We start from the raw sequence: 121896 nt of genomic DNA, 5'->3' as shown, positions 1-121896 counted from the left end.
GTGTGACACCGGGGAGCCTGCACTGTCCCACAGCTTGGCGGTTCCAACCAGCATCAGCCCACAGCCGCCTGCTCAGTGCGATAAGGAAGCAGGAGCTGCCACAGGCTATAACTGGCTGTTCACCCACCTGTGCTGGGGAGCAGGGCAGAGGTACAGTCACACAACGTGGCCCCTCGCCACTGCATCCGGAAAACCCTCCTGGCAGCTGAGATGGGGCTTTGCCACCCTTCCAGCTCACCCGTCTCCATCCCAGCTCTTCAGATGGCTGTGGCTCCCTGTGCTTGGTGCCACGTGCCTGGGACAAAGGAGAGTGTGACAAAAGCAGGCGGCTGCGCTCGCTGCCGCCGTCCTCCGCCACTGCAAGGGCTGCATCTCCTCCACTGCCCCATCCCTCGGGCCAGGGTCCAGCGCAGGGCTCCTTGCTTGGCTGTCAGCTCACTCCCACCATGCCCCATACGTGTCCTGCTCTGCTGCTGCGGTGGGACTGTGTCCTGGGCACGTGCCATGGGCTGGAAATCACAGCCAGCTTTATTGTTGTGAGAGAGCGGGGCTTGTGACACCCAGGCAGGTGTGTCCCAAGAGACAGGCTCACAGGCCGATGGCAGGAGAGACAAGACCACGCAGTTCAGCCTGTAGTGGATGGTAGCAGGGGTTTGGAGTGAGTCCTCTGGGGTACCTTGGGACAGGACAGGAGCCGTTGGAGGATGAAGGGATGGTGCTGGGGGCAGACCCCTGTCCTTGTCATCCCTCTATCTGTCCTGAGCTTCCCAGCAGAGATGGAGCTCTCCCTGAAAAATGCTTTTGGAAAGAACTCTGGATGTCTCTCCCCGTGGTCCCTGTTCCCTAAGCCACCCATGTCCTGTGAAGTGCCGGACCCAGTTGCTCCCACACCTGATGGCCAGTGAAGGCTGACCCAGCACAGAGATGGTGGGGCTTGTCCTAAAACCATCTGTCCCAGGATTCTAACTATATGTGACCAACTCTGGTGTGACGTCTCAAAGCTGGACACAGTGGAAAGGGTGTAACAAAGGCTGTGCGGCTTTTGCTGCTGGGTGTGCTGGGAAATGCTTATTATTAACCACAGGCTGCCTCCTTACAGCCGGGCACTGCCCTCACAGTCAGTCCCTGCAGGCTGACAGCCCTCCCTGGGGACAGGTGCAGGGGGAGAAGCACCAGCTGCAAAACGGCTCTGCAGGCAACTCTGCATGTCCAGCTTTGTATTCCCTACGCTCCGGCTCCACCCGGCATCCCGGAACCTTCCCTGTGCCGGATCCGGTGTTGCTCCTGATGAGATCCTTCCGCAAAGGGGAATCCCAGCAGTTCGTTTGTGTGCACCGGTGCGATGCTCGGAGCTGTGCTTGCAGCAGTGTGAGCACACGACGTGTGCGTTTCCCAGCGTGTGTGTGTTGCACGGCGAGGACCGGTGTGCGTGCAGGGTGTGCGGGCGGCCGGTGTCTCATCGTGTCACAGCAGGGTGTGCGCACACCGCGTGTGCACCGGTGCACACGGGCTGTGCGTGCGCGGGGGGGTGCAGGGTCACCCCGCTTCGTGGGCAGGTTACGGGTGTGCGGCGCGGGGCTTCCACCGGTCCGTACGGTGGTTATATCGCCGTGGGGGCGGTGCAGGGCGCACCGGGGCTGAGCGCCCGCAGGTTCGCGGGTGGGCAGGGCCGCCGTTCCGAGCCGACCGGAGCCGCGCCCGGCGCGGCGGGCGGCGCGCGCACAGCCGGCAGTGCCCGCCCCGGTGCGGGGCCGCCCCGCCCCGCCCCGCCCCGCGCTGCCGCCGCCGGGGCCCGGCACCGCCGCCGCCAGCACCGGGCCCCGCTCCGCCGCCGCCGCTGGGTGAGTAACCCCCGCCAACCCACCGGGACTGGGAACCGGGGAGCGGGGACCGAGGACCGGCACCGCGGCCGGGGCACCGGCGCGCACCTCCCGGCGCGGGGCGGGCCGCGGCTGCATCGCCCCCCGCGGCGGGCCGGGCCGGGCCGGGCCGGGCCGGGCCGTGCACCGTGCTCGTGCCCGCTGCTCGAGCCCGCGCCCGCGCCTCCGCGGCGTTGCAGAACCACCGTGGGTGGGTGGGTGGGTGTGTGCGGGCCCCCCGGTGTCACCCCCCCGGTTGCGGGGTGCGGGTGTGCGCATGGCCCGCACTTGTCGTGCAGCGCCTGTGGGTGTGCAGCCCCCGGAGTCACGCGTGTGCGTGTCTGCATGTGCGTGTCACCTTGTGCGTGCCCCCGCTGCGCTGTGGGGCGTGTTTTGTGTGTTGTGTCCCTCTGTGTCCCCATGCCCACAGGCCCACCCCCTCGTTGTTTTGCGGCACCTGTGCGTGTCCCACCCGTGCCGGGGGTGCTGGAGGTGTGTGCACCCAGCCGTGGGTGCTGTGGGGGCAGCTGTGCCCCTCCAGAGTGGGCAGGGACCCTCCGTGGGTGCAGCCAGCCTGTCCCTGCAGGATTATTCATGTCAGGTGCCTCATGTTGGGAGACCTCAGCACCCACTGTAGGGCTCCCCAGGGCCAGTCCTGCTTCCAGGCAGAACCCGCTGGCCAGGGCCTTTCCCACACTGCCAGGGAATTGTATCCAAAGCCATTAGCGCAGCTCACTGTTAATCACATCAGTGCTGGGGCCGCAGGCACTGGCACCTGGGCACCTTTTTGGGGTGACAGGGGTGGGTGGCCCCTCAGCAGACTGCTGTGCTGAAGACAGGGGGGGCTCACAGGTCTGTGGCCACCCCGGCGCCTGTTAATTTTCCCAGAGAGGAATATATGGAGCGTCGGGCAAGGGCTAGGATGCGTATCCCTAAATTGTGTGGTTTCCAGCTGGCCTGTGAGATGCAAATTGTCTGGTCAATGAGTGCCAAAGCTAAACTTAGGTCAATTACAGGAAAGTGTGGGCTCAGGGCAGTGTGTTCCTGCACCCCAAGGCTGGCCCTGGCACTGGGGGATCCCCACCCACCGCCCCATCCCTCTTGGGAGCCGAGCATTCCCATAGCACTTGCACCAGCCCTGGACTTTGCCCGCTGACGAGCCGGGGCTCAGCCCTTCACCTTTGCTGTGGGCTGGGCTGTGCTGGGTGTCAGGCTGTGAATTTGGGGCCAGAAACAGGTGGTGGGGGAGACCTGTGCAAGATAGTGTGGGGGCAGCTAACCCACCTAACCCCCAGCTGCTCTTTGAACTGTCTCCCACCTGTCAGCACAGCTGGGATCCCGCCCCACCACCTTTGCCCTGTAAGGCCTCTTGAGCTGTGTCATTGCCCAGCTTCAGGGCAAGGCGGGTGCTTGAACCCCCCTCACACACCCTGTGCACCCTCCTGGCCCATGGGGACACCTCACAGCCGGTCTGGGTCCCCTTTGCTGTTGGACATGGCGTTCCTGTGGCAGGAGGGCCCAATATCCCGCTTTGGTGACAGCCTGGTGGCACATCCTGGCTGTGACTCAGGTATATCTGGTATTGTTTTCCTCTTGACACATCCCAGCGTTGTTTGTAAGGGCAGGCAGTGCAGAGGGATTTGGAAACTCCCTAAATTTCCTTATTCTGTGGAAAACTTGTGTCCAGCAAGGAGCCATCACGCAGATCAGCCCCCTTTCCTCTGTGTGGGAGCTGGCCTGGCTGCTTGGCAGCGATGCCAGCAGCTCCTGCTCCCTGGCACAGCGTTGTCCCTGCCCAGCCGGGCACAGTGGGGTGTGGGACACCCCAACACGGTGTGTCCAAGGAGGTGATGGCCACCAGCTCCTGTGCTGAAGCCGTGGGTGAGCAGGGCCCTACAGCCAACACTGCATCGGGGAGCAGAGTGGGGAGGGCAGGCGACTGTGAAACTTGCAGTGCAGGTCCCTGCGCGGGAGCGTGTCGGATGAGATTGCGTCTCGGGGAGGGAAGGAGTGGCCTGGAGTTTCAGTGAACGCCTTCCTCCCTGCCTGGAACTCCCCGGCGCCCTGGCAGGGATGTGGGGGCTCATGGTCATGATGGGGGGACAAGGGAGAAGGTGCATCCCCCCCAAGCTTCTGCTTGAGAGGCTCAGGGAGGGCTACTGGGTTGGGGAACCTCAAGCTGGGTCTTCTTTTTCGCCTCTTGGCCCTTCCGAAGTGACATCCAGAATCCCTTGCCAGCCTGGGTGTCACAGCAGCATCCTCGCGTGCGATCCCAGAGCACAGCTGGCGCCGGCGGGTGCCTCTCCCTCCCCTGTCATGGCTCATACACGCTGCCCCAAACACGCCTGGCCATGAAGAGTCCCAGAGTGAGCCTGGGCTGAGTCAGGGAAGGTGTGTTGGGTCTGAATCAGGAGCAAGGAGACGCTCAGCAGCCACCTCCTGCTCGCGGCATTGGGCTGCACCCATCCAGCATCCCCATGGCGGGAGCCTCCTTGGGGAAAAGGGGACAAACCACAAGGGCATTCTACATGGACTGGGGGACCAGTGCAGGGGGGTGCCGGGGTTCCTGTCCTCCTTTCCCTGCTCCTGCCCATTGTGGCCCTGTGTGGGGCACACGTGGCTGCACCAGCGGCTGCCGGTGCTGCCTGATTAGTGATGCGGCTGGGAAGGCTGTTCCCCCTTTTTGTTGAGCGTACAAAGGCTGGGAGGCAGCGTGTGTGCCGGGAGAGAAACCGCCGAGGACAAAGAGCGCGCTGGCCGCCTGTCTCCCGGTGCCTCAGCTCTAAGCAGCACCTGCCTGGTGAGCAGCTCTGCTCCCAGGGGATCCCCGGGAAGGGTCCCAGCAGCCCCCTCCCTGCCATGGGGTGAGCTCAGGGTGCTCCTGGGGGTACAGCCCTTTCTACAGCTTCAGGGATGTCCAGGCAACTGTGGCACCAGCGGCATGTGTGGGGACAGGGACAGGCACAGGTGGTTCCCTCCCTGCCATTGTCTGCCCTGAGGCCCTGGCAGAGCCATGGAGGAGCTGGTGGGGAGCAGCCCCTGTGATGGCAGAGCCACAGGGCCCTTCACAGCAGCACCTGCTGTGGGTCATGGGAAGGAGCTGTGCTGTTCCCTGACTCGGGTCAGTGGTCACCTCGCAGCCAGCAGTTCTGGGAGAGGAGAAAGGAACTGGGTTGTTTTTATGAATTTTGTGGTCCTGCTCTGGCCAGGTCCTGCTGTTTGTCTGGGTAAAGCCCCAGGTGCTGCAGGGAGGGCAGAGCAGTCAGAGCCCCGGGGCTGGGTGGTGTCATGGCAGCTGCTCTGGACATGGCCAGGAGCCTCAGAGCTACATACCCGACTTTGTCCCTCTGGCTGCTTCCCCTCACTGCCTTGGTGGCGTCACATGCTCGGGGCCAGCACTGTGCCATGGCTTGCAGAGCTCTGTCTTCACCTGCCCTGTGGCCAGGCCTCTCCTGAGCTTGTGTGCTCCTGCCCCAGCCCCGAGGAGCAGCAGTGTTCAGGCAGTTTCCTGCCATCCCCGTGTGGCTTTGCCAAGGGGAAACTGAGTTCCCCAGTGTCCCACTGGGTGCATTCAAGGGCAATGGGGACTGTGTGCTCTTGCAGGGAGATGGTCCAGGCAGTGATGGTGATGCAGTACTGATGCTGTGCTGGAGCCAAGGTGCAGCTTGGCACGGCACAGCACATCCATGCACCCCAGGATGCCTGCAGAGCCTGGGCTGCCATCATGGGCAGTGCTACCCATCCCTGTGGCCACCCAAACCTCACCCCCACACCCGTCAGAGAGCTGTAAAGCAGATGCTTCAAACGTGGGGAGTTTTCCTGTTGTCCTTTGTGCTGAGGTTAAGTTCCTGTGCGGCTTCCTGACCCGTTATATATAGCTGTCAGCCATCCCGTGGGCGCTGCCAGCCGCTCGCTCCACTTTGGAATTGTTTATCCTCATCCCGAGCACTCGATGGAGGTTGGGGGAGGGAGGGGCTACCAGTTACCCCAGGGGCAGACGGGTCCCATAGCACCCCGTGTGGGGTGAGGCTGTGGGTGCTCCCAGGCACTGGATGCATGTGGGGTTTTCCAGGAAGGAGCTGGGGTTTCTGCCCAACCACAGTTTTCCCACTGGCTGGGTGCTCCCCCCGCCCTGCGCGGGATGCCCAAATAAAAGAGCGACTGTTCCTGGAGGTCGCCGTCGGCGTCACAAGTTTCTACGTCGCCCTGGCTAAAATTAGACACTTATCAGTGTTGGGAGGGATGTGATTTTACAGGTTCCTGTTTATTAGAGCAACCTTCGCTCCGGGCCATGTTTCCGGCTCCCTCCCTGCCTGCGGCTCTCCCTTGCGGTTTGTGGTGGCCAGGGCCAGGATGAGCAGCAGAGGAGCCTCTGTTTCCTCAACAAGGGGCTTTTGAACGGCACGCAGGATGCTGGTGGTGCTGTGGCTGGCTGGGATGGGGGGTTTTACCCTGGGGAGTATCCGTGCTGGCAGGAAAAGCAATCAGAATGTGTTCCTTGCTGCTCACCCATGCTGCTCTGAAACGGCTCCTGAGCTGCAGGAGATGCCGGGGGTCTTACCTGCAGTCAGCCCTGGTGCTGGCAGGGGCATGCACGGGGATGCAAGGCTTTTGGGCTTCTTTTGGGACATCCCTGTGGGTGCAGGGCCACCCTTGTTGCATCTCTAGGACTTTGTGCCCAGCTGGGGTGAGAACACAATGACTGGGGCAGTCTCAGCCCTGTGGTGCTGCTGTCCCCAGGGAGGGTGGAAACGCTGGGACATGACCCCGTGGGCTTGGGATGGCAGCTGGGGTGACCAGTGGGGTGGATTGAGGGGTGGTGAGTGGGTGTTGGCCATACTGCTGTCTGATAGCACCCTTGCCTCTCTGTCCTGTGCAGGCGGCTGTGCCGTGACCAGCACCCTGACCCAGCGCCCTGCCACGGGGGCAAGAGTGCCCCAAGTCCCCCTCCACCATGTTCAACCTGATGAAGAAAGACAAAGAGAAGGATGGGGCCCGGAAGGAGAAAAAGAAGGAGAAGAAGGAGCGAATGTCAGCAGCTGAGCTCAAGAGCCTGGAAGAGATGAGCATGCGCAGGGGCTTCTTCAACCTCAACCGTGCCTCCAAGCGGGACTCCAAGACCCGCCTGGAGATCTCCAACCCCATCCCCATCAAGGTGGCCAGCGGCTCCGAACTGCACCTCACGGACATTGACTCCGACAGCAACCGGGGCAGTGTCATCTTGGACTCGGGCCACCTGAGCACGGCCAGCTCCAGTGACGATCTCAAGGTGGACGACGGCAACTTCAAGGGCTCGGTGCTGCAGCGGGCGGCCAAATTTGGCTCCTTGGCCAAGCAGAACTCCCAGGTGATCGTCAAACGCTTCTCCTTCTCCCAGAAAAGCCGGGATGAGAGCACCTCGGAGACCTCCACCCCCTCTGAGCACTCGGCAGCCCCCTCCCCACAGGTGGAGGTGCGCACGCTGGAGACCCCACTTGACAAGCAAGGGGTTCCTCCTGGACAGCCCTGCACCCCTCCCGCCACCTCCTTGCGTGCCAGGGTGCCAGAGCTCATCGGCAAGAGGTTCCCCACCGAGCTGCGGCTGCCCGCCTTGGTGCCCCCCCAGCCCCCCACCCCACGGCAGCTGGAGCTGCAGAGGCGCAACACCGGCGATTTTGGCTTCTCCCTGCGCCGCACCACCATGCTGGACCGGGGGCCCGACGGGCAGGTGTACCGGCGTGTCGTGCACTTCGCCGAGCCCGGAGCTGGCACCAAAGACTTGGCGTTGGGATTGGTGCCGGGGGACCGGCTGGTGGAAATCAACGGGCTAAACGTGGAGAACAAATCCCGGGATGAGATCGTGGAGATGATCCGGCAGTCGGGGGAGACGGTGCAGCTGAAGGTGCAGCCCATCCTGGAGCTGAGCGAGCTGAGCCGGTGCTGGCTGCGGGGCGGCCAGGGGACACGCCGTGCTGCCTGGGATGTGAGTAACGCTGTCCTTGCCGTGGGTGCTGCTGGGGCCTGGGTTCTGCCAGTGCCAGCGTCCTTGCGGGGGTGTTTGGGTTGGCAGGAGCTGTGGGAACCAGGGAGTGCTGAGGCTGCTCTGGACGGGAGCAATGCACAGAGGAGTGGGAGGCTGTGGCTGGGGTGCAGCCTAATCAGGTCTTACAAACCGTCACTGGTGGGTTTTGCCCCTCAAAATGCTCAGTGTGCTGTTGGGTTTGGTCTTTCTTTTGCCAGAGGGGCTGCAGGAAAGCCCTCTTTCCCCCTTCCTCTGCGTTGCCGGGGGAAGTCTGTCCCCATCTCTTTGCTGAGGAAGCACTGTCCAGCAGGGAAGGGAGCTTTGCTCCTCACTGCCAGGAGGTTCCAAATGCTGCTTTGCAGGACAACACTGCCTGCTCCATTGCCCACATTGGCCTCCCTCAACTGGGATCCTCCCCGGGGACTGGGGCAGGCACACACTGTGCCAGGGGCCGGGAGCTGCTGCTGGTGAGTGCAGCCCTGTGTGCGCGGCTGCTGCTGCTGGTGTATAAATAGAAACTTAATGGCTGGGTGACCCACATCCCTCACTCCTGCTGCCCGGCACTGCTGACCCTGCCGCGGGCTAGTCAGTGTCCCGGCCAGCCAGCACCCTGGCAGAGGCCGCCAAACACCGACAGCCTGCAAAGCTGAGCCCCCTCTGTGGTGGCAGGGGGTGCAGCAGTGTGACATTGTTTAGTGTGTGTAACTGGGCTCGTTCAGTGTATTTTTAGGCCTTCCTTAAGGTAGGAGGGTGTGGAGCAGGTTGCCCGCACCGGGGAGGGCTATGCTGAGCATGGCGGGGCCCCGTGCCCACAGGATGGTGGCCAGGATGGAGTAAGGGTGGCCAAGGGGCTCCATGTGCTCCTCGAGCAGATGCCGGCACTGCGGGGTGGAGTCTGCGCCAAGCTGGAGCAGTGGCTTTCTGACAGCTCCTCCCCGGAGCCCGGCAGGCGTCACCGGGCAGTGCCGGCGGTGCTGCAGGGATAACCCCTGGCCGGATAACCCCGCGGGGCCGGCGGGGCACGGCTGTGCCCATGCTGCAGACCTTGGCGTGGAGGCAGGTGTGCATTGGATGCCGGCACACGGGGGCCAGCGAGGCGCTTGTGCCTACCAGGAGTGTGGTGCTGGGCTGGGAAGGGGAAGAGGAGATGCCGGCGCCCTTGGGGCTGCAGGGGAGAGGCTGCAGTGTGCGGCCTTGTGCCGGGACACGGTGTGGTTTGACGGTATCAGCCGGTGGGAGCTGACTGGAGGGCTGGCATTGACTGTGTCGTGGGGCATCGTTGGTTGCCACTGCAGCTTGGGCACGTCCTGGTGCAGGATGCTGTTCTCCTCCTGTGTGATGCACCACACCTTTGCCGGTGCTGGGGAGCACAGGCAGGGGTGCTGGGTACGGTTAGGGGTCCCTCATGCAAGGTGCCGGCACACAGGGAGGCCCAGCTCTCCCCCAGGCTCCACTAAGCTCCCTGGAATGTTTCTGGTCCTAATTTAAATAAAAATGATCCTTTTTGAAACAGGAAATTATAGACATATTTTGGGCTGTTGCTGTGGAAGCCCCTCCCTGGCTGGAGTGGGACGGTGCTGGGTTCTCTGTGTACCATGGGGGGTTTAACCCCCTCACTGGGTCTGTGCTGAGTCACCCTTGTCCCCACGAACCTGGCTGGGCAAGGGGAGCACCCACCGTGTCTTGGGGGGGTTGTTGGTCCTGTGAGGTGCGTGGGGGGTCCAGCCAGTGGCACGGCGTGGCTGGGCATCGGGGACCGGGTGGAACCCCCTCCATGTCCCAGCCTTGCTCCTGGTGTAGGGGAGCCGGGCTGGCTCAGCTCCACGCCTGTATTTATTTATTTACCAGCGAAATTCCTCAGGCAGGGCCCAGGCATGCGCCGGCCCAGCAGAAATATTCCAGAAATGTCTCTGACCACTCCAGTGCTTCAGCAGGACCACAGGCATCCAGCGGCTGCACTGGTGGACCCTGCGTACCATGCGTGCCCATTGTCCTTGGGCACCCAGGTCCCTGGAGGTTGCTGTCCCAAAGGCCACTCTGCTATGGCATGGCTGGGTGCCCCATGTTGCACTGGGGTGGGGATGTGGGACTCTCATTGTGCCAGAGGCGCTGTCTCCATTTTTCCATGCTTGGGAAGTTCTTGGTTTGGCTCTTTTTCTGTCCTCACTGCAGGGTTGGTGCTACTGGGGTGCCCCAGTGTGTGGGGGGGTCCCAAGAGGTCCTGGGGATGGGTCTTGTGTCCAGTGAGCTCAGCTATAGGCCCGTGCGTCTCTGACAAACTTCCTGAAGGAGAATGAGAGGAATATCCTGGCCAGGTAGAAATGCCTCATCACCAAATGGCCAGGCTGGGCATCCTGGTGGAGGTGGCCTGTGGGAGATGGGCTCCTCCCTGGTGATGCCTCCTTGCCCCCACTGCCTGGGGACACTGGTGTCACTACAGGCACTCTCAGCTGTGCTGTGCCAGCCCTGTCAAGGGTGTTTGCTGTGGCCTGTCCCTTGTGCAGCACGGGGTGCCAGTCCTGTGGGCCAAGAGGGATGCGGCCTAGTGCTGGCGTTCCCAGCATGGGGATTTCCAGCCTGCCATTGGCACAGCTGTCCCGGTTGTGCCAGGACCTTCTGCTTCTCCGGGGAATGTTTTTTTGGCTCAGGGCACATCTGTGTCGGTTTGGTTTGTCCTGGACCTGCTCAAGTGCCTGCTGGGGTCCCCGTTGTGCCTGTGCCCAAGCGGTCACCACTGCCCCTCCATGCCGGCGTGCCTGGCTCCCTGCCACCGGCCTCCTCCCGGCAGCCCCCGCGCAGGGAGGCCCCCGACCCCTGGCCCCTTGCCTGCTGCCCCGCTCCTGCTCTTTCCAGGGAGACCTTGGACTTCCAGAGGTAGCTTTGCCATGAAAATGTCTTTACTGTGGACTGCCGCGCCATGCTGGGGTGCTCTCCATCCCCAGCAGCATTTTGGAGGGGGCTGTTGTGTTCATGGGAAAGGCAAAGGAGGAGCAAGAAGTGTCAGGGCTGCGCCGCCTGGCACGACACCAGGCACACTGCTCCAACACTGGGCACCCTGCCACGGCACCCCGGGCTGCGGGAGCGTGTGCAACCCCGTCCCTTGTGGCACAGAACTCTCCCTGGCTCCTCCAGTTCCACAGCTGCGCTCAGTCCGGGGGTGTCTTCCCCCACTCCCTCCGGGCGGGCAGTGGACGGAGGCTGGGCAGTTCCCCCCGCGGCAGAGCCCACATCACTTCCTCTGGCAGTGGCGGCGGTGACGGTGGTGGTGGTGAGGCCCCACTGCCCGCGTGTCCCCCCCAGCTCTCCCTCCGGCTGCTGCCTGCGCCAGCGGGGCCCTCGCATTCCTCGGCTATTTTTAGGGTGGCCCTATCAGCCCAGCTGTCCCCGTGCTGCGGCTGCCGCCCCGCTAGTGCCTCTCCCACCGTGCTGTGCTGCGCTCGCCCCGGCGGAAACCCCGCTCCTGGCTCCCTCTGGTAAGGTGGGGACCCCAGCGTGGCCAGCACAGCTTGGGGGAGCACGAGGGGGGCACGTGGGAGACAGTCCTGGCACTGGGATTGGGGGCTGCGAGGCCAAACCCACCCCCGGGGCGCTTTGGTGGCCGGGGGTTGTTTGTTTTGGGGACTCCAATGCCGGTGCTCTGTGGGGATCTTTGGGGTGCCAGGCTGCCTGGAAGTGGAAGCAGAGGGTTTGGGAGCTTTGGCCCATAGGCAGGTTTGTTTCTGGACCCCCGTGTTCAACCTGTGCTCCCGGCACTGGTGTATCAATCACTGTGGTGGGGGGGATGGGGTACAGGGGATTCCTTAGGGACAAGGCAGTGTGTGCCCAGACAGGCGGGTTGGTTTGGCGGCCGGGTGCTCCTCCACACAGTGCCTGGCCCTGGGAGGGGGATTTCTCCCCGATGGCCCCAGGCACAACCCCTTTGGGTTGGAGAGTGGGTGCCAGCCAGGGCAGTGGGTCCCATCAGGGCTGCCCGGCTATTGGCACGGGGTCAGGCTCAGAATAAACCCTGACTGTCAGGGCAAGCAGAGAGCTGGGGTAGAAAATATCCCTTCCCTCACCCTGGCATTTGCTTACTACAGCAGGCTGGCCTGCTCAGGGGAATGGGGGCATGATCCTGAGGCCTGACTGAAGGGGCTTTTTTTGCACAATGAGTTTTGTCAGGTGTCAGACTGGTCACCTGCCTGTCCCCAGAGCCCCTCCTGTGGGCACTGTTTGTACGCTGAGCAAGGCCAGGTGGGCTCAGACCCCCATTCCTGACGATCCCAAGTGGGGAAGGACACATCCCTGTAGACTGTGCCATGGTTTGGCTTTCTGTGTGCTGTCCCCAGCCCATCTCACCTCTGCCTCTCTCCCCAGCCAGGGCTGCAGCTCCATGAGACATCACCATGGCGTTCTCATCCCGGTTTGCGTTCTGGGAGCAGAAGGGAAGTCTCTCTCGCATGTTTGCCTGCGCCCCACATTCGGGTCACGCTGCTGACCAGTTCCCTCAGTTTGCCCAGCGCTGGCACCATGTTTGGAGCAGCACTCCTGGCCTCACTGTGCTGCTGTGCCGAGGGCCGTGCTGAGCAAACGGGGAGCTTGGAGCGGAGTCACCGACGCGGCCACGCATGCGATCACTAACACCATCACTAACCGCTTTGCGAGTGGCTGGTGCAGCCCCTAACACGGCATGAGCCACCCCGGTGCCACCAGCCACCCAGGAGCTGTGTGATGGCAATCCCATGGGATGCACCGCAGTGTCAAGCCAAGTCGTGGCACTCAGAGACGCGGCTCAGGACAGGGTTTGACCATCCACCCCCCCAGAGCCCCCTGGTCGCCCCGCTCAGCAGGGAGCTGGCACACCCCATGTGCGGCTGCTGCAGAGATTAGCTGGTGACACTTAAAATGTGCTGTGACGCCTGGGGAGTGACTTGCAGAAGGACAGAGCCCTGTGGGAGGAGTAATGGGCCTCTGTACCAGCTCACTCACTGACTGCATGTGATGAGAGGGCCCAGGCCAGGCAGGCAGAGCATGTACCTCTCCCACCTTTGGGGTTTGCCATAACTGGGGCGCATCTCTGCGCTTCCTCCTGCTTTTTTGGCTGATGGGAAGCCTGGAAGGACACGCATCCTTTTCCCTGCAATGGGCTGCAGATTGGGGCTGGCATGGAGTGATGGTCCTGGTGAGTTTTCTGGCAGCAAGTCCTCACAGTGGGCTGAAACGTGCTCCTCTTGTTTGTCTGACCCTCAGGTCAAGGACGAGGACAAATCTTTAGCTGTGAAAAGACCCGTGAAGGAGGACGGGCCTGTAAGTGTCGCAGGGCATGGGCAGGGTGGAGCTGTGTTGGGGATGGGGCTCACCCTTGGTGGGAACAGACCCCATGCCAGGGCTTGGGGACACCATGGAGGGTCATGGGTTCAGTGGTGCCCTGAGCACTGAGTTTTACCCCTATGTTGGCAGCCTGAGGGTTGATGGGTCCCTGTATGTGGGGAAGGTAGGTCACCACTGCTCCCTGCTCTGGGGTCTGGTGGGGAGCTGTAGGTTGGCTGGGGAAGGGGACTGGAAGCTGTGTCCCCCAGTGCCGGGGTCTGGCCAGGAGCTGTGCTCCGTGGCAGGGCACAGAGCCTTGGGCACCACCATGTCCCAAGCAGAGGGTCCATGGCTGGACCTCCACTCACACCGGTGTCATTGTGGCTGCAGTCAGAGAGCCCGAAGGATGTGGCATCTGCACCCCCGAAACCTGAGCCCCCAAAACCTGAACCCCCGAAATCTGAACCCCCAAAACCTCAGCCTGCGAAGAGCCCTGAGCCACCTGCTGGAAAAGGGAAGAGCCCAGAGCCGGTGCTGAACGGGGCGGCCGTGAATGGGCTGGAGGGCCCGGCTGCCGAGGCACAGGAGGACGACGGCCAGGGCCTGTCCCGCCGCAGGGTGGTCCGGGTAGTGCGCAAGGTGGTCCGCAAAGTCCTGCCAGGGGAGGACACTGGCAGTGCCAAGGAGCCAGGGCAAGATGCCAAGTCTCCCGAGCCAGTGCCACCCCCCAGGAAGGAGGAGACAGGCCGTGCGGGTGTCCCGGCTCCCCCGGCCCCACCACCACCTCCCCCCGCTGTGGTGCCGGCAGCCCGTGCCAAGCCGGAACCCAAGGATGAGATCTCAGCAGGGCTCAAAACCCTCATGGCGAAGGGCAAAACCAAGGAGCACCGGCCACGGCTCCGGCCGGGGGACAGGCAGGAGAAGTCCCCCGAGCCAGCTGGTGGGGACACGAAGCCGTCCCTGTCCCCGGGCACCGAAGCCAAGCCGGAGCTGCTGGTGCAGCCTTCGGGAGGGAAAGCGGAGCCGGCAAAGGCATCTGCTCTGAAACCCACCGCCCTGGAGAGGCACAAGGTACCGGTGTGTGCACGGCGGGGGATGCTCTAACCCAGCAGCGGGTTGTGCCCCCAGCTCAGCATGGTGTGAGCTCACCTGCATGGTTTGCAGTGGTTTTGGGCTGTGTGGTGTGGGTGTGGGTCACTTTTTGGGGGCAGTGGTGTGTGCTGTGGCAACCCCATCACGCTGGCCCTTGTCTCCCCTCCATTTCATATGGAGAAGAAGCAGCAGACCAGCGAGAAGCGGCCGACCCCTGTGAAAACTGCCCCGACGCCCCCCAAGCAGGTGTGTAGGAGTGGGGACCCAGGTCCCCAGGCACTGTGGGTACCTGCTGGTACCCCAGCTGTGCCAGTGTCAGCACCTTCACCCTGCTGGGCTGCAGGGCTGGGGAAGCCTTTGCAGTGGCTGTGCTGATGCCCACGTGCCAGGGCTGCAGGGGCTGTGGGGTGGCCGGCCCGGGGCTAATGTGCTCTGCCTCCAGGCTGCCCCCGGCCCTGCGTCCCAGCTGAGCCCATCTGAGGAAGCACAGCTCCGACTGGAGAGGATCTTCACTACTTCTGTAATTCCAGGGGTGTTGGTGCTTGCGTGTTGCCTTCCCAAGGATGGGCAGGCATGGGCAGCGTGTGATTGCCCTGGGCATGCTGTGTGCTCTGCACATGGTGACTGTACCCCTGTGCCTGGCTGCCAACCCCATGATCCCTCTCTGGGTGGCAGCAGGGGATGGATAACCAGGGCTGTTGGTGGGTTTGGGGATCACTGCCCAGACCAGTGTGCCTGGGGGTGGGGAAATGCTGGCATCCCCATGGGAGCCCAGGCACACTGTGGTGGCTGGGATGGATGATGTCCTGGTGGTGCCATATGAATCGTGGCCATGCCAGGGCCCTGTGGCCTGTCAGGATGCTGCTTCTGCTCTCTGCCTCTCACCCCTTCTCTTCTTTCTCTCCTGCTTCCTTGCTGCCATTAGCTGGACCCCGCCGCCTCCGCCTCGGCACCCAGCCAGGTACTGTACCCCCGTCCTCAGGAACCCTCTGCCTCCACCAGCGACCCCCCGCCATCCTCTGTGTCCCGCTGGGCTGGCGTCTGCGCCCGCGCCTCGTGCTGGAGCGTAAGGCTTTCCCATCCCACCCTGCTCTGTGGGCTGCCACGGCACCCACGGGGCTGGAGGGTGCCAGGGCAGCCGGGGCTGGGTGCCTCTCCCCAGCAGGGCCATGCTGGGAAGCTGGGCATCCCGGGGGGGTGCTCTTGGTGGAGGTGGCACAGCTGGGGCGGGCAGGGGCACGGAGCAGGATGTGAAGGGGCAGAGCACTGGCACAGGCAGGACGCATGGCTTGTGGCGAAGCAGCCGTGGCGCGCAGTGCTGGCAGAGCTCAGAGCGGGTCAGTGCAGTGACCCCCAGCCCCCAGGGCTTTGGCAGCGTGACCTCATGGCCAACATCCTTCCCGGCTCCATGTGTCTCCAGCACAGCACTGGACATGCCACCCTGCTGTCCACAGCAGTGGCCGTGGCACCAGGAGTGCTCACAGGGTGTGGCAAGGTGGCGCTTTGCCCCTGCTCGCTCCCCTCGCCGCTTTCCGTGCTGTTTGCGGGGCAGGGCTGAGCCCTTCTCGCCTTCAGCCCTGTCTCTCGGCCTTGCCAGGGTCCAGTGGACGATGCGCCGGCAGCTCCCCTTGGCCCCGTCCCTGCCGCAGCTCAGGTTTGGCTTTAGGGCTTATCCTGCTCTCGGGTGCCGGCTATGCCAGCCCGGCATTTTCCATGCTGTGGTCCTGTGCCATGTCCTGTGTCCCCAAGTTATGTGCCTGCAGTGTGTCCTTTGTGTCCTACAGCATGTCCCTGCAGCATGTCCCATGTCCCCACAGCATACCCAGTGTCCCTGCATCCTGACACGTGGCTGGAATGGGTGCCCTGTGTCAGGGCTGCGGTTTGGGAGCTCAGGCTCTCCAGGCTTGCCCGAGGTGGCTGTGGTGAATGAGCCTGTGGGTCACTTGGCTTTATGTCTGCCCTGAGCTGTAGCAGGGCCCTGGTGGTCTCTGCAGCCCCGAGCCCACTGGGGTCCCTGGAGACAGTGGGCAAATGGGAACTGGGGCTGGGAACGCTTGTGAAGAATGGCTGTGGCTGGCCCACATGAGGGCCCGTGGCCAGTCAGCCTGCTCCCTCCAGCCCCAGGGATGTGGGGAGGGGGCAAGACAGAGCAGGGGCAGGTGACCACAACCACTCCACATCCTGCTGTTCCACAGGCCAAATCAGAGGAGCAGATAGCGGCTGAGGAGGCCTGGTACGAGACCGAGAAGGTGTGGCTGGTGCACAGGGATGGCTTCTCCTTGGGTGAGTCAGGGGCACTGCTGGGACGTGGCATGCCCTGTCCTTCCCCCGGCACATCCCCCATGCAATGTCCCCAGGGGGCTGCCAGCATGGCCCCACTGAGTGCCCTGTGCCCCTCGCAGGCAGCCAGCTGCGGCCGGAGGCGGGCAGTCCCCTGCCCGAGGGCAAGGTGAAGGTGAAACTGGACCACGATGGAGCTATCCTGGAGGTGGAGGAGGATGATGTGGAGAAGGTAGGGCTGCGGGGCGGGGGGACAGTGGGGCAGATCCCCGTTCCCAGCCTGACGCCCCCCTCGACCTCGCTGCCAGGCGAACCCCCCATCGTGCGACCGCGTGGAGGACCTCGCCAGCCTCCTCTACCTCAACGAGTCCAGCGTGCTGCACACGCTGCGGCAGCGCTACGGCGGCAACCTCCTGCACACCTACGCCGGGCCCACCATGGTCATCATCAACCCGCTGAGCTCCCCCTCCATGTACTCTGAGAAGGTGACCGTGCTGCGGGGGGCACACCAGAGGGGACAGGCGGCTGGGAGCCGTGGCATCGTGCAGAGGGAGCTGTGGGGTGGCAGGGTGCTGATCCTCACCCGCTCACCTGCCCTGTCCCCACCAGGTCATGCACATGTTCAAGGGGTGCCGCAGGGAGGACACGTCCCCGCACATCTACGCGGTGGCCCAGGCCGCTTACCGCAGCATGCTGATGAGCCGCCAGGACCAGGCCATCGTGCTGCTGGGTGCCAGCGGCAGCGGGAAGACCACCAACTGCCAGCACCTGGTCCAGTACCTCGCCACCATCGCCGGCAGCACCGGCAAGGTCTTCTCCGGTGAGTCCCCAGCAGGTTGTGGGGTCCCCGTGTGCTGCCTGCGCACACCCCTTGCTTTGCACTCACAGCCCCCTGCACGTGGCAGCGGCTGGACACACACCACATGGGCTGTCACTGCCTCACGCCGGTGCCTTTGCCTCACTCTTGAGGGCTGCCATGGTGCGGAGCATGGCACAGGAGCAGCAGCACCGGCAGTGCCAGCTCCAGCTGCCTGCCAGCTGCACAGCCCCTGCACCCCACCGCCCTGCTTCTCTTCCTGCAGTGGAGAAGTGGCAGGCTCTCTACACCATCCTGGAGGCTTTTGGCAATAGCAGCACCAGCATGAACGGCAACGCCACCCGCTTCTCCCAGATCATCTCTCTGGACTTCGACCAGGCTGGGCAGGTGGCATCTGCCTCCGTACAGGTGAGGGGGCTGGGATGGCCCCCCCCCAACATGGGAGCCAGTCCATCCTTACCAGTGTGGCTTCCCTCAGTGTGGGAGTTGGTCTGTCCTCACTGGGATGTTGCCCAAAGAAGCTGTGGATGCCCCTGTCACCCCTGGAAAGTGTTCAAGGCCAGGACAGGCCGTGGAGGAACCTGGTTTAGTGGATGGTGTTCCTGCCCATGGTGGGGGGTTGGAACTTGTTGAACTTTAGGGTCCCTTCCAACCCAAACCATTCCAGGACTCTATGATTCTCATGATGTTTCCTATGCTGCAAGCTCTGCTGCAGACCTCCACCAGCTGCCCAGCCATGCTTGCAGCACTCAGCAGCCTGGCATCCTTCTCTTGTCCTTGTTCACACCTAGGTCAGATGGGCTCCCTGTCCCTGCTGAGTTAGTCCCAAAATCGGAGGGGCTGTCTTCCAGGTGCCTCTCTGGTGTGACGACAGCAGAGCCCTTAAAGTCCAAGAGAGCTGGTCCATGCTACTATAGTAGTATTCACCAGAGAGCAAATGCTTGTGAGCTATTTGAATGATTGCATTCACATGGTGCCCTGTGGTGGGAGGGAGACCCTCACATCTCTGTGAGGACCCTGGGGAGGCAGCAAGGATGAGAGCAGGGTGGGCTGGAGGGTCTCAGTGGGAGCGGGGCACTTGGGGACAGTTCCCATCTCTCCCACCTCCTCCAGACACTGCTGCTGGAGAAGCTGCGTGTGGCCAGGCGCCCGGCCAAAGAGGCCACCTTCAACGTCTTCTACTACCTGCTGGCCTGCTCCGACAGCACCCTGCGGTGAGCTGGGGGGCGAGGGCGCAGACCCCAGCCCATGGGGGTCTCTGAGGTCTTCCACATGGAGCTAATCATGGTGTTTATCCCGACAGGACTGAGCTTCACTTCAACCACCTTGCAGAGAACAACGTCTTCGGCATCGTGCCCCCCTCCAAGGTCACTGCCGTGGGGGACTGTGGGAGGGACAGGGGTCTCTGACCTGTTTGAGTGCAGGGGGAGGCAGAGCCGGGCTCCCAGACTGATGGCTCCTGTTGTTTCCCACAGCCAGAGGAAAAGCAGAAGGCGACCCAGCAGTTCAGCAAGCTCCTGGCAGCCATGAAGGTGATGGGCATCTCGGGTGATGAGCAGAAAGCCTTCTGGCTCATTCTGGGGGCCATTTACCACCTGGGAGCTGCTGGGGCCACCAAAGGTAATGAGCTTCTCCAGGCTGGGAGCCATTAACGGGTGGAGGTTTGGGACTGATGAATGCAAGGGGTCTCAGAGCCATTGCTGGCACCTGGGCACCTTGCAAACAGCCCCCCCCAGTGCAGCCGAGTCCTGGGGGTATGTGGGGGGCTGTGTCAGCTCAGGGACAGTACCCTGCCACCCTGGGTGTTCTGTGGCACCCAGCTTTGTCCCCATGGCTGGGGTGGTCCCATTAACTGGTGGGAATTGGACACCTCAGTCTCTGGGTTGGCTCCTGCCAACGTGCATCAGAGGGGGCCTGGCTGGGGTTGAGGGAGTTGGGAGGTGCATGTGTCCCCCGTTCCCAGTGTAACACCTCTCCCTTCATCCTCCTCACAGAGCCACTGGCAGATGGAGCTGGTAATGGGGGGGGGGCTCTGCTCTGGGGGATGCCACACGGTGCTGGTTTTGGGGCTGAAACGGGGGCTTGGGATGCTGCTGGTGTGCTGGGACCAACCCTGACCCCCAGCTGGTTCCTGATGCCCATGAGCACCCCCAACCCAGTCCTGTCAGCATATTGGTGGTGTGGGGCAGAGCTGCCCTGGCACCCAGAGCACACCGTGGGTGCTTGGTCTGGCTCCAACAGCACCAGCTTCACTCTCCATCCCTGGGGGTGGCAAATTAGGCTTTGGGGGCTGCTCTTCTCCCCCTGTGGCTTCCTTTTCTCCCCACAGTGCTGGAAGCCCCAGTGGTGCTGCACACTGGCAGGAGGGCTGGGGCATGGCAACCCCAAAATGAGCACCTGGAGCTGGTGGCTGCACTTAGGGAATTTCCAGCCCTGGGGGAACAGATGTGTTGGGGATGAGGAGGGAGAGACTGGAGTGGTCTGAGTGTGCACTGGGGTGCAGGGTTGGCTCATGTGGTGCTCTTGGAGTGTAGTGGGGAGCAGTGCTGACCTATGGGGTGCTCTTGGGGCACAGTGGGGTGCAATCCTGGCCCATGGGGTGCTCTCAGGGTGCAGTGCTGGCCCATGGCGTGCTATCAGCGTGCAGTGCTGGCCCATGGGGTGCTCTCAGGGCACTAGAGGGCAGCAGGGCCCTGCCGCAGCCACCACAGCGGGATGCTCGGGCAGCTCTGGAGTCTCTTCATAACGGGGGCCCTGCTGGAAGGGAACCCCAGATCCTGCTGGGGGGGGAACATCCCAGCCCTGGCTCTGTGCTGCTGCTGAAGCCTCCCCTGCACCTCGTGGACACTGGGGGTGCTCAGAGCCAGCTCAGTCACACCAGCCCTCCTGATTTCCTCATCTTCTTGACACTTGCACCGAGCTGGATCTGACAGCAGCTCTCTGTGCTCTGGGGCAGAGCTGAGCTGCTCCCCACCAGTGCCCACAGAGCAGGGGGTCTCACAGAGGAAAGACCTCACACACTTCAGCAATGCCCAGGGAGGGGCAGGCTTGGCATGTGCGTGGTGTGGCGGCGCGTTTTGGCAGGAGGGCCCCCCGTGCCGCGTGTCCCCGCGCCGTCACGCGCCGTTGTTTCTAACCCCTGTCTCTGTTCGCATGGTGCATGCTGCCCTTTGCAATGCAGACGCCGACGAAGGTAAAGTCTTGTTCTCCACCCGTGTCTCTGGCTTCCCTTCCCACGTGCCACCGCCATCCTGCTGTCATGTCCCTGCATGTCACCATTAACCTGTTCCCACCTCCATCAGCATCCATGTCTTTGTCTGTCCGCCACGGTCTGTCCTGCTGTGCTGCAGCTGGGCTGCTCAGTGTGTCATCGAGCAGGGACATGTCCCTGTGTGTAGGGTGGCTCAGAGCCCCAAAGGTCCCCAGGTGTTGATGGCAAGGGGACCCTCACCTCCACACACCGTGGTGTGGCTGTGGGCTCAGCCCTGAAGTGGCATGAAGCCATTCACCCCCCATCTCCTCTACACCCCAAACATGTATGTCTCCTCACACCTCAAAACATGCTTCCTGGCCATGTACTTCCACTGTGCCCAGCACCCCCAGCATACTCTGGGGGTCCTTGAGACCATCTAAGCCTGTCTGGAAATGCTCCCCGTTTTTGGGGATGCCCTGCCTGGCTCTGAAGCCCCCTTCTCCACCCTCCAGCCGGGAGGAAGCAGTTTGCACGTCACGAGTGGGCTCAGAAAGCCGCGTACCTGCTGGGCTGCAGCCTGGAGGAGCTCTCCTCTGCCATCTTCAAGCACCAGCCCAAGGCCACCCTGCAGCGCTCCACCTCCTTCCGGCAGGGCCCCGATGAGTCCCCCCTGGGGGATGGTGGAACAGGTAGGGTGAGGTTTGGGGGGACAGCGGGTGGGCCCCAGGGGATGACAGGCTGAGGACACTCAGGGTTGCCTTGGCCAGGTCCCAAGCTGACGGCGCTGGAGTGCCTGGAGGGCATGGCATCTGGTTTGTACTCCGAGCTCTTCACCCTCCTCATCTCCCTCCTCAACAGGTACGTGCTGGGAGGGCTGGGGGCAGAGCTGCGGGGTGCGTGGCAGCATCCACTCGCCCCGCTGAGTCCCTTTTGTGTCCCCCCCAGGGCGCTGAAGTCGAGCCAGCACTCGGTGTGCTCGGTGACAGTTGTGGACACCCCTGGGGCGCAGAACCCTGAGCTGGCAGGGCAGAGCCGGGGGGCCACCTTCGAGGAGCTCTGCCACAACTATGCCCAGGAGCGCCTGCAGCTCCTCTTCCACCAGCGCACCTTCTCCCGTGAGCTGGAGCGATACAAGGAGGTACTGGGGACACCCAGGGCTGCCATTGCCTCCTCCCTTCCTGCCCTCCTGTCCCCACATGAACATCTCCTCTGTGTCCCCCCTGATTTCTTTGGCTGTGGAGCATGGCAGAGGAGAGCTGGGCTGGGAGGTGATGGGGTGGCTGTGAGTGGTGGTGGTGGTGAGATCACTGCTGCTGCTCCATCTTGGCACTGACAGCCTGGGGGGACCCTTCCACGTGTCCTGGTCCCCCCTTGGCATGCGACATCATCCTAAACCTCATTGAGACCAACACCCTGACCAGCTCCTGGTCCCAATCACTGCTACTCCATGGTGTGGGCATTCACCTGCCTCTGTTCCCCCTCACCAGGAGAACATAGAGCTCACCCTGGCTGATGCTGAGCCCGGCTCCTCTGACTCCGTAGCTGCTGTAGACCAGTCCTCACACCAGGCACTGGTAAGCACCCACTGCACTTCCTCCCAACCACAGCACGGCAGCAGATGGGTGGAATTTTGGCACTTAGGTGGTAGTGAGGGGAAGGAAAGGGGCTGTCCTGAATGGCTGTGAAAGCACGGGTGCGAGTATGTGTGCAGCCCACATCCTTGGTGCATCCCCCAGCATGGTTTTCCCTGCTTGCCCTGGAAGCTGCCTGTGCTGCAGGCAGGGGACCTGGAGACTGTGTGTGATCCCTGGGGTGCTCCAGTCCTTGAGATCCCTGGAATGATCTGGTCCCCAAGGTGCTCAGGTCCCCAGGGTGCACAGGTTCCCAAGGTTCTCTAATCCCTGAGGTCCTCCAGTCCCTTTTGGAGGTGGCTGCAGAGACCGGGAGGACTTGTGGCTCCAGGCCTCGGGTGCCCGAGCGCTGCATTTCCCAGCGAGATGTGCTGCTGGAGTGTCCTATATGGGCTCTTTTCCTGCTGGGTCTCCATTAAGCAGGAGGCCTCTTGCATGGTGTGAGGTTGCATGCTCCCTGGGTGGCCTGGGTCCCCTGTGTCACCCCATATCCCTGCTCTGGGGGACAGTGGTATGCTGGACAGCTGCCAGTGCGGTGTCCCTGCAGGTCCGGTCACTGGCCCGCACAGACGAGGCGCGGGGGCTGCTGTGGCTGCTGGAGGAGGAGGCACTGCAGCCGGGCGGCAATGAGGACACCTTGTTGGAGCGGCTCTTCTCCTACTACGGCCCACAGGAAGGGGGCAAGAAAGGTATGGGGAAGCCTGGCACTGTGGGAATATGTCCTCTAGACCAGGAGCAACTTTTCTAGTGGAAGGTGTCCTTGCCCGTGGAGTGAGGGTTGGAACTCGGTGACCTTTAAGCTCCCTTCCAACCCAAACCATTTACCATTCTGTGACTCTGTGACATGCACCAGTGAAGTGCCGGTCCCTGGGGCTGTGCCCAGCGGTTCTGTGTCTTCCCACAGGGCACAACCCTCTGCTCCCCAGTGACAAACCCCGACACTTCCTCCTGGGCCACAGCTCGGGGACTAACTGGGTGGAGTACGATGCCACCGGATGGCTCAACTATGTCAAGCACAACCCAGCCTCCCAAAATGCCTCCGTCCTGCTGCAGGAGTCCCAGAAGTGAGTGGGGTCCTGGGTTGGGAGCATGGCGGGGGGAAGAGGTGGTGTTGGGGGGTGACATCCCCTCCGTACCCTGCAGGAAGGTGATCAGCAGCCTCTTTGCCGGCCGTGGCGGGTCGGCGCTGGTGCTGTCGGGCTCGGTGGCGGGGCTGGAGGGGGGCTCCCAGCTGGCCTTGCGCCGGGCCACCAGCATGCGCAAGACTTTCACCACCGGCGTGGCCGCCGTCAAGAAGAAATCCCTCTGCATCCAGATCAAGCTGCAAGTGGTGAGTGAGAGGGTGCCAAGTGGGGGTCCCCACGTCTGGCTGGGGCACTGCTGCACATCACCACTCACCCTGCTCTGCCGTGCCTACAGGATGCCCTCATTGACAGCATCAAGAAGTCCAAGCTCCACTTCGTGCACTGCTTCCTGCCCAAGGCGGCGGGGGGCGGCGGGGACCCCCAGGCTCTGCCGTGCCGGCGGGTGAGCGGCAGCGAGCTGGAGCTGCCGGCGGAGCACTGCGAGGCCGGGCTCATGCAGCTGGACGTGCCCCTCCTGCGCGCACAGCTCCGCGGCTCCCGCCTGCTCGACGCCCTCCGCATGTACCGCCAAGGTGAGCCGAGGCACCGGCACCAGCGTGAGGGGAAGGATGCCGCGGAGGTCCTGGCTGTATCTTCTTACTGGGGAGCCAAAGGCCCTTGGGAACCCATTCAGCACATGCCCTTGCTCTGAGCCCTGCAGCTTCCAGCTGTCTCCCCACGGCAGTCCTGTCCCTGTCACCCCTCCCCTGGGGGGGCCGTTATCTGTGCTGGGGACAGGCATGGCCTTAATTGGGTGTCTCCACTGGTGCCGCTGGTTTCTGGCAGGAATCCCATTGGCATCCAGCCCCTGTCCCACTGGAACGAGGGCCTCTGAGTTGTGCTCAGCAAAGCGTTTATCGATACGCATGGCCGGCTGCCCGGCCGAGGGTTTATTGCTTGGAGGCCGAACCCTTCCTGCCGTGATTGGAAATCGATGCCACCCACACACCTCCTGGATTGGTGGCCGTGGCCAGCTGGCCGTGCTGGGGTCAGAGTTCCCATCAATACCTCGTCGTTAATTAAGATGTGAAGGCTCAGTGCGGGAGCCTGATGCAGGAGTTGGCTGCAGCTCAAAGTGAAGCTGGAGCAGGACTTGCGCAGGCAGCATGTGTCCCTGCTCTACCCCCATGATGGGATCTGGCCACTTTCTCCCTAGATCCCAGCCAAAATTGCTGGAGGACCCAGCCAAGGAAAACCTCCCGGGGAAGCTCAGGGCATTCCAGCTGTGTTTGGCCCCATGGGGAGCTTGTTCCACGTGGGGTGACCCCGTCAACTCTCCCAGAAGTTGGGCCTCAGCATGTCAGGGCACACAAGGCTGTCCCTGGCCATCCCCCAGGCATCCTGGCTGTCCCCACAGCCCCACTCTCCCTTGCTCCCCCAGGTTACCCCGACCACATGGTGTTTGCGGAGTTCAGGCGGCGCTTCGATGTCCTGGCCCCACACCTGACCAAGAAACACGGGCGCAACTACATTGTGGTGGATGAGAAGCGGGTGCGTGTCCTGTGTCAGGGCCAGTGTGTGGTCCAAGGTCCCCTGCGCCCCAGGGTGCCACCATCCCAGTCCTGACACTCCTCCCTACCCACAGGCAGTGGAGGAGCTCCTGGAGTCGCTGGACCTGGAGAAGAGCAGCTACCACATGGGCTTGAGCCGGGTATGGTGCCTGATGCTGGGTGTGGGCAGGGGTGTGCGTCATGGCTGGGCACAGCACGGTGGGACAGCACAAGGGCATCACTGTTTGCTCCCACCCCCAGCATTCCTTGTGCCTGGGGAATAAAACCCCACGGCAGGACAGGACCAGTGGCTGGGACAGGAGGGGAGAGCTGCATCCCTACCAGCAGGCGGGTGGCACGGCGTGGCTGGTGGGATGCCGGCACCCATCGCCATCCCATCCCCCTCCCCTCCCACAGGTGTTTTTCCGGGCTGGATCACTGGCCAAGCTGGAGGAGCAGCGGGACACACAAACCAGCAGGAACATCACCCTCTTCCAGGCAGCGTGCAGGGGCTTCCTGGCACGGCAGCACTTCAAGAAGAGAAAGGTTCGTCCCAGCAACTCTCCCCTCCCCGCTCTGCTGCACAATTTCGCCTAAAATGGGCAGCACAGTCTTTCTTCGCCTCCTGGGCCAGCACCTCCTCCTCCCGCCTCCCCGGGAGCCGTGGGGGGCCAGGGGGAACCGGGGGGCCAGGGGGAGCCGGCAGGGAGGCTGCTGGGCATCGCCACGGCAGGATGAAGCGACGCATCGGCTCCTACTTTTATCATTAAAGAAGGCGTAAAATAGGCGTCTCGGCAGCGCCTCGCCTTCCCGGGATTAGCACTTAGAGAGGCTGGAGAGGATCAAACAGAAGATACACCGGTGCAAATAGCCCAAATGCTAACGAAGGGGAGCATGCTGGGGTGCTGGTGGGGGTGCTGAGCGCCCACCCGCCCCACTTTGCCCTGCTGGCAGCACCCCGTGCTGACCCCATACCCTGTGCTGACTCCATACCCTGTGCTGACCCCGTGCCCTGCACAGATCCAGGATTTGGCCATCCGGTGCGTGCAGAAGAACATCAAGAAGAACAAAGGGGTGAAGGATTGGCCGTGGTGGAAGCTCTTCACCACTGTGCGGCCCCTCATCGAGGTGCAGCTCACCGAGGACCAGATCCGTGGCAAAGACGTGGGTATCTGTGCTGGGGGATGTTGGATGGAGCAGGGAGGGCTTGGGGGAGTGATGGCCATGGGCCCCGCAGCGGGGTGGGATGCAGGACCCCATGGCGGGGTCAGATGCAGGAGCTAACAGTGGGGTGGAATGCAGGATCCTGTGGCGGGGTGGGAGGCAGTATTCTGCAATGAGGTGGGATGCAGAACCCAGGGAAGGGTGGGATGCAGGATCCTGTGGTGGATTGGTATACAGGACTCCACAGTGGGGTGGGATGCAGGAGCCCATGATGGGGTGAGATGTGGGACCGTGTCTGCCTGCACCCAGTCAGCGCCAGGCTCGAATTGCTCCCTAATTTGCGAATCAGCATGTCATTAGCATCCCGAGAGCGGCTGTTGCATGAGCCCAATTACAAGCGTGGAGAATGGAAATGAAACCGCGTGCCGAGAGGCATATGCAGGGGCTCCGCTCGCGCTGGCAACCAGACACTGGTGCACCCGCCGAGCCCACTCGGCACGGAGCCGCTGCCTGTCTCAGCTTTCACCCCGACCTGCTAAGGACGGGTGCCTGGATGGGGGCACTTGGGGTCCCTCCTGCCCCCCTCCAGCCTGTACTAGGACCAGAGGAGGGAAGAGGAAGATGCTGGCAGCCAGACACACCTCCCCAGAATTGGCCGATGGGCCCCAGGCATCCTGGTGGGCCCCTTCTATCCTCACCTGGGCTGGGTGCACCCAAATCCTTCAGTGAGCTGTTGATGAGTGGGTTTGCTCCCACCCCCCTCCGAGGGGATGGGGGGACCCCTCTCCAGCTTTTCTGGGACTGCCTGGTGTTTCGACACCATTTATGGGGTTGGAGTCAGCTTGGCGGAGGAGCGGGTTGGGGAAAGTCCCTGCCCAGCCCTTGGCAGGGGAGAGCGGCCTCGGGGAGCCCCCACCCTGCCCATCCTGTGTTGGGGGGGTGCTGTGGGGGGCGGAGAGCTGCCAAGCTCCTGCCCACCAACCTCTTCCCTGCGCCTCCTCCCTCCCTCACCGCCCGCTCTGTTGCAGGAAGAGATCCAGCAGCTGAAGAGCAAACTCGAGAAGGTGGAGAAGGAGCGTAACGAGCTGAGGCTCAACAGCGACCGCCTGGAGAGCAGGGTAGGTCCTTGCTGGTGCCAAGATGGGGTATGGTGCTCTTCTGGCCTGCCCCAGCCCATGATCCCATTTTTTCTGCTGCCCCCAGATCACAGAGCTGACATCGGAGCTGACGGACGAGCGGAACACCGGCGAGTCAGCCTCCCAGCTGCTGGACGCTGAGACAGCCGAGAGGCTGCGGGCTGAGAAGGAGATGAAGGACCTGCAGGTAAAAGCACCTCTCCCCGGCCTCACAGCGTTTCCTGTCCCCTACCCCCAGCACTCACAAAAGCCATGTTCCCTCCCAGGCAAAGTACGATGCCCTGAAGAAGCAGATGGAGTCAATGGAGATGGAGGTGATGGAGGCTCGGCTCATCCGGGCGGCAGAGCTCAACGGGGAGCTCGATGATGATGATTCAGGTACTGTCCTGCCTCCTGTGCTGGCTGCTGGCACACAGAGTGTCCCCCTCTCCACAGTGGCCCCACACCACCCCCACAGCCCCTTGGTGACCCCATTTCCCTGCACAGGCGGCGAATGGCGGCTGAAATATGAGCGGGCAGTGCGGGAGATCGACTTCACCAAGAAACGGATGCAGCAGGAACTGGAGGACAAGCTGGAGGTGGAGCAGCAGGGCAAGAGGCAGCTGGAGCGGAAGGTGAGTGGGGCTCAGCCCTGGGGAACCCCTGGTGCCCTCAGCATGGGGTGGGCTGCTTGGAGCTGAGGGAGCCCATGGCCAGGACAGCAGGGATGTGGTGGGATCCCAGAGCCCTCACCTCCCTGCCTGCTCCTGCCTGCAGCTGGCCGACCTGCAAGCAGACAGCGAGGAGAGCCAGCGCGCGCTGCAGCAGCTGAAGAAGAAGTGCCAGCGCCTGGCTGCTGAGCTACAGGACACCAAGCTGCACCTCGAGGGACAGCAGGGACGCAACCATGACCTGGAGAAGAAGCAGAGAAGGTGGGGACTGCACGCTGGAGCCAGAGGGTCATCCTTGCTGCGCAGCAAGCTCCTGGCGAAGTGGCATTACCATTTTAGCAGGGATTTGGGCACTTCACCAGCTCCTACTTGGCTGGGGTGTCTCCAGCAGGATAGAATTGCCAAGGTTGGATGTGTTAGTTGTGAGGGGGTCCCTCATACCCTTTTGGGGGACCTGGTGCTGAGTGATCCCCCCTCCATGGGGCGTGCCCCACGGTGGAGGCTGCTGGTGCCCTGCATCTCAGCTCGGCGTGCGCTGCCACCCCGTCCCCGCTCCCAGCCCCAAAGTTTGCTAACGTTATTAAGCAGCAGGGACGCTTTCATCTCATTATGGTAATGATCACACACACAAATACAGCGAGAGAATCCAATCTAATTAATTTCAATTTCCGTGGATTGGTGTCTGTGCTAATGCAGCTGTTTATTACCCAGCGCGAGGAAAAACGGGGATTAGCTGCCGAGGTGTTTAACTCAGGTCACAAACTCAAGCATAGGGTTGTTTTCCAAGCCCCATAGGCAGTGATTTCGGAGCAAACCCGGCTGATCCCATCCCAGGGGCACTGGGAGAGCTGCCACGGCACTTCCTGGCTACAGGCTGTGCTGAGCACTCCCCCACCAGGGGTTTGTGTCCCCTCCAGGGGCTCGTGTCCGCTCTGGGGATGGGATCTGTGCCATCCCACGTGGGGCCGTGGCACTGGGATGCAGCTGGGGGAGCTGCGCTGCCGCAAGATCCTGTCTCTCCTGGAGACCCCTCAATGTCCTGAAGCCCCTCTGAGTCCTGCTTGGAGGGTTTGGTGTCCCTGGCTGCCTCAGTGTATCAATCCCCTGCTGTTAGCAGCCACTGCTGGCCCCACAGAGCAGCTGATGGTTCTGCAGGGGTCGGCACTGTGCTCTTCATTAGCACTGAGTAAAGGCATCGGGAGGAGTTTCTCGGAGTGACTCTTGCCACCGTGCTAGCAATTAAAGGCTCATCAACAGGCTGTTTCAAACAAGCACTGGACGCCATTCCACCCTTCCCAAAGCCAGCTGCCATGGGAAGGGGATGCTTGGCACAGTGTCCCTAGCACAGGGCTGAGGACTGGCCCCCGGGGTGCTGAGTGTTCGCCCTGCTCTCCCCACGTAGGTTTGACAGCGAGCTCTCTCAGGCACATGAGGAGGCACAGAGGGAACGGCTGCAGCGGGAGAAGCTGAGTCGTGAGAAGGATGTGCTGGTGGCCGAGGTCTTCGGCCTCAAGCAGCTGCTGGAGGTGAGTGGATCCCAGCCCCTGACCCAGTCCCCCAATCACCAGGTGCCCCAGGGTCATGGTGACCCTGTCTCTCACAGGACAAGGACTCGGACATCGCAGGGCTGACGCAGAAGGCAGAGGCACTGGAGGCAGAGCTGCAGGACATCTCCTCCCAGGAGTCAAAGGACGAAGCCTCCCTGGCCAAGGTGAAGAAACAGCTGAGGGACCTGGAGGCGAAGGTCAAAGACCAGGAGGAGGAACTGGATGAGCAGGCTGGGACCATCCAGATGCTGGAGCAGGTACAGCGGGGAGGGGCGAGGTTTCTGGGTGGGGTGGTTTCATGCAGGGCTGTTATTACCTGGGCCGGGCTTGCCCAGGAAGAGGAGGCGGTCGCTCTGTGCCCGGTGTTGGGCTGACACGGCTCCTGGCCCTCCGTGCCATGGCCTGGCAGGTCACCATGGGGCGAGCGACCCGGCCGGCCTCGGACCGGGGCATTTTCTGTGTGAGTGGTGCCTGGGGAGTGGCATGGGGGGGCCCCACATCCCCTTTACTCTGACCACATCCCCACCATTTGTAGGCGAAGCTGCGGCTGGAGATGGAGATGGAGCGGCTGCGGCAGACCCACGCCAAGGAGGTGGAGAGCCGTGACGAGGAGGTGGAGGAGATCCGGCAGTCGTGCCAGAAGAAGGTAGGGCTCAGCTGCAGCCCCTCTGTCCAGGAGGGCCTGGGATGCCTCCCCATGCCACGGCTGGGTGCCGGGAGCTGCCAGCTGGGCACCGTCACGCAGCACCTGACTCCCACGCAGCCGACCACAGCCCGGCTCCACCAGCCCGGCGGGTCCGACCAGTCCTTCTGCCGCCCGGGCCAGCGCACGCCGGGCTTTGTGCCTCTGGTTGCGCAAACACTCGTCTGGTGGGGTCACCCAGTGTCCCCAGTGTGTGGGGATATGCAAGGAGGGGGGTCATGACCCCTCCCTGCCTCCCTGACCAGCTGCCCCCTGTCTGTCCCACAGCTGAAGCAGATGGAAGTGCAGCTGGAAGAGGAGTATGAGGACAAGCAGAAGGTGCTGAGAGAGAAACGGGAGCTGGAGAGCAAGTTATCTGCTGTCAGCGAGCAGGTGGGGTGAAGGGCAGCTGGGCACGTGCCTTGCTTTGGGGACCCTGAGGTGGCCATAGTGAGTGGGCACCCCTGCAGCACAGAGCCCTGGCATGGTCCCCCCTGCCACAGGCCAACCAGCGGGACTTCGAGACAGAAAAGCGCCTGCGCCGGGACCTGAAGAGAACGAAGGCACTGCTGGCTGATGCTCAGATCATGCTGGACCACCTGAAGAACAATGCACCCAGCAAGAGGGAGATCACCCAGCTCAAGAACCAGGTGTGCATCCAGACCCCTCCAAACCACAGCCTTTCAGGGACACGGGGTGTCCCTGTCCTCTGGCCAGGTGCTGAGCTTTATCCCTGCAGCTGGAGGAGTCGGAGTTCACCTGCGCAGCCGCTGTCAAGGCCCGCAAATCCATGGAAGTGGAGATCGAGGACCTCCATCTGCAGATCGACGACCTCTCCAAGGCCAAGGCAGCGGTGAGTGGTTTTGGGGTGCGATGCACCGTGGTGGGGCCATGCCCCACTTGCTCTCAGGGTGCCAGCAGGGTGACCCCATGCTGTTTGGGGTGCTTTGGGGGGGTGAGTGCCCCACTCCTGCGCTGCAGCAGGAGACAGGTGTTGCTCCCTGCAGCTGGAGGAGCAGCTGAGCCGACTGCAGCGGGAAAAGAATGAGGTGCAGAGTCGGCTGGAGGAGGACCAGGAGGACATGAATGAGCTGATGAAGAAGCACAAGGCAGCTGTAGCCCAGGTGAGGGAAAGCAGCAACTATGCCCACTCCACCCCCCCAAAACACCCCTCTTGGAACCAGCGCAGTGGGATCCCTGTTGACGGCCTCGGTGTGTCCCACAGGCGTCCCGAGACCTGGCACAGATGAATGACCTCCAGGCACAGCTGGAGGAGGTCAACAAGGAGAAGCAGGAGCTGCAGGAGAAGGTGGGGAGCACCAACATCAGACAGGGGATGCACCCCAAGTGAAGCTGGGGGGATGGGGGTCACCCAGAGACCTGCTGCCCATACCATGCACCATGGGGGCACAGAGCAGTCCCGGGGGATTGGAGAAGAATGGCCAGCAGCTCTGCTCCAGGGCAGCGTGTCAGGGGGGCAGGGAGGTCGTGGTCGAGGCTGAAGCTGTGCCCCCACCACCCCCCACAGCTACAAGGCCTGCAGAGCCAGCTGGAGTTCCTGGAGCAATCCATGGTGGACAAGTCGCTGGTGAGCCGGCAAGAAGCCAAGATCCGCGAGCTGGAGACCAGGCTGGAGTTCGAGCGGACGCAAGTCAAGCGCCTGGAGGTAGGTACCGGGCTCTCCCTCCGCTCTGCCTGGGACAAGGATGCAACAGGAGCGTAATGAAGCTGCCTGAGAGGTCTGCTGAGCGCATCCTCTACCCAGGACCCCCCACACTGCAGCCCTCCCCCTCCGGCAGCCCATCCCTGTCTCCGCAGGGAAGGCTCCCTGCAAGCACCGATAACAGTAATCCACCGCCCGGCCCAGCAAAGTGATGCTCTTTCCCTGCATTGACTTAGGGAAATTATAGACTCCCGGCCCCACGAACACAGCCTGTTTTATATTCTGCCTCCGCAGCTCTGCCAGGGAGCGCGGCAGCTTAGCTCTCCTCTTCATATTTTCCAAGCTATTATTTCCTTCCCCGCTCTCTCTGCCGGGGCCATAAATATGCAGCGGCTGGCTCAGTGGATGGGGGAGAACGGGAGCTATTTTTTCCTTATGTTACATGTTTTAATTACTTCACACACAGTTAAATCTGTTTTTCCAATTCAACAAAGCCCTTGCTGTTGTTCTGCCCCTTCCCTGGGCCTGGGAGGGGGTGGTTTCTCCTTCAACTCCTTGTGTAAATTCATGGGGATGGGGTCATGGGGAGGTCATCTCATCAGCCCTTGGTGGGTGTTGGGGTGGATCTGCAGGATGAGGGTGGACCTGTAGGATGAGGGGTCCATGGGGGGATCTGGGGTGACCCCACTGCTCTGCAGAGCCTGGCCATGCGGCTGAAGGAGAACATGGAGAAGCTGACGGAGGAGCGGGATCAGCGCGCAGCCGCCGAGAACCGGGAGAAGGAGCAGAACAAGCGGCTGCAGCGACAGCTCCGTGATGTCAAGGAGGAGATGGGCGAGCTGGCCAAGAAGGAGGCAGAGGCCAGCCGCAAGAAGCACGAGCTGGTGAGGCACCTGTGATAGGGCCAGGCAGGGAGCAGGGGGGTGTTCCCTGAGGTACGTGGCTCATCCCACTCCCTCCCCGCAGGAGATGGACCTGGAGAGCCTGGAAGCTGCCAACCAGAGCCTGCAGTCAGACCTGAAGCTGGCCTTCAAGCGCATCGGGGACCTGCAGGCGGCCATTGAGGATGAGATGGAGAGCGACAGCAACGAGGACCTTATCAACAGGTGAGAACACCTGGGCCTGGCTCCCACGCGAGGCACATCCCCGGGGGTCACTGCTTCCCCTCGCCACTTCAGAAATGCCACCGGGACCCCTCGGCTCTGCCTGGCCCTGGCAGGATGCTGTCCCTCCATCTGTCCATGCATTGTGCACCTGTGCATCTGTCCATGCACCTGTGTATGTGCCATCCGTGCATCAGGCACCTGTGCACACGGGCATCAGTCCCTGCACCTCTGCATCCATCCCCTCTGTCCACCCACAGCCCCGGGGAGCTTCACCCGCTTGTGGAGGTGCCTGAAATGCATTCAGGGCTATGTCAGCTGGCTGGAAACAGCCCAGGAGCCCCAGGAGCCAGGGCAGCGCAAGCTGGCAGGAGGTTTGGGATGCTGGGATCCAGCCCAGCCCAGAGATAGAATTATAGAATCCTACAATTGTTTAGGTTGGGAAAGACCTCTGAGATCACCGACTCCAACCATTAACCCAGCACTGCCATGTTACCACTAGATCATGGTCCCAAGTGCCTCATCCACATGTTTTTTGAACACTTCCAGGGATGGTGACTCCACCACTTCCCTGGGAAGCCTGTTCCAATGCCTGACCACCCTTTTGGTGAAGAAATTTTCCCTAGTATCCAATCTAAACACAACTTTGAGGCCATGTCCTCTTGTCCTATTGCTTGTTCCTTGGGAACAGAGCCTGACCCCCACATGGCTACAACCTCCTTCTAGGGAGTTGTAGAAAGCAAAAGTGTTGCCCCTGAGCCTCTTTTTCTCCAGGCTGAGCCCCTCCAGCTCCCTCAGTCAATCCTTATCAGACTTGTGCTCCAGACCCTTCCTCAGCTCTGTTACCTTTCTTTGAACATGCTCTGGCAACCGTCCTGGAATGCTGGAATCCAGCCTGGGTGCAACCCCACTCCAGGGTTGCAGGGCAGCCTCACCTCGCTCCCCTGGCCCTTCCCCTCCATTTAATTTGTCCCCATCCGTTCTCCACTCGCTTGGTCTTATTTTTTTTTTTTAATTTTCATTTGATTTCTGTTGTGTTTCTCCCCCCTCCTACCCTCCCTCCAACCCCTCCCAGTTTGCAGGACATGGTGGCAAAGTATCAGAAAAGAAAGAGTAAACTGTGAGGAGCATCTCTTTCCTTCCTCCCCTCCCCTAACCCCCACCTCACCCCCGAGGGCCGGGGTCCCGCATGCCGCTGGCCCACCTCTGCATGCCCTAACATCACCCACGGCACGGCATGGCACAGCACATAACTGTGTCCCACGCAGGGGGGTGGGATGAGCCCCTGGGATGGGGTGGGGAATGATGTCCTGCCATGGCTGATGATGAACGTGTCAGCGTGGGGCAGCGATGGAGCCCCGCTAATTAATATCCCCATCCATGGTCGTTCCCACGACCCGAGTCCTGCTTGACTAACGGCACGTTCGCCTGGACATAAACTGCGTTTGATGTGGAGTTTAATTCTGCTGGTTATAAAACCTTAGCTGCCCCCAGAGCTTGTTTCTGGGGCTCGTTGGGGGTTTTTTTGGTGTCGTTCTGTGGGATTTTTTGTTGTGTTTTTTTTTTTTTTTTTCTCCAAGCCCAGCGTTGCCTGGATGTATTGCAGGGGAGGGAGATGCGCAGGATGGAGTGTGGCTCGTTGCTTTGAATTTGACAAGGAGGATTCATATACAGGGCCTATCCCAGCCTGTCCCTTGTGCTGTTTGCCATCATTCCCAGGCAGGGAATAAGCCCAAAACCAGGCGGATAAAAGGCCGTTAAAGATCCTACGATATATCCCTTCCCTGGAGCAGCCCAGTGGGAGCCCTCGTTTGGTGGGAGTGGGGTGGGGAGAGGGGACCACACCACTTCGATTTCCGTATAGATCCCACCAGTGCCGCCGTAACCCTAATGAAAGCAGTGAGCGGTGAGGTATTAAGGGAGATTTATTCGGGGATGCTTTTAACGTGGAGGAATGGATTTTGCAATGCAGACAGCACCTTCTCTCTAAAGGCAATCAATATGGTTACGAAGGGCCGTTATAAATTAGATGGTTTAAGCCAGATAGGACTTTTTTTACGCGGGGCCGTAAATCAGGGGCTCTCGGGCACGGCGGGGCTGTAAATCTGCCCACCGCGCTCCTGCGCCCGCCGTGCCGGAGTCGTTCCTGTTCCGCCTGCTAAACTCCTGTTTACCCGGGGCCATCAGCATCGCTCTTCCTCGCTGTAATTCTGCACTCGACGGCGGCCTATAAAATGAACCCACTTATTTCCTTCCAAGTCCCGGAGCTGGAAATCTCCTGGGTTTCTGGAGCTGTGCCCTGCCTGCTGCCCCAACTGTCTCCAGCCCCATGCAATGGCAAGGGGGGACATTGGGCAGAGGAAGCAGGAGCCCCTTGGGCAGGCAGGGAGGTGGTTTGGGGGGTGCTTCAGGGAAACCCTAAAATGCAGGCTGAGCTCTGTGCATGCAGGTTACACCCCAGCGATGGAGTAGAATCATGGGATGGGGTTTCACTCATGCCAGGGTACCCAGGCAGTGGGTGCCAGGGGGGCTATGGTGCTTTCCAGTGCACTTTCACCTCTCCAGCACCCAAAATCTCACTGCCCCATGCTCACCTCTTGCTTTCTTCCACCCTGACCCGCTCCTCTGGCAGCGACGGTGACTCAGATGTGGACTCGGAGCTGGAGGAGCGTGTGGATGGGGTGAAGTCTTGGCTCTCCAAGAACAAAGGCTCCTCCAAAGCGCTCTCAGATGACTGCAGCCTGAAGGGCAGCAGGTGGGTGCAGGGCTGGGTGTGGGGCAGAGGACGGGCTGAGCTGTGCTGGGACATGGCTGGGGGTGGCTGGGCACTTGTGGGATGTGGTGCTTGGTGCCATGTTCCGGCCTGGTGCTTGTGTGGTTGGCCAGGGAAGGGTTAATGCTGGTGAGCAGCTTGGTCTTCCCTGGGGACACATGTCCCCCCAGCTAAGGGGACCTCTCTGGTCCCCCTTCCCTCATCCCATCCTGGAGGCACAAGGGCATCCATACCTCCCACCCCATTTGCCTCCCCAGGGCTCACAGTGGTGGGCTCTAGCTCTGTGCAGCCTTCCATCGCTCTGCAGCCTTCCATCACTCCAGGACTGATTCCCTGCTCCATTCTGCCCTCCTCTGCAGCCCCACCACACCCCTCCCCACACCTCTCAGAAAATGACAGTAGAGGTGGGAGACATGCCCAGGTAACCCCACAGTGTGGGGCTGGGGCGCACATCCCCACTTCCATTCTCCATGAAAATTGCTTGCCTGCTGAGCACAGATTGCTTTTATCCAAACCCAATTTCCTAGCAGGGCTCCAGGAGTCCCTAGGGACTCCCTCCCTCTGCCGAGCAGGGGGGAAAGATCTGAGCTGGTTTCTGTTAATTGGTTTAATTTATTCAGCGGTGCAGATGTAAAACATTTTGTTATTGGAGATAATTCCACCTTTTCTGAAGTCGGGAATCAAACGCTGTGGCTCCAGGTAGCTGACAATGAAATAAATTGGAGGCAACACTTTAAAGGGGAATCAAAGTGCTGGGCTAGAACAATTCCCACATTTACATGACATTTTTCCACGATGCCATTTCCCACTGACGCAAATTGCCGAGGCTGCCTCGCTGGTCCCCCCCTCGCCCGCTCATCTTCATCTCTCTCTTGTCTCCCCGGTGCGTGCGGGGCTGCGGTGCCGCTGCACAGGTCAGCCCCCCCGGACGGTCCTGAGGCTGAGGAGCGACCGGTGTCAGTATTGAGTTCCCTCAGCTACAGGAAGCGACCGGGCCTCAAGGATTCCATAGGCGGCCGCGGGGATGAGCAGACGCTGTTCAGCGCTCTGGGCGAGCGGCCGCCGTCCCCCGAGCGCCCGGCGCGCAGGAAGGCCCGCGGCGGCGAGCCCGAGGACCGGGCGGCCGTCATCGCCCGCGCCTTCGCCGACGCCAGCGGTCGGGCTCGGCAAGGGCTGGACAAGCGGTGGTCCCTCTCGGCCACCGACGTTGAGAAAGCTTCCGTTGCCTCTGCTCCAGTGAGCCGAGTGTCTTCCACCTCCTGGCGCGGGCTGGAGGATGGAGATGATGGGGACGAGGGGTGCTCCGTGCTGAGCTTCGCCCTCTCCAGCCCCGGGAGCTTGCGGAGCAGGCGTGGGGGGCCTGAGGGTCGTCCCGAATCACGGCTCTCCCTGGCCCGCAGCCGCCTGGATGAGGCGGATGACGGGTCCCGCGGGCAGCCCCTCTTGGGGCGCAGCTTCTCTGTGCCCCCACGGCCCCGCAGTGCAGCCTCGGAGGAGGAGGGCCCTGGGGACGCCCGCCCCGTGGGGCGCCGCTCCTACCTTGACCCCGACCTGGAAGCTGCCATCCAGGAGGTGCTGAGCTACCACCCGCTGAGGTCCAGGGGCTGCTCCAGCCCCGATGCCGACTCAGGGGATGACGGCCGGAGCGTGCGGAGTGTCCGGAGCGCGGCCCCCCTGGGTGCTGCCGATCGCCCCTCTGGCATCCTGCGCCGCTCCGCATCCGCCCTCGACTTCTCCCGGCACACCTGCCGGTGCCGCAGCAGCTCGGGCTCCTCTGAGGAAGAGGAGGAGCGGAAGAAGAAGAGCGCTAAGAAGCGCGCCAAGAAATCCAAGAAGAAATCCAAAAAGAAGAAGAAGAAGCAGGAGTCATCATCTGACTCCAGTTCCTCCTCCGAGTCCTCCTCTGGCTCCACCAGCTCCTACCGCAGCACTTCCAGTGTCAAGAAGGGCCCGCGGGCGGCGGGGGGCGAGGAGCCAACACGTCCTGCCCGGGCCAAGAAGGAGGAGAAGCAGCGGAAGAAGCAGGTGGACAGCCTGATGATGAAGTACCTGTACCGGCCCGAGAGCGACTGAGGCAGGAGGTGGGAGTGGTGTGTGCCGTGCAGCATGAACCTCCCTGTGTGCCACTAACCACTTGCCCTAACCCTCTCCTGACTCTGGACATGGAGTCCAGCTCTGCCAGCATGGGGCACCTCTCTGTGCCTGCAGCAGCCCTGCTTTTGGGGTGCTGCAGGGCATCCTCAATTCATCTCCATCTGTGGGGAGATTCCCAGCGTGGCCGCAGCGGGACCAGCACTGCCCAGGCTGCCAGGATGCAGCGTGTTCAGGATTATTGGCTGTGGGGACACTGGGAAGTGCTAATGCCTTCCTGGCTCCCCAGCCACCAGCCAGGACACAACTGGATTTATTCCTTCAGGAAATTTAAGGAGTTTTGGGCAGCACAGCATCCCGCTCATCCTGGGAGTGGGCAGGAGTGTGATGGATACTAACACGCACCCACTGCAGTGTGTGATCATGGGGGGAGGCAGCACCTGGGAAGGTGACCCAGGGTGGGCAGTTGGAGCTCAGAGTTGCTGTCCTGTGTCCTGTCAGGTGCCTGTGATGGGAATTTGGGGTGTGAACAGCCTCAGCCTGCAGGACTTTGAGTTCCACACCCTGTTTGATGTAGAAGAGTGGATGTGCTGGGGCTCACTGGCAGCGATTTCCAAGCAGATTCCATCCTTTCTGATGGCTTGAATAGGAGAATGACTGAAGGAAGGGAAGGAAGCCTTTTGGAAATGTGGTTGCCATTGGGCTGCCTTTCCCAGGGCTAGGGATTGCATCATGGGGGCAAAGGGGAGAAACACCCCAAGCACCCAGCCCTGGGCTCAGGTACAACCAGGTTCCTCAGGCAGGGGTGTCCATGAGTGCTGGTGTCGGCATCCAGGGCCCCCCTTTTCCTGAGCGTGGAGTTCTGGGTGCCCATGGGAGTGGCAGCCCCTGGGCAGGCTCAGCTCAGCCCCACCTCAGAGCAGGGGCTCAGCTCAGCACAGCGAGGAGCTGGTTGCAGTGGAGCATGCCACAAATATCTCGGAAATAATAAAAAAGGAGGCAATCAGGGCTCCATCCAGCTGGCTGCCAGTGTGCTGGCTCACCACAGCTCCTGCTGCAGCCAGAGGGGAGCTGTGCTCAGTGGCCGAGCCATGCTGAGCCATGGAGCCCCCCGGGACACTCACTAACCCTGCTCTCTCCCACAGCCCCACGAGCTCCCGGCACACCTTCACCTATGACAGATGGGACGAGGAGCAGGACGCCGGGGACAGCACACGCCGCTCCTCCCGCAGCTCCCCCAGTGCCAGCGAGGCGGAGAGCAGGGCTGCTGAGACCCCTGCCTAGCCCCCCATCACCACTTCCCACCGCCCCAGGAACACTCAGCTCCACGGGGCCACCCCGGGCAGCCGGTATTTCTTCTGTGCGGGGTGGGGGGGACACACTCAGCCGTCCCCCGGCCATGGGGGGAGCAGCCCGGCCGGCTCGCTGGCTGCACCCCCCACCTTCCCACCTCCTGTCTGTCCTTGGCGGTGGAGTCGGCTGCTCCGGCACCCTGGATTCATTCCTCAGTGCCTGCTGGCTCTTTATTTTATAACTTAAACTCCCCCCCTCTTGCACCCCTTTTAGTTGAGCCAAAGACGTCTCTCGCTGGCCGGGCCCTGGGGAGCAGCCGCCTGGCAGCTGGGAAGGGGACGTGGGGACAGGGTCCCAGGTGTCCACCTGGGTTTTCAACAGCTCCCCATTCCCCCACTCCTGCCTGGCTGTTTTGCACTAGCCCAGCTGTGCATCCCACCACACCCCCTTTACTTTCAGTATGAAAATAAATGTCATTTCTGGCTGGTGACACCGGCTGCTGCCTGCTCCATGTGCCAGGGGGGTCTCCCCATTTTGCAGGGGTGTTTGCATGGTGGCAAGGTCTGGTGGAATGGATCCAGCCTTGGGAAGGATGCGGGGCTGTTTGGAAGGGCCAAGCCTGGCCCCTTCCCTGAGTCTGCTGCACCCACGGGTGCTGGGGAGGGTAGGGGGGGGACAGCCCTTGTGGGTGCCAGCACTGAATCATTTATCAATCTTCATAAATATGCAGATGAGCAGCGGGACAGAGCCGCTGCCTGCCGGCGTTAATTATTTAACGCGGAGGAGATGATGATGATGTGCATTGCTGGCTGCCTGCACGGCTTGGCCCTGGCACCTGCTGGCCTGTGCCATGTGCTGTCCCCTGCACCCGGCCCCAGGGACCCTCTGAGACACCCCCACTCCTGGGACCTTGGCAAACCAGGTTATTTGATCCCTTTTCCCAGCATCTCTTGGTAAAACATGGGCCAAGCTCAGCGCTCGCTGCCATAAAGCCACGCTGCGCTAATGCGCTTTCATTAAGTGGGAGCGATCTAATGATAATAAAATGGCACATTTAACATTAAAACATTTAACTTGACTCCTAAGCGAGTGTGTCTCTCTGCGCTGCTCCAGCTCCATCTTCATGGGCTGACAAAGCTTCTTAATTTGTTCCCAGGGAGCGGGTGCTTGGTGGAGACAGCTTGGCACTGCATGGCATGGGGGATGCTGGGATGCAGGGAGACAGGGATGCTGGGATGTGGGGAGGCAGGGTATAGGGATGCAGGGCTGCTGGGATGCAGGTAGCAGGGATGCAGGGGCATGGGGATACCCAGGTTCTGGAATGTGGAGGTGCAGTGGTGCTGGGATGCACAGGTGGAGGGCTGCTGGCATGGATTGATGCCAGGATGCTGGGTGATGTGATGGTGGAATATAGGGATGTGGGGATGGAGGACAGCTAGAGTTGGAGAAGTGTAGCATGTTGGGACACCAGGGTGCAAGGAGATGGAGACGGGTATTGATGCAGGCCTACTGAGGTATAAGGTCACTGGAATGCAGGGACACAGCTGCAGTCTGGTGCAATGCCATGGGGGCACATCTGGAGCCCCACATCTACAGCACAGACTGGAGCACATCATGGAAGCGGGTGATGGCGAAGGGGGCCATGTTGTGGGATGGCTCCTCGCCCAGGCTCAGCTCACACAGCAACTTCCCCACCACTGGTGCCAGCTTGAACCCATGACCTGTGGGAAGGAGAGGGAAGGTGGGAGACATAGCCACCCTCACCTCTGGGATGCTGGGCTGGGGGGGTGGGTGCCCTCGCCTACCTGAGAAGCCAGCACCAATGATGATGTTGCTGAACTTGGGGTGTCGGTCCAGGATGAAGTCTTTATCTGGAGTGTTCTGGGGGAGCCATGGTGTGAGGGTGAGGGGCCAAGGGTCCAATCCTGGACCCAAGGTGTGGGGGGCGAAGGGATGGCAAGGTCCACCTTGGGATGGGAGTGGGCTCAGGACCCCACAGGCTTGGATCCATGCCCTAGGAGGGGTCTCACCGTGTAGAGGCAGGTCTCCATCACAGCTGGCTGGGTCTCCAGCCCGGGCAGATAGCTGCTGATGAAGCTGCTCAGGAGGCTGATGTCAGGGCGGTCAGCACCCGAGGGGGCCTGATCCCGCTTCTCAGGGTCAATGGGGCTGCCATGGTGGTGGCACAGCTGGGGGACAACTGGTCAGGGTGGACTGGTTAAGGGATCCCCCCCAACCACTACTGTGACCCGCTCACCTTGACCATCCCTGGGTACTCGAGGGCGGGCAGCCCGTAGATGCCATGGGGGGCTTGGCTCAGCCCCACGGTCAGGAAGCAGGGACTGACACTGCCCGTGTTGGTGCTCTTAGGCTCCTTCTCCCTCCAGTAGCACACGTCAATGCGCAGGGGCTGCAGTCACTGCATTAGCTCTGGCTGTGTCTGTGCCACCCCACCCTGCCACCGGCCCTTACCTGCAGCGGCAGGCGGAGACCTAGGGGTTCCACAAGGGGACCTGTCCAGGCTCCGGCCGTGATGATGAGCCGGGGGGCTTGGTACACCCCACCCGTGGTGGTGACAGTGACCGTGGCCCCAGGTTCAATGCGCAGCACCTTCTCCCCATCCCGCACGGTGCCCCCGCGTCGGCGAAAGACCTCCTGAATGGGAACAGTAACAGGAGGTGGCTGCAGGGATGGAGCCAAGGGACCCCCAGCCCAGCCCAGCTCAGCCCAGCCCATCCTGTCCCACATATCCCAGCCCATCCCTTTGGCAGCACTCACCTGCACTGCCCTCAGTGCCCGGTCAGCGAAGAGCACCCCGCCGGTGCTGTCCAACACGGCCACCTGGCCAGCCTGGAGCCGGCAGCCAGGGAAGTGCCGGGCCAGCGCCGTGGGGTCAAGGACTTGACTGTCACCCAGGCTGCGCCGACAGGCCTCCAGTTCCTCGTTTCCCGCCGGCCCCAGCACCACCAGTCCCGTCTGCCTGCACCCCACCAGTCAAGTCAGCTCCCACTACTCCCCCTTCCTGTGCAGACCCCCTGCTTGCTTTGTCCCTGGAGGAAACTGAGGCACGATGGCACCAGAGATGCTTGGGACATGCTGGGGCACCCCATGGTGGGAAGCTGGGAGATACGGGCTGGGTGCATGGGGTGACGCGTGAGGAGGGTCTGGGTGCCGGCATCGTGCTTCCCCCCTCAAATACAGCAAGTGCCATCAGTCCTGACCCCGGCACCGGAGGATCATTTGGAAGCTCATTTCCTTAATGACATTATCTTTATGGAGCCCCATAAATTACCCAGAGCCGGCAGCTGCCTGCCAGGACGGCCACATGCCACCCAGTGGCCACAGACCCCAGTCCAGCAGGGAGGGGATGGTGCCCAGTGGGGGCTGCGTCCCCGTCCCTGTCACCTGTAGAGGCGGACGCCGACCTCAGCCTCCAGCTGCTGCCAGAGGCGGAAGCTGTCGGGCATCATGCAGGAGTAGTACTCCTCGGGGTAGACGCTGCGGATGATGCGGCTCTGCCCGTGCGAGCTGCCCCTCGAGTGGGGCAGGATGAACTGTGGGGGATAGGAGACATGGGAGTGACCACAGACACCACCCCACCCCCAACCCCACCATCCCCACGTGCACTGGTGCTGTGCTACGGTGGGAACCTGGGGACACAGACTGTCCTGTCATCCACGGCACCAGGAAACAGCAGGAGATGGGGGTCTTGGCAGTGGGGACATGGGGGTCCTGGCACTGGGGGCTGTGGTGCCTCCAGCAGCTCCACTCTGTGCCGTGGCAGAGGGCAGCCAGAGGGCAGCCAGGTCTGCAGGCAGCCGCCCTAGCCTGTGGGGACTGGGGATGTGGCAGAATGGGGTCACCTGTACCTGCTCCAGCAGCAGAGTGTCCCTGTGTCGCTGGGCCAGGTGGTAGGCAGTGAAAGAGCCCTGGATGCCAGCCCCGATGACGATGGCATCGTAGGTGGCCTTCTGGGGCTGGCCTGGGGCAGCCATGTCTGTCCTCGTCCCTGTTCCTGTTCCTGTCCCCTCCAGCAGCCGGGAGTTGATCCAAGGGGAGGAATGGGGCAGAGTCCAGCCAAGCCGAGCGGGTGGAGCCATGGCAACCCTCCAGCCCTATGGGATCACAGGGCCCAAATCCCTCCCATCCCTTGGGGCTGGCCAGGCAGAAGCATTCCCATTCCCCCACCAACACCAGCATCTGGTCCCACCACTGCAGGGAGATCATCTGATCAGAGCAAGTGGGTGAGATAAATGTGATAGAAAATTCCTTCTAATAAATCCCCCTTTCCCTCTCCACTGGTCACTGCTGGCTCTGGCTGCAGTGGGATGTGGGCCTTGGTAACGCTCCCGTTTGAGTGCCAATGGGAAACCCCCCACTTGATTCCAGACAAACAGATTTTTTTTCCCCCCAGCACAATTTATTACAGCCATAAACCATTTTGTTGCCATCTTTTGTTGTTTTGTTTTGTTTTTTAACAGGAGATAGGGGTGATTTAGGGCTCACCAGAGCTGCTGGGAAGTGGCACAGAGCCCCGTGTCCCACTGGCAGTGGTGGATTTTGCAAGTCTGCAAAATTTTAGGGTGTGATTTGGGATTTGGGGACATTCAGTGATGCCTCAGGGTGGGGGATAACGCAGGCAAGGGCTGCCAGCTTTGTCCGCTGCTGACACTGCCCCGTGCTGCCTGACAGCTAATTAGGGGAATTAATTTACTCTGGCTTCTGTGGTGTAAAAGGCATTATTTACTGGTTAATCGTCGTTATTACAAAACGTTAAATATCATTATTTATTTTGCCACTCGCCTCTGGTGATGAATGAAGATTTGGAAAGTGCTGGAGGCCCCCACCAGGTTATGGGGACACCCAGGCATCATGCAAAGGCGGAACTGGCAGCTCACAGAGATGGGGAGGTGAGAGGAGGAGGATGGGGAGCCCGGGCAAGGGTTGGGGTCCCCCCCAGGCCCCTCATCTGCCCTGTTGCCTACAACCACTGCTGCAGTGAGCGTGTCCCAGTCTCAGCACCACCACAATGCCCAGGGCTCTGCATCGCGCAGGGCGCTGTTAAATCAGCACATCCTCGCTCGCCTTTGATGTTACAAATAATTCACCAATTTCCCAAGGTTTCAGCTCACTTTATTCGCTTTGAATAGCCCCTCTACCTGCTCTTGCTTTTTTGCTGGAAAGATGAGGAATAATTAATTATCCGTGAAACGTTAAATGGTAAAAATGAACTCCTCTCCCGTTAGTGGTGTGTTAACAGAATGGATGGAAAAGCCTTGCTCATGATGCTACAGAGCTGGGAAGACCATGGATGTGGTGCTGACGACCATCCCCATCGCTCTGTGGGACCCCTCAAGCCATTGCTTTCATTCCATGGGTGACCCAACCAGGGCTGATCCCAGGCATCAGGGAAATCTGTGCCCCCAGACCCCAAAAAACAGCTGCATGACCTCATCTTGCCTGAATTTTTGTGGTGTCCCCCCAGCCCTGTGCCAGGGCCTCCATCTTCCCTGCCATGTCCTCTTCACCTGTGTTTATATTAACTGGAAGCAATGCTCGTGGCAGCAAGAAATCCATTTCCCTAAGCAGCTGGTGTAGGTCAGGAGAGCTCAATAAAAATGAAATATTCCCTGTGTGGGCTGGGTGGATGGATGGGAAAACTCGAGACTGGCAATGGCATGAGGAGGGGGAGATGGGGGTTTGGGGAACTGCCACAGGCTGCAGGAGCCACCTGATCCACATGGAGATGGGGAACTGTGGAATGAGGAACTTTGGCAAAGGTCAGAATGTGGCATGATAGGTGCTGGACTCTACACCCACTGAACCCATTGCACCTGGTGTATCCTGGAATGGCAGCTGAAGCTTCTCAAAGTCCCATCATCCAGCTGTGCTGGCCTTATACTCTATCAAGCACAAATCAGCACTTAAAAAAGAATTAGGGAGCGATATCATTCCCCAAGGAGCTGAGGGAACTATGGCATGCTTCCTACCCAGCCACAACATGCTGGCTCCAGGCACGTTTGCCCCCATTTTCAGCCCCATTTTTCTCCCCAGTCCTCGCCATTCCTGATGCTTTGATGTCACCTGCAAAGAATTGTTTGTTTTTTGTCAAAACCAACAGCCTCTGAAGGAAGCCCCTCATTAGCAGTCCAGGTACATGCCTGGGGAAGCATCGGGTGGATTAAAATTATTTGAATATCATAATATTAGAAACTTCAATTTGGCCTCAAAATGCTCATCTTCCGAGCCCTACCAGGGCTTTGCTGCATTAAACATTAATGGAGCTACCGGCAGATCAAAGTTTTGGGTTTAGAGCTGGAAGTGCTTTGTGGGAGAGCCAGCAGCACCCCTGGGATGAGAAGGATCCTGGCATCACTGCCAGTTCTGTTCCCACTGCAGCTGTGGGGCTGGCGGCACACAGCCCGTGCCATGGGCCTGGCCCCTGCCCTTTCCTCCCCATGCCAATCTGTGTGGCACGTGGTTTGCCGTTCTCCGTGACAGGAATGATGTGTGTCAGCAAAGCAGGACCTGGGATTAAAAATAAACCCACACCGGCGCTGGCTGCGTGGGCCGTGTGTGCGGCGGGGCTGGGCAGGCTGCGGGGGATCCAGCGAGGCGAAGCCATCTGGGCTTTTGCAGGGATGGGGAGGGGGGTTATTAAACAAAGAGCTGGTTTTTCATATTTTTAACACCCGCAAGAGCCATCCATCAGCCAGCGTGGAGCCGCTTGGTGCCGGTGCCAATGCCATCTGCCCATCGCAGGGCTGGCTGTCCCCCGGGTCCTCGAGGCAGGGGGCTGGGGAGGGGGTGTTGCACCCCCCCATAAGGAAAAGGGTTCCCCCTCTGTGCCGTGGGGGCTGCCCCGCATCCAGGTGTCTCTGCTTGGGGGGAATGATGAGCCCAGCCCAAATTTGGGCTATTTAGGGATGGGGAAGAGCAGCTGAGGGGGGTTGTGATGGGCGTCCTGGAGGGTGTAGCATGGCGGGGAGGCAGGATATGATGAGGTGGACACCGAGGACCATTCCCACAGCCCTCCGTGGCTCCCAGCCCGGGATTCGGGGCGGGGGGGAGTAGGAGGTCCCCCTCCCCCATCCTTCATCTTCCAGCATTTTGAGGCGCCGCACTCGGAGAGTTACGGCGTGGGGGTGGGGTGGCAGGGAGGAGCACCCCCCCCCCCAGCCTGCGGGATTGGAGGGCGCCGCGCTCGGAGAGTTACGGCGGCGGGGGGAGGTGGAGAGCCCCCCCCCCCCCCGCTCCCTGCCTTGTCCCTGAGATTGGCGAGCGCCTCACTTGGAACATTACAGCCGCCCCCCCGCCCTGTCCCCGGGATTGGCGAGCGCCGCTCTCGGAGCGTTACGGCGGGGGGGGCAGAGGGAGAGGCGGGAAGAGCCCCCCCCCCCAACCTCCATCGGCGAGATTGGTGTGCGCCGCGCTCGGATAACTACGGCGGGGCGGCGGGGGGGGTGAGGGAGAGGCGGGGAGAGCCCCCCCCTCCATCGGCGGGATTGGCGTGCGCCGCGCTCGGAGCATTACGGCCGCCCCGCCGTCCCCGGTATCGGCGGGCGCCGCTCAGGGCGCCGCCGCCGCCGCCGCGCCCGCAGCGGAGCTGTCCGCGGTGCTGACCGACCGCCGCCGGCCATGGGCCCGCCGCCCGCCCTGCTCCTGCCGCTCCTCGCCGCGCTGCTCCGCGCCCCGGCACACGGTAAGCGCCGGCCGACACCCCCACCCGCCCCGGTCGCCCCCCGCCATACACACCGACCACCTCCCCGGTACCGATGGCTTCAATCCACCTCGGTCGCCGCCAAACTTTGCCAACTCGTGCTCGCCCCCGGTGCGGCGGGGGCGCTCCGCGAGCCCCCCCCACCGTGAACCGAGAATCTCATCCCCCCCCCACCCCCGCCCCCATTCCCGTTATCCGCCCCATCACCTGCACCGGGGACGCGCAGAGCGGTTTGCAGCCGGGCTGGTGCAACGCCGCCCCCGGTATTACCGGCGATGGGGAGGGCACCGCGGCACCGGGGGCTTGGCAGGCACGGCAGCGCCCGGCGGGACCCGTGCCCGCGGTCAACGAGCCCTTCGAGCCGCCCTTCGTCTGTCTGCGCCGTGATCCGGTCCCTCCGTGCAGTCCCCATGCTGGGCACCGGGGCATTTGGCTCTTCCCCCCTTCCTCTGTTGGGGTGACACCTCCGTCTCCGGGAGGGGCGTGGGGAACGTGGGGATGGCTGGTGTTGGTCCTTCCCAAGGAGAGCAGCCAACACCCAGCTCGGCTCCCTGGCTCTGCCACCCATGGGGCACTGGCAGCCTCGATGCCTCATGACTCCACTGCCCCAAAAATAGGATTGGGGACCCTCTGAGTCTTGGGGAGACTTGTCAGGGATTGGGGTGCCCTGGACCACTGTGGCCATGCACAGGGCGATGGGCGGGTCATGGTCCAGCCCCGCTGGCCCCGGTGGGATGCGGGATGCTGGATGCAGGATGCGGGCACCGGCTGCAGGCAGCAGCCGTGCGGGGAGTTACATAAACTCCCCATCTGGCAGCGGAGCCCAGCCGGGGAAGGGCGCCGTGGCCCTGCGCCCGCTGCTATTCCCAGCTCGCTCTGCCGCCTGGGACTGCTGCCACAGCCTTCTTCCTTGTGAGAGGGGGTGAATGCGGGCAGCAAGTGAGGCAATGCCACAGCACCCCCATCTCCTGCCCTGCCAGAGGGGTGGTGAGCCTGGAGGGGGTCTGTGTCACTGGCTCTGTTCTGGGGGGAGAGCCCTGGGCAGGGCAGGTTTCCCCCAAGGCAGATAGATTAGTGCTTACTGTGTCAGTTTAATGATTTCTAATGAGCAATTACCTCTAGTCAGTCCCCTAATTTCTGAATATCAATAAAGTTAATTAAACTCTGCATGTGCATTTCCCGGTGTCTTAGAAGTAGGGATACCCTGGGAGGTGCTTAGGTTTTCCTAGGGCTGGGACCCATGGAGTCCTGTCCACACTGTGCCCCCTGTCACGTAGTAGGAGCTGCCTGTGGGCCCCAGCTCCCTGTCCCTCATCAGGCAGGGCTTCCACAGAGCACCCCAATTTCCATGCAGCACCACCATTCTCAGTGTTACTGTGGCCTTGGCTTGGCATTGATGGGCTGGTGTGTGATGGGGATGAGCCATGGGTCTGGAGGACACGGGCACGGGGGATCTTGGACCCCTCAGTCAGGCTGGGGGCTTGGTGATGCCCTCTGAGTGATGGCAATGCAGGGTCTGATCCTGCATCTCTCCTCCCCCAGCCATGGGGCAGCACCAGCCCCTGGTGCCCACAGGGATTTTCCCCAGCAGAGAGTGGGTTCTGGACCCCGCAGTACTGTTGCAGCTGGGTGGTATGGTGCCAGGCAAGTCTCCATTCACCCTGCCCCACTGCAGCCCCTCTCCTCAACTCTCCAAAGCCATGGCAGACCGGACATTTTTTGAGGGGGTCATCTTAGCCACACTGAAGGGAGCTCCTTGTAATTTGGGGTCCTGGCAGCTTGGGGGTAATGAGAAGCAGTGCGGGTTGTGGGAGGGGGCAAGCCCTGGCTGTGCCCCCTTGAGGTGTGCTACAGCATCCAACATCAGCCAGATGCACTGTGGGGAAGATGTATTATGGGGACATGGTGTCTCTGGGGATGTGGGTGCAGGCTGGGGTCTCGGTGTGAGGAAGGGGCTGGGGTAGGAGGCAGGCGTCTGCTACAGTAATTAACGGCGTGTGTGCCCGTGCCCTGCATGCCTCGGAGGAGTTCGTCACCGCCACGCTGCCGTGCCGCCAGGCCAGGATTATCTGGATAATGCTCTTAAGCCAGAGAGCGGGAGGGCAGGGCTGTCCCGCGGGGATGTGGGGCGCAGGCTGAGCCAACCACCCCCACCATCCCCCGGGAGCCTGATTGCCGCAGGGATCGTCTGTGGGTTTGCGGTGGTGGGAACGAATTCAGCACAGAGTGCTGTGCCAGGCAGGGCTGCCAGGCAGAGCCAGGGCAGGAGGAATGTGGGGGAAAATGGGGCGCAAAGAAGCCTGGGCAAGGACGTGACAAGGGCACCCCCAGGCCTGGTGCAGAGCAGTGGGGAGATGCCCCCCCTGTGCTGCCAGTGGGACCCCCAGGCTGGCATGGGGCTCTCTAGGGCTGTTTTCCCATATGGAGCCCCATGCCAGGGTGGGGGCTGGGGCTGACCCTGACTGCGGGGTCCCCCAGGAGCACCAACAGCCCCTGGGGGAAGCAGATGAAGTTGTGTCTCCAGTGGCTCTGACGGGAGAGGATAATTTCGCTTCCAATCAATTCTTTAAATGCGCACAATTGAAAGATTGCCTCTGAAAGCTGCCTATAACCAGGGAGGTAATGGATTCCCTCCAGTCGCAGGCAGGGAGCTCAGAACAGCAGCATCCCTTCCTCCTGCTTCCAGGGAGATGGGGTGAGCTGGAGGACCAGCACTGCTCCCACCACAACCATCCTTGGGTGGGTGAAGAGGCTGCCTGGACCTGCCAGAGGCAGCTGGGGATGCCTCTATCTGCCTGGCTTACTGCCAGCCTGCCCTGTGCTGAGACCTGGCACTGCTCATTACATCTTCCAAGGTGCCAGGGGGGTCCCACTGGCCAAGGCTGAGGATGCACTCAATCCCCAGCCCGCAGGAGAAGCATCAGGAGCCAGTCCGCACGCTCGCTGTGCCAGTAGGAATTATTACATATATAATTTAAATGCAGTAACGAGCTGTGCTGAAGGGATCAAATATTAATCAGCTGCAAGAACGCTGCTCTGACCCTGTGAAAATGGAGAGAGGTGCTTGAAATGCCAGATCAGCCAATGCTGGGTGATGCGTGGGGCGATGCTCAGGCAGGGTGGGCTCTGGTGGTCCCCAGCTGCCCTGGGAGATGGCAGCAAGGGGGAATGTGGCCATGGCATCAGCCCCTGGTGGCTTCTAGAAATGGATGGTTCATCCTATAGGAAGAGCAGTGATGGGGCAGAGTGTGGGGTTGGCTGGAAGGGAGCCGGTGCTGGAGGCAGCTGGGATGCTGGTTCCGGTGGGAGCGGGCGGCGATGGGAGGGAATGGTGTCTGCGAGAAGGATGACATGGCTGAGCAGTCCAACGCAGAGCCCGACAAGCAGCTCTCGCTCGCCTCCCGCAACCGACTTCAATTACTGTCGCTGGCAGCGGGCAGGGAAGGGGAGATGGGAGCTGGGAGGGCAGCGTGGCTCTGCTCTCCCTGTCTGATTCCCACCCACCCTGGGCAGGCACCTCCAGGACCCAGGAGTGCTCCGAGAGCTGGGTGCTCCTCTGTCACGCAGCAGGGTGAGCTGTGATGGATGCTGGGGGGGTCCAGAGCTTACACTGAGCCCCATGGGGGACTGCTGTCCACACCGTGGGCACTACGGGGTGGCATAGCAGTGAGGTCTCTGTCACAGGGGATCCTGATGCAGAGCTGGAGGGGCTGATCAGCACAGAGAGGGGGGATGTGGCACCACACAGTGCTTGGGTCTGAAATAGCAGCAGACATACAATTTATCCCCGCTGCCGCCGTGCAGGGAAATTGCTGTACAAACCCATTAGCTCCACAGGGAGAGCGGGGAACTGGGATTACATGGGCCGTGGGTGACGGGGAGGGGATGAGGGCACCACTGGCATCCGCCGGATGGGGAGGGAGAAAAGCCCCAGGGATGGGCACCCTGGTGCTCGCTGTGCTCTGCCCTCGTGCCCACCCGGTGTCGGTGACGCTCGGGGTGTTCGGTGTGTCAGCCGGCGCTCGGCCGCCGCGATGCTCCAGGGAACCGGTTGCGGTGACGTGACATGTGTCAGCGGGTAAATGACTGTTCAATTCAAGGAGAATCGCAAAACATACAAGGTCAAATGCTTCCCCACCAGCGCTGCCATGAATATTAAAGCAGAGCTCCTCTGGTAGCTGCCAGGGCTGGCGGCCATACTCGCTGGCAGTGTCCCCGGCCACCGGGACACCCCTTGGGTTGCCTCCCCAGCTGCTCTAACAGTCTAAGCTTGGCCATGGGCATCTGGGGTCACTGGCCGTGCCAGGATGGAGGTGGTCACGGGGTGGCAGGACATGGATGCCAGCATAGGTGCCAAAGGCATTCCCAGCTCACCAAGCTGGGTGCCAGTGGTTCGGCTGCATGGCAGTGGTGTCAGCTGGATGTCAGGGGAGCTGGCTGCATAGCCCTGCCTGTGCCCACACACCCCTGCCTGCATCCTTACACTGCCTGCCCATGCCTGCCTGCATCCCGACACTGCCTGTATTCCCATGCTGCCTACACCTGCCCAGCCACCACCTGCACCCACCTGTATTCCCTGCCTGCTCCTGCCCACATTGCCCTTCCCGCTGAAAGCAAGCCTTGCTCCCTGCTAGGGGTCTGCAGAGACACCAGGATGGGACAGATGGGGATCTGGCATCAACAGTGCACGTTCCATCTCCTGCGCCTGCTTTGGGATCTGGGAGCAGTTCAGGGGGCTGGGGGCTGTGGGTGACAGAGTGTGGAGGCTGTGGGTGGGGGAGCATGGCATTGGCTGCCTGACAGCTCATTAATCACGGCTGCCGGCCCTGGCCATGGGGGTAAAGCCAGATTGGATTTTAAATTGGAAAATAAACCTGGAATCCTGTGAGTCCCTCCCCACTGCGCCCAAGATGCCTCCTGCCTGCCCACTCCTACAGAAGGGGAAACTGAGGCAAGGAATACTACCATGCCATGGCACTGTGATGTTCCTGGAGCCACCAAGGGCCCTGTCCTGTCCCCTCCCCAAGCTGGGCACTCTGTTATTGCTTTCTTGGCGGGCAGCATCGATCGGTGCTCCCCAGGCGGCCTCGTGCTGCCTTATTTATTTATTTGTGACAGCAGGCAGCATCGATTCCCGTTGGGGGGGCAGCCGCCCGCCACAGCCGGATTAGTCTCTGGCATCTCCCGGCTGCCGTTAATAAACTCCCGCCCAGCAAAGCCAATGTGAGGGATTAGGACCCCGTCCTGGCTGCAGCCATGGGCACGTGGCAGCTGTGCCCAGGGACACCGGCAGGCACATGGCCAGCGGGGACCTGACAACCCCTTTGCAAGGGTCTGTGCCCACTCTGAGCTCTGGAGGGTCCCTGTGGGTGCCAGGGGCCAGAGGGGTGGCTGATGGATAGCTAGTCCCATGTCAGAGGTCCCTGGTCACCTTGGGGGCGTGGGAGGGACATAGTTGTGGCACTGGAGATAAGCTGCTTAGAGACATCTGTGGAGGTGGAGGCTCTAATCCTGTGGTGTTCACGGGGCATGAGTGGCAGCAGCTGGGCATCCGGTGCCTTCCACAGTGGGCTGAGCATCCTGCATCCCTTGAGGGTCAAGACAATCCTGGGTCCTGAGCATCCCCTGGTGCCAGGACCATCTCATGGTACCCAGATCAATCCACGAAGCCCAGGGCAGTGTCTGGTGCCTACACGCTCCCCAGGTCAGGATGCACAGTATCCAGATGGGACCTGCTTTAGGATCCTTGCTGTGGGGTCTGGCCTCACCCAGTAGCCTCAATGGGGACCACTGTGCCTCCCAGCACTCCGGGCAGGTGAGTTGCCCATGGGCAGGGGTGTTCAGGAAGGTGAGATGGGCATCTCTACCCCAGCCTTCACTGTGTGGGGCAGCCGTGGCAGCACAGGGCTCAGCCCTGAGCACTAATCTGCTATTAAAGCCTAGCGGAGATTTTGGCGCCCTTCAGCATAAACTCATTAACTTTTATGTTCAAATAAATGGATCCTATTAAAATATAATTCTGGCCTTGCTGGGGGGCAAGTGAACCTTTCAGAACCAGTGTGGGCAGGTGTTCACTTCCCTGCTGTGCCCAGGGCATTATCACCATCCCAGGGCGATGGCAGTGGGGGAGTGGGGACACAGGGTGGGTGGCAGGGGGGTGTGAGGATGCCTCCCAGCATCCAGCGTCTCCCCACCACGCTGCACACCCAAGATAATGTCTCTTAATAGTCCCTTAAAAGCAGCAGTAGCAGAGTAATTAATCTTCACGGGGCCCTGCCCTGCTAGGGATCGGGATAATTACCCGGTAATTGGCAGTATCGTGTCATCAGTGCCTGTGCACAGCAGCGAGATGTGCCCACGCGCTGCTGTGGCCTCGTGCCCCGCACCAGGCCTCAGAGGGATGCTGGGTGCCACCGTGGCATCCCCCCTGCTGCAGCACAGAGGGGCTGGGGAGCCGCACCTGGCGGGAGAGGGGACAGTGCTGTGCCAGATCCAGGAGCGGGAGATGCTGGGTGACTCATTAGGACTGATGAAATTCCCTTTTAATTTTTGGTCTGAAGGCTGTAAGCGGCTGGGCTGGGCACGCTGCGGGTTTGCTCAGGGACTAATGCTCGGGAAGGGACATGGGGCTGTGGTGGGGGGATCCCTGTGGCTGTGGGTGAGAGGTGGGGAGTGTAAGTGGAGGTGGTCCCCTGCAGATTGACGTTACTCAGAGACAGCATGGCTGGAGAGGAGTTCTCACAGACTCATTGCACTGGTGGCCAGGAGCAGGGTCCCAGGCTCCAGTGACATTCCTGGTGCAGCTGGTCATGGCAGTCATGTTAATCACCTGGTGCCTGCACCACAAGGATGTGGGGTCCTGGGGGGGCCTTGGCACAGCATGGCCACCTCTGTGTAGAAGGACAATCTGTGACTAGGAACGCCAACCCCAGGGCTGTCCCCAGAAGAGCTGGCTCATGGCAGGGGTGGGGACCCCTTCACATGATACAAGCTGCAGCTGTGCATTAATTAGCCAGGGCTTAATTGCCAGGACTGCCCCAGTGAAGGGTATGCTGGGAGAAGGTTGGTGGGGTCCCACTGCATGTGCTTGATGTACTTGCTTGCCATCCTGATTTTGAAGGAATATTGGTGTGCAGGAAAGCATTAAACCTCAGAGAGGCACTGGCCTGTGGTCAAAGACTAGTTCATGGGGAAATGTTGATCCCTGGTGCAGCATCAGTTCCCAGTGCAGCACAGGTCTGTGATACTGCCCCAGCATCATTCCCCAGTGAGGTACCAGTCCCCAGAGCTGCATCCATACCTGACACAGCATCAGTCCATGGCCAAGGGTTGGTCCCAGGTGTCACATCGAGCACACTGTTGGTCCATGCTGAAGCATCAGTCCCTAGTTCATCACCAGTTCCCCATTCCCTGTCAGTCCCCCGTACAGCTTCAGTCCACCTGTTCCCAGCATCCCATGTTCTTTCTTCCCTCCAGGCTTCAACGGGCTGGAGAGGAAGACCGGGGAGAGCGCTGAAGTTGAGCCGACGGCGCTGCCCACCCCGGCGGAGCGGGAGACAGAGGCTCACTTTGTGAGCACGGCACCCACGCTGAAGATCCTCAACCACCACCCGCTGCTGGAGGACCTGCTGCATGAAGCCTTCCTGAAGAAGGACTACCTGGCCCAGGCACCATTCCTGCCCGCTGGTGCTGGCCCCCTCCTCCCCTCCGGTGCCCTCCAGCCGGCCCCTGGCCCCCCAGCCCCCAAGCCCTCACCTCACACCCCTGCCCTGCCTCGGCCTGCCTTCCCCACTGACCCACTGACCACACCAGCAGGGCGCTCCGGGCCATGGGGGGAGGCATGGGGGGCTGTGCCAGATGCTGATCCTTCGTGGTCCCCCCCTGGGGTGTCAGAGTCAGGCACTGCATCCCCCAGCCAGGCACCCACCACTGCTGGCACATCCCCGGCACCCCGCACTGGGGCTGCTGTGGTGCCTGGGGATGAGGAGGGAACCACAACCACCTCCACCATCACCACCACCACCGTCACCACACTGCAGGGGCCAGGTGAGTACTGGGGAGGAAGTTGGGGGGAACTGGGGTGAAGTGCGACTGAGCCGGGATCTTGTCTGTCATCAGCTCCCTGTAACCGGACGCTGGCGGGTCCTGAGGGTTGGTTGGTGTCCCCGGAGCCAGCTGGTGTCCCCTATGATGGCAGCCTGGACTGCACCTACACCATCTCTGTTTACCCTGGCTATGGTGTGGAGCTCAAGGTGAGCTGAGGGCTGCGGGTGGGACAGGTGCCAAGTGCCTGCAGACAAGTGTGGGATGTCCCCTGCTCCCTGCCATGGCTGTGTGGCTGTGCAGGGTGCAGCAAGCACATGGTCTTGTCCATGTCCTTGTTCCCATTCCTGTGTCCCTAAGCCAGCAGAGTGGCTCAGGGCATTGCCCATCCTCAGGCTCCAGCGCAGAAATGTGGGTGCATGAGTTGATGGGATGTCCCAGGATGCTCCGTGCCCACCAGCTGCCGTGGCTGGCACCCATCACAAAGAAGTGCTGTGAGATTTAATTAACGAAGCCCTGATGGAGAAGGTGTAAGCAATGCCGGCAGGTGCCGTGCTGTGGTGCAGAGCCAGGAACGCCCAGAGCCCATCTGCCAGGAGCAGAGGCTGACAGCAAATCCTGCTGTGCTGAGTGCACATGCTGCTGCTGTCAGCGGCACGTGGCCATGTGTCCCTGTCTCTGCTGGACCCGCTGCTGAAGGTGCCGCGGGGCAGTGCCGTGGCTTGCTGAAAGCTGGTGGTGAGCCAAAGGCAGCATCTCCACCATCAGCCTCACTCCAGCCCACACTCACCAGTGCTGCTGCTCCTCACCATGCAGCACAGCTTAATTAAGATCATTAATAGCAAATTGCTCCAAGGGGCTGGAACACACACCTGGCTGTGGACGAGGCTGTCGGCGTGGGTCTGGCTGTGTCATGGTGCTCCAGCAGGGCTGCTGGCTGGTCCCAGCCTCTCTTGGCATGGAGGATGATTTATGGTGCTGCTAACCATGTTTGAAAGGTGCTGCCCTGTGCAGACAAGCTCCAGTGCACTATCGACCATGGAGAAGCCACTCAAGGACCAGCTCCGAGCTGGATGTGGGGTGATGCTGTGGTGGTGACACTTGTGTCCCCTGCAGGTGGAGAACATCAGCCTGGCAGAGGGGGAGACGCTGACAGTGGAGAGTGCAGGGGGCCTGGAGCCCATCCTCCTGGCCAATGAGTCCTTCCTGCTGCGGGGCCAGGTCATCCGCAGCCCAGCCAACCTCCTCACCCTCCGCTTCCAGAGTCCCCGGCCCCCCAGCCCTGGATCCTACCACTTTCACTACCAAGGTATAGGAACAGAGACTCCCCTGTACCTCCTGGGGGCCTTCCCTACTGACATGGCACTAACTTGGAGTGTGGTCATGCACCACGAGTTTATCTGTGCCGCTGGCAGGTTTAAGGGGGCACTGACCGGGTGAAGAATGCTCACGGAGAGCTAATTGGTGTGAGCAATTACAGGCTCATTTGGCATAATTCCTGGCAGCCATAGCACCATGTCACCCAGTCCTGCAGCACCCAGGCATTTTGTGGGGGGCTGGGGAGGTGGGTGCTGGGATCTGGAGGGGTATGTTGCCCCCCTGCCCTTGGTAACATCAGCACCTGCCCCCAGCCTACCTGCTGAGCTGCCCCTTCCCCGCACGGCCGGCTTTCGGGGAGGTCTCCGTCAGCAGCCTGCACCCCGGTGGGGACGCCCGCTTCCGCTGCACCACGGGGTACCAGCTGCAGGGTGCCCGCCGGCTGCTCTGCCGCAACGCCACCCGCCCCTTCTGGAGCGCCCGTGAGCCCCTCTGCCTTGGTAAGCACCGGCACTGTGGGGACACGGCACAGCTGGCACGGCACAGTTGGCCACTGATGGTCCCTCTCCCGCAGCCGCGTGCGGCGGGGTAGTCCGGAATGCCACAGTGGGACGCATAGTCTCGCCCGGCTTCCCTGGGAACTACAGCAACAACCTGACATGCCACTGGCTACTGGAGGCGCCCGATGGCCACCGCCTGCACCTCCACTTTGAGAAGGTGTCACTGGCAGAGGACGATGACAGGTTTGGCCCTGAGGCTGGGGGGCTTGAGGGGTGGGGACACTCTGGGGCAGCCCTGCACAGGGCTGTGTTCAAGGATGAGTGTTGTTGGCCATATTCAAGGATGGGGGATGCTGGTCATGCATGTGGATGGGTATCACTGACCATATCCCAGGATGGAATCCATCAGCCATGACCAGGGGTGGGTACCATTGGTCATATTCAAAATGGCTGTAGTTGGTCAGGTGCGGCCACTGTTGGCCATTGGCCACAGTCAAGGACGGGTGCTGTTGGCCACGTTCAAGGAAGATACCACTAGCCATACCCAAGGGTGGGTGCTATTCACCATGCCCAAGCATGGTGCTGTTGGCCATGGCCACCACAGCACCCTGCCCCTGTCATGCCTTGGCAGGCTCATCATCCGCAATGGCAACAACGTGGAGGCACCACCAGTGTACGACTCCTACGAGGTGGAGTACCTGCCCATCGAGGGGCTGCTCAGCACTGGGCGCCACTTCTTCGTGGAGCTCACCACCGACAGCAGCGGGGCTGCTGCGGGCATGGCACTGCGCTATGAGGGTATGGGGCCGGGGCGTAGGGGGGCACCCAAACATCCCTGTGCCTGCCTGGCCCCTGCAGACCTTTACTCCTGTGCCCACAGCCTTCGAGCAGGGGCATTGCTATGAGCCCTTCGTCAAGTATGGGAACTTCACGGCCAGTGACCCCCGGTACCCTGTGGGCACCACAGTGGAGTTCAGCTGTGACCCTGGCTACACACTGGAGCAGGGCTCCACCATCATCGAGTGTGTTGACCCCAGTGACCCCCAGTGGAACGAGACAGAACCAGCTTGCCGTGGTGGGTGCCAGGACTGGGGGGCCAGGGGGGCTGAAACTGGAGGTTTGATGGGTGTCGGGGCTGGAGGGTGCCACGGGGGCTGGGGGTTGCTGTGGACGCTGGAGCTGAGGATGGGACATGAGAGATGCTGGAGCCACCGTGCTGTTGCTGGAGCTGAGGGACATGGTGGGAGCTGGAGACAATGGGAATGGTGGGTGCTGGAGACAGGGATGAGCTACAATGGGTGCTGGAACTGCCATATCATGGTGCGTGCTTGAGCTGGAGCCAGTGGGGATGGTAAGTGCTGGACTAGGTCCTGGGCGCTGGGTGGAGGGTGCTGTGGTGGGTGCCCTGTGGCGGTGCCGAGCCCGGTGTCTGCCCACAGCGGTGTGCAGCGGGGAGCTGACAGACACAGCTGGTGTGGTGCTGTCACCCAACTGGCCAGAGGCGTATGGCAAGGGCCAGGACTGCATCTGGGGGCTGCACGTGGAGGAGGACAAGCGCATCATGCTGGATGTCCGCGTGTGAGTGTGGGGATGGCCCGGGATGGGGATGGTGGGATGGGGGGGTCCATGCACCTCCCGCCCTCATGGCCCCAATGCCCCAGGCTGCGGCTTGGCTCGGGGGACATGCTGACCTTCTACGACGGGGATGACCTGACGGCACGAATCCTGGGTCAGTACACGGGTGCCCGCGGACGCTTCAAGCTTTACGCCTCCACCGCTGACGTCACCGTCCAGTTCCAGTCTGACCCCGGTGCCGGCCCCTTCGCCTATCGACAGGGCTTTGTCATCCACTTTTCTGGTGAGCCCCACTGGCAGGACAGTGTCACGAGTGTCCCTGCTGTCCCCAGTGCCCTGTTCACCTCTCCATCCCCACAGAGGTCCCCCGCAACGACACCTGCCCCGAGCTGCCAGAAATTGCCAATGGCTGGAAGACGTCCTCACAGCCGGAGCTTCTCCATGGCACTGTGGTCACCTTCCATTGCTACCCTGGCTTCCAGCTGACCGGCACTGACCTCCTGATGTGCCACTGGGACCTGACGTGGAGCGGTGACCTGCCCTCCTGCGAGCGGGGTGAGTGGCCCGCCAGTGTCCCCCTGCCCTGCGGTGTGTCCCCGGCCACCGTCACCATTGGTCAATCCCTCCTGCAGTGACAACCTGCCGGGACCCCGGGGATGCCGAGCACAGCCGCAGGGTGGTCTCCAACCCTAAATTCCCTGTGGGAGCCACCGTGCAGTACGTCTGTGACAAAGGCTATGTCCTGGCGGGTGCTGGGACTCTCACCTGCCACGACCGTGCTGCAGGGGGGCCCAAGTGGAGCGACCGTCTCCCCAAGTGCATCCGTGAGTTGGGTACCCCCTCCCTGGGCATGTCACCCAAGCTGATGGCAAGCGCTGATGCCACCATACCACTGCCCTGCAGCAGAGACATACGAGCCCTGCCACAACCCCGGTGTGCCGGCGGGCGGGAGGCAGAACCCGGAGCGGCGTCTGTACCCGGCAGGAGCCACCTTACACTTCTCCTGCACCGCTGGCCGGGCGCTGCTGGGCGAGGGCAGCCTGCGCTGCCTGCCTGGGCACCCCTCGCGCTGGAGCGGCCCCCCTCCCATCTGCAAGGCGGGTGAGAGGACCCCCACACACCCCCCAGCACCCCGCTGGCATTGCTTGGCATCCCACTTCTCACTCCACCCTTTCTTTCTTTCTTTCTTTCACCCTCTGCAGCCTCTTACGATGAGTTTTACAGCAACCGCAACCTGGACGGTAAGGGCAAGGGGGTGTTGGGGTGCTGGGGTGCAGAGGGGCACCTGGGGTGCGGCCATTGTGGGGTGTCCCCTCAGTGAGCCCCCAACTTTCCCACACAGCTGTAGCCAAGGCCGTGCCCTCGGGGACGGCACTGGAGGGCACCAACGTTGCCATCGCTGTCTTCCTGCCCGTGCTGGTGGTGGCCCTGCTCATCGGGGGCATTTATCTCTACTTCTCCAAGTGAGTGGCCCACTGGCCCCTGTCGCCCCGTGGGGTACTCATGGCCCCCCTGCTGCCTGCCCCAGCTGCCCTCTCTCCCCACAGGCTCCAGGGGAAGCCGGCCCTGCAGCTGCCCCTTGCTGGCTCCCACCCCTACGACCATATCACCGTGGAGTCAGCTTTCGACAATCCCACCTATGAGACAGGAGTAAGTACTGGCCCCCACACCCCTTGACTGGGGCTGGGCACCCCAGAGACCCTACATCTCACAGGCACCTGGGTCAGGGGCTGTGCATGGGGTGGGGCAGGTGTGGGATGGGGTCTTGTGTTCCAGGGACAGTGCATTAGATAGGACATCCATCCAGGGACCACACATGGGATGGGACAACCATCCCAGGACCATTCACAGGATGGACATCAATCTAGGAACCACACATGGGGTGGGACACGCATCCAGAGACCACACATCAGCTGGGATGTCCATCCAGGGACCATGCACAGGGACAACATGTGGGATGGAATGCCTATCCAGGGGCTGTTCATAGGATGGGACGTCCATCTAGGCACCACACATCAGTCTGGGATACCCAGCTGGGATATCCATCAAGGGACCATGTACAGCACATCAGCTGGAACATTCATCCCAGGGACTATGCATTAGATTGGACATCCATCCAGGAACTACACACGGGATTGAGTATCTGTCCAGGGACCACACATGGGATGGTACCTGCATCCCCAGGGCCATCTGTGGTCTGGGATGTGCCCCCAGGTCCCTATGGGGTGGGAGATGCCCTGTCCCCGCCCAAGGCACCCCGTCACGCTGCCGAGTGTCCAACCCCTTGCAGTCTGTTTTCTTTGCAGGACACGAGGGAGTATGAGGTGTCCATCTAGGCGTGGGCAGTGTGGAGCTGGGCACCGCAGCCACCCCTCCCGGGCCTCCCCGTGCCCACCGGCCCCCGGCACGGGCCGGGAACACCTCTCCCAAGGAGACTCAAGCCGAGCACTTGGCGGGACCCACCTGGGCACCGGCCACCCCCCTGCCACCTCCAGCCCACCCAGACCCCTGTGGGGTCTGTCCGAGCCCCACTGTCACCCAGCCCCCCACACCGGGCTCATGGGGGGCTGAGCCAGTGGGGGTCCCTGGACCCCATCCTACCCCCCTCACCCCCTGAGCCAGTGAGAGTCCCCGCCTCCCATTCTGCCCCCTCGGACTCCACCCTTCCCCCAGACCCCCCCCGCAGGGGCACAGCAGCCCCCCCAGCCCCCGCGATGGAGGAGGGACCCAGGCAGGGGGAGCAGCGCTGTGGGGACCTCCAGGTAAGGACAGGGCTCCCCGGGGCTGCAGCGGGGAGGGGATAAAGCCCCGGGGGGTGGGCCAGAGGCTTGATTGGCCATGTGGGTACCATGTGGGTGCCCCCCTCCCTTCGCCCCCCCTCGCCGCCCCCAGCAAAGGGCTGGTCCCCCCGCACCCTCGTGTCTCCCACCGCCGCCACGCAGGGACGTGTCCCCCCCGTGCCCCCCAGCATGCTGCGTGTGCTCCCGGCCCCCCGCTTGCTTCGCCCTCCCGGGGGGTCCCCTCCGCCACCGGCGCGTCCTCCCCCGCGCGTCCCGGGGGTGACGGGGTGGGCAGGGGCACCGGGCATGGCTATGCCCCCCCACCCCACCGCCGCGTCCCGCCCGGGCTGGTGACCCCGGCCCCCTGTCTGGAGGGGACACCGCCCCCCTCCCCATCTTTTGGTTGTTTCATTAATAAAAAGAACTGGTGTTTTAGAAGAAGCGATGGGCGTCTTCTTCAGCGGGGCCGGGCAGCCCCCATTGGGGGTGCACCCCCATCCCCCTAGGATCCCCATGACCCCTCGAGCCCCCGTGCTCCCCTAAAGGGGGGCGCTGCCGCTTTAAGAGGCGTGGCCTTCAACTGTGTGACGTCATACAAAAACCCCCCGCCCTCTGCTCCCCCGCGCGCCGCGCGCAGGGCGCCCCCTGCCGGCGCTCGCGCGCTCCCCGCCCTGCGTCGTTACGTCACCGGCGTCCGCGCGCTACACCCCCACACCCCTCCCTACTCCCGCCCTGGAACGTGACGGCAGCCACGCGCCTGCGCGAGAAAGGGGCGGAGCCAGGCGGGAAAAGCGGGCGGAGCCAGGCGGGGAAAAGGGTGGAGCCAGACCGGGCGAAGAGAGGCTTCGCGCCTGCGCGGTGGCGCCGCGTGAGTCGCGTTCCGTCCCCCCCCTCGCCCTCCGCCGCCGCCGCTGCCGCCGCGCCAGGTCCGCGCGCGCGGCGCGGGGCGGGCGGGGGGACCCGCGCATGCGCGCGCGACGGGCGGGGCGGGGCGGGGTGCGCGTGCGCGCGGGGCCCGGAGCGTCGGCGCCGCCGCTCTGAGCGCGGGGCGTGCGCGGAGCCAGAGCGGCCGCGGCGGGCGCGGGGCCGCCGCCCCCTCCCTCCCTCCTTCCCTCCCTCTCTCACACGCACACCCACACCCGCTACGCGGCCATGGCAGCGGGCGCCGGGCCCCCCGCGGCCGCCCCCGGACACGGCTGGAGGAGGAGGAGGACGGCGCGCAAGCCGCAGCGGCCCGTGGGATAAGGCCCCGCCGCCCGCCCGCCCCCGCCGCGCCGCGTCCCCTCCCCCCCTCCCCACCATCCCCACAACGCCGCCGTCGCCGCCTCGTCGCGGAGCCGCCGCTGAGGGGCCGCCGCGCGTCCCCCGCCTCGCTCCCTCTCGCCCGGGGGGGGCTCTCGGGGCCGCTCCCGGGCTGGATGAATGTGGGAGAAGATGGAGACCAAGACGATCGTCTACGACCTGGACACCTCTGGGGGGCTCATGGAGGTGAGGCCCGGGGCGCGGCGCGGCGGGGCTGGGCCGGGAAGGCCGCGGGGCTGCAAGATGGCGAGGGACCCCCCCCGGAGCCCCCGTGGCCTTACAAGGAAGTGCGGAGGGACGGAGGCGGCCCCCGGAGAGGCCCTGCCGGACACGGGGCAGGCTCGGCCGGGGCTCTGTGTGTTCCCCGGCGGGCCCGGGACTGCTGTCTCCGCGCTGGGCACGGGGAGGAGGGCGCTGGGCCGGGGTCGGTGCAGCCCCTCAGAGCCCGCTCTGTCTGTTGTGTGTGCATGTGCAGCAAATCCAGGCCCTCCTGGCTCCCCCCAAGAGCGAAGATGGGGAGAAGAAGAGCAGGAGGCCCGAGAAGGAGCCCAGGCGAAGTGGCAGGGCCACTAACCACGATAGCTGCGATAGCTGCAAGGAAGGAGGGGATCTGCTGTGCTGCGATCACTGCCCCGCCGCTTTCCACCTCCAGTGCTGGTAAGGCTCGGCGCTGTCTCCCTCCGGGTCTGCCCGGAGCACCTTCCCTCCCAGCCGCTCCCGCTTCCCGTTAGGTCTCGGGGAGGGGGGGACGCGGGGCCGGGCAGAGCAGGCAGGAACAAAAAAGGAGGTGCAACCCCCACTTGGGTCCATCCTCCCCCCCAGGCTAATCCCCAGCGGCCGAGGTGAAACCTCCCCCTCCCTCACTGCTTTCTATGGGGCCGGGGGGGATCCGTCCCTCTCCTTTCTTTTTGTGCTGAGCAGCGGGCGAGAGGCCTGGAGGAGGAGCGAGGCCGCTGCCTGCGCGGCCTGGCTGCCTTGGTGCTGCCCCTGCCTGGCCTTCCACCCCCCTGCCAGCGGGTAACTTCCTTTCTTCACCCCTTTCCAGGGGTGCCTGGCCTGGGGGGGGACCCTCCGGAGGGCCCTGGCTGGACAGGGAGAGGCGGTGGTGGCGTCTCTGCACCAGGCCTGACGTTCCCAGCGCTTCCGTGCTGCTGCAGCTGCTGGGAATAATGGAGGTTGCTGTCTCTGTGTCTCCCTGCCTCACTGTTTACAATATGGCGACCTTCCTTTAAATTATATTTTTATTCTCAGCGCCATTTTGGCTGCATATATGACTCCCAAACCCTCGCAGCGCTCCCCACAGTATCTCGAATGTGAAAAATACCTTCCCTGTGGAAATCCAGGCCTCCAGACTTTAGCACTGGCCGGGTTTATTCCTTTCCCTCCTTTTTTTCCCGTCCCTCCTGACTCTTCCGACCTGCCTGTCTCATCCATGGGGGTGTCCGCCGTGAGCTGGGGGGGCTGTCGGGTGCTCTCGCTGGGAGTTGTGTGGCTTTGTTGATGAAGGCAGAGCTTTCTGCATGCAAATCCGGGTGCCGGGGTGGGAGCCGAGGCGCGTGTGGAGGCGGTGGCAGAGCTCGAGGCGGTGGAGGCTGCAACGGGAATGTCTCTTGATGCCTTTCCCTCGCAGCTTCCCGAGCTCTTGGCACAAAGCGACCCGCCAAAGGCGGCCTCAACTTTCCGCCCCACAGTTTCTCCCTCCCTGCACCTGGAGCCTGGGCGCATCCGAGGCCTCTTTGCCGAAATCCCCCCCCTTTCAACAGTTGACACAGGCGGGCAGTTTGTGTTAAATTAGCGCAGCCAGAGTGGATAATGGAGTGGAGGAGGGAGCAGGGCAAGTCAAACAGCTGGAGCTCGGGCGTACAGAGTATTCTTCCTTAGGGGAGATTTTTTAACCACATTCCTTTCTCTCTTTCATGCTTTGGAGCTTTGTTTGCCACCCTGTTACAGCTGTCTCCTCTGCTTTTTTTTTTTTTAATTATTATTATTATTCTGTTGGGTTTTTCTTTCTTTCTGATCTCGATTTTTGCTCGATGGTTATTCTGCGTTTCTGTGCTAATTGCAGGTCTGTGAACACTTATTAAACTGGTTGCTGATACCAGGAAAGCTGAGTGTGTGGTCACAGTTGTGTAGGGAGTGTCCCGTTAGCAGCGCGTAGCCAGGCGAACTCGACAATGCTGTAGTGTGCAGCCATGACATCATCCCTCCTACCCTGAGGAAGTGCTACTGGTGGTACTGCAGGTCCTCTAATATTTACTAGGAGGATACTAATTATCATTGGTTTTTGCCCAGTGTTTTTGATGAGCTTTAATTTAAGGGTGGTTTTATTCTTCTGCCGGGCATGGTTGACACATCCCAAGCCTTCTCTTAGTGAGGCTGGAGTGATGGCTAAAACTTCACTTTGGAGGTAGAAGAGCTGTGACTAAGGCTGTAGAGTGACTCTGAGTCCTGGTTAAACCTGACCATAAGTGAGACCACTTTGTGCATGGCTGAATTTCATGGCTTAATTTGGTGAGTTTTGTGTAGTTAGTGAGTGGGAAACAATCATGTGAATCGGATACCTGTAAAGCTTTGGCTGTACCCGAGTTAGTTATGTTGTAATTATTTTAAAAAATGTATCTTTGGCTACCTAATCACTGTTCAGAACAGAAATGAAAGAGGCAATTCTGTTGGTTGTCTTTCCTGGGGGGTGTCTCAGGCAGTCCTTTCGACAGTAGCCCAGACCCTGCTGTGGGAGGTGGCACAGTGTGGAAAGGCTTCACTTAAAGGCCTCCAGCTTGACCTTGGTTCTACCTCCTTCCCTCTGGACCTCTGTCCAACCCTCAGTCATGGCCTTCAGGTGACCCAGGTAGTCTCAAAGGGATGCTCTGGTTTTCTTTTTGTGTTTTCTTCTCTTTACCTCCTACATCTTGCTTAAAGTAAACTTCCGTTCTGGATATAAACTCGGGCATAAAGGCAACACTTGCCATTTCCTTTCTGCCTCCTTTTTTTAGTTAAAGAATAGCAGCTGTAATGCAAGGCTTCATTTTAAGTCGTTTGAATAGCAGTGCTGGAGCACACTAACTGGTTTGTGTTGACAGCTTACCTGTTCTTTAAATGTTTATTGTAAACTTTATTATCAGGTTGCATTGATTATCAGTATAGCATAAAAGAAAACAAAAAAGCAGCTCTTAATTGGCCTAGGATTGGTAATCAGTTGATTAAAGCTGTATAGGAGAGGCCATATTATAAAAGAAAAGGGGTAACAGGGGTGTGATTGGCCCAGCTCAGTGGCCCAGGAGGTAGTTTTGCTCCTTCCTGCATAGAGAAGGTTCTTCTATGTCATGTCGTTTAAACCTGTAGCAAGTTGACTTTGTTAGGTGAGTGCGTGGCCCTCAAACTTCAGCAGTTTGCCTTAACTTCAGTTTAGTACCTAAACCTGTTGTCTTCTGTGGAAAACAGAAGGCACTTGGCCAAAACTCCCAAAACTTTCCAAGTCTGACAGTATTACACAGCTCTGATGGTAAATAACAAGTTTTGTTGATACACTGTGGAAGGACTGCTCTCTTGAATTAATGTAGGTGGAAGTGACTTCCCAATTCATCTGTTGGGGTGTCAGCTCTTCCCACAACTCTGTTTTGTAATCAGTAGTTCAGGATAAAGCTGCTACAGGTACTGTGAGAGTCCATGGGTTAGGAGGGTTCCCACCCTGGCTGCAGATAAACTGACCTGGTGGGAGGGATACGGGAAAGTGTAAAATCCCTTCCAGATACTTAGTTTCAACATACTTGGATTATTATCATAGTCAGATGACTCTCTTCAGGTTTGAATTTACAGAGAGAGATTTTTTGGGTTCTTAGTAGTTGTTGGAAACAGAACGTGGCATCTTTGGCTCTGGAGTCGACGTTTGGTTCTGCTGTTTGCCCATAATCTGCTGCTTTGGGTAATGGCTTAGTGTGTATTTCCATCCTGATGTTCTGCCTTAGCCCAGGCCCCTGGGGATGGTGCATGCTCCTTCTTTACATGATTGAAAACGAATTTTCCAGTAGTACTTCTATTCTTTCCCATTTATATCCTCCTCCTGGCTATGTGATTGTTAGAATTCCCTGTGTTTTCTTGAGCTTGTAGTAAACTTGATTCACATTGAAGCGGGTTTGCAAAGTGACTGATGTTGCAAATTCATTACGGCTTCACTGAAGGATTAGAAAGATCCCCGGGAGAGGAAAAGTTTAGTTAACAAGTTGGGGGAGGGGAGTGACAACAGGAGGGAGAACCAACACAGAACAGTTTTGTGTTTGGTTTTTTTTTCTTTTCTTTCTTTCTATTTTTTTGAAAGTCTCCCTGCCCGGGTTTCTGGTTGGAGGAGCCCAAAAGCGCCAACCTCTCTGAATGCTGCGGTTCAAGTCCCTCTTGTAAATCTCAACGCCGCTGGCTGTGCAGCTCTGCTGGCTTGGCAGAGTGACCTCAGTCGCCTAAAGCTGACCAGTTATGTAAACAGACAGTACCAATTTTGTGGCACTGCCCAGCAAAAAGGTTCCTCGTAGCTGCTGGGTTCACCCCACGGCTGAGCTGGGAGAGGCCGCGTCCGTACCAGGGCCTGCTGCCTCCGTCAAACCTTCTGCAACACCTCCTCGTGTTTATGTTTCCAGTGTTTGGCTCATTTCCCCTCTGATTTGGCAGTCTTCACCGAAGTGCTGGTGTCGAAGAACAGGAGTAACAGAGCTGCAAAGAGCAGCAGAGGAAGCTAAACTGGAGTTTTGCATATTTTCTGTGAGTCACATTGTTTTAGTGCTTCTAACAAAGAATGGAAAAAAGTTGTGTTTGGCTGGTAGGACATCTGATAACTCTTTCCCCACCTTGTTCATATTCTGCTTTATCTTTGGCATTTGGTCTGGCTTTGGTTTTTCACATGAATATTTGTTCTGTGTGAGGGGAGCAAAACAATGGCTTGTCTATTGTCTCAGCTAATCCTTCTCTTAATGGTCATCTTGGGCTGCCTCGGGGGGTTCAGGTGAATCTTAGAGTGATCTGAAGCATCTCTTGCTTCAAGGAGTAGCAGGATGTCTGTGAAGGTGCTGGAGAGGTGAGCTTCATGCCTAATGGTGACTAGGAGCGGGCTTTCAGTACATCAAATTACGTAACAGCTTCAGAAAAGCTTGTAGTTTAAGTGCAGAAAGTTTTTATAATGAGGCTTTCTGTTTGTTTGGGGTTCTTTTACAGTAAATGACTGGCAAAACCCTACTTTAGTGTTTATATAATTGCGTTTTGAAGGTCAGAGTAAGCTGTTCTGTTCCCAGTAGTCATTTAAATGTATCTATCTTAACCGATACTTTGTTAAAACAATGTTGGTTTAAGTATGTGCTTAAAAAAAAAACAAACCACCAACTTTTTGTTTTTATGTATTTCTGGTCTGATATTTTGGTAGCAGTGGGGCCAGAGTAGGATCCTAAGGCAGAAGGAAGCGATTGCACAGAGGGTCACTACGCGTGCGCCTGCAGATGTGGTAACATGATCAGTCTTGGCAGCTCTGCTCTGCAAAGTCGTGCCAATGAGATTTTTCACTCTCCTTATTTTGTCCTAAATCTCCTGATGCAAAGGCAGATGAGGTCAGCCCAAATCTTATGGACTTGAGCTGAGGGCACCAGAAAACCATTCACGGTAATAATTTGATGAACTGGTGATTTTGGGGATTTGCAAACCACCATTCTCACCTGTGTGTGTGGATGTTGCTTGCGTTTAACTGAGTGTGAGCAGATTTTGCAGTGTGGGCAGGAGTTGGGCGTTCGGACTGAGCCGTGGATCCCTGCTGCCACTCCCAACATCAGTGTGGAGTGGTAGAAGCCATGCATTGGGATTCTAAAGTCGAGGATTCAAAGTTGAGGAGGACGATGTTTAGCTGCTTCATTTAAGCTTTGCCTTCAGACATGGCTGCTGCCTGGGCTGGTGTTACGTCAAACACCTGCATTGATCTGGAGCTGTTTTAAAGGGCACAGTACAACACTGAATAAGGAAAGTTTTCCATTGTTTTGTCCCTTGGCTTGGGAAAGTGCCAATTTTATGTTGACCAGGACTTGTGGAACTGAAAAGTCTTTTTTTTTTTTTTTTGTGCTGCTACGGGGTCCGCGTCTGAGTTGACTCCTCAGGATTAGGAGGATGCAGCAGCTTGCTTGAGGTAGGGTTCACTGCTTTGTTCCTGCTGCTCCAGAGCTGGTCTTTCCTGGTATGTCAGCCTGCAGGCATGACTCATGGGAGCCTTTCACAACACGGAAAGGTCTTCCCAGAGGAATTCCAGCTCCTCCAGGCATTTGCAAAGGAAATTCTTAATTGGATTAGATTCATAATACTAATCTGCTAATGACTGTTTGTTATGGAGATCTTGGAATTATCTTGTAAATATATTCACCTTCTTTTAGCTGCCTTCTGTCTTTTTATCACATACAAGCTCAGTGTTGTTAAGATTGTACAGCCGCCAGCAGATCTGATAGTTGGGAATGGGAGGACTCCTGTGTTTATTACACGAGATCGTATAATGCTCGTAATTATTCCCTCTTTCTCCATGTCTCAGTGTTGCTCTAGGTGGGGTAGTAAAAGGGAAGCAGAGATGATTGGCACGCCTGACATCCGGCTGTACTTCTCTTACCGCGGGTGTGAAGGACATCCCGGGTGGGGAGTGCCCCTGTACAGTTGTCAGTGACAGAACTGCGTATTTGTAGCAAGGATTGGGCCTAAACATGCATTTCCCCCCTAAAACAGACCTTTTTGGGTTGTAGGTGCTGTTGTTGTGGTGTGGGGAGCACCTGCAGGAGGGCAGGGCTCCTGCGTGTCTTTATGTAGGACAGACTGAGTCAATTTGAGATTTCGTTGTAGTGTTGATGCTGAAATAGTTTTTCAACACCAGCATCAATGCTTCCGTTTATTGACCCACACCAGTGGATGTTAAAGTGTTTTTGTTGCTAGACTGACTCACTGATATGTGTCGGGTTCTCGAGTTTTTCCTGTGCTCTGGAGCCCTTAATACTTGAGTCAGTAGCAAATAGCAGGAATCTACTGTGAAGAAAGGGAACATTTACTTCCAGAGTAGGAAAGAGGTGCATCTCCCTAAAAGCAAGTGTGACAGTCTGATTATTTAGGGAGTGCTGTCTGTTGGAATATAAATCATGTGAGAAGGATGTACCCATTTTGTTTTTTTTTTTTTTTTAAACCAGTCAGGAAGTAAGCTTGGACTTGTGAAAATGCAAATGTATGTGGGGATATAACATGGCTTTGTTACAAGCGAGTGTAGGCAAAAATGTCTTGCCACGTCAGGTTACTGACTAAACTTGTGATTTTTGTGACACAGATTGTCAGAGTTGGCTTTTCCTTCTTATAGTAATTGATCTATGCTGTGTCCAACTCCATTGCTCGCTAGATGTCTGCCCAGCTTCCTCGAAGGAATGCTGCAGTATCCAGTAACTCTGTAAGCTGAGTAAAAATAGTGTTGTAGCTTCCCTTTAATAAAGGGGTTGACAGATACCGGTTGTAATGCACTCACATACCTTTTTAGGGTATGGAGTAAATGCTAGAGCCAAAAATTAAGGAAAAAAATGTGTATAAATCATTGTTCCTGTTGATGTATCAGATCTTGAGCACAAAAGGCAAAGAGCATCTCGGCCAGCTGGGGGGAATCGAGCGCCTGAACCCAACTCTAACCCATTTCTGCTGACGTGTGCTCTGCACGAGTCACTTGAAGCAAACTAGATGGAGCTGGAGATTACCGACTTTGAACCCTGCAGAAAGCAGTGGCCTGAGGATACAATTTAGCAAGCTGAAAACCCCATGCTGAATTTCTGGCAAGCGCTAGTGATTGGTGTGAAACACCTGCCTGTATAGCCTCTGACTTTGGGCACGGCATCATGTGAACTTCCCAGTGATCTCCGTCTAGAATAGCAACAGGAGCAAGATATGAAGGTGATCTGGAAAAGGCAGAAAAGAATGTATACCCTGCTCTAAGGCTTTTTTTTTTTGGTGGATATTTCTGTCTCTGCTCTTTTTTCTCTCTTCCCCAGTGTTCTTGGGAAAGCCTAGTCCACATGTAGATGTCAGAATTACACTTCACTTGTGCCTGTGTGAAGACAAATTCATGCTTTTGCTTTTATGGGTCTGTCCTTCATCCTCTTCTAATGTGCTGCTTTCCTTTTTTCCACCTTATTGCTTCTGTCCTTTCACCCCTGTCTCCTTTGAACACATTCAGCATGGCTGGGGCTGAATGTGTTCACTTCTCAGAAACCTCTCAGACCTGTGTTTTGATTATTTTTTTCCCACCAGAGATGTCTCTTCATTTACTGTTCTTTAAAGATAAAATTGGATGAAGTGATTCTCAACAGGGCTGTGTTGTTCCTCAGCCTTCTTTCTTTTCCCTGATGCTGCCCTATGTGTCATCCTGCTTTGAGAAGATGACTTCTAATCTGTTAAGAAGATGGTGCTGTAAAGATCTGAACACTTAATAATGAACCTGGACATTGAATTCAGGCTATTGTTACTATTGTCTGCAGCACAGGCATGAGTGATGCCTCGGAAAGAAACAGGAGTCAGAATGTGCAGAACGTCTGAATTTCTGTGTCTGACCCACATTTTTCGAAGTCAACAATTCTTCCTATAGACTTCCATGATTTCTGCTTATAGATACAAAGCTGGATGGTTCCCCAAGCAGATATGTCTCAAATATCAAACTAATTAAAAAATAATAATCAAAATCCCCTCACTGCAGTACAGGTGGTATTATACACTTTTTTTAACGAATATTTATTTTTTTATATGTGTATTTGTTTTTATATATATGTGGAAATTTAATACCTTAAAAAATAATACTTCCTTTAATTTTTTGTCAGCTGTTAGTGAGGGTAATAACTAACGGGTTGTCTAGGGAATGGTCAGGTTCTTTCTATAAATAGAAGTAACTAATTACATCAGGTGATCACATGTTTACATGCAGCTTATCCAGTTTATTGGACTCTCCTGCTTGTCAGGTTGGAGGCAAAAAAAGTTCTACTTCATGCCTTTGGAGGAAACTTTTCTGATTCCCCATGAACCTCAGGATTGTCTGCGCATGAGGGCACAGGGAGGAGGCGGGACCCCAGTGAAGGTAGGAAGGGAGCTGAGGTAAGGTAGATAACACCTGCTTCCATGAGGCTGTACTTTCTCTTCCCAGGATGAGAGTAGCAGGAGGGATTTGATGAAGGATACAAGTAAATAAGTCCACTGACTTCGAAATTTACAGAATACTCCCAAAATTCATGACATGCTTGTGAAATGGTACCTGGTTCTTAGGAACATGGTAGTACTGCTGCCAGAGGCTGGAACTGCTGGCCAAGCCCTTGCAGTGTTGAACACTGGCTGGTATGGAAGGCAGAAATAAGCAAACAGTGAATGAAATTTTGGTGTCTGGAATAGCCAGCAATGCTGTTTCTTAAACTTTTAAGAGCTCGAGTCTTCCTCCACTCTTTTAGCATCATGTAGATGGATTATGTTAGTGTACTTTTATTTTTTCCTTGCATGCATCTTGTTTCTCTCTGTCTGCCCACATAATGGTGTTTTAACCCTGCTTCTGTTCTCTGTCTGTTGCTGAACCCTTATTTCCAGCTCTGGCCATGCTGTTGGAAAGATGCATGCTAAGCAGATGCAGTGTTCCAGATGATGGGATAATTGGTGACCTGTGAAACAGTCATTTCTGTTCCCTTCCTTGCATGGTGGCAGCCAAAATAATCATGTTCCGACCTGTTTGGTGGTGTCCAGGTCTCCTTGCTGGATGTTACTAATTTAGAACTTTTTATATGCATGCTCAAGTTCACTTCAGTGTAAACAAAGTTGTGCTGGCTGCTGTCAAGCTTTTTTCACTGGTTCCTTCAGGACTTGTTGCACCACAGGTAGAAGTATAGTGGCTGATGCTCTGTGTTTAATGTGAATTGCACTGCTGGCTTCAAATAGGTATAACTTATAAAATGTGTGAGCCTAATTGAGACCAGAAAGTTCCTGAAACTCTGTTACTTTTAATGTGATCGGGTCATGCTTAGAGGTCTGTAAAGACTAAAATTATGCCAGGTTTATCTGAAGTTTGGTCTCATTATTGTTGCTTGAGAAATCTTTGGCTTCTTCAGGAAGACTGTTCCTTGTACAGCTGAGTGTCATAGTTTATCTATGTTAACGAGCAGAACTTGGAGACTTCGCTGAATAATTTGCACTAAGGAATAATCCTGACACTAGTGGAAGAGAGGAGAGATCTGACAGTGTTCCTATTAACCATGTTTGAGGTAATTGAAGTCTGACTTTTGTCTTCAGAAAAGAGTAAGCTCTGCATTGATCGAAGAGTACAGGAGGAAGGTAAGGGAGTTGCAGTGGGGAGGAACTCAAGGGGAGCTGCAGCTGTTGGCTTGTTTGGTGTGGTTTTATTCTGTATAAGTTGGAGGCTCATGGTGCTGGGTTCCAGGTGTCCTCCTCCAGCCGGGTTTTGGAGCAGCTGTGAGCAGAAATGTGTAACTTGGGCGCAGTAGAAATGTTCCAAAGAGCTGAATTTGTAAATGATGCAACTTTCCCTGTTTCTCAATGGGGCTCTTGTAATGCACTGACAGCGAGGTTGGTTTCCTGGTTTGTTTTAGCTGCCATTGAGGCCCTGCTGTAGGAAGCCAGGGAGCCTTGTTCTTTATGAAGCTGGTAGAACAGCTGTAGCTCTATCCATCATAGGGATAAATAGGAGTCCGATAGAAGAGCTGAAAGCCTTCTTCCTTTAACTGGCAAACATAACCAGCATCCTTCATTATCAGCCTGTCATTGAGTCTTGGTAAGTTAATGAAAAGTTTTCTGAGAAGGAAAAATGTGTTTGCCTGCATATTTTCATAGGGTCACTGTTTTCCACACACACAGAAAAAAATATTTAAGTCCGATTGTTGAAAACAACTGACATGAAAGAGAAGTTATTGAAGAAAGCTTCACCAGACACTGGTTTGTTTTCTTGCCACCATTTATCCCAGCTGGTAACTGGCTGTATCCTGGTGGGTCCAGAGCATGCTTTCCATAGTGTCAGCGTGCCTTTGACGCAAGATGGCCTGGAATGCTGTGTGTAAATAACCTCAGGTCTGCTTATAACTGGTTCCTTTGAGAGCTGCGGCCCAGTTTGTATTGGAGAAGGTGCCATTCCTTGGAGCATTTTGTTTACCTATTTATTGAGGTCAGCAAAGTGAGGAGTAATTATGGGATTTAGACTAACAACAGGCATCTGATGTATGAGAGCTCCAGAGTGTGAAATTGAAAAGCTAAGTGGCTTCATGCTATCATTTGCTTGATAAAAACTCCTAATATACTCTTGAAGATTTTTTTATTTCATCATAGGCATTTAAATTTTATTTAAGGGAGGATTTGTGTAGCGTCCTGACGATGGCAGAGCAATGCTTGACAACACATCTGATATGAATTTCAGAAGATACTAAACTTATTTAGAAAAAGCCATGAGACTGGTATTATGGCAAGTGACTCCGTGTCATTGTAGTGGTTTTGACTAGGCAGTGATAAACATCTCCTTTAGTTTTCAGAGGCTTTGTATGAGTTGATCTTCCAGGTGTTTTTAAGTCGGCATGTGTTTTTCAGGGCTGTCTTTGTCTTAAATCCAGAAACATGTTCTGCTGAGCAGATTTGATTTGGGTCACATCAAACCTTTCAGATAAACCAGCCCTGGGCACCAGTATTGCCTGTGATGACAGAAGGGGGAACTTTCTGAAATGAAGGTTTAGCAAAATTGTACTGAAAAGCACAACTGACTGGTGTGTAGTTGAAAGGAGATGTGTTGTAACTGAAGATAAAGTTGGTGCTGTACAATTCCAGGTCCTGTTGGCAGCAAACACTGATGGCTGGAGCTGTGCATGCTAATGAACCTATGAAAGATAGAGAGAAAAGGGCCATGGTGCTCCTGCCAAAGTGCTAATTCTTACCTTGCTTATGAAGATCAAGTATCTTTTTCAGATTTAAAACTCAGTTTCTTTTATGCTTACAGTAAAAGGTTGAAGAATGTGGTCATACCTAGTCAATTAAAACAGCATTCTTTAGCGCTTCCCTGGCTTTCTGCTGAGACCCAGGCAATGCTCTGTGCTTGCTGCGAGGCCAGCAGTGCAGGAGCAGCCTTCATCAGTCTTTGTTAGCACGGCGAGCTGCCTTGATGAACAGTTCATTAACCAGGAGAGGCAGAATCAGTCTTTTAATACACTTGCCATAGCAGCTAGGCCCTGACAGTGAGCAGAAAACCTCAGGAGGCTTGTCTGAGCTCTAAAACCTTGCTGCTGGTCTGAAACAAATCTTTCCCCTCCTTCCACAGGCCTTTGGGTAGCAGCATTCATTAAAATGCTTCTTTAATAGTACCGCGTACGTAGGATTTCATGGTTGTGGAACAGATAGTTCAAACACAACAAATGGGACAATAACATCCACATTTGAGAAGAAACCTGTTCTGACTCTTCCAGGCATCTCTCAAGGTTCACCGTGGTATTAATTGTTTCATTGTAAAATGCGTAAGATTGAGGTAACAGTTAAAACAAATAACCGGAGGCATCTGGCAGCGCGTGGATCCCTGGCACGCTGCACATGGCGGGATGGGGCAGACGTGTTCCCAGCAGTTCAGGCACGCTCGTCAGGAGCTTCAGAGGGTAAAAATTCACTAGGAACGAATCAAAGTCTGTGGTTTTTCTTCCCCTCGGGTGCTGGGAGGGGAGAGGGGAATGGACCAGATGAATCTGTACTTGGCTCTAGCTGCAGATCTAAGAGCTCGATTTCTAGCAGGAGTAAAACCTGAGCTATTGCAGGATCCACCTTAGGACTCAGCATGGATTTATGCTGCAGCAAGCACACGGGGATCATTTGTTACTCTCCTCCTTCTACCCCCCTTCCCTGCTTCTGTCAGCAAAAGATTAGTTTGGGGCAGGGGGGAGTTACAGCTTCAGCCAAGCATTTGAGGCTCTGTGTGAAGCAGCCAGTAGTGCAGGCTTTGGTGCTCTCATCTAGAGCCTGATCCCTTGTTCATCCAAGTCCTCCAGGAAATGAGAAACATAAGCTGCAGGTATGTTAGTGCATATATGCAGAGCACTGCGCTTCTGGAGCGCCTGGAACACGGAGGCCTCTGAAACCCTGCACTCCTCCTCAAAATGGCTGCCAGATGTGTTGGCTCTACTGAATTCCCCGGAGCCTGACACCAGAAATGCTGAGGTTATTACCAGCTTGGTTCTTGCAGTGTTCTTCCTTCAGTCTTCCAGGCGCGGTGTTGCAAGAGCGAGCGTGACCCCGGATGGCTGCAGTACCTGCGGAGGCTGTCGCTGGCAGGCTGGCGAGCTCGGGGCAAGGCTCGCCGGGACTCTGTTTAAACAAAGGAAGCGTGTTTGTTTTTACAGTTCGGGCTTGGGAGCCTGGGCTGGGATCCTGTGCCATTTCCCTGTGCTAGGAGCAAGATTCTCGAGGAAGACAGTCTCTCCCTTTGCTGCAAAGCACAGCTCTTCCTGGTCGACAAATACACATCTTATCCTCTCTGGTTTGTCGGGGATGGAGACTTGGGAAAGCTGAACTCAGATTTGGTTTGATACCTGTCTGTAGGTGCAATAAACTGTATAGGGACTCCTGAACTACAGTCTGGCTGTCCAGTGTGGCTCCTTGGGCCAGTCTTGTAAGCCCCTTGCTGGTGTGGCTGCACCACTGCTTGATCCCCTTGTGACCCTGTCAGTCCCAGTGGATCCCTTGCAACCCATTTCCCAGTCCGTGGGAAATGGAGCTTCCAGATCTTGCAGTAGTGCATCTATCTGAGTGTTCAGCACAAGAGAGCAGACTTGCTATGCAGCTACCTCTAGCAAAAGAAGGCAGAACTTTTAAAAGTATTATCTTAAGCCACAGTGCGTGGTAACTGACTGTTTTTCTGCCAGCAGGTACACTTTCCCTGCCACAGTCAGCAGTTTGTTCAAATAACAAATCTTAATGATAGAGGTGTTGGAAAGTACTTGAGTTAGTAGTAGGATCTGTAAGGAAAGTGTATCATCTAACATATGCTGCTCTGCCTTTTACTGAGGAAAAGTGTTTCTCAAAATAGTCCTCCTTACTCCTTCGTCTAATTTGCTTTGGTTTATTTCTAGCATCAAAAAGAGAATGTCATTTCACTGTGATACAGCTTTTATAGTAAGTGCAGATCCATATGAGTAGGATGTATCCTGTGCTTCATAGCCAAGGCAGGCTGTATATGGTGACACTTTTAAGACTATTTGGGTTGTCTTAAGATAGCAAGTGGTTTCCACCATTAACTGAGTGTGCCCAGGGATGGAGTGCATCGGAATCAGTGGGCAGACTTCATGGCAGCTTGTTCAGTTGGACTCACTGCAAATCCAAGGGATGGAAATGCCTGGATTTATGACTGTGCTTACTGCACGGGAATCTGTGCAGTCTTACGTGGAGTAATCAAGTTATTTAAGGATGCGTGGTGTTGCAGGGGGAGGTATGTGTGTTGAACACTAGTGAATCTTCCATTTATCTTTGCTGTTCAATTCTAAGAGTGTTCTGAAACCGTGGAGCTGAAATGGGTGTCATGGAAGAATGGCTTCTTGGAGGTGTCTGGCTAAGTGGATGTATGGGCGAGCAAATCCAGGGAGCTTCACCATAAATAAAAGGAAGTGCCTGGGAGCGGAACCTGCAGAGCTGCCCTGACTGGGGCTGTGTGTACGTGAGAAGAGTTCCAGAAATAACAGTAAATAACAGTAAAGCCTTGCTTTGTGCTTCTCTTGTAGCAACCCTCCACTCAGCGAGGAAATGCTGCCGCCGGGGGAGTGGATGTGCCACCGCTGCACCGTGCGCCGCAAGGTAAAGCCTCTCCTGACAGACATGATCCCTGCCTTTCTGACTGTCCATTTGAAACCTGAATCCTCTGGTTCATACCTGCCTCTCCCCTCAATGTGTACATACACTGCCAGAGTTGCTCTTTGTGCTTGCAGATGTAAAGGGCTTTGTTAGGAACAGGCTCAAAGAAAACTAAGGGGTCTTGATGAGAGACCCTCGTGATATTTTTTACCTTGCTACTAGGAGCTAAAACCAAAGTGCCTGATACATTCTTGCCAAGCTGTGCCTTTTAAACTGTTTTCCTTCCCCCCATTTCTGGAAAGGAGGGAGAGCTGAGGTGCAAAGGAAATCAGAATGGCTCCCCTGCTCGAGGAGGTGAGCTGTCTACAGGCAGACCAAGAATCATGTTAATGCAGCTTTGGCATCAGGGCTGTGATTCTGGTTAATGTGTGTCTTTTAGAAATGTGACTTCACAGAAGTCGCACATCAGCAGAGGGTGAAATCACAGTGAGTTATGATTTCCTGGGCTGTTGAACAGGATGGGGAGTAGATGATTGGGCAAGATTGTGGCTTGTCTTTTTTTTTGCCTTGATGCTCTTTCTCCAGGAAGCTGTCTTGTACAATGTAAACATCTTATTGCTGTGACCACGTAAGGCTGCATAGCAGAGGGTTTAGAAACTGCACCAAGCTCTCTAGCAACTGTTGTTCCCTTGAAGTGACACCCAAAAGAGATTGGAAGAAAACTGTGTGCTCAGCCTTTTGTTCCTGAAGCGATTGCCTTGTTATGTTTCCAGGGTACTGTTCAACCATCTGCCAGCAGTAAAAATGAAGGTCACAAATCAAAAAACAAATAATAAAATAAAAAAAGAGAGGTAAAAGAAAAAAAATCCCGAACTTTTCTGTATTAAAAATTGCCTGACAACACTTTGCTCCTTTTGCAGACTGTGTTAGTGATGGAGTAGATTGGTTCCTCCACATGGGTGATGCTGTCAGGCACTGGAGCAGTGCACAGTTGCCCATCCTGGGCCATGCAGCTTCCCCTCCTGTTGCAAAATGGATCTCATGGCAATGGCAATGTATAGTTTTCCTCTACTGCAGCTCTCCCTGCCCACCTTGTTCAAGATTCCTGTCGTCAGGAGATAGCAGAATGTTGTTTGTATATTGTGCTTGTATTCTCAAGCTGACCCTCTCGGTCCATAATGGGTTTGGATGCGGTGCCAGGGTTAATAGACTGCATCAACAATGAACAGTCTGCTGTGGAGTTTCTCAGTGTTGGTAGCAAAGTAAACAGTTGTCTGATTTATCAAGCATTCAGGACTAGATGCTGTGAAATGTTGTCCTGATCTGGACTCAACATGGCTATCCCATGCTAACGTTCTTCCCCATGCTTGGTTCTCTTCAGCTGTTCTGTCACCTGTGCCTTAGCTGCAATCAAACTGTTCTTGCTAGGTCAAGGCTTGAATGACTTCAGTTGTAGTGAGTGGCTCGAGCATTTTCAGATGCTGTTTGTCTTCAATCACGTATTTGTCAAGGTTGATGTGCTTTGTTTGTGGCCTCCATGATAAGCCTGCCTATTCATGTCGTGCAGAAGCGAGAACAGAAGAAAGAGCTGGGGCAGGTAAATGGATTGGTGGACAAATCTGGGAAAAGGACCACCTCCCCCACCAGTGACGCAGACCTGTTGGACAGGTCTAGCAGCAGCATCAGGGCTAATGCGCATGCCAGGATCTTGGAAAGGAGAGCAAGCCGGCCTGGCACTCCCACATCCAATGCCAGCACCGAGACCCCCAACTCAGAACAGAATGATGTCGATGAGGACATAATTGACGTGGATGATGACTCTGCCATTGCAGAAATGGACTGTGGGCAGCCCCAGCTGAAGCGACCCTTTGAGCTTCTTATTGCTGCTGCCATGGAAAGGAACCCAACGCAGTTCCAGTTGCCGAATGAACTGACCTGCACCACAGCACTTCCAGGTGAGTGGTGGCTTGTCTAGTGTTGGTGAAGATGTCTGCAGTTGTGTCCTGCTGCCATCTAGTCTCATTTCCCTCTTGGTCCCATGGTAGCTGTGGCTCCAGAGATGCTCACTGGTTAAAGCAGAGGGTACAGAATTACCCCTGGCTCTCCTGCATCTGTCCAACAGCAGGTGCCCTTCAGATGTGAGTTGTGGGGATGCTGCTACTACACACCATCCATCAGGACTTGTGATAGATGCTTCTTGTTGTCACCTTGGTCTAGGTCATCAATCTGAAAAAAAAAATCCAGTTGTCAAAATACTAGATTTGTGATGCAATAATATAGTAGCAAAGTAGTGACTAAGTATATAGGATGTCACTGAAATGATTACATTAAAATATACCTGTCTTTAAAGACTGTCTCTGTCACTTAAGGCTAGGTTTAGTGGTTGATAAAGGTTCCTTAGGCAGCAATATTTGCCTTTTCCGTTTGCCTCTGCCCAAGATTATTATATGTATCTACCAGAAATCAAATCTCTGCTATGTGGATAACCCAAAGCCTTTTAAAATTTACTTTCAGGTACTAGTAAGAGGAGGAGAAAGGAAGAAACCACAGGAAAGAATGTCAAGAAAGCACAACACGAGTTAGACCACAATGGTTTGGTTCCCTTGCCGGTGAAAGTCTGCTTCACATGCAACAGGTACTTGACTCTTCCAGGGAAGCTGTTTGGTGTAGCTGCAGCCTTCACAAGAGCAAAGTTCTTGCTGAAAAAAGTTGATGACCTCCATTCTCCTTTATTATTTGCTTACCATACTCTAAACAAATGAGGGAATAAGCATCTTTGCTAAATAACAGGTGTTTAACCATGTCACGTGTAGGTGTGTGGCTTCTGCAGCCCTGCATGTTTTAAGATGTAGCCTGAAGACTGACAAGATTGAACCGTCTTGTCTTCAGTATTTTTCTATTAAGAAAAAATTCTGAAATTATGGTGGTTTAGTAAATGGAGATGTTTGTTTATGGTTCATGAAGGAAGTATATGAGGAGGTGACCTTTAGGAAATAGAAATCTACTGAGAGATTTATAAGCCCAAGGCAAATAGGAATATTGTGCTGAAATTGTAAATCTGAAAACCAGTACAAAATACTGATGGTTTTTATAGCTGCATAAAAAAATGCACACATCAATCCCGATTCAAAATGTCAGTGAAAATGAAACCTTTATATCAGGAACTCAGAGTGAGTTTCTCAAAGTGGGATGGAGACTCAGATGGGCTTTTGTGGAGAACAACTGAGAACTTTGTCATAGAGCAAAGACTTATTTAAAACCTGAGGATTCAGATGTAGTCGTTTTCTGGAGTTTGAGACTTGTTCTGAGAACATCTTCTTGAAGTGCATGTCCCAACTTCACATGTGATTCCTCTGAGGAAACTTGTAATAACCTAAATCTGAGATTCCTTTTGATCTCTGAATTTTACTGTTTTGCTCTAAATGAATGCTTTTGCCTTGAGTTGGTCTTGCAGAAGGTCCACGTAGATCAAGTTACAAATCAGAATCCTAATTTTTGGTGCAAGCAGCAGTGTAGGGTAATTGGGGGGGAGAGATAAACTGAAGTGGTTAGCCAAGCTTGCCTGAATGTTCTGTTTATACTCTATATTCTATATAGAGAATATGATTTGTCTCTCTCTTTGCAGGAGTTGCAGAGTGGCACCTCTAATCCAGTGTGATTATTGCCCACTCCTGTTCCACATGGATTGTCTGGAGCCACCGCTTACTGCCATGCCTCTGGGTAGATGGATGTGCCCAAATCACATAGAACACGTGGTGGTAAGCAGGACTATGATTGCAGTATGGTAACCGGATGCTGGAGTGGAACCTGGCAGGTCCATTAAAGGACAAAGTACAACAAATGTAAAACAGCTTCTGAGCTCTTATTGCTCCCTGTAACGCTTGTAAAGCTCCTGCTGCAAGCAACGCGCTCTCCAAAGGAATATGATGCTGCTCTCTGCAATAAGATATAAAGATGGGGGAACTCCTTCCTGTAACTGAGAAGCTCACAACTCAGATTGTGGCTCACTGACAGCTTGTTTAGTTTTTGACTGGACTCTTTAAGATCTAGATGAGCTTCCAGAACTGGGATACAAAGCAGCACAGTGCTACAAATAGGGGAAGTAATTCTTTGCATGCTTAACCCAAAAAACTTTCATTCCAAGAGGGCGTTTTCATTTGTGGAAAAGCAGTGTACTTGAGACTTAAATACTCAGGAAACAGGGGGCTGAAACAAAGGGCTTGTGCCCAGACAAACTGCTTCTTGAGAGCATTGATGCTGCTTAGCCAGCCTCTAAATGCTTTTGTATTCATCTCCAGCAATGTGCCCTTTAACAGAAATGGTTAGTGCTGCAGGAAACAAATAGTCTAAAGCTGAGCTGATGCTGTACTGCCAGTGCTACGAGGCGTTATGAAAGTCTTAGGGTACATTAGAGTGACCTGCAGATCCCTAACTCCTGTGGCATTATCTGATCACCCAGCTGAACCAGAAGAACTTGACCCTGAGTAATCGGTGCCGAGTATTTGACCGGTTCCAGGACACCATATCTCAGCACGTTGTCAAAGTGGATTTCTTAAACCGAATCCATAAGAAACATCCTCCGAATCGCAGAGTTCTTCAGTCAGTGAAGAGAAAAGGTTTGAAGGTACGTGTAAACTAGTAGTTCTTGGTGAAAATCCCTGTGTATATATTCTGGTTTGGAAGGGAAACCAGCACACCCCTTAGGGATAACCCCTTGGGGAAGGAGGAAGAGGGTGGGGTCCGAATGAATGTGTTTTTGAGAGGTCTGGGAGTCAGCAGTTACTTTTCACTACCTGTAGGATTTAAGAAGCTCTTTTTCCTTCAACAATAAGCCTCAACTACTACAATCTAGCACAAGCATAGAAGGTACAACACTAAACCTCCCAAAGGTGGCCCTACAGTGAGATTTGGACTGCTATGTTTGCTGCCAGGGTGCCTGAAAACTGTCATACAGGCTTTCCTTCTTACTTGGCTTTTTTTGCATGACTTCTCTAATGCTGCAGTCACCATGTTGTACTGCAGTCATGCCTGACCTAAGGGAATAAAACCTATTAATTTCAGCATGGCTACATCAATTTAAAGTACTCAGTCCTTGATACTTCTAATGTACTGTCTGCAGGGCTCCTCTGGGTGAGAAAGCAGCAAACACGAAGTGTAGTGCTGATGAGGCACTTTGTTTAAGTAGTCATTCTTGAGTAATTGTTCTCATGTGTGATCTTCTTTCTCTGCAATGTAGGTTCCTGATGCTATAAAGTCCCAGTACCGGCTTCCACCCCCGTTACTTGCGCCTGCAGCAATTCGAGATGGAGAGCTGATCTGTAACGGGATCCCCGAGGAACCCTTGCAGAAGCACCTTTTGAACACTGAGCACTTAGCCAGCCAGACAGAACAACAGGAGGTAAATGAAGTCAAATGCTGGGACTCTGTGTTTGTAGCTGCTTTGGTACAAAGATCCTCTTCCATTTCAGTCATGATGGCGCAGTTGTCTAGGAAACCAGTCTCAAACTCATGTCTGAAGGTGATAGCTTGTCTTCTCCCTGACACCCTTGCCCATTAAAACTTCACTTTGGCTTTCCAGGTGAGATGTAAAACTCCTCATTTGACACTTCAGGGAAGTGGTGAAATAGTCTTCTGGCCTTAAGAGTAGAGTTGAGGGTTTTCCGTCTAGATGTCATCCTTATTTCCTGGTTGAGGGGAAATACTTTCCACTTTGATTATGTAAGGCTGCTCTCTGACACATTTATTTATATGTTAATGTCACGTTTCTGGGCTGCTTTTTATTGTGGATAGAATTGGACATGTAACTCAAGGTCAAATGAGTGTTTAAATCTTGTATGAAACTTCTGGCCAGATTCCAGTGTGAAGGCATGTTGCATTGCAATCAGTGATGAAGTCCTTCTGTTAGCTCAGATAGGATTCGTCTGTGTGGCAGGTGCACATCTACCATGGAGCTTGAAACTTTGAATAAATGTTTTGCTCTCCCTCCACCTTGTGTAAAAGCAAAGGTGCTCTCCACCCCAACTTTGGCAGGTCACTCCCTATACCTGAGGTAGAGCAGCGTTTCTTTCCAGCATGCTGCAGAATAAGTTGGAGGATTGTGTTTGGATAGAAGCCCAAATTAGTGAAAGATATGTTTGTAACTAGCTGAAAAGTTGCAGCACTTAACAAGTGAAGAGGAAGAGGAGTTTGGGAGCGAGGAAGTAGGTCTCAGCCCCTCTCTATCCTGTCCCCAGCATGGAGATAAACAGTATGTAATTTTGGTTGCACTTTTGTACCTCTGGATAAAACCTTCTCCTGATTGTAGATGAGCACCAGAGCAGTTTCAGGCTGCATCTGAGCAGTCAGCAGCACAGTGAGGCAGCTGAATTTCCTTGAGCTGGGTGAACGATGGAGTAACTGTTGAGGTTTGGAGCACTGCTGCCTCCTGAGCTAACCTGCACGTTTTTCTTCCTTCCAGTGGCTCTGTAGTGTTGTTGCGCTCCAGTGCAGCATATTGAAACATTTATCTGCTAAGCAGATGACTTCACTTTGGGACTCTGAACAAACAGAGAAGGCTGATATTAAGCCTGTTATTGTGGCAGACGGTTCACTCGCCAACCCTTACCAGGCAGCTGACAAGGCACCCACACCTTCCCTCTATTCCATGTCATCCTGCACCTCAGGGATTACCACCCAGAATTCCTTGAGCTCCTCGCAATCCCAGCAGACTTTGTCACAGGAAGATGTCAACTGCAGCTCTTGTATAGATAAATCCAAGAAGGTGTCTTCTTGTGGGACTTCGAATGGGCCGACAGCCTCCGACGTTAAAGTGAACGGGCCTAATTTCTATGGTGTTTCGTCTGAATCTTCAGCACAGTTGACTGACTCCCAGAGGCTAATGGGATCTGGGAACACAATACCTGTTTTGTCTCACCGGCAAACGTGGCCTCGGCCCCTCACGCCCCCGGTGAGTTGCGGACTTCTGAATCACACCATTGGAACTATTGTCAAAACAGAGAACGTAGCAGGACCCGTTTCTTGTGCACAAAGAGGTTCTGCGCCGGTCACGAGTTTGCCTACGTCCATATCGAGCTCCTGTGCCAGCCTGGAGACCACCAGCACTTTGCAAAGGAAGAATGTGCAGACGCAGATCGGGCCGCCGCTGTCGGCAGAGCTGCGGGCCGGGGGCTCCCCGCTCACCGCCACCCGGGCTCTCACCCCTCCCCAGGCTGCAGGAGATGGGATCTCGGCAGTTGGGTCCACAAACAGATTCTGTTCACCAGCACCACCTTCAGGTACGTGCTGAACTGCTGACCTCGGCCCCGGGGTGAGAAATGTTCGGACTAAGCCTCATTCAGAGCCTCAAGGCTGTAGCAGTGTGTTCTTGTTTAACTGGGAATTGGGCTTTCTCTGGAGAGCCAGGAGAAGTTTATCAGGTCTCCTCTGTCTTAGGTCCCTTTATGGGAGCCACAGGATGTATTTTTGCTGGCAGCATATACCTGAGAGGGGAGCTCTGTCCTGAGAAGCAGGATAGTAGGTCAGTTTAATTCTGGAAAGCAGTAACTTTAAATCATTTGGCTGCTGCCTCGCTATTTCAACAACAGCTGCTTTAAAACCCCAGTGCTGCTGTAAAACTACTGATTTGTTTCAAATGGCCACTCGGATTGCAAGGTAGTCAGTCCCTCTCACAAGAGCAGCTCTCTGGGATCTAATCCAGAGTTCAGGCAGTGGTTGTGTCCCCTAGTACAGGTGTAGTTGGAGTCTTCAGCTGCACAGCCTTGTTGTTGGAAAAATGTGACCTTGGGATCTGTTGGTGTGATACAGGGTAGTTATGGACTTGGATATGCCAGAGATCCTGAGTTGTACCCAAAAACATAAATAATAGCAAGGTAAAGTGTATATACCCATTTTTCAGTGTAAAAACATGAAGTCAAAGATGTTGATAGATGTTGAAGTCAGAGTAACTGCCCATAGCTCAGATTTTGCTAGAAGCAGCTTTCACTTTCAGCATTCTCTTCTTCTGCCCTTTCCCCACACCAGCTTAATACTCAAACTAGCAAACCTTTTGTGCAGGTTGGGTGGAAAAAGTCGCTGAAAAACATGCAACAGAGCTGTCTGCCACTTCTCACGCAGTTCCAAGCTGCTCAGTGTCAGGGTTGTGTGGAGTGGCTCAGGTCTGGTGATTGCAAAGCAACAGAGGCACCATGTTTTTATAATTCTGTCTAAAATTCCTCAGTGAGTAATTTCTGAGCTTTGCCTCATGTTTGCAAGCAGTCCCCAGGGTACTTGGCCTCCTCACTTATTGCTGAATAAACTTGGTTACTCTGAGGCTGCTGCTTTGACCATGCCCTGCTTAGAAATGCAAGGCTGGGAGAAGTTCTGGTAGAGGAAATTAGACCATATTATAGAACACTTTTTCTCTGTGGTTTGAAGAGCTCTGCAAACCCTACATAATTCTGCAGTTACTTAAGATGTTAAATAATTGCCTTTGGTGCAAAGCTTGTGTTCTACAAAATGCAGGTTAAATCATTACTTGGTGCAGTGTCTCTTGGGAAAGGTGTAGATATGTAGGTTTTCCATCTAACATGATGCATATACATATTTATAACAAAAATTATGGTGTGCAAATTTTGTTGCCAAATACAAATCACTCATGACGTTTTTTTTTTTTGCCACAAATTTCAGACTTATAGTAGTTATAAGCAAACCAAGTCAAGAAGATCCAGTATCAGCAACATATGAAAGGGATTTTTATTTCCTGGTGTTTGCCATTGTTTCTTTCAGCTGCGTGGTCACTGCCAAAGCAGAAGGATTTTATTTTGTAAATAATAAAATCTGCTTATGACTGTCACATTCCTTCTGGACAATGATGTGCACCCTAGACTTTAGTGTAGAAAAACAAATAGGGGAGTTGTACTTTTTTGCGTGTTCACACCTTGTCAAGCTACTTGGCAAATGTCTCTTAGGTTTAATAAGTTCTTCAGGCTCCTGGGGAATTGGTGCTCATCTTTCCAGTGTCTGTAGGACATCACAGGGAGTAGGAGCTTAAATGTATAGGTCTAGAATTCCTCTAGCAATTGGAGGTGTGGGGCAGAAGCTGAAGTTGGCTCTGTGGTGGAGGCACACACAAGCCCTCCTGTGAGCAGAAGAAGAAAGCTCCTGACTGCTAGTTCAGGGCCTTTTTCAAAGCATAACTATGAGCAAAATGAGTCATTCCGAGCAGCTTGGCAGCCAAGGGCAGCCCGAGGGCTGGGTGCATGTCTGGCGAACGTCACAGTGACATATCTTCTCTACACCATCTCTCCCTGTAGATGGTAAGGTCAGTCCCAGCACCTTATCCATAGGAAGCGCTTTACCCTCATCACTCACTTCAAACTCCGCAGCTATGTTGGACTTCACCAGTTCCCTGAAAGCGTTTATGGATGGCGGTGAGTATTTAATTCATTATCAGCCTCTATTAGCCCTGTGTGTTTGCTTCCCTAAAGCATTCCATCCCTGCTTGAGGAGAAGTCCCAGAGATAAAGGGTTGCAGTCAGGTGAAGGAGGGGCTGGGTGTACATTACCTTAAATATGTCACATGCTTCCCTGCTCATAGTGTTGCCAAGGCAGCAAGGCCAATGAAGTGTTTCTGCCTGAAGCTTTTCTGGGGAAGGATAACAACTAGGCTGCTTTCCAGGTGGAATTCACATGCAGAAACCTGCAGCCCTGCCATGTCGTGGTGCTCGCTGCAATCCAGAGCTGTTCCCAGCGGGTGTCAAGTCCAGCGGCAATAGATCTTGTAGTGGAGCAGTCACCTGAGTGGTGATGCTCTAATGGGTCTGTTAATTTCTGATTTATTTCTGCTTCTGTCAGTCTCCTAGACTGGCTTGGGTTTTATTTCCTTTTGTTGCACTTGGCAAGAGACGCCAAATGTTAGCAAAGTGCCTTCAGGAGGAGATTGCTGAGCAGCAAACGTCAGTAGAACAGCGAGGCTGTTGCCAGAGATGACTTCTACATCTTGAAGAACAGCCTTTCTGGCATTGCCAGTGTAACCCTCTTTTCTTGGGTGAACCCCACTGCCCAGACTTTCCTCTCTGCTATTGGGAAAAGCTGTTACAGCTCTTCCTCCTCTCCTTGCCATTTTACCTGTCGCTCATGTGGCGAATGCTCTTGGAAGAAGAGGTTACCCTCCTTGCTGCAGGAAAACAGACCTCTGTAGGGCTTTACAAATATAAATACTTCAGAGCTATCAGAAGATCTGCTTTAAAACTCATTAATAATATTGTCTGAATTGCCCTGTTTGGTTTAACTGACCCTGCTATGAGTGGGTGACTCGAGCATGAGCCTGTAGCAGCTTCAAAGGTGGTTACAGCTCTGCTGGAGTGTGGGGCTGGACTTTCTAACCAGATAACAGGGCTTCACAGGAAGGACCCAACATGCTACCCAAACGGGTACAATGGCCACCTCTACAGACCTGTTGATTCTGAGCCAAAACAGCAGATTTTCAACTTTTATCAGTCCTTGTTCCCCCAAACTTCTGCTTGCTGCCTCACTTGTAGCTCTCCAGCCATGGCTGGCACTCTGCTCACAGGAGATATATGAAGAAATAGCTCACCTATGTGTAAGAGTCTTGATATTGCAGAATTGGTCAAGTCTTTGCTGTTGAAGCAAATGGCAAGTTTAAAAGTTAAATCCACTGCAGCTCAGATTGCACCCTTTCCATGAATAACTTACTAATTGCTTTTTGTTTATTAACAGAGATTGAGATAAATATGCTGGATGAGCAGCTGATCAAGTTTCTGGCCTTGCAGAGAATACATCAGCTCTTTCCTCCCAAAGCTCAGTCTCTAGCGAGCAGTGTCAATTCCCATCAGCAATCTCCTGTGGGAAACCACATTGAAGGTAAGAGCAGCCCTAGAATAGTTGGGTTATGTTGAGCCATAGCTTTCTGACACTCCCTTGCCTATTCTTTGAAGGAGATCTCCCTCTTCTTCTGGTATCTGTCTGATGCTGCCTTTCACTTTTTTTTCCTCTCATACCCCCGACTCTGGATATCCAGTGGCCAGAAACTCCTTCAGGTTCCTCTCCTTAATTGTTTACAAGTTTCAGCAATGGGAACACTTTCAGATTTTCTGTTTCAGTAGCTTCAGATTTTCTGCTGGAAATCTTTAGTGAAGTGGTGTTTTATTCATCTTGGAATTAGTAAGAAATGAGAAGGTTCGGCCGAGGAGCTTGGCGGGTTTTTTTTGTCCTCACCTTTGAGATGGGCAAGAGAAATCTGTGAATTCCTGCTCTGTCTTTCTGGAGAAGTGAGACAAGCACAAGAACAGTAGGAAGAGGGGGAAAAAATATATATGTGATGTTGTCGTTGCCTATTCAGAATAATGTCACTGTCAAGCTGAAACCACTAAATATGACTAATGCAAATAATGGAAAACAACTTGTGTGTCTGTTGGAAATCTCCAGATTCCTGAGTTCAGCTTTGGCTTTGTTTATGATCACTGTTATCACCTAAAGCTGCAGGGCAAACATGACTTCGTGTTCCTCTGCATGCAGCCAGTCAGTTTAATCTGCTTTCAAGCACTAACTGGACAGCCTTGCTGTGGAAGCAATTCTCTGCTCCCCCTCTGCTATGCCTGGGGGTAAATATCCCAGATAAGATCTTTGGAAGTCAGTCAGTAATCTTTTTCTGAAGCTCTGTGCTTGCCTGCTATAGCATCACAACATTCCCTAAATGCTTGTCAATCTTCTTGTGATCTGCTGTAGGACACAGCAGCAGGCTGTGGTATGAGCTGCCTTCCTGGTCTGGAATTCTTCAGCAGTCTGCCTTTCTCGAGGCAGATTGGTGCTGTCTTAACCCATCACCCTTTTTGGGCAGGAATGATGCATCCAGCTGACTGTTCAGCATTGCTGATGAAATGTTAGACCCAAAGCCTTTAGTGAGCCCTGCAGAGCCAGACAGCTGAAAGGACTCAGGGCAGCTGGGCAGAGGTGGAACCTGCACGTCCAGCGATGCCACTCGGTGTGGCCGGTGTTCTCGACGTAGGTGCCTCTGCAAACAGTCTTTCATAATCCTCATCTTCTGTTCTTTGATTTCACACTCTTGGTGTAACGCTGTCCTGCAGATGTGGTGTCAGGAGAGGCCTAAACTCGGTGTATAAGGGCTTTACCTCCGAAAGACAGTGCTGAAATCCTGGCTAGGCCTGTGTGGCCCACTGGAGTTCAATGTCTGTTCCACAGAAAATTTTCTGTCCAGTTAACATGGGCATGAGAGTGTGTGATTTGAATTTGGAGCTGCTCTGGAGGGCTCAACCCTGGGCCAGCTGTTGTCCAGTGAGCCATAGAGACCAACCTGAGGGTGAAGGAGTCCACTCAGTAAGTCATCCTGTCCTGGGAACTGGGTTGGTCCCTGGCCAAGCCCAGTTCAACCAGTGTGTTTTTCCTGCAGCTTCACTAGAAGTGAAATCACAGCTGTTAAGTTGGTGATGTTCACCAGCACCAATTTTTTTTAAGTGGCACTTTGACAGGAAAGACTGAGCTCTTTGATTACCCAGAGTAGAAGAGATTAAGCAAGAAGCCAGTGGTAGGAGGCTTGTGTGTTCCTCAGCGTGGCTCCATTGTATTAATGCTCTCCCATTTGCATGGCTTCTGTGGGTTATTGGAGAGAGCAGTTTTCTCTGACTGGCAAAAAGATGTTTAGTGGACAAACATTCCTAGAGGGTTGGGAATCGGTGTTTAGGCCAAAGCTGACTTCGTCCTCTTTAGGATCTGTGCTTTCTGGGCTGGGGAAGCTGAGGTCAAGCAGCTTTCCCAGCTGATAACATTGTTCAAGTAATTTCTTTTTATCTTGCAGCGCAAAGAAAGGAAGTGCAAGCCCGGGCGGTGTTCTATCCTCTGATGGGCTTGGGGGGTGCAGTCAACATGTGCTATCGAACCCTCTACATTGGGACAGGTGAGTGGCTTTTTCCTGCACTGACCTTTCAGAATCAGGGTGGTTCTCCCTGGCCCTCCCTAAGGTGTTTGCCAAGTGGGTGTCAAAGGAAACAGACACATTGTGGCCTCTTGTCCGGGGATTCTGCGCTGCCAAGAAACCTGGAAATCCCCCCTCTGCTTGAACCTGAGGTGGCACCTTTGTAACCTGGTGTCAAAACTAGAACAGCTGTCCTGGAGATTCAGTGCCTGACTGATGGAGAGAAGAGTTATGGTTTGCTTGCAGGTTTCGTTTCTTGCTGCTTAGATTCTTCTGGTGCTCTGGGTAGACCCAGTAGCAGTGAAATGCTCTTGAACCTTCATGGAGCTGCTCTCTCCCTTCCCCCACTGAAACTTTGTTTGGTGGCTTATCGCAGCATTATTCATGCGGTCCTGGGAGCAGGACAAAGGCAGTTGCTCCCCTGTTGTTTTGCTAATTGAAGTTTAATTCTGTCTGTTGTTCTCTGCTGCCTGACAGTTTTTTTTTTTCCCAAAGCAACTGAGCCTGTTTTGTCCTCTCCCATGACAGGAGCTGATATGGATGTGTGCCTTACAAGCTATGGTCACTGTAACTATGTGTCTGGCAAACATGCCTGCATATTCTATGATGAGGTGAGTGCCTGCCTGAGGTTTTTTTATTATTATTTTTATTATTTGGTGTGCATGGCAGTGGGAGCTGGAGATGCAGGCAGCAGGTTGTCTTTGTGTGGTGCTCCTTTGTGGACTGTGAAGTAAGAGCCAGGGCTCAGTGTGTTTCACTCCAGTGAAGGCTGTGTCAGCCTTTTTGTCAAACCTTTTTCTGAAGCACAGAGCTCTGCCAGCACGATTTCTCTGAGCTTACTGCCCATGGGCAAAGACTGACCACAAGTCAGCACTGTCACTGCTGGTGCCTAGGGAAAGAAAAAGTCATAGGAATGGTCTGATACTTTTTGATCCAGATGTGTTGTTAATAAAAGCTCAACTTTACATGTCAACATCGAACCTCAGCTGCAACATCAGGAATTGCAATCAGGGAATTGCTCTGAGTCCCTTGTTTTCAGGTGTGATGAGGGAGCAAAGCATTCATACCATCTGTAGTACTCTGTATAAATTATTTATTTAGCTAAAATTTTGGTGAAGCTCACAGCATAAACAGAAATCTACAATTTCTCCCTAACTACAGCCCAGAGATCAGTTTGTTCTTGAAGTAAACAGACCAGCAGGCCTGCCAATAGCAGCGCTGCTGGAGTTGTCTCCTAGCATGGAAACAGTCTTTGAAGCAAGATCAAGTCTTTTATATCACCATTTGTCAACCAGCTCCTGACCAGGACCCAGGATTAACCCACAGCCAGCTTTAGCCATTGCTCCAGTGTACTACAAGCTACAGAACACACTTGGTAATGGGATCCAGACCATAAATCTGTGTAGAAGCACCTACAATGGTCAGTCCTGTATCAGGCTCTAGGCACTGAGCTTCCACACTCCAGCAGGTTTTCTGTGGCTGTGGTATCTCTGGAAAGGGAGAATTCCCCTTCCTTGAGCTCCTGTCTGCTGGTTCTCCTTCTGCAGTCTAGCAGCTTACTTCAAAACTTACTCCCCTGTGCATGGGGAGTTTTTGTAACTTGATTAAAGCCCTGTGGTCCCTGGGGGACGAGGTCTTCAGCTCTCAGATGATTCCTGTGAGCTAACCTGAAATCTCCTCCTCTCTGTCAACATCCTCTGCAAAGCTCAGCTGAGCGTGACGCTGCTTGTGTAACGCTGCGTGTCATGGTAATGTCTCCTGGCACTTCAGCGTCTGCACAAGGCCTGTAAACCCCAGACTGCCTCTGTCCTGTGGCTGCTGCAGCACGTGGCATCCCCTTTGCCAGCTTGTGCCTGCTTTCCAAAGCACATCTCTTCCTGCCAGGCACAGGTATTGGGCCAAGTTTGCATCAGGTGTGCCCGTAAAGTGGTGTGCTTGCTTTGTGAGCATCAGCTTGAATAGCCTGTTTCCAAAAGATGCGTTGGTCCAAGTGCACTAGGGAAAACCCACTTCCCTTTGGCCCTCCTTCCCTGCCAGGAAGCAGATGAAAAGCTGGTTGTTGTGTGAGCATGAGCCATGCATGGGGGTCGGGTTCCTGGTCTCTGAAGCTAGAGGATATTTAACAGCTCTCATTTAACCATCAACAGTGGTAGAGAGGGGTTGCGATTCAGTGCGCAAAAGGGGTGCATAGGCAGAAGCCCTTCTGACTGATAGAGGGCAAGTTTAGACTGGATATTAGGAAGAAATTCTTCCCAGTGATGGTGGTGAGGCTCTGGCACAGGTTGCCCAGAGAAGCTGTAGCTGCCCCATCCCTGGATGTGTCCAAGGCCAGGTTGGACAGGGCTTGGAGCAACCTGGTCTGGTGAAAGGTGTCCCTGCCCATGGCAGGGGGCTGAAAGAAGATGAGCTTTAAGGTCCATTCCAACCCAAACCATTCTATGACTCAATGCCTTGATTCCCTCCTCTTCCCTTTTTTTTTTCAGAATACGAAGCATTACGAGCTGTTGAACTACAGTGAGCATGGGACAACCGTGGACAATGTTCTGTATTCGTGTGACTTCTCGGAGAAGATGACGCCCACTCCTCCCAGCAGTATTGTTGCCAAAGTGCAGAGTGTGATAAGTGAGTGTTGAGGCAGAGCCAGCCCCATGTACCACCAGAGGCAGTTTTTGGAGGGGGATGGGAGCGTGTGGAAATCAATTCTTTGTTGGTGCCCATTGTTCCGCAGTGGCTGGTGCACCCTTTGCAAAAAGGGGAGCCTCACCACAGGTCGTGTGGGGTTACACAAGACCTTCCTCTGCAGCCTGCGGAGCTCTCTGCTCTGCTGTTAACACCACTCCAGCCTCTGATGCTGGACTTACCAAGCTCCAGGTCCAACCCTGAGGCCTTTCCCCATGCATGTCCTCCCTTCCCAGGCTGTGAGAAGATCTGGGCTGTCCTGCAGGCATTCTGTCCCCACGTGGCTCACTCCTCTTCTCCACCTGATCAGCTTCCTCTTTTTGGGCTGCCAAAATAGATATGTAAATGCCTCTAACTCTCTGGGACTTTGAGGAGATTCCTGTTTCCCTTAGATCAGCTGCTCACTGCAAACTGAAATACCTCATGGCTGAAGGATTTTACCCCTGAGGCACCTCAGCAGCAACCCCTGTTGATGAAAACAAGCTGTCGCTGACCTGCCTAAATCTTACCATTTTTTTCATTCTTCTGCAGAACGACATAAAAGCAGAAAACAAGAAGAGGAGCCGCATGAAGAAGCTGCTGTGATGAATTCACAGGCACAAGGGCAGCATCGGAAACCTTGTAACTGCAAAGCCAGCAGCTCCAGTCTGATCGGGGGCAGCGGGGCTGGCTGGGAGGGTACGGCCCTGCTCCACCACGGCAGTTACATCAAGCTGGGCTGCCTGCAGTTCGTTTTCAGCATCACTGAATTTGCGACCAAACAGCCCAAGGGGGATACTGCCTTAGTACAAGACATGGACTTGGAGGAGAAGCTTTCTCTGAAACCCCACCAGGTGCCCGTGCTGCGGTCCAACTCAGTTCCCTAGGAATTTTTAGGAAGAGAGCTTTTGGATTAAGGAAAACGCCCTCAGACTCTTGCAATGCAAAAATGTACAAACCGAGGTGGGATTTTTCTGTGTCGGCCCAGAGACTGTTCACACGCCGTTTGCATGATATGAAGAACGTTTAACTTTTTTTAATTTTTCTTTTTTGCTCAAGTTTTAGGGGCATTTGCACATATATTTGTACTATACATTTCATTTTAAAAGGAAAACTGCAGTGAGAGCAGGACGCGTCAGAGCAAGGGGCGACCGCTGTCTGACTCGAGGACTCTCTCTGACAGACAGTTCCCATGCAGTTGTAAAATAATCAGAAACTTGTTCTATTTTGTGCCAGTGACAATAGTTTTATATTAAAAGAGAAATACAGTTTTCATACAGCAAATCTATACAATATCATTGTTTTATTTAATGTAAAGAAGCGCTCTTCTTCCCACAGTTATTTTTTCCCATCCCTCCCTGCTATGGTTGCACTACAAGTAGCTACTGTGTATTATGGGCAGTGAGAAATGAGTTCTTTTCCTGGTGTCCATCCTATTTTTTATTTCAAATAAGGAAAAGTGTTGGATTCTGTGTAAATACATCAGTGATGGCATTTTTCAATGTTTTAAAGCTGTGTACAGTGCTACATGTGGTATGACGTTCCTCAAATTGTCTATTGTAGCAGATCGTTTGTCGTAACCTGTCTGTCTCTTTTGTTTCTCTGCCACCTCCCCGCAGCAGAACAGCTAGTTCCACTGTACATAGTAATTGTAACGTTTTAGACTTTACAGAAACTTTCCTGTATTCTGTATATAAAAAAAAAATACTTCACATTCTGTTTTCTCGACTGTCTGTCTTCACTCGTGTCACCACAACCTGGAGCTTCCCCCCGAGTGTCTGACCACAGAGGAGAGGAGCCTGAGGTGGGGGACAAGGCTGGGATGGGATGGAAGGAGCCTGATGTCCTGTAAGGGGGATGTGGTGGGATGCTGGTGGTGTGGGAGGGAAGAGGGTGAGGACTGGAAGGTGATAAAATCACAAAAACGGGTTGAGGTGGAAGGGACTTTTGAAGGTCATCTAGTCCAACCCCCTGCAGTAAGTAGGGAAGTCTTCAACTCAGTCAGGTCCAACCTCACCTCAAATGTTTCCAGGGATGTGTTTTACATCCAGTTCTGGGCTTCTCAGGACAGGAGAGAGATGGAGTGCCTGGAAGCAACCTGGAAGATGAGGGGACTTAAGCACCTCATTTAGAAGGGAAAGCTGAAGGATTTGGCCTAATTAGCCTGGAGAAGAGCAGACTGAGGGGATCTTACCCATGTATTTGAGAAGCTGAAAGGGGTGTGTCAGAGGATGGAGCCAGGCTCTACTCAGGGGTACTGAGCAACAGAGCGAGAGACAGTGGCAGAAATGGGAACAAGGGAAGTTTCACCTCAACGTGAAAAGGAACTTCTTTACTGTGCAGGTAACTAGGCCCTACAATAGGCTCCGGGGGAGTGGTGGACTCCCTTTCCCTGGAGATATTCACAAACTGTTTGGTCACAGTCCCAAGTGCGCTCCAGGGGCTGGACTAGATGACCTCCGATGTGGTTCCTTCCTACCTGAACCATCCTGTGATTCTGTGACCTCCCGTCCCTTGGGGCAGGAGCGGTGGGGTCTGGCCCGGGGGGACAGCGGGTGCCCCTTGCCCTGTCCCCCGGGGCATCCATAGGGGGCGGGGGGCTGCGCTGACCCGCACTCACCCTCTCCTCGGGACCACGACTCGACCTCGCTTACCCTCCCCTCGAGCCGAGCGTACCTTGCCCGTCCGTCGGTCGGTCCGTCCCGCCGCGGCGGGGAGGCGGGGGCGACTGCGGGGCGGCCCCAGCGCGGCGGGGCGGAACCGGGAGGTGCCGGGCGGGGAGGGGGTGGAAAGGGATCTCCCCCGTAGCGGCGGCGGCGGAATGGGGTGGGCGCTGCTGTGCGTGGGGCTGCTCCTGGCGCTGTACACGCTGCTCCGGCACGGGCTGCGCAGCGCCCCGCGGCCCCGCGCCCGCCCCGCGCTGCGGGGCCGCACCGCCATCGTCACCGGTGAGCGCCGGGAGGGGCCGGGAGGGACCCGGGGCAGGCCTGGCCCCCGCTCACCCCCGCTCACCTCCGCTCCGCAGGGGGAAGCAGCGGCATCGGGGCGGCCACGGCGCTGGAGCTCGCCCGGTGCGGGGCCCGAGTTATCCTGGCGACCCGCAACGCCCTGCGGGGAGAGGCCGCCGCCAGCCGCATCCGCACGGTGAGCGCCCGCACCGACACCTCCCCCCCCGGGGGACCTCCGGGCACCCTCCTGGGCACTCCCATCCATGTGATATCCCAAGGCAGCACGCGGGCATCCGCAGACACCCCCAGGACACTCCTGGCACCCCACGGGCAACTCCAGGAGATACCTGGGATACCCCCATTGCACACCTCCCCTGGCACCTCAGGGTGGGACATCCCTTAATATCACATGGGCACCCCCAGACACCCCAATGGGCACCCTGAGGACACTGCCATGGCATTCCCTCAGCCCACCAACGTTACCCCCGAGAAACCCACAGGTACCCCCAGGAGACATCCCGGATACCCTTAGGCACCACTAGGACGCTCAAGGGGACATCTCTGGGCATCACATGAGCAACTCCCTAAACACCCCTGTGGGTATACCAGGGAAACCCCCAGGCCCTCCCAGGAGAACCCCATGGCACACTCCAGGGACACCTTCAACAGGCACACAGAAACACCCCAAGGCATGGGCACCTTGTACCATGGGGGGAGCTGCATGGGCACTCCCTTCATGCTGGGGGTCCTGGCACATTGCAGCCCCTGAGCATGCTGCAGCCCTTTCACCCTGGGCCAGAACCAGCCCCCAAAGCATCCCCCCTGTCCCCAGCTGGATCCACCTCCACCCTACTTAGGGTACCCCCACCCCAGGCTGCCTCCTCAGCCCTTCCCCTGCCCACAGGAGACAGGGAATGAAGAGGTGCGGTTCATGCACCTGGACCTCGCCAGCCTGCGCTCAGTGCGAGCCTTTGCCAGCACCTTCCTGTGCCAGGAGCCCCACCTGCACCTCCTCATCAACAACGCCGGTGAGTGCCAGGACCCCAAATGCCCCCTGCACTCTTGGGGCACCAGCCGTGGGCTGCCATTGCCTTCTTCACAGGGGTGAGCGCCGGGGGCACAACAGAGGATGGCTTCAGCCTCCCCTTCCAGGTGAACCACCTGGGCCACTTCCTGCTGACCCAGCTGCTGCTGGAGCGGCTGCGGAGCTGCGGGCCCAGCCGGGTGGTCATCGTCGCCTCCAGCGCCCACTGCGCCGGCCGCCTGCGCCCAGAGTCCCTGGGCCGCCCTCCCCCAGGGCTCTTCTCTGCCTTCCAGGACTACTGTGACAGCAAGCTGGCCAACGTGCTGCACGCCCGCGAGCTGGCCACGCGGGAGCAGGACACACAGGTCACCTGCTACGCCGTGCACCCAGGTAGGACCTGCACTGGGTGGGCTCACCATCGGCGTCTGCCGGGGGTGTGCTCTGCACACCTTTGTGTCCCTGTGTGTCCCGACCTCATGCTTTGCACGGTGAAGTCACGTGCACAGGGGCTGCTGTTGCACAGGGAATTCCTGCACATGGAGCATTGTTCCCTTGCATGGTTGTTACTCTTTGCACAGGGTGTCCTTTTGCACATATGTGTCCCTCTGCATGGAATGTCCCTTTTATATAAGTGTGTCCCTTTGCAGTGTCCCTTTGAGGAGCATATTCCTTTATACAATGCGTCCCTTTGCACATGTGTCCTTTTGCATGGCGTGTCCATTTATATGGTGTATCCCTTAGCAGTGTCCCTGTGTGCAGTGTCCCTTTTCACGGTGTGTCCCTCTGCATGGCGTGTCCCTTTTCACAGTGTCACTTTATACAGCATGTGTCCCTTTGCCGTGTCCCTTTGCACAGGTATCCCTTTATACAATGTGTCCCTGTGCACACACCTTCCTGTGCACAGCATGTCCCTTTTCATGGTGTGTCCTCTTGCACAGTGGACCCCTACACAAGTATTCTTTCACAGAGCACTGTGCACCACTGACACCCCCCACACACACCCCTTGTACAGCCAGGGCAGGTGTGGCAGTGCCAGCAGACATTCACAGCCACACTGCCTGTGCCAAGGCCACCACGGCCATCTCCCTCATGTGCTCAGGGGACACTCCACATCTGCTGTCCCTTGTGCAGGGTTTGTCAACACGGCGCTATTCCGGCACGCGCCGCTGTGGCTGAAGCCGCTGCTGCTGCCACTGGCCTGGCTGCTGTTCCTGGACCCGTCTGAGGGTGCACAGGTGGTCCTGGACTGTGCCACGCGGGACGGCCTCGAGCCCCTCAGCGGCCGCTACTTCACCGACAGTGGCCCCCAGCAGCCATGGCCGCGGGGGCGCGATGACCGGCTGGCGCGGGCGCTCTGGGAGAGCAGTGAGCGCCTGGTGGGGCTGGGGGGGGACAAAATGGGACCCTCCCCAGCCGCCCCCACTGCTCCTGCACAATAAAGGTGATGGTGGCGATGGGGGAGCCCGTCGAGTCCTGTGTGGGGTGAAATGGGGATGCATGAGGGGCTGTGGCACTGCGGGGGCAGGTGGGCACGTGAGGGGCACCGGCCCTTGCACAGGTGCTCACCAGGCCCTGCTCCGTCTGAGGGGGTGTGTTTGTGACACGGAATGAGTGTGCAAAGGGGTGTGTGTGTGCACTGCAGTGTCTGCATGGGCGTGTAAGGCGGGGGTGCTGCACACATACACACACAGAGCAGCACACACAGCCCACCTTGTACATTTGTGTACACACTGCAGCACACACAGACCTCCCTCCCTTGCACACGCTGCAGCACACCCCCCTGAACCCTTGCATACCCGTGCAGTGTCACCCCCCCTTGCACACCTATGCACGTGCTGCAGTGCACACACACCTCTTGCGGTCACATACCCTTCTCCCCTTGCACGCCTAGTGTCACACCCCCCCTGCATACCCATTGCAGTCTCTCTCCTGCATGCCCATGCAGTGACTCTCACACCCTCCTTGCACACCCCTGCTGTAACAAACACTCTCCCTTGCACACCCATGCAGGGTCTCACAACCCCCTTGCACACCCACACAGTGACTCTCTCACAACCCCTTGAAGAGCCATGAAGTCAAACTCCCTTCTAACCCTAAGCCTATCGCAACCTATTGCGGTCTCTCACTCACACACACCCCCTGCACACCCATGCAGTGTCACCCACCCTTGCACACCCCAACATGGCGGCGCCCACAGGCCTCCCCCGGCAGGAGGCGCCGACCTTCCCAACATGGCGGCAGGTCCCGGTCCCGCCCCCAGGGGTGCGGCAGCGACCTCCCCAATATGGCGGCGCCCGCGGGCCGCGCCCCCGCCGAGCGAGGCGCGGGGGGTTATGGGGGCGGGCGGTGGCGGCGGCGTGGGCGTCATGGGGAATTGCTACACGGTGGGGCCCAACGAGGCGCTGGTGGTGTCAGGTACGGCCCGGGATGATCGGCGAGAGAGGGACTGAGGGGTCCCTGTCGGGGTAGGGGGAAGCACTGAGGTAGTTGGGTGTCCTGGCTGTGAGGGGGCTGTCAGAGGTTCGAGGGGTCCCTGTCATGAGGGGACCATGAGGGAGTTGCGAGGGGTCTCTGTAATGGGGTCTGCTGGGAGCGGGGGATTGGGGGGTCTTGGCTGTGAGGAGCTCTTAGTGGTTTGAGGAGGGGGACGGGGACCCTGAGGGACTTGGGAATAAACAGGGAGGGGGGAGATGCTGTAGTGGAACTGGGGGGCATCTCTGTAATAGGATGTGATAGAAGGGGCTCCTGATGGGAACTGGGGGGTCTTGGCTGTGACGGGACTGTCAGGAGTTCGAGGGATCCCTGTCGTGAGGGGATCCTGAGGGAATTGTGGGGGTATCTGTAATAGAATTGGGGAGCATCTCTGTAATGGGGTCTGCTAGGAGGGTCCCTGGTGAGAACTGGGAGGTCCTGACTGTGAGGAGAGTCTCAGGGGTTCGAGGGGTCCCTGTCATGGGATCGGGTGATGAGGGGGGAGCTGACCTGAGGGGTTTTTGGGGCACTGAAGGAGTCTGGGTGGTGCAATGGGGGCCTGTCCCTGTCAGGGAGGGGCTCTGAGGCACTAGGAAGGATCCCTGCTGTGGGGGGACCCAGGAAGCTGGTGGGGTCTGCCTGGGGGAGTGTGTGGGATCCTGGGGGGGTGTTTGGCAGTACCTGCTGGAGGATGCCCTGTGATTTGGGTGGGGGGGTCCCCAGAGGGAGCACTGGGATGTTGTGGGGGGAAATCCTTCCTTGAGGGGACATTGAGTGGGGGTCCGTGTCATGATGGGACCTTGCAGTGTTGTTCCAGGGCTGTCCTGCTGTGTGTGGGCACTGAGGTGCTGGGGGTGTCCCTGTGAAGCGGGGACGGGGGGCAGCTCCTGCTGTATGGGCCCCTGGGCTCCAGGGTGGGGTCCCTACAGCACAGAGCAGTGGGTGAGGTCTGGTGCCAGCAACACCCCCGATGCTGCTGATTTTGGATGATGTCAGGCAGTGGCACCGGCAAAGCTCTGGGTCCCCTGCCAACAGCAAGTTGGCTTTGCTGGGGAAGGGGAGCTGGGTGTGAGCACCCCCCTTGGCAGCGCACTGCAGGCTTGTCCCTGGGGTGCCCATCTCATCCATCACATCCTGCTGCTGCTTCTTTACCAGCACATCACCTGGACTCTTGGTGGTGCTGACACTGGATGCAGGTGATGCCCATCAGGTGTGTGGAATGTTACCAGCAGCTGAGCTGGTGACTGAGGTTGGGATTAAATAAACCCCAAGTGAAATCTCCGGCGTCTGACTCAACCTGCAGCTGCTCCAACACTGCCAAAGCTCCCGACTGCACTTTGGCATGGACCAGGCTGCGGGTGGACAGGACTTAATTAATTATTGTTAGGTTAATTAGTTATTCCTAGGTGATGTAAGGGCTGGGAGCTTCACTCTGTGACAAACTGGGGCCAACTGCAAGTAGCAACCAGCTTAGATACAGATGTTGATCACTTCAGGTGTCCTCCATCATGTCACATCCCCTTTGTCAGTGCTGGCCCAGCTTTGGGGTGGTTGCTGTGACTTTCAGACCTAAACTCACCCATGTGAACATCAAGGATGTGCCTCAGTCATGGCTCCGCTGCGCCTGTGGAACTACATTGTTGTGTTTTTGGAACCAAAGTCTCCAGTGGACTGTGGCTGGTCTGTTATCAGTTCATCTCTCTCAGATGACAGACCTGTTACGGGAATTTCTGAGGAGCTGCCAGGAGCAGGCTGCAGTCCTGGAAACAAACATGCCCGCTGTGGGCATATTACAAACCACACCTGCCAGATTCCCGGAGCAGCAGTATTCCTTTCGGTTTCCTGGTCTCATGCACATCTCTGCGGTTCCCAGTGGAATCTAGAGCTGATGTTGTGCTTCCCTCCAAAGAGACACCCATCAAAATTGGCACTGCTTGGTGAAATGCCACATTTGCGGGAAGATTGGGAAGCTGTGCTCCAGGGGTGCCCTCAAGTCTTAAAGCTCAGGTTTGCTTCTGTTCAGTTGTGGAGTTTACAAGACACAGCTTGCAGGATGAGCCAGCAGGAATTTGTGGCATCTACTGGCAGTTCCAAGTATTGTGCATTCCCAAAGCCTGGAGCAGCGAGCCAAGGACACTCCTGGACATACAACCGTGTTCTGGGAAGGGTGCAGAGATCACCCCAGGCTCTGCCAGTCGGAATGGGGTTTGGAGCTGCCACTAGACGTGGTTTTCCTCTGCTCCTGCACAACTCGGTCTGCAGACACTTGCTGTCTCCTGAGGGCACCAGCTGGGAGCTTCAGGGGCACACGAGAGGTTGTGGGAGCTCTGCAGCTCCTCTGTGCTCTTGTGCAGAGCAACTGCCAGGGCATTAGTGGGAGGGTGTTGCTACAAGCAGTTGTAGTTCCAGGAACTTGAGTCATGTTCCTCCAAGGAAAACAGAAAGGACCTTGAGGGCCAGCATTAATTTGTATGATACTGAGTTGGATTTGAGGAGAGAGGAGAAGGGAAGAAGAAACCAATAATAATTACCAATAAACCAAAATAATATTAAATACATTTAAATTAATTTAAATCAAATATTACTAAAAACAGGCTTTTGCCTTGCAGTCTTGAATTGTCATACAGTTGTTATTTGAAAGTCTGCACTTTGTGGGAAGGCACCTCCAAATCATGAAGCCAGTTGAAAGTTTTCTTTATTATAAATTTAGCCTGTGCCCCTTCGCCTTTAGTCCTGGGCCTCCCCTGGCATGTGGGTGTTTTCTGAGGAGGGGTGTTCTTTCTTTTCACTTTCTTGTGAGATATTTGAGTTCCTCCAGTGTTCAAGGAGCAGCCAGCTGTGCCTTGGGAAAGTGGAGCTTCATAGCCTTATTTGGGAAGCTGCTTCCCGGGCAGGGCTCAGCTCTCTCTGCTGGCACTCACGTCCTTCCCCTGTTGAGCAACATCCACCTCCTTCTAAGAAACTGCACTCAGCTAAGTGATCCACCGGTGAATTGTGGAGCCCAGGCTTTGTAAGGATGCCCCACAGAGCCCTGTGGAGGCAATGATGATTTTCCCAAATTTTGGGCCTAACTTTGCTGGGTGATGTTTGGTGCAAGCTCTGAGGAGGCATTGGCAGCCGCCTGGCGCATCACTGAGCCCGCTGCAAGCACAGCTGGAGCCAGTTGAGTTTTCAAGGATATACACAAAGTACCTCTTCATCCTAATACCTAAATATTCCCACCAGCCAAATAGGCTGTGAAATGCTGGTTTTGGGTTACAGTCTGGTTGAATGCAGCTTTCATGGATTGATCTGCTGATTTTGAAATATAACGCTGTAATATTTCCACAGAGTTTCATAATAAGGAAATGTAATTTCTAACGGCCACGTTCGTCTTACAGTTACCAAACAGTGTTGCCCAAATCTCTGCAGTTGGGGCACTTTCCTTCTGGCTGTGGTGGGCTGCAGGATGGCACTGTGTGGGAGCAGTCCAGCAGCAGAGGAGCTCTGAGGGGAACACCTGGAGATACGTGGCAGGGAAAGGTTGGCCCAGCCCTCTGTGTTCCTGTGTGAGAAAAAGCTACTGGGTCAGCAAAAATTCAGGGTGTGAAAGAAGGAGAAAGATCAGGGGAATGCTACCCAGCTAACCCAGCTGTATCTCCTAGGAGAACGCTGCAACACAACTATACATAATTGCCAGGTCCAGCTAATCTGAGTCCCCCTTGGGTGAGCAGAAGTCAGCCTGAGAAATACACTCCAGCCCAGTTTCTCAAACTTTACTTTAGTGCACACCCTTTGGGGCTCCTTGGTGTCTGTCAGAGTAAAAAAAGAACTAGCAGTTAATTCTAGTTTTGTGTAGACATTTCCTGCTGCACCCCAGCAGTCAGGGGTAGTCAGCCTTTCCAGAGCCACCCTAAACTCTCCCATCCTGGTGTTGCATCCTTCTTATCCCTGCAAGAGCTGATTGTGATTTTGAGACTGGTATTTTCATGGTATTGCTCTAAGTTGAAAGCTTGAAATAAAGATTTTTTTGAGGCTTTGCAATCCCTTCCTGCAAGAGACCTACAGTCCACAGTGCAAGGAGGAACTGGTTTCTCAGATACTATAAAATGAATATGAAACTGCCTGGAAAACCATTGCCAGGGAACTTGACAGTAGCTCACTGTTCAGCTGAAAGAATTTATCAAGTAAGTCCCTTGTTTTGGCTTGGATAATGGAATCGAGAATGTGCTTATTGAATTTGCAGAGAGTACTGAGCTTGGAATGGGTTTGAGAGCTTTGAAGAGCTGGATTAGAGTCAAAACAAACTCAGCAGATTGACCCAATGGGCTGAACGAAATCTGATGCAGTTCAGTAAGGAGAAGTGCAGAGATTACACTGAGGTGAGAACAGTTGAGTGCATGAAAATGGAACGAGAAGGTCCAGGCTGTGTCCTGTGGAAAGATGAGGTGAGCAGCAAGAGCCACCTGAGCCCTAAAGCTGGTACAGTTCCAGTTCTTCAGCCTCAAAGATAATAGGAGTTTGTGGGAAGGAGCAGGCAGCTTCAGCTGGCTCTCATGTGAGGTTTTGCCCTGTCTGTGTTCATGCCTTCAGTTCAAACTGTCCCCCAGGGTTGAGGTCGAGGTGTGTTCTACCTCTTGCACCAGGCAAGCTGTGTGCAGGAAACTTGTAGTGGCACTACAGATGGTTTTCTGCCAGGTTTAACTGAGCGCTCCTGCAGGTTTCAGTTTGTCATTTTGGCAAGCCAAAAATCTTTCCCCACAGCCGGTTTCTCACTCCTTGTGATGCTCAGTGGTTGCTGACAGAGTGCAGCATCACAGCTGGTCTCAAGTCATGAGGTTACCAGTGCTCCAAAGGGCCCCTATGCAGCTCCTCTGTGATGTTTCATTCTCAGGAGGTAGTTCTTCACCTTTTTGCAGGTGGTGGAGCTCAAGGTTTCCTTGTCAGGTGCTTGTTAAATCTCCAGGGCTTGCAAATTACTCTTTGGAAAGCATGGCAGGAGAGGGAAGTGGACAATAGCCTCAGGCCTTTCCTTTTAGTTTCCAAGAGGAATTCTGGGTAGTATCTCTGTGGTATTGTTTTGTAGCTTCATTGTGGTTTGTGTTCTTTGAGTTTCTGTTTACAAGATAAGTTGCTAAATGTGTTTTTAAACTCGCTCTGTAGCATTGATACTCATTTAGTCATTTTGATATAGATTACATCCAAAACAAGATAACCAGCATAATCTGCTTTCGTCTGCTGCAGTGACCATCAAAGGCTTTTATGGATTCAACTCAGAACCCTGCATCTTTCTAAATTAATTTTTGTTAACCTTGTGCCATTTCTGCATGTGAACAAAGCCTAATTTATATGCACAGCGTGGCCTAAGAGCCAGACAGTGACTTTAGTCTGGGCCCTGCTTTAGGACATGATTTTCTTTATGTATGCCTTTGCTTTCCTCTCTCTCTGCATTATCTCTTTTGTCAGTAACTGTTTTCAATTATCAGTTTTTTCCTTGTCTGTCTGCACTCAGCAGCCTGTTTACCACAACCCAGTTTCGGAATGCTCACCACTTCCTGCCAGAGAGGTGGTAACTCAGTGCCCAAGTTACCTGGGGAGAGCAAACAACACAGAGCTTGTTCAGATTGTCCCAGCTTGGATGTTTTGAGCCCTGTGTCCCTGTGACTGTTGGGGCTCACGTTCATCCTTGCCCGCCATCCATCAGGGCAGCAGCTTCCTGCATCTGCTGAGAGCTCCTTTTATCCACCAACTCCCAAGCGATTAATCTTATTTCATAAGAAAAAAAAAAAAAAAAGCCCAAACAAACAGACAACATACTTTCTCCTGGCTCTGGGAATTCTTGCTTGAACATGGAACCCCTTTGGGAAGAGGCCAAGCTGGCTGGCAGCTCCCTGGCTATGAATCCTCCGTTTGTGGCCCCACAACACTGCCCCGGAAGAGCACGGTGGATGTTTGTGGAAGTGGCCAAGCGACTGTGAGACCCAGGCTGCTGGAACAGTGGGCATATTATAGCTGGAAAAGGCAATTTCTCTGCCAAATCTTATTGTGCAAGAGGGTTTATTCTTTAGCCTTGCAAAGATTTCGCTTTGTTGGTTCCTTTTTCGCTTGCTCTCTGAGAATTGAGAAAGAGGTGGCAGTGCTGCCATGGAAAATGAGCCCTCAGCTCCTTGCCTTACCAGAACAGAGCTCTGCTGCGCTCAGATGTCCAACGTGCATGAAAGCAACCAGCTGGCATCCTGCTCCTCATTAATGTGTTAGATTTCCCTGCTTTTTCTTATGCTTTGCACACTTTTTGGCATATAATCTAGCTCAGTAGACCGTGTTGTGCAGCACCAGGAAGCAAATGTGGAGCTCGCTTTGGGCGTGATACTAAATAAGGTATTCCTTGCATTTCCTGCGGAAGAAAAAGAACATCTGTGTGAAGAGACATGTTCCTGTAGCAATGGTGGGTTTAGGGTGCAGAGCTTTCTCAGATTATTAAGAAACGATTAACAGAGTTCGGTAAAGACCACATAGACCCTGTGAAATAAAATACCCTTCTGTGTGGAGCTGCTTTTCCTGACTGCCAGGAACACCTCCCTTCCTGTTCTTGGAAAACAAGGGCCTGGCTGAAAGGCTGAGCTAACTGGGCTGACGTCCTCCAAGAAATGTTAAAGGCCTTGTGGTTGCTGCAGGATATTGTATCATCAGCTACTGTAACACTTGCCTGGCTGAAATAGCCTTCCAGCTACAGGAAGAAGCCATCCAAAGGCTGGCTCAGAAGTGACAGAAGAGAATATTCCTCTAGTCTGGGGAGAACAGGAGATCTGAAAAAGTCTGTAAATCGTTTTCCCATTTGTGTTTAATTCCTACTGAAAAAGAAGGATGAAGATTTGTAGATGGGGCTGATCTGCTGGTTTGTCAACCATCACATGGAAGCCAGTGAAGCAGACAGTATCTGGCCAGCATCTGGAAGCAGGCAGCATCTGGTAGCAGGCAGTAGCTGGCTGATAGCAGAAGATGGACAGACACTGGAGGATCAGTAGGAAGAGGAGGATGTGGAGGGCAGTCCCCTCTTGCCAGCACACTGGCCTGGATGTGTGCTGCCTTTCCTTCTTCATTGTGACCTATTGCAGCAAACAGTAATGGTCACTTCTCTTGAAAGGTCTGCTGGCTTCCTGCTTCTTCCTTTCCCCTCCCACGACCCGAAGCTGCCACAGCCACGCTGTTTTCCGTGTTCCTGCTCTTCCCCTGTGCCAGCTCTGTCTTGCCTGCCTAGATCCATCCCACAGGGCTGGATCTGTCTGTTGCTCTGTTGGTACAGTGCTCACCTTCCTGAGGCCCTGGGGCACTGCTGTTGTAAGTGTGATTATGGATAGCTGAGGAGGGAGGGAATTCTGGCTTAATCCTCCCAGCCTGCATCCTAATCGGGGAGCTGCAGAGCTCCTCTCTTCCCAGGCTGGTCACTGGCAGGGTGCTCTCTTGAAAGGCAGCAGGTGTCTTGTTCCTTAAATCAAAGGTATGGATACCCAGACAGCATCTTCCAGCTTCACTGGGATCAATCTTAACTGTGTCAGAGGAGTTCTGGAGGCTGCCTGAACCCTGGGCACAGCCAGCTCTGAGATGGACCATCAAAGCATCGGGCACGCGCTACTTGCACAAGCCAGAACTAGGAGGTATTTTGGGGGAGGTCAAGGGTTCTTCCCTGCTCCAGTGCTGGGAGCTTCTCTGGGAATTTAAGGGTGGTTTGCAGTGTGTGGTGAGGGAAAGGAAATGGATTTCTTATGTGGCTTTCCATAACAATTGACATCACAGCTGAAGATGCTGGAACATTTCCAACATTGATTCTGATTGCTAAAAGTGCTTAAACTGCTTAACAAAACTAAAATAAAATCCTGGTTTGAAATACAGTCAGTTTCTGTGTGTTACTGTTCTTCATACTGAATTATTACAAATACTGTTTTCCAGTTTTATAAGACAGTTCCAAAAAAGGTTGCCTTGGGAAAACTGCCATGGGAAACCCGTGGAGGTGAGGAAGAGCATTGGGTTCCTAAGTGGGCAGACTTGTTGTGAAGTTGTTCTGCTCATGACTCATTCTGGATGCAGTTTTTCCCTGCACAAGAGCAATGTGCATGTGTGTAATCCCAGTGTCTCTGTGCTCTCTGCTGTGCTGCAGGTGGCTGCTGTGGCTCTGATCAGAAGCAGTATGTGTATGGAGGCTGGGCTTGGGCTTGGTGGTGCATTACTGACACTCAGAGGTAAGGAGACCCCTGTTATTTATGGGTTTTTTTGGAGTAGGAATTAGGCAAAGCAATCCCAATGGGGCTGTCAGCAGTATCTTTAGGAACATGGGACTGGATATGAAACCATGGATGAGCATCAGAGTTCTCTGCTGACTGTTTGCATGGGGACAGCTGTGTGTACACAGTGCAAAAGACACAGAAAAAGAAATCCCATGCTTTCAGCTGAAGTACTTTTCAAATGGCCTCTCTGTCCACACCTCTCCTCCAACCCAGGACAATCATGTTTGTTTGGATTTTTTTCCTTTTTAGTTGTGGTTTTTTGTTTGTTTTTTTTTTACATAAAACCCATCAAGCTGAGAGAGCCATAGCCTGACTGGTCAGTGTGTTTCTTCCTGTGCTGGTGCAGTGAGTGCTGAAGAGGGAAAGAGCTCTGCTGACCTTCCCAGCTCTGAGGCTCTGGCAGAGGTGCTGGCAAGGGCACTGGGCTGGCTCATCCACGAGCTCACAAGAGAAGCCAAGTTCTGCCCAGTATGGCCCAACCCCTCACCCAGTAACAAACCTGTTTGTGGCCTGCAGTGCCCCCTCCTGCTCCTCAAGTCTCTCTTTCTAAAGATCTGCTGACTGCTCTCACCTTGGGAGCAGATTGTTCCGATTTAAAACCGTGGGACTGCCTTTCTCTCCCTTTTCTCAGTCATGGATTGTGCTTGCTGCTGCTTACGGTCTGGTCTCTGAGCTAACATGCTGTGGTAGTGCTCCTGTCCTGCTAATACAGCTCTTTGTCTCTAGGATCTGTAGGAATGCTAACTCTCTCCCAACACATCCCTCATGCTCACCAATACAGGCTTCCTCCATCTGTGTAAAAAAAAATAACAGGGCAAAGGATAAAGATGTGACTTTTGGGTTTTGCACTGAGTGATGGGCAGAGGTTGTAGTTAACCCTTACTTGCCTGATCTTCCAACCTCTTTTCCCTGTTCATGTGTTGCCACCAGCAGACAATTGAGCATGTTGCTGCTGTCACTCTGCAGATGATACACTGCTCACCTGGGGGTCATGCACCTTCTCTTGCTCCAAGGGGTCTTGGCTGCTGCTGTGTTTAATCCAGACAAGCTTCATTCCCGAATTTTTGTGAGACATCTTGTGGGAGAGCTGTTAATTGAACAAAAGGTTCCTACTCCTACTCTTCTTACGTGAGAAGTGCAGAGAACAATGTGGGACCTTGACCTGCTGAGTGCAGGAGGTAACAGATATATTTGGGAGGCTGATTTATTAAGTTAAGGATAGGCTGAATCCAGGGCCAAAACTGCTTGCCAGGAATGAGCTGTTATGTGGGAGAGATCTGGGCATTATTTAGCAAATGGGTCTCTTGACAGGTAGTCCAGCAACCAGACAAATCTTTTACTTTAAATTCTATACCCCCGGTTCACACCACGGGATATGGGGCTTAATTCTCCCTTCAAAAACAGAGCCTTTCCCAAATGCCATAAGCTGTGCCCCAGATGGAGCCCACTGCATCAACATGAAGAGTGAGGCAGATTTCCTCCTCTGAAATTAGGACATTTTTTCTGGAACTGCCAGTGCTGCAAGCAAGAGAGACAGCAGCAATTGTGTTGCTGTCAGCGGCGTCCCGCCAGGTAGCACTAACCTGGGAACAAAAGGAACAGTTAGAGCTGGCAGGGTGCTGGGCACTTATTCTGCTGCAACCTTGAGCACTGGGGAAAAAACAAGGAAAACAAAACGCTGTCCTTGTTTAGGGATCAGAAATAAAAGCAGGGAGAGAGACAGCATGGTCTAATATGCCTCTGGGGGAGCCAAATGGTGTTAATTCAGCTTCCCAGGACAGCACTTGGAAGCAGATTCTCTCCTCAATGCCTTAGCCAGGGGTGGGTAGCCAGGTCTCTGCCACTTTCATTTTTCCTGGCCTCTCTTAAATATTGACATAGAAGCATCTAAATTATTACGAAAAGGAATTTTCTGTGTGCAAAGATTACTTCAACAGAGAATTCCAGCTGACTCCAGGCTGGCTGTCCAGGTGGGATAGATGGTTCAGTTTCATGTGCAGGGTGGAGATGAGACCCCAGCCTGCCTATCCTCATTAAAGGAGGCAAGTGGATGGTGTAAACTCCCCACCAGAACTAGGAAAGCTGATCTGCCCCATCATTATGGAGCCCTGGGAGTGGGCAGTGGGAGAAAGGCAAACTGAGCAGGGAAAAGCTGAAACCTGAAAGTCTCATCTGTCCTTTGCAATGAGTGTCTTACTCTCTGGTAACTGCTTTGTGTATTTGCTGTCCTACCCTTATTCCTCGCTGCTCAGAGTGTCTTTGGAGGTTATGACCATCCTCTGTCGCTGCGAGAATGTTGAGACGTCGGAGGGGGTCCCACTGTACGTAACAGGGGTTGCACAGGTAATAATCCACCAGCTTCCTAACATCCTGTCTAACTGTTTGTCCCTCTGTTTTGAGCAGCAGCAGCAGCAGCAGCAGGATAACACAAAACCTAATGGTTTTCTAACGGGACAGAAATCTCAATACCCTCCTCTCCTTCCCCTTCTCCAGCACTTGCCCTGAGGCACTCCACAGTTTATAGGTAATGCAGACAGGTGCATCCTTGGCAAATTCCAGATTCAGCATTGCTGTACCTAAGATTTGCTCCTGCTGTAACCCTTTCCTTGCCAGCACTGTTTCCATTGTGTGCTTGGTGGAGAGCAGAAGGGCATCTGCTTTTGTGTGGAGGCACAGGCAGGCCAGGTTGGATTCTGTACAGGATTTGGGACAGGTGGGAAGGCAGGTTTTGTGTCGTTTCAAAAGGAAACCTGTACACGTGTAGGAAAATTGCAGCTGTACCTGGCTCTGCAGTTTTGGCTATGGATTTCCACTCAGCCCTTCTTCCTCCACATGGAGACAGTGCCCATTTTGGATGCTGTCACGTTTGAAAGTACAGCACAGAGACCTCGGATGAGCGGCAGCACACAGGACTGGCATTGGCACTGTGGGCAGTTATGAGCCAGCAATGACCCAACATCCCTGCGAACTGCCAGCTAAGCAGCAGCACAGCTTGGAAATCAAATTCAAAGTGTAGATTAGGTTTTCAGAAGGCTGAAATCCTGCAGTATCTGATTAAAGCTCTGAATGCACATGGCAAAAAATGCCTGTGCACGTCCTGGACAGTGGGATCTGTTTTATCAGCTCCCGGTTTGCGTGCCAGTTTAATTAGGACAGTGGCCAAGGCAGGCATGAACTTGCAGGGATAGGTTTCGGCACTTCCAGCCAATCCTGGAGCGACTCAGCTTGCACACAGCAGCCCAGGGCAGCCCCTTCATGGTTCAGATGTTTGACCTAATGTTCACTGACACAAGCTCTCTGCCCTGTGGCTCCCTGTCCTGACTCCCAACGCCTTTCCGGCTCGTTGTGGCTGACACGGGAGCTTCCTGAAACAGAGCCTACCATATCCAGGCATGTCTCTTGTTTTTACAGATTGTGACCTGCAGACTGCTGGGTCTGACCAAAGTACCTCATGCCCACCTTGGGTGACTGAGAAAGCTCTGGAGCTGCAGGATCTGTTCCTGGGTGCCTGATGCTCTACAGACCTGGCCTTAAAGAGCTCATTTCCATTTGCCTTTGGGTCACGGAACACTGGAAAAATAGAGGGAGAGATGAACCAGATCAGGGGTTAGGTCTGTGGTAGTGCTAATCCAGGGCTACTTCTTGCAGCATCAGTGCCAGGTTCTGCCAAACACAGGGCTCCTGTGCAGTGAGTGGGAGCATCCCAGTTCCATGCTGTGCTTTTAAACCAGTGACACCATCCTGCACTGCTGCGGCATTGGGCAGTGCAGCACAGCAAGCCTCTGACTGAGGGCCCTTTGGAATCCCAAAGCTGCCAGCTTCTGGCCCTTCACCTAGCCCAGCAGGAGGCAAAGGGTCACAGGATCATTTCCAGCCTTTGCTGATAAATTACCTTTGAGCATTATGTGAAAATCTACTTCTTAGCCAAAGTGCCGTGTCTATCTCCAATCACAGATATGCTCCCTCGGCTGCATTCTGTCCCTGTCTTGCATTACCTGTGAGGAGTGTGGCAGGTAGCCTGGGGCAGGAGATGCAAAGGGAAGAGGTGAGTGTGTGTAACCTGGAAACGTGCAAATATTTTACGTTTTTTGGCAGGATTTCCCTAGAGATAATGACGTTACAGCCCAGGTGTGAGGACGTAGAGACGGCGGAGGGGGTAGCTATAACTGTCACAGGTGTGGCACAGGTACAGTAACTCCAAAACATCATTTCAGGAATGCATGTCTCTAACTTACCTCTGGTTTTGCCCCTTAAGAGGTTGCTGTTGTCCAGGCAGAGAAACCAACTGCTCTGAAACAAACCCTTGTGCAAAACCACGCTGTCCTTGTTGGTTCAAACACACTCCAGCATGTCCCGTGTGGTGATGGGGGTTGTGACCTCTTCTTCTCTCCCCATAATCATTTTTTTCTGGTATGTCATTTGTCCCTGTGGCAAATGAGGTGTGTGGGGGTGACTTGATGTGTTTGTGGAACGCTGATGTGCCATGGTGCCCTTGGAGCCATGTGTGACCCCAGAGGACTGAGCTGTTCCCTCCAGAGATGGCATCGAGTGTTATAGTGCTTTGTATTATTATTGTTAGCACGTGGACCTTGTAATTCTTCACGGTGAGTTAAAGCTTAAAAAAAATAACTTAGTCCCTCCAGGCACTAAGATCTGTGTGTGAAATTTCTGGCTTGAATTGAATTTTGATTCTCTCCAGCCTTCTTCAAATGTAAGCACCAGCTCTTGCTGCTTGTGACAGCACACTGAACCCTGCTCTTCTGGGAGTCTGAGGTCTGCTGCCCTGGTACAGTCTGTCCTTGTGCCCAAGTCATGCCCTGGGGAGGATGCTGGGAGGGAAATGTTAGCTTTTGAGGAAATTTGGCTCCGTAAATAGGCAACTGCATGGTTTGAGAATTGCTCCTGACGGCTCATTCTGGGTGTATAAACCAAGAGTGGCTCTCAGTGCACACAGGGCTGTGGTCACCATGTGTCCGAGGCATGTCCAGGTGTGTTATCACAGGAGAGGTGGCTGCCACATTCCCTGTGGGAAGCTCTGGAGCTGAGGGTAGCTGCTGAGTGACACAGTGATGTGACCAAAATCCCTCATGGCTCAGAAGGCTCCCCCAGGGAACACCACTGTGGTGCTGCTGCAGCCCTTTTGAGACCGAGTGCTTGACAGATTTCCCCCAGTGCTCCCAGAGCAGCAGGTTCCTCCTGAGTTCATTGGTTTGCTCTGAGCTGATGCTGCAGGGGAGCTGTGTTTGTATGTATGTGAGGGTTTGAATTCAGCCAGGAGCAGTTTCTGGATTGTCACACGTGACAGAAGGGCTGGGCATGACCGTGACTCAACAGCAGATAATCCATCATCCTCCTGCTGTTGGGAAACAGGGATACATGCAAGAGCACCAGCATGGGAGCCAGCATCTTGGGCAAGTCCTGACATTGATGATGTGAGCCAGCATCCTTAGTTGCATCTTATCAGTACTGTATATCCACCTTTCAGTTGTTTTCCAGTTCTTTATATCCATTTAGCTGCTAAGGTGTCACATAATCCCGGTGATCTTTGCATGGTTGGCAAAATATTTGCACCCATGTCTCCCTTCACACTCATTTCCTAAATCTGTAGGCTTTTCCTTCTGTTTCTGTGAAGGCAGCATTCCCTTTTATCCTAGTTTTGGGACATCCCTCCGTTGCCTGCCTAGGCTGGGTGGTGCGTGGTAGCAGAGAGCTGGATCACCAGGTGCCTTGATTCAAAAATGCAACTCTCAGTTCATCTCATTGATATTACTCTCTCTTCCCACTGTTCATTTTTTTCGCTGTCACTTAATTTTAAAGGTGAGAGGCAAGGAATTGCCTCACAGAAAGCAGGATTGAGGCTGTTGGGGATGTGCATGGCACAGGTTACCTTAATTTTGCAGAAGTACTTTTGAGGCAAACATTTTTCCGTTTAGAGCTTGAGCAAAAAAGGAAAACAAATTATTTCTAGAGAAAGAGCTTTTAGAGTTTTTGCTGTAATGATAGAAGTGGTTAATGTGCATAAGGATGCTGTTCTTTTCTTGAAGAGGGATGTAATGAGTGCTCACCAGTAGCCTCCTTTCTGTGTTGGCTGGGTGCTGGGATGTGCTGGGATGCTGCTGCCTTAGGCCAATGCTGGTCTCCACATCCTTCTGTACCATTTTCCTGAGCCTCAGGCTAATTGGATTGTCTCTACTGGCCCCTCACTGCGAGTGCAGCTGGCTGGAGCTGGAGCGGGGTGCGGCGGTATCGATCCTCCACACCGGATTGTTGGATGGAGGCTCTGATTCCCTGCCAGCTGAGTCCTCTCCCTCTGATGGGAATGACATTTGAAGAAGCGCCGAGTGTCGCAGTGCCCTGCCTGAAATCCTGCAAACACGCTGAGCACAAATTGCTCAACCCCTTTTTCTTTTGTGCAGCCTTTGCTGTGGAGGTTGGTGTCCATATTCTGCACAGAGCCAGGCTCTGAGCTGTCCAGGGCTCAACAGTGTAAACTGGCTGCCTTTATTCAGAGGCTAAACCATTCCTTGCTCCTAAGTACCGCAGGGATCCTCCTAACAAACATCCCACTCCGTGCTCTGTCCTCCCCGCAGCTCCCGAGGGTGGGGATTGTTTAGAGAAGTGGAATTGCTGGCAGATGCACACCATAAATGTTGCTGCTGAGTCTAATTGGTTTTGATACTTGCAAAAACCTCGTGGAGGGCTCACACTCCCGGGTGCAGCTCCACAGCAGCTCTCCCAACTCCCCCTTGTGTGGGAAGAGCACACTGCTGGGTGCAGGGATGAGAAACCACTGGGGCTTGACCCCAAAAGGATCCCAGAGGTTTTGGGACAACGCAGAAGAGGATTGCCATGCTTAGCTGTGATTCAGTCTGGCATTTTGACCAAGAGATCCCACCTGGGAAGCAGCATTAGGAAATAGGGTCAGCCCAGGTTGATGTTTCTTCATGTTGTGAGGGACAGGGTTGTGGCAGGTGAGTCTTGGCCAGCTCACCACATCTAATAAGGTCCACCTCCTGTCCCCATAGAAGGTGATGGTCCATCCCAGTTGTCCTGCTCTTTGGCAGTGTGGGGGCCAGGTGCTGCTGTTTGGCTCCAGAGGGATCATTTTGGATGAGTGGGCAGTCAAACAAGGCTTTCTCAAGAAATAGTTGTGTTGCTTTTGCCAGCTGGAAGCGCTCTTGTAGGTGTCAGGATGAGGTCTGTAGGCTGTGAACCCCTCAAGAGAGTGCACTGGGACCCTTGGAGGGCCCCTGTGGTGCAGTTGAGGCTTTGGAATTCTCTGAGCCAGGTCCAGCCAGGGCCCTTGGGGCAGGACATGGGGTGCCACCAGCCCCTCATGGGACAGGAAGCACTGCCCAGCCCAGCTGTTTCCATGAGAGGGTGCTGTGGGACTTGGAGATCTGTGTGGCTGCAGTGGCACTGCTCCCTTCTCTGGTGCTGTGGGACCTGGAGGTCTGTGTGGCTGTAGTGGTATTGCTCCCTTCTCTGGTGTTGCCAGGCACAGGGACACCTCTATGTCCAGGCTTTGCCTGAGCCCTCACACTGGACATGGCCACCAGGAGCTGTCACCTTGGTGGGTTGTAGCTACTTGTAGTTGTGTGCTGTAGAGCTCTGTGAGCACAGATCTCCGCTGCCTAACACACCCCACAGGGGTTTGTAACCCACTTTGCCTTTAAAAAGCAGCCCCGTGACCAGCAGGACCCTGGCTTGTCTGGAACGGGGATGTTTTTACACCTGGCTCTGACAGTGGGAGGTGAAAGAGGTGGCTGTGTCCCATCTCTGGGGATCACCACCAGACTGACCATATGGAGCAGAACAGCCAAGTCCTGGCCATGACACACTGGGGACACCTCAAAGGACAGCCAGGAGCTCCTTGCCCCAGGCAGGACAAGCCCGTGTGCTGTGGCCATATTGTCTCATCTCTCCTTCCAGGGAACTCTGAATGGAGCCCCTGTTTTAAGCTGCTCCTTGGGCACATCAGACTCTTTCTCGTTCTCTGCCTTTCCTGGCTCAGAAAAATTAATTCTAGTGAAGGAGGAGGAAGAGAAAGGTAATGAAACGGGCTTTGGCCAGGAGTGGTAATAACAAGCCCTCTCCTGGCACTGGTGTTGGTGCAGTGACTGAACTGGTAGTTCAGGGCTCTTGGTAGGATTTCCATCAGATGGGACAGGTAGAGCCAGGCTCTGTCCTCACTGCTGTGGGACAGATGGCTGCAGGGAGCACCTCTTCACGCTGAGATGCCGTCAGGGTTTGGAGAGATGTGTGCCCTGGCTGCTGGTGTGTGCCTGCAGCAGGGCTGTCCCCCGCAGCAGTGAGCAGGGGCTCGCTGGCTGGTCCAGTGGCCTGGCTCAGTGTGGCAGCAGCTCAGCGTGATCCCTTGAAGCATCAGTAGCACGGGGGCCTGACAGCCTGGTGGTGGTACTGCTGCTTCTGCTGCTGCTCCTGCTGGAGAGTGCCTGGACAGGCACCTTCAGTCCCCTTGGTTTTGTCTCCTGTCTCTAGGTGAAGATAATGACCGAGAAGGAGCTCCTGGCTGTGGCCTGTGAGCAGTTCTTGGGGAAGAACGTGCAGGATGTGAAGAACGTGGTCCTTCAGACGCTGGAGGGACACCTGCGCTCCATCCTAGGTGCGGAGGCACTCGTGCCCTGAAGGCATCTGGAGTGGCTTTGTCCCTCCTCAGCTGGCTGGCCCCAGTGGTATCGCTGCCACTGCAGCTGCCACACGGGACCTGCCTCTGCCGACTGCAGAGGTGGCATCTCCCCTCCAGCAGCTCCTGCTGCGCATTGTGATAAATGACTTTTCAGTGCCTGCAGTAAGAGATGTCTGAGTCCTTTGTGGGTTACAGGTAGCATGTGTGGGTGGTGGTTGCGCTTGTGAGACTGAGATGTTGGTGCCACTGCAGGGGCAGAGGATTATAGCCTTGTGCCCAGGCCTCAAGAGATAAAGGACAACAAGGATGTTGCTGAGCTTAGACCCATGTCATTGTGTGTTACCTGTTCCAAATAAAGTGCTTCACCTTCCTTCCCCCTGCAGGGACCCTGACAGTGGAGCAGATCTACCAGGACAGGGACCAGTTTGCCAAGCTGGTGCGGGAGGTGGCAGCCCCTGACGTGGGTCGCATGGGGATCGAGATCCTGAGTTTCACCATCAAGGTACACCCAGACATTGGACGCTGCACTATGGGCAGAGCTGTAGGAGCAGCAGGGCAGAGCCTGGCTCTGGCTTCTCTGCTGCAGCCGGCTGGAAGGCTCCAGCTGACAGCCTGCCCCAGCCCTCCGGGAGTTTCCATGACAGCCGCCGCAGCATGTCCTGTATCCAGGCAGCTGGGCCAAGAGCACCGGGTTAGCTGCCTCTGTAAACAGGCTCGTGGAGAGAGCTGGCTGATAACCCAGCCTCCAGGGAGTCGAGGGAAGATGTCGGGAGAGCCTGCCTCTCCCTGCCCTGCCTGTTTGTGTGGATCAGCTGACATGGCGCGTTCTGACCTCGGCCTGACCGCATGAGTGGCTGCCCAGAGCTTCAGCGGGGAGGGAGCAAGATGGAGTCGCTTGCTTGAAGTGGTTGTGACTTATTCTCTCCTCCCCAGGATGTCTATGATAAAGTGGATTACCTGAGCTCCCTGGGGAAGACTCAGATTGCAGCTGTCCAAAGGGATGCAGACATTGGAGTGGCAGAAGCCGAGCGGGATGCTGGCATTCGGGTGAGTCCGGAGATGTGCCAGCCTTCCCCAGAGCAGCCTGTTTAGCTCCAACTGCACACCCTGAAGCTCTGCTTTCTTTTCCCTCTCCTCAGGAGGCAGAGTGCAAGAAAGAAATGATGGATGTCAAGTTCATGGCAGATACCAAAATAGCAGATTCCAAACGGGCATTTGAATTGCAGAAAGCTGCCTTCACTGAGGAGGTCAACATTAAGGTGAGTGTCCCACAGCCCGCTGCTGTTCCCTGGAGGGTTTGTGATGGTGTTGATGGCTCTGGTCTTGTCAACTTCTTTCTCCTACATCTATTAGGAGAGTTGAAAGTGGAGAACCCGGGACTATGTGTCACTGTGTGAGCTCTTGCAGCAGATTCCTCTCCTGTTTGCAGAAATTTGGTGGGACTAGGAGGAAAGGGTGGGGAGGGTCGTCCAGGCTGAACCTGGAGCTGGTTGGGCTCAAGTGGTATGGGAAAAGTGCACAGGGAAGGACAGCACCGAATATTGGGATGTCACCCCTGGGAAGAGGTTCAGTAGCAGGAGCTGTGTTTGGTTTTAGGTCCTGCCAAGGGTCCTTATGTCTGTGCACAGGAGCTCGTGGCCCAGACCCCTCTTCTCCTCTCCCCCCTGTGCAGACTGCAGAGGCCCAGCTGGCCTACGAGCTGCAGAGCGCCCGGGAGCAGCAGAAGATCCGTCAGGAGGAAATCGAAATCGAGGTGGTGCAGCGCAAGAAGCAGATCGATGTGGAGGAGAAGGAGGTGATCCGGATGGAGAAGGAGCTGATGGCCACCGTGAGGCAGCCGGCCGAGGCCGAGGCCTATCGCATCCAGCAGATCGCCGAGGGAGAGAAGTGAGTGAGCCCGTGACCTGAGCTGTGAGCACAGTGCTGCCCCAGCTCGTGGGCTCTCAGCAGAGATCTGGGCTGCTACAGCACTGGATTTCCTTTTCCAGGGTGAAGCAAATCCTCCTTGCTCAGGCAGAGGCAGAAAAGATCCGCAAGATCGGAGAAGCAGAGGCTTTTGTGATCGAGGCCATGGGGACGGCGGAGGCTGAGGGGCTGAAGCTGAAAGCAGAAGCGCTCCAGCAGTATGGAGAAGCTGCCAGGCTGGCTCTAGTGCTGGATGCACTGCCTGAGGTGAGGAGGGAGCAGCTTTCCCCTGCCCTGGGCAAGCGCTGGGGAGCTCCCAGGCTGGGCCGGGTCTCCTGTGGGCACAGCAAGGCCCTGTGTGATGTGTAGGGATCTTGCCCAGTGGGCTGCTGACCAGTTCCTTGACTCTCTGCTCATTCCACCCTCCTTCCCTGCTTCCCTAGATCGCTGCCAAAGTGTCTGCTCCCCTCTCCAAAGTGGATGAGATTGTTATTCTCAGCGGAGACAATAACAACACCATGTCCGAGGTGAACCGTCTGCTGGCTGAGATTCCCACCTCCGTGCGCGCCCTCACTGGTGTGGATCTCACAAAGGTGAGCTGGCCACTGGCAGCTGGCAATGCCAACAGCTCCTAGGGCACAGGGACTTGCCTGGAAGCTTTCAGCCTCTCAGGGAACCTGTCCTTCCCCAGCCCTGCCCACCACAGAGTGCAGGCAGCTCCCTGCCTCCCTCTCCTCCAGCCCTAACAGCTTCTCTCTTCCCCTCCTGCAGCTTCCCCTGTTCCAGAAAGCCACCGTGGCCAAGGAATGAGGTTGGCCAACCCAAAGCTAGTGAAGATCACTCCCTGTTATGCACTCAGACATCAACTGCCTTCGACACGTGGGAATTCCTTTTATATCAAAGACAATCTGGTTTTCATTTGTAACTGGTGCCTTATTTTGTAGGGCCAGAAAGATGCATGTCCTGTCTGCTGCTCTTTTTATTCCAAGGGTGGGAGGGGATTTATTTTGTAATTAACTATGTATTGTCTCAGGCCAATCCCTCCCCAGATACGACTGGCAGCTTGTCTGGTGTTGCAGTCCCAGTGCCTTGCTGTTCTCTGCCCTCAGGTGAGCGCCCAGAGCTCGAGGCAGAGGCTTGGTGGGATGTGGAGCTGTAGGAAGAGAACAGCCAGGCCCCCCCTGCTCTCCCTCAGTGACCCTCCTGGGCACTGCCCCAGCCCTGTCTCCCACAGCTGTCCCTGTGGCTGGCTCTCCCTGTCCAGTGTCTCACCCCCAGTGCCCCTGCAGTGCCAGCAGCCCTGCCCAGGCTGGGCTTCCCAGAGGTGGCAGTCACCCCCCAGGAGAGTGACAATCCAGCACTGCCAGTGGTGCTGCCCACTCCCATGCTACTTCCCCTTGAGGAAGTTTCCTTGTGGGATCTGGAGCGGGAAAAGCTCTGAGGGGCAGAGGGAGCCCAGCTCAGCCATGGTGAGATCCCACCACCAGGAATACCAAAAAGTAGTGCTGTGCCAAAGCCACCTGTCCCCTAAGAGGGCAGGGAAGCCACTGCAGCTGCTGTCCCTGGGTGCTGTGGTACATCCTGACCCCACAACCACTAAAACTGTGGGTCAGAGGTGGGGGGGACCAGCAGGACACCTGAGTGGGGACAGGCTCCTCCTGTACGGCTGCCTGGGGACCAGTGGCCCTGTGGCTGGGTGCTGGCCAGGACCTGCCCCAACAGGTAGTGCAGGAACCCCTACCTCACTCCCTCCCCTTGCCTCTTATGGCCAGTGGCTTTGCTGCCTTGTGACAATGTGAAAGGGGTTGTCTCGTGTATGTCTGTCCTCCCTGCAGTGCCACCAGGGCCCTGGCTGGCCCATGTCCCTTCCCCGCCTGTCTTGATGCCTGTGCTCGATGTGGCTGTTACGGCCAGACCCGTGTGTGAGGTCAGCCTGGCGCTGCTGGTGAGGTCAGCCTGCGCTGTGGTGGGGTTTTGGGGGTCCCTCCACTAGCTCCTGCACCCCCCAGCTCGGTGCTGGTTGCCATAGAGTGGGGGAAGGTCCCTCTCCACTGTCCCGGGGGACAGCCAGTCCCTTTGCCGGGAGTGACCCACTGCAGAGGGGTGGGTGCTGCGGGGCCCCCCATCCCCTCCCTGCGGCCGGGGCGGGGGGACCGGCATTATCAGCCCCCGGCTGGTGCCGGCCCGCGGGCGGTGGGTGCAGATCTGGCGCTGGCCAGCAGGCGTGCCGGGCCCGGCCCTGTATCTGCATGTGCCTGCGCCTGCCGCCCGCTGCTGTGAGATAATAAACCCGTGTCACCTCCCGCCTGGGCTCTGTCTCGTGCCTCGCGCCCGTCTCTCCCGCCCCAGCACCCCCAGGATTGGGCTGGCCGGGGGCTGCTGGTGTTCCCGGGCAGATGTTCCTGCTGGGATGGGGGAATAATGGTGTGTGGAGGTGAGGTCCTGGCTCACACTGCTCCTGCAAACCCGGGAACTGGTGACCTCCCCACGGTCACTGTGCCCCCATGGGCTCCCTGCCCCAGACCTTTGTGGGTGTAGAGCCTTGTCCTGCTCCCACAGGGACAAACATGCAGCCAGGAGCCACCGAGGGTGGCTGGTGAGCTCCACTGCATGGCTCCTGTTATGCTGGGGGTGCTGACCACTGCAGGGGCACCCCAAAAGATTGGCACCCCAGGGGTTGGAGCAGGGCTGACATGGATGGAAGGCTCTGTCTGTCCCAGCAACCAGGTTGGTGGCAGCAGCTCATCTCCCCCTGTCCTGCCACAGGAACCCTCTCCCAGCCCCACACACCCTTCCCTGTGCTGGGGGCCGGCTGGGTGGCTCTGGGGGTGCCTGTCCTGCTTGGGGTCACCCAGTGAGCAGGAGCAGTGACAGCCAGCATGAGGTCATCATGGGGGACTTTGCTGCAGTGATCTCCCAGGGGTAAAGATGGTTTCTTATGCTTTTCAGACCCTCCATGTCCCCCCCAGACACAGGGCAAGACAACAGGCCCTGTCCTATGTGTCCTGCAGGGTGGCCCTGCAGATAGGCTGGGTGGGGACAGCTTGGCAGCCCCCAGCACATCCTTATCTGGAGCCAGACATGCTGCCCTGGGCCAGCACGGCTGGTGGGAGGGCTGTGGCACACAGGGGTCTCCTGTGGCACCCAGGGGTCCCCTCACCATCTCTGTGATACCAGCCTGGGGGGACACTTGGGCCCCCTCTCTCCTGAAGAGCGCAAGGCCACAGGGCAGGGCTACCCTCAAGTGCTGTGTGTGTGCAGAGTGGGCAGTGGGGCTGGCGGGCACTGGCTGGGATGGGGACAATCCCATGGGGCTGGCAGGGCTTGAGGAACTCAGGGACACTTTGCCTGTGTTGCTGCTCTGTGTGCTGGGGGTGCCTGTGCCACAGTTTGGGGAGCACTACGGGCTCCAGGACACCTCTGGGTCACCTCAGGGACCAAAACCAGGAGGGAACAATCCCTCACAGCCCCCGAGTCCCCCACATCCACATGTCTGGTGCCAGGGTGGCACCAAGGCTTGACCTTGTGCCACCTCCTACCAGGGTCTGGCCAGGCTGGGGTGATGCTGCCCCTGTTCCTGTCACCCAGAGGTGACAGCAGGTCTGGGGACACCTTGTGTGGCAGGGCAGGGTCCCCGATAGCCGGACGCTGCTGCTTATCGGGACCCCCACGCAGACGGTCCCGGCGGGGGGTTATCACCTCCCCACAGCCGACTTCCAGGAATGCCGGCGTGTCCTGGCACAAACAACCCAGCACAATGGCACAGCACCTGCTGCAGGATGTGGCCCTGTGGGGACAGACAGAGCTGGGGGACACAAATGACCAGGGTCATGCACAGGCAGGTGACACTCATGGTCAGGGGGTGCAGCCACTTGGGGACATGTGGCCAGGGGACAAGTATGACCAGGGTCATGCACAATGAGGGGACAGAGCCCTTGGGGACACGTGTGGTCGGTGGGGCATGTCCTTGGGGACACACAGCTGGGGGATACCTTTCTGCAGGAGACACATACCCCTGGGAGGAGGGTGCACTCACACAGGGGACATGAACTCCCAGGATACTTGTTCCTGCAGGGAACACATCTTATTTGGGGTATAAGATGGGGACA

At 56.2% G+C, this 121896-nt stretch overlaps 5 protein-coding genes across 19 annotated transcripts; 4 read left to right on the top strand and 1 right to left on the bottom strand.

Annotated features, from left to right (window-relative positions):
• The first annotated feature begins 1726 nt into the window (after positions 1-1726).
• Positions 1727-38854, top strand: MYO18A (myosin XVIIIA). 6 transcript variants are annotated; one of them, XM_064677442.1, is made up of 50 exons: positions 1727-1841; positions 6739-7821; positions 13090-13146; positions 13540-14220; positions 14422-14487; positions 14684-14761; positions 15167-15307; positions 15839-15895; positions 16437-16524; positions 16644-16753; positions 16830-17006; positions 17131-17341; positions 17604-17746; positions 18452-18552; positions 18642-18705; positions 18814-18958; positions 19333-19353; positions 20520-20531; positions 21044-21220; positions 21299-21389; positions 21477-21669; positions 22019-22105; positions 22710-22851; positions 23067-23226; positions 23306-23492; positions 23582-23819; positions 24668-24777; positions 24872-24937; positions 25194-25322; positions 25797-25940; positions 26969-27058; positions 27144-27263; positions 27343-27454; positions 27563-27690; positions 27833-27987; positions 29129-29252; positions 29330-29530; positions 29809-29919; positions 30244-30348; positions 30459-30605; positions 30695-30808; positions 30963-31079; positions 31181-31264; positions 31484-31621; positions 32317-32502; positions 32585-32724; positions 33797-33841; positions 35354-35476; positions 36409-37575; positions 38731-38854. In XM_064677442.1, exons 2-49 carry the CDS (start codon positions 6814-6816, stop codon positions 37565-37567), a joined length of 8283 nt encoding a protein of 2760 aa, XP_064533512.1. In that variant the 5' UTR covers positions 1727-1841; positions 6739-6813; the 3' UTR covers positions 37568-37575; positions 38731-38854. The 6 variants fall into 6 exon arrangements, with proteins under 6 accessions (XP_064533512.1, XP_064533514.1, XP_064533513.1 ...); XM_064677444.1 differs by lacking the exons at positions 13090-13146; positions 13540-14220; positions 14422-14487; positions 14684-14761; positions 19333-19353 and having other exon boundaries at positions 15167-15202; XM_064677443.1 differs by lacking the exons at positions 13090-13146; positions 13540-14220; positions 14422-14487; positions 14684-14761; positions 19333-19353.
• Positions 38855-39786: 932 nt separating this feature from the next.
• Positions 39787-42951, bottom strand: PIPOX (pipecolic acid and sarcosine oxidase). Its single transcript, XM_064677528.1, has 8 exons — positions 42748-42951; positions 42284-42432; positions 41657-41858; positions 41351-41533; positions 41136-41288; positions 40909-41067; positions 40684-40759; positions 39787-40599 (listed from the first exon to the last, which is right to left on the bottom strand). The coding sequence occupies exons 1-8, from the start codon at positions 42871-42873 to the stop codon at positions 40469-40471; spliced, it is 1179 nt and encodes a 392-aa protein (XP_064533598.1). The 5' UTR covers positions 42874-42951; the 3' UTR covers positions 39787-40468.
• A 3231-nt stretch (positions 42952-46182) lies between these two features.
• On the top strand, positions 46183-61254 carry SEZ6 (seizure related 6 homolog). 2 transcript variants are annotated; one of them, XM_064677474.1, is made up of 17 exons: positions 46183-46580; positions 54075-54644; positions 54717-54850; positions 55758-55950; positions 56273-56458; positions 56533-56701; positions 57090-57256; positions 57339-57533; positions 57898-58036; positions 58120-58316; positions 58394-58588; positions 58666-58857; positions 58937-59134; positions 59236-59274; positions 59376-59496; positions 59581-59683; positions 60340-61254. In XM_064677474.1, exons 1-17 carry the CDS (start codon positions 46517-46519, stop codon positions 60367-60369), a joined length of 2892 nt encoding a protein of 963 aa, XP_064533544.1. In that variant the 5' UTR covers positions 46183-46516; the 3' UTR covers positions 60370-61254. The 2 variants fall into 2 exon arrangements, with proteins under 2 accessions (XP_064533544.1, XP_064533542.1); XM_064677472.1 differs by having other exon boundaries at positions 60324-61254.
• A 587-nt stretch (positions 61255-61841) lies between these two features.
• PHF12 (PHD finger protein 12) lies at positions 61842-94239 on the top strand. 2 transcript variants are annotated; one of them, XM_064677913.1, is made up of 15 exons: positions 61842-62301; positions 62591-62772; positions 76872-76944; positions 78509-78896; positions 79456-79576; positions 80567-80699; positions 81401-81565; positions 82178-82339; positions 83399-84215; positions 86232-86348; positions 87658-87801; positions 89753-89851; positions 90398-90480; positions 92353-92491; positions 93080-94239. In XM_064677913.1, the coding sequence occupies exons 1-15, from the start codon at positions 62236-62238 to the stop codon at positions 93412-93414; spliced, it is 3024 nt and encodes a 1007-aa protein (XP_064533983.1). In that variant the 5' UTR covers positions 61842-62235; the 3' UTR covers positions 93415-94239. The 2 variants fall into 2 exon arrangements, with proteins under 2 accessions (XP_064533983.1, XP_064533984.1); XM_064677914.1 differs by lacking the exons at positions 61842-62301; positions 62591-62772 and adding an exon at positions 71165-71215 and having other exon boundaries at positions 78774-78896.
• Positions 94240-95323: 1084 nt separating this feature from the next.
• Positions 95324-120090, top strand: FLOT2 (flotillin 2). 8 transcript variants are annotated; one of them, XR_010435623.1, is made up of 15 exons: positions 95325-95475; positions 95553-95671; positions 96380-96503; positions 96578-96889; positions 107106-107187; positions 111328-111418; positions 115735-115858; positions 116266-116384; positions 116816-116929; positions 117022-117141; positions 117555-117769; positions 117871-118054; positions 118231-118380; positions 118559-118896; positions 119623-120090. XR_010435623.1 is itself a non-coding variant. In XM_064677918.1 (14 exons), the coding sequence occupies exons 1-14, from the start codon at positions 95349-95351 to the stop codon at positions 118595-118597; spliced, it is 1920 nt and encodes a 639-aa protein (XP_064533988.1). In that variant the 5' UTR covers positions 95324-95348; the 3' UTR covers positions 118598-120090. The 8 variants fall into 8 exon arrangements, 7 of the variants coding, with proteins under 7 accessions (XP_064533988.1, XP_064533987.1, XP_064533986.1 ...); XM_064677918.1 differs by lacking the exon at positions 111328-111418 and adding an exon at positions 111187-111277 and having other exon boundaries at positions 95324-95475; positions 118559-120090; XM_064677917.1 differs by lacking the exon at positions 111328-111418 and adding an exon at positions 109485-109575 and having other exon boundaries at positions 95324-95475; positions 118559-120090.
• Positions 120091-121896: the final 1806 nt, after the last annotated feature.

Source organism: Pseudopipra pipra, chromosome 21, assembly GCF_036250125.1.
Source record: "Pseudopipra pipra isolate bDixPip1 chromosome 21, bDixPip1.hap1, whole genome shotgun sequence".
Lineage (NCBI taxonomy): Eukaryota > Metazoa > Chordata > Aves > Passeriformes > Pipridae > Pseudopipra > Pseudopipra pipra.
This window is presented reverse-complemented; position numbering and strand designations above follow the sequence as displayed.

What these genes read in the sequence shown, in the direction of transcription:
- MYO18A (XM_064677442.1), top strand. Translation starts at nt 6,814, where the DNA reads ATGTTCAACCTGATGAAGAAAGACAAAGAGAAGGATGGGGCCCGGAAG. An exon ending in AGTCCTCACACCAGGCACTG is followed by an intron (nt 22,106 to 22,709) that starts GTAAGCACCCAC and finishes GTGTCCCTGCAG; the next exon opens with GTCCGGTCACTGGCCCGCAC. An exon ending in ACAAGGCAGCTGTAGCCCAG is followed by an intron (nt 31,080 to 31,180) that starts GTGAGGGAAAGC and finishes TGTGTCCCACAG; the next exon opens with GCGTCCCGAGACCTGGCACA.
- PIPOX (XM_064677528.1), bottom strand. Translation starts at nt 42,873, where the DNA reads ATGGCTGCCCCAGGCCAGCCCCAGAAGGCCACCTACGATGCCATCGTC. An exon ending in ACACTCTGCTGCTGGAGCAG is followed by an intron (nt 42,433 to 42,747) that starts GTACAGGTGACC and finishes TATCCCCCACAG; the next exon opens with TTCATCCTGCCCCACTCGAG. An exon ending in GGGCACTGAGGGCAGTGCAG is followed by an intron (nt 41,534 to 41,656) that starts GTGAGTGCTGCC and finishes GTTCCCATTCAG; the next exon opens with GAGGTCTTTCGCCGACGCGG.
- SEZ6 (XM_064677472.1), top strand. Translation starts at nt 46,517, where the DNA reads ATGGGCCCGCCGCCCGCCCTGCTCCTGCCGCTCCTCGCCGCGCTGCTC. An exon ending in CTTTGTCATCCACTTTTCTG is followed by an intron (nt 58,317 to 58,393) that starts GTGAGCCCCACT and finishes CCATCCCCACAG; the next exon opens with AGGTCCCCCGCAACGACACC. An exon ending in CAGCAACCGCAACCTGGACG is followed by an intron (nt 59,275 to 59,375) that starts GTAAGGGCAAGG and finishes TTTCCCACACAG; the next exon opens with CTGTAGCCAAGGCCGTGCCC.
- PHF12 (XM_064677913.1), top strand. Translation starts at nt 62,236, where the DNA reads ATGTGGGAGAAGATGGAGACCAAGACGATCGTCTACGACCTGGACACC. An exon ending in CTGCACCACAGCACTTCCAG is followed by an intron (nt 78,897 to 79,455) that starts GTGAGTGGTGGC and finishes ATTTACTTTCAG; the next exon opens with GTACTAGTAAGAGGAGGAGA. An exon ending in GCCAGACAGAACAACAGGAG is followed by an intron (nt 82,340 to 83,398) that starts GTAAATGAAGTC and finishes TCTTCCTTCCAG; the next exon opens with TGGCTCTGTAGTGTTGTTGC.
- FLOT2 (XM_064677918.1), top strand. Translation starts at nt 95,349, where the DNA reads ATGGGGTGGGCGCTGCTGTGCGTGGGGCTGCTCCTGGCGCTGTACACG. An exon ending in CCGCCAGCCGCATCCGCACG is followed by an intron (nt 95,672 to 96,379) that starts GTGAGCGCCCGC and finishes CCCTGCCCACAG; the next exon opens with GAGACAGGGAATGAAGAGGT. An exon ending in CTGAGGAGGTCAACATTAAG is followed by an intron (nt 117,142 to 117,554) that starts GTGAGTGTCCCA and finishes CCCCCTGTGCAG; the next exon opens with ACTGCAGAGGCCCAGCTGGC.